General features: G+C 41.2%; 5 protein-coding genes and 2 long non-coding RNA genes across 26 annotated transcripts; 4 read left to right on the top strand and 3 right to left on the bottom strand.

Moving 5' to 3' along the window:
* The first annotated feature begins 9376 nt into the window (after positions 1–9376).
* Positions 9377–9771, top strand: LOC145420505 (uncharacterized). The gene is made up of 2 exons (XR_013901828.1): positions 9377–9516; positions 9600–9771. It is a non-coding gene; the product is annotated as an uncharacterized LOC145420505 (long non-coding RNA).
* A 1465-nt stretch (positions 9772–11236) lies between these two features.
* adrb2a (adrenoceptor beta 2, surface a) lies at positions 11237–16584 on the top strand. The gene is made up of 2 exons (XM_026189097.2): positions 11237–11475; positions 11794–16584. Exon 2 carries the CDS (start codon positions 11794–11796, stop codon positions 13045–13047), a length of 1254 nt encoding a protein of 417 aa, XP_026044882.1. The 5' UTR covers positions 11237–11475; the 3' UTR covers positions 13048–16584.
* A 14069-nt stretch (positions 16585–30653) lies between these two features.
* Positions 30654–46465, bottom strand: sh3tc2 (SH3 domain and tetratricopeptide repeats 2). Of its 3 annotated transcripts, none has more exons than XM_026189063.2 (22): positions 46207–46465; positions 41346–41444; positions 40340–40474; positions 39412–39539; positions 39111–39216; positions 38817–38960; positions 37647–37845; positions 37489–37562; positions 37146–37341; positions 36751–36887; positions 36486–36536; positions 36086–36390; positions 35738–35932; positions 34555–35415; positions 34227–34447; positions 33942–34108; positions 33506–33683; positions 33258–33408; positions 32894–33016; positions 32624–32774; positions 32306–32502; positions 30654–31753 (listed from the first exon to the last, which is right to left on the bottom strand). In XM_026189063.2, exons 2-22 carry the CDS (start codon positions 41353–41355, stop codon positions 30911–30913), a joined length of 4572 nt encoding a protein of 1523 aa, XP_026044848.2. In that variant the 5' UTR covers positions 41356–41444; positions 46207–46465; the 3' UTR covers positions 30654–30910. The 3 variants fall into 3 exon arrangements, with proteins under 3 accessions (XP_026044848.2, XP_026044859.2, XP_026044818.2); XM_026189074.2 differs by lacking the exon at positions 46207–46465 and adding an exon at positions 45492–45509; XM_026189033.2 differs by lacking the exon at positions 46207–46465 and adding an exon at positions 42669–43032.
* Positions 46466–51798: 5333 nt separating this feature from the next.
* Positions 51799–97641, top strand: ablim3 (actin binding LIM protein family, member 3). 11 transcript variants are annotated; one of them, XM_080306512.1, is made up of 25 exons: positions 51799–52329; positions 55728–55752; positions 61828–61962; positions 66840–66894; positions 75527–75710; positions 79793–79908; positions 83094–83220; positions 83368–83461; positions 85801–85888; positions 86004–86062; positions 86221–86292; positions 88398–88559; positions 89512–89541; positions 89666–89792; positions 90369–90464; positions 90793–90843; positions 93605–93739; positions 93914–93984; positions 94242–94410; positions 95524–95553; positions 95824–95879; positions 96080–96146; positions 96252–96262; positions 96351–96431; positions 96510–97641. In XM_080306512.1, exons 3-25 carry the CDS (start codon positions 61939–61941, stop codon positions 96621–96623), a joined length of 2019 nt encoding a protein of 672 aa, XP_080162638.1. In that variant the 5' UTR covers positions 51799–52329; positions 55728–55752; positions 61828–61938; the 3' UTR covers positions 96624–97641. The 11 variants fall into 11 exon arrangements, with proteins under 11 accessions (XP_080162638.1, XP_080162644.1, XP_080162635.1 ...); XM_080306518.1 differs by lacking the exon at positions 55728–55752 and having other exon boundaries at positions 51799–52035; XM_080306509.1 differs by lacking the exon at positions 55728–55752.
* Positions 71714–75536, bottom strand: LOC145431127 (uncharacterized). Its single transcript, XR_013911474.1, has 2 exons — positions 75015–75536; positions 71714–72846 (listed from the first exon to the last, which is right to left on the bottom strand). It is a non-coding gene; the product is annotated as an uncharacterized LOC145431127 (long non-coding RNA).
* Positions 97642–99335: 1694 nt separating the features above from the next.
* On the top strand, positions 99336–127432 carry afap1l1a (actin filament associated protein 1-like 1a). 6 transcript variants are annotated; one of them, XM_080306486.1, is made up of 19 exons: positions 99336–99677; positions 115290–115415; positions 115546–115629; positions 115725–115804; positions 116221–116347; positions 116506–116601; positions 116707–116921; positions 117024–117203; positions 117341–117424; positions 118011–118086; positions 118321–118437; positions 118519–118730; positions 119220–119365; positions 119498–119570; positions 120054–120168; positions 121631–121798; positions 123044–123219; positions 123305–123430; positions 124649–127432. In XM_080306486.1, exons 1-19 carry the CDS (start codon positions 99599–99601, stop codon positions 124673–124675), a joined length of 2307 nt encoding a protein of 768 aa, XP_080162612.1. In that variant the 5' UTR covers positions 99336–99598; the 3' UTR covers positions 124676–127432. The 6 variants fall into 6 exon arrangements, with proteins under 6 accessions (XP_080162612.1, XP_026044750.2, XP_080162603.1 ...); XM_026188965.2 differs by having other exon boundaries at positions 116218–116347; XM_080306477.1 differs by having other exon boundaries at positions 99398–99683; positions 116218–116347.
* gabrp (gamma-aminobutyric acid type A receptor subunit pi) lies at positions 125843–133468 on the bottom strand. Of its 3 annotated transcripts, none has more exons than XM_080306541.1 (10): positions 133155–133468; positions 132018–132124; positions 131815–131927; positions 131617–131684; positions 131322–131539; positions 130537–130619; positions 130221–130358; positions 129923–130075; positions 126670–126863; positions 125843–126579 (listed from the first exon to the last, which is right to left on the bottom strand). In XM_080306541.1, exons 2-10 carry the CDS (start codon positions 132062–132064, stop codon positions 126247–126249), a joined length of 1347 nt encoding a protein of 448 aa, XP_080162667.1. In that variant the 5' UTR covers positions 132065–132124; positions 133155–133468; the 3' UTR covers positions 125843–126246. The 3 variants fall into 3 exon arrangements, with proteins under 3 accessions (XP_080162667.1, XP_080162678.1, XP_026044766.1); XM_080306552.1 differs by having other exon boundaries at positions 132018–132074; XM_026188981.2 differs by having other exon boundaries at positions 132018–132104; positions 133155–133467.
* Between the last annotated feature and the right edge of the window lie 10711 nt (positions 133469–144179).

Genomic DNA, 144179 nt, shown 5'->3' with positions numbered 1-144179 from the left:
GCAACACTGGTTATGAATAAATGTTCTTTTTTTCGGTACCGGTACTAGTTTTATTTTGTTGTATTTATCCGCGACACCTTAAAGGCCGGTCCATGAAAATATTGTCGGGCATAAACTGGTCCGTGGCGCAAAAAAGGTTGGGGACCGCTGGTTTAGGGTCTGTCCCTACCAGCTTTGCACATCTACAGACTGAAATCCTTGCCCATTCTTCTTTGCAAAACAGCTCCAGCTCAGTCAGATTAGATGGACATCGTTTGTGAACAGCAGTTTTCAGATCTTGCCACAGATTCTCGATTGGATTTAGATCTGGACTTTGACTGGGCCATTCTAACACATGAGTGATGTGCAGTGTTAGTTTTCCTCCACACATAGCGTTTTGCATTTTGGCCAAAAAGTTCCATTTTGGTCTCATCTGACCAGAGCAGCTTCTTCCACATGTTTGCTGTGTCCCCCACATGGCTTGTGGCAAACTGCAAAGAGGACTTCTTATGGTTTTCTGTTAACAATGGCTTTCTTCTTGCCACTCTTCCATAAAGGCCAACTTTGTGCAGTGCACGACTAATAGTTGTCCTATGGACAGATTCCCCCACCTGAGCTGTAGATCTCTGCAGCTCGTCCACAGTCACCATGGGCCTCTTGGCTGCATTTCTGATCTCCTTGTTCGGCCTGTGAGTTTAGGTGGACGGCCTTGTCTTGGTAGGTTCACAGTTGTGCCATACTCCTTCCATTTCTGAATGATCGCTTGAACAGTGCTCCGTGGGATGTTCAAGGCTTGGGAAATCTTTCTGTAGCCTAAGCCTGCTTTAAATTTCTCAATAACTTTATCCCTGACCTGTCTGGAGTTTTCTTTGGACTTCATAAGATAAGATAAGATAAGATAAGATAACCTTTATTAGTCCCACACGTGGGAAATTTGTTCATGGTGTTGTTGCTCCCAATATTCTCTTAGACAACCTCTGAGGCCGTCACAGAGCAGCTGTATTTGTACTGACATTAGATTACTCACAGGTGCCCTCTATTTAGTCATTAGCACTCATCAGGCAATGTCTATCGGCAACTGACTGCACTCAGACCAAAGGGGGCTGAATAATTACGCACATTCCACTTTGCAGTTATTTATTTGTAAAAAATGTTTGGAATCATGTATGATTTTCATTCCACTTCTCACGTGTACACCACTTTGTGTTGGTCTTTCACGTGGAATTCCAATAAAATTGATTCATGCTTGTGGCTGTAATGTGACAAAATGTGGGAAAGTTCAAGGGGGCCGAATACTTTTGCAAGCCACTGTAGTATATTGTGAATTCAAACATAGTGGCAAAACAAAGCACCATGAACTAAATGTTCCTTTCACAAACTGAGGCACGCAAGGCAGACTTCAGATAGGTTTTAGGTTAGTAGGTTTTAGTATCTTGGTGGCATTGTCCCACATGCAGCTTCAAGATTAACTCTGCATGGCTGATCCATAGCTGGACTGGCCATCGGGCATACCGGGCATTTGCCCGGTGGGCCGCTGGCGATTTTTTGTTTTTATGGGCCGATGGATTTTTTTTTTCTTTTTTAGGAAGGGTATATATAATGAAAGGTGTTGGATTGGCCAATTGGTCATGATCGACTCTGGGCTGGACCAATTACAGCCGAGGAGGCCGGATGCACCCTCCCCCTTGTTTAGCAATCACGTGATTTTCGCGCATTGCATGCCGGGAACTCGTGGCAAAACAATCCAAGTACCGTGTCACTACCCGATCCGTACCGGAAATCCGATCCGTACCCCGCATGCGTGAAAGGTTTCGACTTCCGGTCGTAGCATTTTACGATAGTTGCAGGTCAGAGTATCTGTTAAGATGTTAAGAATAACAAGTATATCTTAAAATGTTTGCAACAATGAAGCATTTCAGTACAATGTAGACAAAAACGAAAAATAAAAAGATAGTTACGGATCAGGACTCCCCGATCCTTACTGCGCATGTGTAAAGTCTGACCGTACAAATCGGGTCTACCCGATCCGTACCGCGCATGTGCAGATGTTTTCTTCTTCTTCTGTTCGTTTAATGGCAGTGTACTCCCCAGTGTACGAGGATACCGCCACCTGCTGACCGAGCGAATAAACCCTATTATAAACTGAATTAGCGTCATTACAAACGTGTGTTAAATCTGATTTAGCGATAGTCGAGTGTGTTTATGCTTGTCTGTGAGGAGAGGATTGTTGGAATAGTGATGATGATGTGCGCTATCACTGTCAATTGTCAGTAAACACTTAATCTGGCTGATGAATCTACACATGAGATATCACAAAGTCTGCATTATTAACTCTGTAATTAGGCGCCATTCTCCTTATTTTACGGAGCTGTTGCTCAATCGGGGGACGCTCTCTGTTGAGGAGAAAAGCATGAATTTCTTTGTATACGGATTATCCATTGTTTAAATGTCGAAAAGGAGGCAGAGCTGTTGAGAAATGCTAGGAGCTAACCGGCCGCTAACCGTATCATTCAAATATATTGAATGTCGCAATGTTGGCAAAGAGAGGAAGTGACGTAAGATTTGCGCATGCGGGGTACCGATCGGGTTTCCGGTACGGATCGGGTAGTGACATACCGCATCAAATGCAAGCATTTGCAGCACCGCAAAACGTTCATTCTCCGGTTCCAATACCTTCTTGTTTTTTCTTTGACGCACAAAAAAGGAATGTACAAAACAAAAGGAGAACAATGCCGGTCCGTACAAAGACAGACTCGCCGAAAAGACAAAGAAAAGATACGAGGAAAAAATCAAAGGAGTGAAAGGGTCAGACCCTTACGAGCACACAGAGGGACAAAAGACGTTAGCGTGCTGCCCAACTTTCACCACGCTCATATTTATAATTATACGGTTCTTGGAGTGAGTGCATACACTCATGAAGTTTAGTAACTTCAGGTCACTGCAACAAGCCCAGGTACAGTTAACCGACGGATGGGTACAGGACCTTGAAACATACCGTGTAGAACGAAAGACCATCATACGAACAAAGGTAAGTTTACCAGTCTCACAAATCGTCTTCATAAATACACACTCGTTAACCGTTTATTAATATAACCTTTGAGCTCAACGGTAATCAATTAGTAGTGGAAATAATTTCTGGTACGCATCACAGAAATGTTGCAGTGACAATAATATTGTATGTTGTAATCGCACTGGGCAATTAGTGATACAAAACAACAGTTTTATCCTGTGAATAAAAGTATATGTTTTTGTCAATGTACCATGGTTATAACAGAAGCGAAACGCAATATTGTGTCAGGACAATTCACTATTTATGCACAATAAATAAAGGAGCATAGCGCGACAATTTCTGTTCAGCGCCAGACTTGCTTATAACCTATATCACCAATTATGTTATGAAAAATGACGTATTAACTACTACAAAACTCTGACCTTTGTGGGAATGCTTGGAGCAGACCAACATGTGAGCTGGAGTGTTCTGAGACGTTATATTTGGTATATCCAGACCATCCGTCGGCTCTTACTTCGGAAACATGGCTTAAAAAATTTCTCTTCAACGACGTAATCCAATAAAAAAAAAAACGATCTCTTTACCTGTCGGCTTCCCGTGGCTGTCATGCGACCGGCTATTGCAGTTCATAATACAACAGCTTCTTGCCATTTTTTGTGTTTCTTTTTATCGCTGTATAACTGAGTTCAATTGAAAGCCTGCGTGCGCTAGTACCGCTTGCCACAAGTTCCCAGAATCCTTTGCGGTTTTACCCCTGAATGACGTCACATTTCCAATCTTTATCCTGGTGGGCCGGTCTCTAGTCAAAATGCCCGGGCCGATTTTTTGTCCCAGTCCAGCCTTGGTGATCCTGATAGCGAGCCCTGGTGACACGCAGGCCTCAGATTCAGTATATCTTGCTGACAAAGAAGCAGCCCCCATCATTGTGACAAAGAGCTAACCTGATTTCTGCAGATCTCCTCTAGGCTCACAGAGGTTTTCATATTACCAGCCAAAAGCACAAATGCAGTCTAATGTTCCTACTGCATGACACAGAAAGACAGGCACACACGCAGACAGAAGTGGCATCAGAAGATGATGGCGGGTCATGTGCAGAGGTGTTATGAAATTGCTCGGCTTCAATTTAAATGTGGCTTTCTCAGTTGTCACTTTGCCTGGCATTGTTGTGGCCTGCTGGCATCCAGTTTTAATAATCCGAGGCTGTAAACAGTAGAGTGTCAGGGGGAGGGGCTGCTTGATGGTGGCATCTTAACTCATACCATACCTCATACACTACCAAAAATATCAATACAGGCCTTTGCATGTCTGTGTGTTTGTATGTGTGTGTGCCAGAGTCGGACAGATGGGTGGTACATTCTAACAGAGTGATAAATGAGTTATACATTATTGAGTTTGTGTTATGTGATTCCATTCAACAGTTTATCGTTTACAGACTGCAAAGGAATGGAAAGCCTTTCTGTTTATTAGTTTTTTCCCCAGGATATAAAGATAATATCACTGTTGGTATGCTTTGTCCCCATCCGTCTCTCCCTTAGTCTTTCTTAGTAGACACATCTTGTCAATATTCTCACAAATCGTGGCATACCAGGCTACAGCTATTTATATAAGTGGGAGATCTGCCAGATTTACAGTGAGAAACAAAACCAGAGGTATTTCAGTAGCCCACATCTCTTTCTCACTTGGTATGGAAAGAGTTAAAAGTTGACTGTTTTCTACAATTAATCACTGTGAGAGACGTTTGAAGGTGGTACAGAAAAGTTGCTTCCTTAAGTGGCAAAGAAAAAGAAATCTGCCTCCAGCCTGTTTATTCACACATTAATCATTGTGGACATTGGAAGAACAAAAGGACTGTGATTCCATGGGTCAGCCCTATTCCCACTAGTCTCAGTTAGCAAATTTGTACACTGTTGGAAATATAAAAGTTCTTAAATTAGTAAAGCAAATGAACACAAAGTGTTCTGAAACATTCCAAAAGGACAAGAAATGATTAGTCCATTATTTCATACAACAAGATATTAGAAGAGCAAAGAATACAGTGCACACAAGAAAAAATACATGAAAGAAAACAACAAGCTAGGGATTAAAAACTTAGGTGTGAATACTTGGGATTAAAAAAAATTCACACAGGTAGATAATATTGCAGTGGAACTGCATTTAGGAAAACTAGCAAATAGAGTAGAAAAACTCTGCAAAACAACACAAAACACGGGCTGAAGTTTAACACGACACAATCAAAGTAGAAAAGAAATCTCAGAAAACACAACAGAAGTGTTTCTGGGGACACAGTAATGTGACGGAAATGCTGCAGAAGTGACAGAAACCAAAACATGCAGAGATTTTTCTGTTTGCAGGTTTTTTTCTTAAAGTGGAGTGCATTCGACCTCTCTGGGCCACCATAATAATAATGTTACTGGAAACCGCATGATTGGGCCTCAAATGCCTCCAAACCATATCTGTCAAAATAATTGGGAAAAAATGACACTGTTCAATTATTTATGTTTCTATTAGGTTTCATGACTCAATATATATATATATATATATATATATATACACACACACACACACACACACACACACATATATATGTATTAAACTAGCTGAAAACCGATTATCTTTATAAATAAATAAATATTGATTTAAAATATATATATATATATTAATATTACGTATTTACTAGTTAAAGGTAGAATCACTTGTGCTTTCTAAGGAAAGGATTAAAGTTCCCAATCCTATTCTTCCCAAAGTTTTACGTAAAGGTAATAATTTGGCTTAACCTTAACTACCTAATTTATACTATTAATCCTATTGTAAGTCTTGCTGCAGACTGCCTTTTTTCTAACAGCATGTTTCAGTAAACCGATAGGTCACTAGGTCATCACAGTATTTATCCTTTAACCTCCTCAAACAAGAGTCTAATTCGCCCTTCTCTTTGTATGTTTGCAATCAATGAGGCAGAGAAAAAAGTGACTCCCGTGAGACTGGCAATTTCTCTGCCAGGTGAAGAAAGACTTCCCGTCTCTAGTTTACCTTACCCTTAGATATTAGTATTAGAATTCAAGTGGGACGCCGGAAAGTGTCAAATTGTGACGGTAAAATGCAGGTGCAGGTGAAACAAACTGAATTCTCACACATTTTGAGGGTTTTAAAATTCTGTACACACAGTAAAACGTGACACTATAACAGGTGTTGCATTGATTAGACCCACCAGAACATTTTGTCTTTTGTGCATGGTGAACTCCATCTATCTTTATTATACCAAAACTAAGTAAGCAATTATTAAACAATTGTGCACCAAGACTGTTTCTCTGAACCACATGCAAAACAGCTTGGTTGTTCTCCATTACCAAGAAGAACTGGCACTATATTTGCATGGTGGTGCACACTGCATGGAGGTTTAGGTCTTTGATGCTCATACACACATTTGTTGTTGGGTGGAACTCACCCGCGGATCCCTAGGGTCCTTTAGCAGAGAAACAATTAGTGTTCCATGCTTAAAATTAATCCCAAGTGGAAATTCTTTGTTTCAGTGATTAAGGATACGATTGACTGGCCAATGATTCCTTGACTGAGAGAAACATTGAATAGATTAGACACGACTGATGAGTGAAGGGTGTATTTACTCAAGTACAATACTAATTGTACTTGAGTAAATACAAATTTGGATGCCTTTACTTACTAGATGTGGGTTTTTTTGTAACACCCATTTTTTGTTACAGTGTGCTATTATTACTTACTAACACTGTAAAAACACATTATTTTCACATTTTCACTTCATTTTCAGTTAAAATAAATTAAAAGCAATTGTGGTCTGTTTAGTATTTAGTCTGTTTTAACGTTGCCATGTATAGAACGTATGATGTACAATGTATAATGAGAATATAGGTCCTCTCATTTCCTAGTTTTTTCCAGAAACCTTTCCCTAAATTAATTATAGCTCCATGTATGGTTGCGCCATCAGGTCAGGACCACAACTTCTATAAAGAGAAGTAAGAATTGTTGAGGAGATGGTAAAGAGATAAGACACTTTTAATGTGACAGTGTTTGACTAAATAGAGCAGTGCACAACATCTAAGTGCAGACAGGACCCAATATAGTTGAAGGGTTGTCCAAATGTGAACCGGTTTTGCCTGGGAGTGACAGGATACAGGAAAACAGATGTCACAGATGAGGAAACCAGTTGTGATTATTCCAACACTGGAACAAGCTTTCCAAAACAGAACACAGAACAGAAATTTCATTTACAATTAGTGTAGGTTATTGTACTGCATACTTAAACTAAATCAATGTGAAGTTCAATATGCACTGTGTTTCACTTAGTTGTCCACATAGGCCAAGAAACAATTACAAACAAGCTCAAGGTCTAAATCCAGCATTCACAGACAACGCTAAAGCTGATCATCCAATAAAAAGCTTTCTTGATATTATTTAAAAATCTGTTTTCTGCATGCATTAAAAGCAAAATAGAAAAACTCTTCAAAGTAATACATGTAGGAGAAAAAAGCATTTGATGTCTATGCTGTACATTATAACTTACAATCTAACTGTTGGAAGGTGCTGATAATATACTGACTTATCTTTGGAGGCTAAGCATGGTGAGTTTGTCATGCATGTTGTGCAAGAGATAAGATTATGGGGGTTACTAAAATCAAATAAGTAAAATGAGCTGGGGGGTTTCATGGCACTATTTTTACCTGCTGATGCAGTAGGAAAACCCAAGGAGTGGACTTTTGATTTCAGAGCAATGCATGTTTACATTTTTCCTCTTTTTGGGGCACATGTGGAAGTTTCATCCTCACAAGTAGTAAAGGGAAATAGATCAAAAGGTCATTAAAACATCTAAATGGATTTTGGGAATATGACTACTGGTTTTCATGGAAATCTGCCAAGTGAAGATGTCATATAAACAACATATGTAACAAGACACAAGGTCACCAAATCAATTTAAGTCTTCCTATGAGTGCCTATGGAACATTTTAGGGTCAGCTTTGTGGTCCTTAGGGACTGAGTAAAGCACTATACAAATGCAGGCCATTTACCATTTTAGGGTAATTCACCGGGTAGCTAGTTACTGACATTTTGCCTGGAACTGGAGCAACAAAGCTTCAAATTAGTTAGAAGGCACCATGGTTACAAGCAGTATGCAGCATGTCTCTGAACTGTTTTTGTTTAAAAAGTGGGACATAGAAAATCATATTTGTATAAATAAGTACTGAGATGTCTGTGTAAATGCTGAAAATTGGATTTGCGCATATGGATTGAGCGGTTGGATTTGCTCTTGCGTCATCAGTCATATAGGCATTTGTCAAAGCTCCCTTGGAAGTGCACAGAGGAAGTACAGTGCTTTTGGCGTCTGCATTCTTTGAAGATCAGAGCTCTGGAAACTATCATCACTTCCCTTTGTAAGCTTAGCGTGGACCTGTACACACTTGAAAGCACCCACAGAGAACTGAGACACACTTACCTCGACCTGGGATTTGAAATGTTGGACCAGTAGCTCAGAAATGACAAAAGCACAAGCTATCGCTCATTTCCACTGCTGTGATGCTGATAATGGAGCAGCCTAATTTTCATCAAAATGTACAGTCATCTGAGCCTGGCTAACAGTGTGTTCCACACATAACTCCATTCCACAGTACTGTCACCAAAATCACTTCACTCATCACTGATCTCCCGGTGGTTAGACTTGAGAATGCCATTGGCAAAGCTCATATGTGATGTGGTATTTAAGCCGTTTTACCATCTCTACCATTACTACTTCCTCTCGGTCTCATGAGTACGAACGGGCTGTCAATTGTCACACTTCATTTACTCTAATGCTTTCTGTGTCGATCACCATCACCAGGATTCGCAGCATCAGCAAGCTGAAGCAGAAGCAGCAGAAGCCATTTGGAAAGCGCTCAGACTGGACGTTGACCAAATTCAGCCACTATCTAAAACATTAGTGCTATCACGTGCTATTGCAGTCTACACTCGAGTTTGCAATTTGTCACTATTGGTGAACTGATTCTCTTTGTTAGCTATTTTAATTATCTGCCACAAAATGTAAACAAGAAGTCCACTGTTGAGCCTGGGTCATTGCGTGGGGCTCTCAGAGAAGGTTCTTAAGCTGCACGTGTTCCTAAGCAGTTTTTGCAGTGTGGCGTGGATGCTGTCATGCTAGTGGTCACTGATTTTGACAAGTGGTGTTGTAATGTTGTCATGGACCCGGCTCGGGAGGTCTCGGGGGTCCGTGAGCAGTAGGGATTATTATTATTATTATGATTGTTGTTATTATTATTATTTGGGGATGTGTGTTTTTCTGCACTATGCTTCTGTGTTCCACTTGTATGTGTGGGCAGGGTGTGGGTGTGTACATGTGTGGCTGGAGGACAGCCACATGCAGGCCTGATGGGTGTGGCCCTGCAGGAGAACTGGCCACACCTGAAGTTCCTGCCACACACCTGTTGGTGATCAGGGTTCGTCGGGGGAGCTACTTAGGAGAGTGTTGGAGCTCCCACCGGCGTGGGATCATTAAGCTAAGACTCCAAGTCAGTGTGTAGTATTAGGAAGTGTGGATCGTGTGCGCACGCGGGTTCAGTGTTTAACGGCTGCTTCTGTTATTGTCCTGCAGGTGGAACGAGGGACCAGAAGGGCAGCACGCACAGGGTGTGCAGAAACACAACTGCCGGGAGCACGAGCGCGGACGTCGGAGGGGAACACACGCATGGGCGTTTAGGGAGCAAAGGGGATTTATTGTGCATCTGTTACCTTCACTGTAAATAAAGTGCACTGTTTGCATCGCAGAACAATGTGTTTTGGGTCCTCATTCTCCCATATCCCCACGGTCTGCCAGCCAGACCGTGACAAATGTAGTGGTAACCTTTGGTAACACGCGTCAAATTAACATAAATGCCAGGCCCTAGCACAATTGCATTTTAATGATGAGTGTCATTCACTTCGACTGTCAGCTGCCTCAGTGTGGAGACTAACCAGTGTAGGTTGAAGACAATTCCATTCGTATGGCTCAACCACTTGAAAACTGCCACTTTCTTTTTTGTTATGCTTTGTTTTTTTGTTCATTTTTACATCTGTTACACCTGCTAGCACACTCAGAGTCTTCCTATGTTAGCTGAAACAAGCAAGTGAAGTCTGTGTTTACAGTCTAATCCCTGTTATCGTGTTTGCTGCTTTCCCTGCCTCAGGCTTTCTATGTATATACATGAAAGGGCAGGAAGGTGTGTTTCCCTCTATGTTAGGCTTTTTCTACAAGTATGCATGTAGAACGAAGGGGACGTCCAACAAAAGAACCAAATGCAAATTGTTGTAGATGAAAAACAGACTAACCTATATTAGTATATTCGAGTGTCTTTTACATAGACACTGCTATCTAGCTCAGAAGATTACACTGTTTGCCTTTTAACTTGTGTAATATAATGTAAATGTACAAAAACATGCAAACAAATTCTTGTGGCCGCTAATTAACTCAAATGTGTGATCAACTTGATCAGAACATGGGAATGTTTTGGAAATTATTAAAATAAGAAGTAAAGTTGCTGTTCATAGAAAACAAACACATAAACAAATATAAAACCAAACAAACCTGCCTGTTTTTTATGATTTGCACAGAGCTGCTCAGTATATAAATGCAAATTTGTCCTGAATCCTGAAAACATTTTTGTATCTTGATAAGACATAGCGTGCCAGCTTGTCCCTGTCAAACTGGCCACACTAGTGGTTCAGTCCTAGACTAAAATTATGAGGGACTCTTCCGTAGTTTGACTTTTAGACATCTGTACTTGTACCATTATGTAAATCGAAGTGTGTTTATTCTGTGGTTACGAAAGCTAAACGGGCTGTAATATACATTTAAGTATGCAGGCAGTATTTAAGTAAAATATGTCAGAAAAAAATATACAGTTTTAAAACATTATTTTGACATTAAAACAAAAAAAGGTAAAGCAGAAAGCTGAGCCTGTTTTCAATATGAAATATGAGCAATGAGTAAGATCTGTAAAGCAGCTATTACCTATTACCCCCTTCCCCCACTTCCAAATAGTTTTGCACTGCCTAACTTTAAGTAGAGTCTAATTTTAAACACAATGTAAACCTTCTAAAACTAATTATACACCATAAAAAAAAAGATCAATCTTAGGAGTCCTTTACTTTGTTTTCAATTTTTGTCTCATGCAGCCCTGCAAACACCGCTGTAGGGACAGCGTGTTCAAACTCTTGAGAGCTCTCAGCACCCTCCACAGGCTGGCTGTCTGATTGGCTCAGCACTGACCATGATGTCATCACTGCATGCTATAAGGGCTCTGACAAATAGCCTGGGAGACACATTAGAAGAAACACTGCTCAGCTGAGGGACTGAGTGAGTGAGACACACGCAGATCAAGTAAAGCAGAAAGTAGCTGGGACATGTGATACTCGCTGCTTTGTGGGAACTATCTGAACAGTGACATTTTACTTTGTATGGGAGCCAGGAAACACGACTGCAACCTGTGGAGGTTTGTACTTCTGCTTTTGTCTGGCTTGTTTAGCATGTTTTAAAGCTTGCCTGAAGCCAACTTGATATACTGTTTATGTATGTGGTTTTTGCGCAGTAAGCTTTGGTCTCCTTTTTCTTTTTTGTTAGTGCTAGATTTATGTGCATGCATTTTTTTTCATTTTCTTTTGTTGTAATTAGGCAGAATTAAAAAAACAAACTAACGGAATTTGTAAAATTCACTCCTTTTGTTTGTGTGTGTGTGTGTGTGTGTGTGTGTGTGTGTGTGTGTGTGTGTGTGTGTGTGTGTATGTGTTTTGTTCATGTGTGTTCTCTTCAGATGGGAAATACAACCACCTCAGAGTACACCAATATGACTGCGATGAACTCGTCATCAAATTCAACTGGGACTGATGAAGGTTTCAGTGCCCCTGTAATGATCCTGCTGGGCATGGTCATGTCCTTATTAGTTTTGATTATTGTCTTTGGCAACATCCTGGTCATAACGGCAATTGCCCGCTTTCAGCGTCTCCAGAATGTCACCAACTATTTCATCACATCGCTTGCCTGTGCCGACCTGGTCATGGGTCTGATTGTGATTCCTTTCGGTGCCTGTAAAATTATCTCCAGTACGTGGTACTTTGGTAATTTCTGGTGTGACTTCTGGACTGCCACTGATGTGCTCTGTGTGACTGCAAGCATTGAGACCCTGTGTGTCATCGCCATAGACCGTTATTTGGCCATTACTTCTCCCTTCCACTACCAGTCGATGTTGACCAAATGCAAAGCTCGCATTGTGGTGGTGCTGGTCTGGGTGATTGCTGCTCTGATATCTTACCTGCCCATCCACATGAAGTGGTGGACCGCTGATACTATGGAAGCTAGAAACTGTACGAACCAAACCAACTGCTGCGAATTCCACACCAACCAGGCTTATGCCATCACTTCCTCTATCATCTCCTTCTACATCCCTTTGGTCATCATGATTTTTGTCTACAGTCGAGTTTTCCAGGAGGCAAGGCGCCAACTGAAAAAGATAGACAAAAGCGTTGGACGTTTTCATAATAGCGACATCAGCAACAGTAATTCTCTGGAGGCCAATAATGGCCGTGGCCTTAAAAAGGCAAAGTTTTGCCTTCGGGAACACAAAGCTCTGAAGACTCTGGGCATCATCATGGGGACCTTTACTCTGTGCTGGCTGCCCTTCTTTGTGCTAAACGTGGTGGAGGCTATATGGGCTGTGAACAGCCCGATCACCTTTATGGTACTTAACTGGATAGGTTACGCAAACTCTGCCTTCAACCCACTTATTTACTGTCGGAGCCCTGAATTCTGGTATGCATTCAAGGAAATCCTGTGTATGAATAGGAACCGCCTCACCAACCCTGGACCTGTGAATGGATACATCTATAGCAGGCACAGCTGGCAGAGTGAGCAGCAGGGGAGGAGTAAAGGTAACTCAGAAGAGAGTGACCCCACTGAAGGGTTTCTGGGGAAAGGAGCAGGGACCCCAGTTGTGGACAGAGCAGTGGACCCCAACGGGAATTGCAGCAAAGACATAATGACTGTAACGAGTATAACAACTGTCCTTTAAACTTGAAGCACTGAGACTTCTGTCAACAAGGAAATCCAGATATGTTTATACTGCTATTGTAAACAGTTTTTTCAAATGACTGATGAAGGTAAGGCCAGTCAAAAATGACTGACAGAGTCTCTGGAGACTTTAAAGAAACAATAACTCAGCTGTTCAGCTGAGTAAAGTGTCACTTTTCCTCTTCAAACACAGTGACACAAAACTGTAGGTCTCTCACATTTCCCTTTTGTGTGCGTTCATTGCATTTTTTATTTTGTTTGAATTTTCACATCTACCTCATCATACCTTTTCAATATTTGCATCTTAGCTGACCATCTGTCACATTAAGTCACTGTCCGCAGGAGTTAAAGTAGGGCAGCATCTCAGCAGTTTATTTACTCTACTAAATGGCCTGTGGATTGTATGACTGCTAATTGTCTGGCTTCAACTGAATTTGTAGCCATGTTGTTTATCTTTGATCTGGAGAGAGATCCCACAGTTTTTATTAGCATAAAATGTTTCAGAGAAGCAATCGGAGGTTGTAAATTTCATCCGAACATGCCAATTTGGCACAAAGAGCAAAGTAATCAGAAAACGATTGAGGGTGAAGGGTTAAACGTAATACCTCTTCGATGCTTTGCTTTAAGAAACACATTCCAAATTGACCGAGATTATAATCTGGCATGCTTTACTTTGCTCTTTTTTCCCCTTTAACGATTGGAAAATCGGAAAAATGATCAAAAGCAGGTGTGGCGAAACCTGTCTCAGTCATTCTGTCTCACTCCTCAGCAATGTTACGAGGTCCTGTTCCCTCCTATAGTGTTTTACAGTCTCTTGCATTTGAGTTTCCATTGCAGGGAGATAGCACTAGAGATATGATGGTTAATCTACAGTAATCTACGAGTTACTGATGAAACCTACGTCAAAGTGAGGCTGGTCAAAACTTGCATGCCTGTATATGTTGTCTAAGCCAGATTCCGCTGTCAGGTCGAAGATATATGTACGTAATCTTTCAGTGCAAAGTGGATGCTATTACAGATAATGCGGTTAATCCTGAGTGTTGACCTTTGAAGCTTGCAGCTGTTATTAACATAAATTCAAAAGTGCACGTTTTAAAGTTTGCTATTGCACAGTCAGAACCCATCACTTCTTGCATTCTGTTAAGTGGTCGACTTATGTGCTACATGTCACTCGGTGCAATATGGCCATTATGTAAGTGTAAGAAAAACTATTCATCTTTCCTTTTCCTTCTATGCAACAGTTACAGTAGCCCCCTTTGTTGCACAAGCCCTATTTATTTATTAAAATCTGTGGTTGCTCTGTTTCAGCATGTACACTGTTTACTGAAACCAGAGAAGCCATTTCCTTAGTCATGGCACAAGGGTACAAACCACACGTAATAATAAACACTTTGTCAAAATAGCCAAGCGATAACAAAGTTCCACACCCAAGATGTGGCGGTGGTGAATATTCAGGCTAATAAAGATAGATGAGAGGAAGAAAAAGAACACAGCCCTTAGTAGTGCACTGTTGTCACAGCTCTCTCACAGGTGCCTCCGTTGTAAAATCAGTTGAAAATCAGAAAACCTTTGGAGAAGACACTCAGGAGTCCATAGAACAGTGCCTTAGCTGTTCCAGTTTCCGACATTAATTCTCTAATAAACAATGCAGGTTAGAATAAAATCCGAAGGGGCAATTTAACATGAGATCAGATAGTCATGGGAGCAAATTTGTTTTTTGCGACTTACAGTAAACGGTGTGCAAGATCATTAGTTTTAAGAGAAGTAATGAAGGTGCACCTACAGACAGAACCCCTTTCCCCAGTCAGTTTGGCAGTCTCTAGTATGTCTTGATCAGCATGCTAAATGTGGCAGAAGGGGGACCAGAGATTCTCTGCAAATCTAAATCGGTGTTAGTGACCTGTGTTAAAGTGCATGTAGCATTGCCGGTGCAGGTCTGCTGATGCCGTAAAAACTGTGAACTTTGTTCTCTCAGAGGAATCTCCATGTACTGTATTGCTATGTCCGATCAGCACTGCTGCTGCTGCAGACCTTAGGAATAGACGTAAATATGGTATCCTCATACGTCACTGTTTGCCATGTGAAAAAACAAGCTTTCCAGGATGTCGAGCTCATTATCTGTTTTTCTTTTTAACAGATTTACAGCAAAGTAAATGCAGGGGTTGGGTGTCATAAGACATGTTGGTCTGCATTTTCCCAACATTTTCACTGTACAGTCTATGCGAAGCACAAAACGGTCAAAGACTCTAGACCATTTTCTGTGTTGCTTTTATTAAGATGCAAATAGCTGAGTTTAAAAGGTCTGCAGCTTAAATAAGTGTAATTTTAGGAGTAATGCACAAATGATCTCTTGCATGCCAGCTTCACATTTGTAGTGAGGTGTTTGTGGACTTCTGTGCCATTTCCTTTAAAAGTGATCAGTTTGAGCCCAAGTGCTGTAGATTGTGAACTATATATCCACACTGCTCTCTCCTGGCAGTGGCCTCTCCTTGCACCTCAGCTGTCTCAGAGTTACTCATGGTTACTGTTTCATCAATAAGGCTGTATAATAAGGGATGCATGACTTCACCTCCCGTTGTTGCTGGAGGACGCCACACACTGTTATGTGCAATGAGTCCTGAATGAATAGCTGACAGTATAACATTCCAAGCAAAGCACAGCTGATGGTTTCTAACCACATACCTTGCCTACGGATGCTTGCAGTCCACATTTAGTTCTCCCACCACGGTCTTGCAGCAGATAAGCGAATTTAGTGTGGGTACACACAGAAATTTTTTTTTTTTTTTTAAACAGATTCAGGGTTACAGAGAAGTCTTAGAGGTTATGTTACAAAGTGACATGCACATTTCACACATATATTTTTTTGTACGGCAATCAATATCTTGGAGTTAAATATGATACAAGTCTTGGTGGGGTAAAACCAGTGCTTTTCTAACAGAACCACAGTTGTTCAGATTGAATAAAAGTTTGCTCATGAGAACAACTTAGTCATGATTTTAATTAAACTATTCACCATCCTAAAAGCAGCACTGTATAGGACTTTCATTTACTTTCAAGAAGAATTTTTAGAGATTTCGAATAACCAAATAGACATTGGAGTTCATGAACTTTAAACAGTTTTGCCTATTCAATTGTACCATAATATTTTCATGGAAGTTCTTCTTCCTGTTCGCAGCTCAAAATAAAGACTGTAGCATCTCAGCACAGATGCTGTTCAGTGTGAAGCATTCAGAGAAACTGACATGTGTAAATGTGAATTTTTACAAATGTTAAATATTGCTTAAGCCGTCATATAAAAAAGTATGTGAAATACTTTTTTTCTTTTTTTTTTTCCTCTCGTGGCCGGGGTGAATAAGCTGTCACTCAGCTAACTAAATGTTTACTAAATGTTTGCAAGCTAACTTCGCACAAGTTCTTGTCACTGTTTGTTAAGGTATCGGAGGCTGTTACAATATGTGGTGTCTTGTGATATTTATTACAAAAAAATGTATATATGTGATGTAACATTTGTATGGAAATAAATGATTTACATGTTGCACGTAATGTCCTCATGTGCATTTCCTTTATACACATTAAAGTGCACACGTAAAGGATACGTCAGGCTCGAAGGCGTAACTGCAGTTAAGTCTATTTTAGTATGGGAAAACTATCAAAACGTGATCTGGAATGATGGACAGGACGGACATCGGGATACAATTAAAATCTTTCCACTTTCCTTTTTAAACAGTGTGTCTGCCTAGTGCTCCAAGTAATCATACATTATACAGACCACCTAATTCTATTCCAGAAATCCAAGGGAGGAGGATAGAAGAAATATATAGAGCCATAAAAACGTCTCGATATTTGGCACTAAGCTGGAGTGGAGAGCATTTTTCATGTTTCTTTCAAGAATAAAATATGTTCGTTTGCAGAATGAAGATTGAAAACCTTAAGAGTAGTCATCATAGTTAGGAATGCAGTTTCATAGAAAAGGATTTTGCACTGGAGATATGATTACGCCTTTCATGCTGAGTAGAGAACACTGGGCACTGATTTACTATTTTAAGTATTTACTATTTTATGAACAGTTTTTTACATCATGCAAAACAGTAAAATGAGCCACTTTCAATAATGTCACATACTACAGTTTCTATAGGTATACTAAGAACGATAAAAAAAAAATGGTGACTAGCTTTGAAGCTTGATAAAATTTCTCCACACCCTAAGGAATATTCATTTTCAGGGTTAGAGGTTAAACTCCCCACGCAGACAGAACATCTACACTGTGGCCTTTTCTGCTCTGTAGAGGGTCCTGGACGAATGCCATATCAGAATCCGGGCTAACCCGGCAGATGCGTCTTATTTCAGGGTTTTAGACATCTACTGAAATTGAGGCACTGGGATGCACGCATACACGGGTCTGCAAGATTAATATTGTGCCAACTTATGTGCCAAGCCACTCAAATAAGTTCTTCCATGGTAATATCCACAATCAAGCTTTACAGACTTTGATCCTTAAGAGCTAGATAAGAACGCCATTTTCCCATAGAGACCCACCATGTTGAGTCAGAGGGAAAAGAAAGTAGCATGGAGGGAAAACTCTGGAAAGAAAGAGTCTGTTTTGGGACAGGAAGAATATTTTCTCAGATATGTTAATCGTGTCAGGGATATACTGCATACAGGGTGTGACTATGTGAAAACATTGTCTTAGATCGATATGTCCCCTGGCACCCTGGTGACTACAGTGACCGAGGCACCGCTATGTCTGCAGTTCCCCTTCTCCCAAGAGACCTGCTACCATGTGTGTCTGTGTGAGTGCGTTCGTCTGTGTGTATTTGAGAACGTGTGGATGTTTGTGGACTCATAGGAACATCGCAAATTAAAGTTTGTCCCCCTCTGAAAAACTAGATCCACCTGACCTAAGGTTAAAAAAGCAAACGTGACCTTGAAAGATGTGTTTCACTCTGTTTAAAGGCCAAAGTAAATATAATAAAACACATCTTTTCAAAAATATTTTCTGTTTGGTAATTCTGTCATAACCAAAAATGATCTATGTTTATCCCATAAATGTTTTTAGTCATAACTGTGTCAAATTATTTATTTATTTATTTATTTTTTATCTCCAGTGAGCAACAAAAAGATCAGTGTATCATTTCTCTTCTCTAAAAAGGATTTACATCTCTACATTACAAGATATAAATACCTCAGTTCTTGTGAAATTAACATAGCACCAGCAATGGACATATCATTTTTACAGCTTGTGGCTGCGCTCATGAGTTCAGACCAATCACTGCAAACCAAACTACTGAGCAATAAGATCACAGCTGATTGCATGCTTTAGGTGTGACAATTTAAAGAAAGAAAGGAGAACAAGGCCGGTCCAAGAAAAAGTTGGCAGTTCGTGAGAGCTCAGTGAAATGTTATCCCTCTGGATTTTTATCAGCGGGGTTGCTAACCGTCGACCTTCTGGTGTGTGACATGCACGTTAACCTTTATTCTCACGTTCTCACTATGTCCAGAGAAGTCTCACAACAAATAGAGAGAAGGATCACAAGCAGAAAAAAAATCAAAACTGTTTTCTTTTCTTTTCTTTTTTTCTTTTTTTAAACATTGGGCCTTTTACCTCTTTCAGCACCAACACTTTGTCATAACCAGTGGAGAATGTAAAAAATACAGCTTATGGATTGTTTTGCTGGATGGACACAAATCTGCCTGTAAGAGGTTATTAGTTAGACTCACAAGTGTATATAACCTAACCCTAGTTTGACAAAATGTAAACAGGAGATCAAACTGTGTGAAACATAGAGTTTCACACATTTAAGCACAGTAGCAGTGACATCACCAATTATTCACTTATTACTACTATTATTTGTAACTATTAATATCACATAGTTGTCCAACATGGTAATTCTTGTGCTTTGAAAAAAGTGAAATGTGGTGTCTTGTTAAGTTTATTGCATTAAGTGTGTAACTGTGTTTATTTTAGACCTTCTAGTCCAGCTCAATATTTTAAAAAGAAATACAATTTAAAAAAAAAACACATGAGAACACTCAAATGCAGTAATCATTGAACAGAACACTAACGTGCAATTGATTCAAACTTTTTAGAAGCAGGAGGATTTTTTTGTCACTTAAAGTTGGTACAGTTAAGGCCACTATGGCCACAGAATCAATTAATTGATACATACATTTATACATAAATTTCTTCAGGTCAGTGTGGAAGCCAGGAATTTTATTGGTTACAGAGTTTTGGCTTGTATTTGTCGATCTTGGAAGCGAGATCCCGAATGTATCATTACAGGCTGCCTGAAGCATTTTCATGTTTGTTTTACTGTAAGCAAATTTGTAGTGGAGTACCATCGGCTCTAAAAATGGCTATTTCAATATAATCTGCATGCAAACAGAATTTCCAGTCTAGCATATTTACTTTACTGCACATCATGAACATCATTCCTGTTGATTGCACATTTGCATAGTTTGATCAAACCCTAAGCAGCTGCTGCAAGTATAAGGAGAGGAAACGGCATTGTCGGCATACATCCAGTATTGTGCTTCTAGTTTTCCACCTATCGTGAGATCCATCATCAATGGTTTTTAAATTCATCTATCTTTATGGGCATACAATTTTTAATTGAAATAAAATGCCAGAAATTATTCATACAAATGGAAGCTTTCCATATTAAGTATACACAATATTTGCAATACCTTGTATTTGTGTTTATTTAGTTACATACAAAAAGAAGTTTCAGCATTCAGAAATTAATAATTAAGCTAATGAAATGATGTTTTCAGCAGCACGGTGGCACGGTGGTTAGGGTTAGCACTCTTGCCGCACAGCAAGAAGGTCCTGAGTTCAATTCCACCATCAGGCCGGGGTCTTTCTGTGTGGAGTTTGCATGTTCTCCCCGTGTTTGCGTGGGTTCTCTCCGGGTACTCCGGCTTCCTCCCACCATCCAAAGACATGCAGCTTGTGGGGATAGGTTAATTGGATAATTCTAATTGCCACTAGGTGTGAATGTGCGAGTGAATGTGAGTGTGAATGGTTGTCTGTCCCCATGTGTTAGCCCTGCGACAGACTGGTGTCCTGTCCAGGTTGTACCCCGCCTTTCGCCCTATGACAGCTGGGATAGGCTCCAGCGCCCCCCGTGACCCTGAAAAGGATAAGCGGAAGCGAATGGATGGATGGAAGAAAGCTAAATTTGGGCTAATACATAGTAATGAATTATTTAGAATATCATAGTGCTGACGGGACTTTAAGTTTCATTCATACAAATTTTACTGTGAGTAATTTTTAAGATATTATTAGGACAGAGCTGATATCATTGATGCAAAGATTAGTCTGATATCATTTATGGTTTATGAGCACTCCGAAACACATAAAGCATAGAAGTACAACCCGTAGGTTGGGATAAACAATGCAAATTAATATGTGCTAATACACTCCCTCAGCGCATGCTATAAGCTTTCAGAGAGCTTGGTGCTCTTCTGTGAGTAGATATTAAACTATCCTCCTTCTGCCCCACTCCCCATCTTTTTTTTCCTACTTCACGTACCTTAAATGATCATTTAAGATTTGTCTTTGACTGCGTTCAATCAATAAGCAACCACTTTTTTGTGCTGACTGCTTTATTTCTGTTTTCTTATTTACTTTTTTTCATGTAAACTGCAAATGACAATAAGTAAGCTCCCGATATCATGTGTCTTACAGTCCAACAGAGGACTAAATCAACACTGCACTCGTGAATAATGTGCACGAGCAGCTCTTTTGAACAGACTTGGCTACAAACTGCGTACATCTGCTTGTGGTTTTCGTTGATGAAAAATACATTCTGTCTATGGTTTACAGAGGGTCAGGATTGTTTTTTTAACTGAGGGAATGGGTGGCCACATATAAAATATGTTAACTGCTTAAAGCAAGCAGGGAGTGTTGTGCTACTTAATTTCAAGTGTCAGGCTCTTGTTTCAAGTTTGATTAATGTTTTTCCTGTTGCTGATAGTAGCTGGCCAAAAGGGATGCGGTAAAAGATTACCTTTTAAAATGTGCCTGACTTCCTGTCTTTTTCTTTCTCTGTTTCTTTCTTGCTTCCCTAATGGCTCAATTATCTGTTACTTGTTTCCAAGCAATCAATTTGACTGTGCTGTATTCTGTAAGCAACTGCCTCTTTGTTGCTAACTTTAAAGTGTCTCTTTTACTGGCTATGCTGCAGTTCTTAAGGTAACCCATATGGAAAAGATATATATAAATCTTATAACGTTTTTATCTGTCTTGTATGAAACTTGTATGAAAAGCATACAAGAGTGAAAACACATATAAGATCCCTTGAAAAATTATATAATGAAACTTGTATGTTTTGTATACTTACTAAAAACATATATGATTTACTCATGAAAGTGGCCACTTTCATGAGTAAATCATGTAAGCTTTATATGATTTATATATGATTTACTCATGAAAGTGGCCACTTTCATGAGTAAATCATATATGTTTTTACTATTTCTTTTCCATATGGTAAGTGGCAGAGTGGTTGTGGTGTACGCTGAACTGACAGTCGTCAGCAACGTGAAAGCTTACATTTACCATGCATTTACCTTTGTGACTCTGTTGTACGAAGGGCAGGCTGAACAACCTGTTTGAAAGCATGTCTGGAGAATTCACAGCTTTTAAATGGTACAAAAGAAACGAAAACAAAGACAGGAAAGCAAATGTTGTACTACGTAGTGTTCTAAAGTGTAAAGTCACAGTCAGTCTTGCCAGGCTCGTCACAACTAGACTGTATGATTGTCCCTCTGACACAACAGTATTCCCATAAGCATTCCCCAACTCATGAAACAAAGATGCTTGTCCGTTTGAACCCTAATATGGTGCTGCAGCCATGGATATGGTGTGATGCTGGTGAGCAGCTCTGGCTAACAAATGTTTCTAATGTCTGTGTGTTTACATGTTTGGCCCTATGGGCTCATGGTTAGTGTCCAGTGGTGAAGAAGTATGCAGTAGTACGCCATAACTGAGGGAGCACAGGATGTGAAATGGAAGCTATGAATTGTATTTAAAACACTTCTTGGGTCAGTAGTAAATAGTACGACATAGGCAGTACATTCCGTCAGGCACGTGTCAGCAGCTGTTACTTTATCAAGTAAATGGACACACACCATGTTCTGTGCTGCGTACATTTCCCTGAAGTTTGTCACAGTGTAATGATATATCATTCAAGAAATATTCTACGAATGCTAAAAAGCCCTTTTTTTCCAGTGTTTTTTTAATCAAAGCAAACACAAATTAAGATTGAATGTGGATAAAATGGAAAATACAATAATTACCCTATTAATGTATTAGAGAAAGTGGACTAAAAATGGGTGGAAGAACTTCATTATATATGTACTTTATAACACCAGTTCAAATGCAATGATCTTGAAAAACCTGCTTACCCAGGCATTTTCCACTTCATATCTGGATCACGTCCAATAAGGAGAGACAGTTCCTGTCAACATGAACCTCTCCTAATAAAAATCTGTAGGGGCAGGGAGTGAAACCAGAGTAAATCCTGCCGGCCAAACTTTCATCACAAGCCTCTATAGTTATTCACCTCGACCTTATTGAGGGCACTGATAGCAGGGGAAATTCATCCTGCTCCAAACTCGTCTAAGGATGAGCAGTCAACCTTAGACAGTAACTTTGCTTAATATTATAGAGAGCACACGCTGTATATAATGGGACAAACTGAAAAATGATAGCCTTGTGTGTGCGTGTGTGTGTGTGTGTGTGTGTGTGTGTGTGTGTGTGTGTGTGTGTGTGTGTGTGTGTGTGCGTGCACGCGCGCATGACGTTAGAGGTGGGTGAAACAAACTCACTCATCTGTTACAACAGCGAAGGAGAAGGTAGCCAGACAAGAAGAGTTATCATCCTAAAGCAGAGGTGAGAGGTGGTCCAGAGAATGACATGGCGTGGTAGAAAAGTTTGCAAGAGCGTGTGGATGTCCTAAACTGTACAGCAAAGTCACCTGCTTCAGATGTTACCAACTGTAGTCATTTTTCTCTCTTCTCTTTCCTGTCACCACCCAGCTGCTGCAGTTGGGGGGTGACAATCGCTGAGCCTGGATCTGTGGTCTTTTCCTCTTAAAAGGGAGTTTTCCTCCGCACTATTACCAAGTGATTACCTATACCAGTCCCATCCCACTAATACTGCAGGATTTTTTACCTTAAAATGTCAAACATTATTGGATAATATTATCTGATAGTATTTGAAAGAAAATGATAATTTTCCATACTGGTCAGGCTGTAATGTAAAGTCCTTTCAGGCAGCTATTGTGAATTGGTGCTATTTAAAACCTAAATGAGATTACTAGTAGGTTCAGAAGGCAATTATCACGTGATTTAATGATACGTGAATTCTTTATCACGTGACATATAACAAGAACAAAGTGAATTAAAGATATGGGTAAACAACATACAATCAATGATTTAAAAAAAATATGAGCAGGCTTTGGAGAAAACTAGACAGCTTATTTTTCAGGCAGACCCTCCCTTCTTTTCACCAGGACAACAACAAACCACATTCTGTACATGTTCCAACAGCATGTCTATGCAGTCAAAGAGTCTGGGTCCTAAACTGGCCTACTTTCAGTCCCATCTGTCATTCACCTAAAATATTTGTGCATTATTCAAAATACAACAAATATATGTAAAGCACTACATGGGAGAAATATTTTCTTTATTTGACATGTTGTCTTATCAGTTATGTGTGTTGCATATTTAATACAGCGTTTAAAATATTTGCAAATTTTTTACATGCTGTATTTATTTACAAAGCATCTCAGTGTTTTTGGGAACAGGTTGTACTTCTTTATTATAAAAACTACTCGGATAAGTTTAGAGGGAGATAATGTGCTGCATCAAAGTTCTTACAGGACCTGAACAGGACAATGAGCCTATTATCTGTAGTGGGGCAGTAACTATATTACAAGGCTACAACAACAGGTCTGTAAAATCAAATGGTAGCTTATTTGAATATGCTTTGAAGGTCATTTTCATTTTCAGGAAAAGGAGTTGTTGGGAGCCAAGATTGGTCAGTGGTCTAGGATGCTTAGGTGTGTGTGTGTGTGTGTGTGTGTGTGTGTGTGTGTGTGTGTGTGTTCTTCCTGAGAATCCTCAGGGCTGTACAGTAAAACGCTTCATTTCTGTAGCGCGCTGCTGAGGTTTAGAAAATTGACGCGCATTCTCTTTGCTGTTGCTCCTCACCTTTAGCGCTGCCTCGGGGCTTGGAATGTGTTGAAAACTGGGGCTTTCAGAAAGCAGCTGAAAAGAAAAAAAAAAGGGGGGGGGGGGGGGAGCAGCTGTGTGGGAACCTGTCTGAATACTGTGAAAAATACCTAAACATGAGCTGGATAAATTCAAAACATAAGGTTTCTGATTTTTTTAGACCTGTTCTCCAAGTGTTTTGATCACACCTCATTTGTGCTTTGCTAGACTCACAAAGTGAATGACGCTGGCTAGCTTTTGTTTGTTTTCGTAGTAGTTTATTGAACAAGAATCACGGCATCAAGCCATGTTCATTATATTTGTATTTATTATAGTATGTTTTGTACACAGGACTTCTAGACACTGCTCATTTGTCTGCAGTTGGGTTTTTAATGATATTACAATATATAAGAATAATGACAAAAATAATGGCTAAAACTAATTATACATACTTAAACAATTATCACATGACAACGATCTTTATGGAGTGTGATGAGAGGACATATTGCAGGGCACACGGCACACAAAGGGAACAAATAGTAGCCTTTAATATGGCAAAAACTTTTTAAAAAGAGCAGTACCAAGTAATAGGAAGAGCTTGAGATTGATGTGTAGACACCAAGGCCTATACACAGGGACTGATTGGGGATAGGAAGCATGAGGGAAATGAGACACAAAGTAAAAACTGAAACAAGGTGCGAGGAAGGGGAACAACCAAAAACACACATATTGACTCCAGTCTCATGACCACTAAAACTAATATGATGTGTGTGTGTGTGTGTGTGTGTGTGTGTGTGTGTGTGTGTGTGTGTGTGTGTGTGTGTGTGTGTGTGTGTGTGTGTGTGTGTGTGAGTCGTAGAGAGTTGTGTGTCACAGGTGAGCAACATAAATATGCTGCGTAGCTGAAATAACTGTTGATTTCCTTGTTTATGCTATTGTGAGCGGTTACAGGACACTGACAGCGGACAGCAACATGGATTTCAACATTTTTATTTTAACTGTTATTTCTCAATCTGGGAATGTTATCTAGGGGCAGAAGGCTAGTGGGAATCACTTTAAGCAGGAGGCCGTAAGTAATTCATTAAATCTGATTTATGAAAGAGGCTATTCATGAAGTCACTTGTCATTATAAGCTGGTTAACATTAATTATCTGTTGCTAAAAGAAAATGCTTATAAGCCTTACATATATTGTGATATATAGAGAGATCATTTTTGCATACTGCTTTTATTTACAAAGCATCTTAGCGTTTTTGGGAACAGGGTTGTACTTCTTTACTATAAAAACGACTCGGTTTAGAGGGAACATGCGCTGCATCAAAGTTCTTAGATAAAGCCTCTTGTGGTTTTCTTTTTTTGATCCTAATGAGCTCTTATAATTTCACATGAGTATTAGGTGGAGCGTAGAGTGTAAACTTGTTAATTATAAGTCCCTAAAGATTGCTTGAATGTAACCCTGGGAATACTTAAAAAGGAAGAACAATTCAGTGCTTGTTTTGGCACAGCTGTTCTTGTTTTGAACTTGTGCTAAACTCATGCTTGTGGGGGGAAGGAAACCTTGCAATATTATTTACCATGCAGATTATGTATGCAAACATTTCTTCCTTTTCCTCGTTGTCCTGCAACAATCCAGTCGTTAGCCGTTTCTTTGTTTGCCCTTGTTTGAACTCTCTGATATTTGCCAGTGAAATGCAGGGTAGTTAATATGTTAGTGATCTAATCAGAGAAATCCAGAGCACAAAAGTCTCCACAAAAGTATGGCTACAGTCAAGCAGCACTATATGTACCTATAAAAAAAATCACCCATTATTATTGTCTGTGTTAGTTCAAATCTTCCTTCTCACTGTTCATTTCAGGGCTCTGGGACATAAAGGTCATTACAGGACATTCACTGTATTGAACTGAAGCCATAAATGTGACATAGAGGACACTTTACATTATGCTCCCCGTGGTTTGCTGTCATTACCAAGCAGATTGATGGAGATATTCTTTCTCCTCTTCTCTCCTATTCTACCTGTTGTAAGGCTGCTGATGAAAAAAAAAAACTATCATGAAGCTAAGCGTTGTCTTTCACTGCCCACCTCTGGCTGAAGATGGGAACACCATGCTGATGGTTTTTACTGTACAGCCAAATAGTAAATCAGTAAGAGAGTGCCCTCTTGTGGAGCTGTTTAAGAAGTGCCAAATTTACAAAAACCCTCCATCATTAAAAAAAAAAAAAGCTTTTATAAGTTATGATGTATATTTAAAAAAGAACTTTTGAAAGCAGAAATAGAAAAACAGAGATATCTGCTTGCTTAGACTCCCGCCTTTTTATAGTTCTCCAAATAATGCATTTTAGCCCAGAGAGCACTGTGGTCAGTGGAGAGGAGGTCAACCATAGTCACACTGCAAACTGAAGTCTACCTGGTCCCCTAATAATACTGTATAATTACAGCATGATTTTTTTTGCTTCCCTCTAAATGAGCTTAAGGTACAACAGAACTCTGTTACATAAAATATTAGTGCTTAGTTTTTGCTCAGTACTCATTGTCATATGATAAATATTTAGAGAGAGGAAAAAATGACACCAAAATCTGAAAATGATCAATCTGATTTGTCTTTGAAAATACGACCACACTTTCTTTTCATTTTTTTTCACATTTGCAATGAAAAGTTGTCAAATATTAAAAATAAACAAATAGTGGAAACACTTCTTCTCACATCTCATGGCTAATGTGATAACTTAGTAAAGTCTTAGCAGTCTCAAGTCAGCTAACGGTTCAGGCTTGTGTGAAAGATTGGCAGTGAAACATTAAACAAATGAAGAATATTGTTCAAAACTGCTACAGATTTCTGGATTTCATCATCTCAGGAGCACAATGTGATTAAAGGATTCAGAGAATATCAAAAAATCTTTGTATACTACCAGTAATCACGGCTAACCAATTGTGAATGGCTGAAATAGTGTCTTAGAACTCTAGAGCTTGGAGGAGGAAAACTCTTGTGACCTTATTATTGGATCACACTGTGGACCAGCACCATCCAGCCGGTCATCAGCTCATTTGAAGGAAGATTTACTGAAATACAGATACAGATCTGGTAAGTAGACTCCAGTGAAGCTCCATATCAGAGTGGAGAGAAACAATGTTAGGAAGTAGGAAGGTTCTCCTTGAGTCTAGATGCTGGTGGTGGTCAGGAGGAGATGGATTGGACAAATGAGAGTGTAGCAGGCAGAATGACAGAAAAGCAGTGAGATTTAAAGGATGTGCAACAGAGGTGGGCAAGAAAATGAATATGATAACAACAGAACTGAGTTGTGCAGTAGTAGCTCAAACACAGATGGCAGATGAATGAACACAACTCGTCCTTATTGATCTTAGGCATGAGTTTCATGAGTGAAAGTGTGTTCGTGCACATAGCATGGGTGACTTGCACATCTCTCAAAGTCTTTATATTGCTGAAGGGCATATTCAGGTTTCTGAACAACATAGCATGCTGCCATTGACGGCCTCTTTTTAAGAGCACGCTTTCCTTATATCAGAAAGTCAATGCCAAACCACAAAAACAGTTGATGTACTAAAGTGGCCTGTCATCCACTAAAAAGACAAAATGGAAAACACCTGGCTTTCAAAACTGAACAAGTGGTGATGCAAGTGGGAAACATGCCTCTGCCTCTTTCTTGCTGCCATCAAATTAAGAATAAGCATATTAAAAATAATCAAATGAAATAAGATCAAATGTTCTCTGTTTTGACATTTGGTGATAAATGCAGTATTTAGAAATGCACATGGTTTGAATTGACTTAATATGACAGATTTACGGTAATGACATCACAGTTGCACAATAAGCGCCATGTGCTCCTAACATTAGAGTCAATTTTCTTGCAAAGACACACTTGGGGAAATGAAAGAAATATGAGTGCCGCTAAGAGACTGTGTGTAGTGTGCATGTTCACTCTGTGTGGCACCAACATTGTTCACTTAGATCTTCATCACCGTTTATATTAACACACTCTGGGAAGTACCAAACTACTTGAAATGAAGTCTCTTTTGTGGGTGTATTTTAGACTTCTGTTTCCTGTGATGTCCCTTGTGAAACATTTATTTGACTAGGCTTGATGTAATTAGTAAACATAGTATTTCCCAATCAGTGGATTCCAATAAGCTTGTAAAAGGACTGAAAAGACACTTTTCATTATGCTCACCCTGGAGTTGTGGTTTCCAGGCATTTGGTGGAAAGTTTATTTCTATTGTGCTCTTTTCTGCCGTCCCTGTATTTGTAATTCAGCTGGTACAGAACAGGTCACTTCCCAGCATTGGCAAAAATAAGCAATAATAAAAAAAAATATCAGTATCAGGAAGGCTTTCACTGTAAATCGGATAGCTCAGGATTGATGTAAAGACAACTTTATTAGTGACTTTTAATATTTACTTTGAATTATTTTTTTTATTTGTGCTTCACCAAATGGAAACTTGTGCATTATATAAATAAATACTTGATTATGATCAGGTGCTTTATTTTTTAATTTGCTGACTAAAGTTTCAGCTGATTAATACAAAACCTATTCTTATATCATTTATATTATAACAAATATATGGACCTTTACAATTTAATGCACTCTGTTTTCTGGTCTTACTGACCATTCAGAGCACTTTGATTACAAATCACATTTAAGGGAAATTATACTGTACACAGCCTTCATTCACACCACATTCATTCTAATTCAGAATGATAATCACTGGTTAGCCTAACATCCATGTCTCTGGACTAAGAATGTCAATGAAATATGGATGGGTTTTATGCATCCATTCCTTTTATCCATCCAGAAAGACACACAGGCACAGGGAGAACATACAAACCACGCAGAAAGGCAAAATAGGAGCTTTCTTGTGAGATGACAAGGCACTGTTGACGAGTATCAATGGCTTTTGCACAGCTGAACTCTCAAATGTGCATTCATCTTTGTTATGATGGCTTTATGCAGCCCAACCAGATGACGTTATCCATCTGCTTCTTCTGCTTATGGATGTTCTTGCTTACAGTCTGAATCCATTCTTCACCTTCTTAGTCACCCGAGGAAGATATTCTCTTTTCCTTTTATGTCGCATTAATGCGATATACAGTTCGTGCCTCCGGCTCAGGAGGCAGAGCAGCTCACCCGCTAATTGGAAGGTTGGTGGTTCGATCCCTGGCTGCTCCAGTCTACATGCCAAAGTATCATTGGCAAGATACTGAACCTCAAGTTGCTCTAGATGCGTTCATAGGAATGTCATTGTTAGATAGACATGTTGCATAAAGTGCTTTGAGTGCTCCAGCAGAAAACCGCTATATTAAAACCAGTTCTTTAACCATCTACTACTCCTACAGGTTTAAATTAAAACGTTTTTTAAGACCACAGTTTTCAAAGACACACTACTCTGTCGAAAAGCATTTGTGGCCAAGATCCCTCCTGAAACGCTGAGGTCACTTGGATCCATTCCTCCTGCCATTGCTAAATCTCAATCAAACTGGCCTGCTCGAGACTTAACTGATCAAGTGAGCTGCTGTGAGCATGCTCTTTGCCATCTAAGAGCACTTCACGGTTGTCAAAAAACAGAAACTTACTTGAGCACTGTGACATAAACCCAATGAAGACAACATTATGGTAAACAAATGCACCATTTTCTCTTTCATTCCTTCTTTTGCATTTCCATTATAACAATAAACACAACAGGAATAAGGTCAATTTCAACACAGGGAGCATCAGAACCTTCATATTTTCACAATTTCCTCACCAAATTGTGCCTAGTCTGCATCAGTTTATGGTGGTCTTTCTATCAACCAAAACACAAATAAGAAACAAAGCCACAGGGACAAAATATACTGGAATACACTGCAGGGAAGCTGCAGAGCATTCGGGATCACTTTCTCACACCATTTACTCTTCTGTCCTCTTTTTGCCTGGTTTCAGGCATAAAATCTCACCTGGAACATTGTGATTTCTTTCTGACATCAGGTTGGTTTTGTACCTTCCATTAAGGAAAGTAAGCTGCTGAATAACGCACGTGTCACCTGTATGCAAATGATTTTTATCTAACCTTGTATTTAAATAACTCAGACATACTTCTGCTTATGTTTAAAACTTCCTCTACATTTACAGCATATCACACTTAACTTTGTTTTGAAATGGTTTCTAGGAAACCTAACTATATATATGTATGCATATACTGGAATGTGTGGCACTGCCCATGAAATGCTACCACAAAGAATCATTAATACTACCAACCATTATAGCAGTAACGGCTGGTAGTATAAATGAGCAGTAATTATTATTCATGTTTTATATCTGTTCTTCCTTATGGAAACATGCACATACTCTGCATATTCCTCTCTTATTTGATTGGGCAACCACATAAAAATCAACACTCAGCAAAGAAAATAACACTTTTTTTTATGTTTGTGTCATATCTTCCAGAGATACAAAAATGTACAAAACATATATTGCAAGCACAGTGCCCTGTGATTGCATAAGACAGAACGAACATGCTCAAAATCAGCGAATTGTCTCATAGATTTACAGTATTGGGTTTGTGCCCTGTGGCTTTTTCCCTGCCAAGACACATGTGACCTGATGAAGCAAAAGCCGGCAAGATCCGTAAAGGGAGAAAGACTATGTGCCTCCGTCAGCGTGTTAACCGTGAGCGCCACCAGTCTCACAACCATTTCTCTCTTTGCCCTCTCTTAGAGCTTCATCATTGTTTATAACAACACGCTGGTCAGTACCAGGCTCTGTTTGAGCTGGAGTCTCATTAGTGAGGGTGTTTTCGTCATCCTGAGTATCAGAATCAGCGTCTTTGGACTGTGCGTCTCCTGTGACATCACTTGTGCGATTAACAGGTATTTGAGTGGGAATGTTATGTTCAGGTGGCTTCAGGTGAGTTTGTAGAGTGTCAGTAGAGCTGCTGGAGTCTGACATGTCCTCCTTGGCTGTATCGAAGGACTCCGTGAAAATGCTCTCAGTGTACGACTGACTGGCGATGGTATCTGTCTCAGAGCCAGACACATCCACTGAGTCAGGAAGATAGTTATGGTAGGTTTTCCCATTAGCACCTAATCTAAGATTAGCGTCTGTGCATCTGTTGTCTGATTTCACGTGCATCCTACGAGTTCTTGGAGCCAAGTCATCTTCACTCGTCACACTTTCAGGTATAGAATAAAAAGAGGAGCTCGACTTAACCAAATTTTCTGTATATCCCACGTCAGCATCCAAGTTCCTTTCCATATTTTGGACGGCCTCTCTATCTGCATCATCTTTGTTTTCCTGTCCAACAGCAGTGCCTTCCAATCCAGCCAAAACTCTCTTCAGACTCTGGGCTCTGTCTCTGTAAACTTGGCACAGCTCAGCATCGGGCATGTGGTTGCCATGGATCTCGGCCAGCTTCATGTACACCACATACAGAGCCTCAGGGTTAGCTTGGTCCTCAAGTGCTGCTGCCAGAGCCAGCTGGAAGTAGCCCACTGCATCAAAAGCATCCTGTAGAGCGAGCACGCAGAACAGAGGTCAGAGCTGGTCTTGTCAAAATCAAACACATAATTTCCACATTTGAAGGTTACATCGCCACGAGATGAACCTGAAAGCGATACTGTTTCTCAGCCAATGATTAAAACATGAGCAGGTCATTTTGACATATAGAAAGATAAAGCTTACATTTGCCATCAGCTTTGGACAGTGAAATCGATCATCGCCAACAGAAGAAGTAATTTCTCGAAAGTTCATTTTAATACAGAAAAACAAGAAGATTTTTAATACTGCCACTAAATCATTGGTTAAAGTGTAAAACAAATTACAGTGTGAGCATGTGTGTTTCTCTTAACAGAGTAATATTAAATATGCCTGAGTCAGAACACACTCTTATTATATTTTCCTTTCTGGGATGATTTTTTCCATTTCTTTCTGAGAACGCTGACTTCAGCGAGATGAGGGAGAAAATAAGGGGCGGTGCGGTCGCTTCCCCACACAGGATCATTTTAGGAATGTGCTCTCTCTATCTTTCCCAATGCAACACTGTAACTGTGTCCCTTGTACCTTGAGTTTGTGTAGAGTGAAGTTTCCCAGCCTGCAGTAGACCTTGGTGTAGTAGCGAGCCTCCATGGGGTGCTGTAGGACAGGCGGACTCAGTGACAGCGACTTCAGGTAGTAGTTTTCTGCCATCTCATACTGCTCCAGACTGTAGTAAATTGTAGCTAATCGATGGTAAGCACTCCTCTCATTCACACTCACTCCTAAAGCAAAAAAAAGTCAATGTTTTTTTATAAAGTATCTTGCCAAGTACAAATACCACACTGTACCTGGATTGAGAGGATTATTACAGACATGAGGCTCAGGCACGGCTCAACTTTGTACCTGTTTTGCTGGCGACCTGGACAGCCAGTGTTGCGTACTGCAGAGCCTCCTCGTGCTCCTTTTCATTCATCAGCAGGTCTGTGAGTTTACTTAACAATCGAAACTCTGAGTGGATGTCATCGATGCTCCTCGCAAACGGCAGACTCCCATCCTGAAAGCAAATATAAGTAATTTTACTGAGAATCCAAACTTTCTACAGTTTGTTATTGAAAAAAACAAAACAAAACAAAAAAAAAAAAACAAAACAGTACACTTGAAGTATCCTTTTACCCTGTAGAACGGCAGAGAAGCCATCCGGTTCCTGTGACCTTTGAAGTAAACATCTCCTGCCTCCTCATAGATGCTCATGGCAAAGTGAGGGTCATTCATCCTTAAGGCTGTCTTTACTGCTGCCTGAAAAACAAACAAGCAAACAAAACAAATACGACAAGACACAAGTAATCAAATGTTGTCATTTGATCTTATTTTATTTTATACTTCATAAGTAAAAACATTAACTGCTTAGTAAGGGAACTGTTTGCTGCTCAGGAATGTGGAATATCGACATTCCAGGAATACCAGATTTATGAAACAACAAAAGGCACTGAAAGGAAAAAGTTCCCTCTACTACTGTACACACACCAACACTCCTCACCTGTAAATACATGTCAGCCAACTCATCCTCATAAACGAGATAATAAATGCGTCCGACCTGTAGCCAGGTCTCAGACTCTTCCTCCTTCTTTCCCAGATCGATAGAAATTCTCAAGCTTTGTTTGGTGTAGTCGAGAGATTTACGAGATGACCTGCACAGAATGCACGATTAAAAACCATAAAATCTAAGACACAAATGTTAGGTTACAGATAGAGACAGAATCATAGAAATGAGACGCAAATCTTCACCTCTCATCGTTGAGTGTGAGGTAGAGGCTACTGAGCTTTTCCAGATACTCCCCCTCCAGTCTCTTATCCTTCAGTTCTCTGGACACTGACACACAGTGCTCATAGTAGACAATGCTCTGACCATAAAGCAGCATGTCAGCATACAGTCGGCTCAGCACCTTGGCCACCACCATCTGACCTATGAAAAATTCAGATCAACATAACCAGCTAATCATACTGGTCATATTTTGATTCCTTTTTTATATTCTATTTATAGTTACGTAATACCTGTGGGCTTAATGGACAGACTACCTGCTTGAATTTTAATACAAAGTCCTCTGTTTACATGCAGTTAGTAGTTAGTGTGCACGAATACATGAACCTAAATGCATGCTTGAAGGTGCCATTTTCAGTGGAGGTACATTACAGCAAGTTTCATGGATGAACTTGTACTTACTGTGCAGGTTTTTGGCATGTAGTGCAATTAGTAACCCAATTTCATAGCATGCCCTGATGTCCTGACTCCGCCCCCTGTCTTTGTAGCTACGCCCCAGCCACAGGTAGGTTTGAACGTGCTCCTCATCTGTCGGGCTTTCCCAGAGATCCCAAAAAAGGCACATGGATCTAAAATAAAGAGAAAATAAGATTATATCAAAACTAAATAATCCTATAGACGCTAGATTTGTTTGATCTGTCAAAACTTAACTGTGGCAGATTTTTCAAAAAATGTCAAAGATCTGACCTGACCAGGAAGCGTTCTGCAATCAAAGACGCCCCCGCGTCCAGTGCCAGACACCCCAGGTTGGCAAGTGCCAGGGCCTGATTCCTTTGGTTTCCATTTTCTCTGGAGATTACCAAGGCAGAGTGGAGGTGCCATCCTGCCTCTGGGATGCGACCCTGACGCCTCAGACACAAAGCCAGCAGGTTATGGATCACACCTCGCTGAGTGGGACTGTCTGTTCCCTGCAGAAAGATGCGAAGGCACGTATTACCCATGACATTCATGTTTGTTTAGACATTATTCACTGCGAGTGTGTCATTCTTCACCAGTTCATCACTGGTCACTGTACCTGTAGTGATGTGAGCAGTGGTTGTAGAACACTCTGGGCCTTCTCAGCCTGGCCTGTCAACACCAGCAACCACCCAAGCAACACAGATGCCTCAAATCCCTCCTCCTCATTGATGTGGCCTCCTTTCTCCACAGCTCGTTGAGCACAGTGCAGTGCTTTATCAAGAGCGCCGTACTGCTGGTAAACTGAGGCCAAGCCCAAACACAGGTCCCTTTGGATCTTCATGTCATCCTCGCGCTCGGCTATTGCCAGAGTCTGCTGCAGGTAAACTACGATCTGAGCAGGGAGCAGTGAGGTTCCTTCCTTCCAGCAGGGGTTCAAACGAACAGAGTTCCTGATAAATAATTCAATCCTCTGAAAGACATTGTAGAGAGTGTGGTCCTGTCTCGAATCCAGGCTCAGCGAGGCAAGTGCTAAGTAAGGCATGTATTTGCAGTGATAGAGCCAGCTGAGGAGCCAGTTGAGATCCAAAGGAGCTATCGGTTGCCCGTCGGCGGCAGACAGAGTCAGCGAAAGAAACTGGAGCCGCTCGACAAAAGGAAGAGCGTCATCGCTCTTCTTGAGTAGCAGGAAGAGGGTGGACATGAGGTAGCAGATACGAGCCTCCAGGTGCTTGTCCACCATCACCACCGATCTCCTCAGGAGCACCTTGAGCAGTTCGACTTCATCGGTCGATGTGAAGGAACGACAGGGGAGGCATAGGAGCAGGGCGCTGGCCTTCTCCAGAGTCTGGGGCAGCTTGTCAGTCATGCGTTGCTTCAGGTAAATAGCAGTGAGGTTTGTGAAGAGGGCAACCAGGAGCTGAACATCAGAGAAGCTGTCGACACTGACGCTCAGAGCTTCCTCGTAGTATACACGTGCCTGGGGAGAAAAGATTGTACACTGGTGTAGATCGAAAACAAATATGTTCCACCAAGTAAAACTGCAGCAAAATTCGGTGTTTCAAACCTATTTTCATTTAAAAGGTGCGACAAATAATTTGTGCACTTCATTTTATCTCTCTCCACACTGCAAAAAGCATCATTATTATTATTACAATATTATGTAAATGGTCATGTGTGGTGTCTTGTTACAGGCTAACTTGCCTTGAAATCTCTGTTTAGAAAACACTAAAGTATGTAATCATACAGCCTACAAAGCACACTTATGGTAAATGCAAATGAAAAAAAAAACAAAAACATGCCTGTGAGAACTTTAGCTTCCTGGCACATAGTCTCCCCAGGAGAAAGCATGCCCGCCGATGCGCCCAGTGCATTCCCATTCTCTTGGCACACTCTCTGACACTCTCAAGGTGACCTGACAGCTCGTCCTCAGTCTTGCCGCTGAAAGTCACCCACAGGAAGGAATACTGCAGGTCATACAGGGGCAAGAAAGCATCCTGGGGGTAAAAAACAACAAACAAAGGGTTTTAGAGTTATTTTAGGCATTAACCGAGTTAACAGGAGGGCAAATGTCCTAATGAAAGTCAGACACAGGAAGCTCAACATGGCTAAGAAAGAAAGACTTGAGTAATGTAATAAATGAGGCAGACCTGGAAGTGTTCCTGGTTGAGTAGAGTCAGTGTAGGGTCACTGCTCTCTGACTCCTCCCCATCCCAGCTGTTCTCTTCCAAGAAAAGAGGAGGATCTTCCTGGAACTCGTCCAGTTCTCTGAATGTGTCATCCAGGGTGAAGGATAGGCGCTCTCCCTCTCGTGGCAGAGGGTTGAGAGAGTGACAGAGGGACAGATGAGGAGAGGAGCGAGAGAGCGATTGGCGAGGGGACGACTGGTGGGTGGGTGTGACTCCACTTCTCTCTGACATGATGCTTTGACGAGCGCTCGTAAGGCCTTTAAGATCTGTAAAGACGACAGGTATAATCATAAATCCTTTCTCAAGCTGCTCAAAGGCATCAGCATCGTAAACGTCTGGTTTCTTCTTAAAAAGTCATTACCATGTTTTGGCCGACTCCTAATGTACATGAAGTCGGTTTCATCCAGCCTATCTGGAAACACACAAGGTAAATCAATTCAGCATTGATTTTCCAGCTGGAAGCACAGATGGAAACTATCTTTCCCAGAATAAATTACAAATACCGCCGCTATTTAGGAAACAAACATGACTTGTATTTCAGTTATGCCTCGATGACACGATCCCTCCCTTTTCCCCTAGCTAATTAAAAGTGCAACATTTCTCAGCGAGCCCAGTCATTCCTTTACCTAGCCTGTAAACGGAGCTGATGTCAGTCGAGAAAAGCCTTTCCAGCAGGCCGCTGTCGCTCAGCTCAGAACTGCAAGGGTTAACCTGAGCAAGGCTGGCTTTCTCCTCCTCGGTTAGAAAGACCAATTGTCCATCTCTGTGTAACGGAAACAAAGGCAGCATTATGATTATCCAGGCCTCATCACCTGATCCGCCCTGTCCAGACTGTGAATCCTCGAAATAGGATTTCATAAAAGATTAGCAGAAGACTGTAAACAAGACATAAGGAATGTAGATGGTATTGCGATAAAGTGATTTTCAGGTGAAGCGTGAAACATGTTACAATGAGACCAGCTAGTTTAAGCCACTGCCTGGATTTACAAAAAAAAAAAGAAAAAAAAAAAGACTTTCTTACAAGGGTGCAGTATTGAGAGGCTTGACGTGAGCTATTTGAACAAAGCCGCGGCATCCAGTTGAAGTGTGTCGTCCTATGAAAACACCCAGGCTTCGGAGCAACAGACCCTGGATCTCCACAACGTCACCTTGGCTGAGCGGGAGCTCATCTGGTCCCACTGGGCTGTAGTCAGCTACTGCCACACAGGAGCCAGTCACTGAGGCATTTAATGAGGTGAAGGGCAAAAGAAACAACACTTTTAAGCACACTGATTAGGAATTTGAGGGTATATCAGTTAGTTACGCAGTTACATTTCAACAGGCACTGTGGTTACAGTATGCTGTATGTGATAGCAAAGCTTTACCGATAGGATGCTCAAATGGTTCCCTTTCTGTTTGTGAGCATCCAGCATAGACTGGGTACTTCTTCAGGAACCACCTGACCAAACAGGAAGTATAATTTAACAAATACTGTACTCCACATAGGTGAAGTGGTCAATTTGAGGAACAGATAGCAACTTACTGATAGAACGGGTAGGGCAGGGGCTGCATGGCAGTGACGGGCACCATGCCATGGTTTCCTGTGGTGAGCAAGGTGCCCTCCCACATGTCGTCCTGCCCCGTGTCCCTCACCACCAAGAGGTCATTCTTTTGGAACGACAGCTGCTCCTCATCCTCGTCATTGTCGGCTCTGGTGAACAGCGCCTTAGCAAAGCAGGATCCTGGAAGGAGACTGATTTTTAGTAGAGAGAATCAGCTTCGCTATTCCCCCGCCCGAAACACAAAGAAACACAAAACCCGTCTTTAGTCATTGCTTATGATGCTGGTAAACGTTACTGCACTTAAGTTCAAAATCAGCAAAATTGCCAGAGTTGCCGCGCCCTCATTCAGTCACTGGGAAAAGATGGATGTTTTATAACCTGGCCCATTAAGTTAATGTAATTTTCACCACTATTTGCCAGCATTGCAGTCCTATTATGCATTCCCATGATGCATTTTGCCTGAAGGATATGTTCAAGAGAAAGAAGGGATGTCTGTGCCGCCCCGGCAGGAGGGAATCGATACACATTCATGGAGGAGAACAGCACAGTAAGTTGTACTTCATGTCGTTGTCTAATGCATTCAAACAGCAGATCAAATTTGGGATTTTGGTTTAACAGTAACTCTATAAACCTGATATGAATAAAAGTGTGATTATAATGTTGACTTGATTAAAAGTGTATCGTAGTTTCTAAATTAGTTTCCGCACAGCACAAAAGTGCTTCCACTACATATGAGGTGGGTCTGTTCTACAATTTTACTTAAGCTATGTGAGGCAACCTGTTCATTCAAGTCTTAATTGGGGTCACAAAGAAATGGATTAAAAATAATGGGATCAAATCACAGTGAACTCAGTTAACATCCTATAATTAACTACTTAAGTTCAAGCTTACTCTGACAATGACTCATTTGACTTTATCTTTCTTTTTTAAATCTCATTATGAATCAATAGATTAACATTTTGAAATACAGGCAGCAGCTTTAGAGTCTAAAGTATAGACTTCGGATCACTGATTTACTGACAGGATCTCATTTCTATTTACAGATGCTTAACCTTTTCCCTCCACATGTTATCCCTGTGCAATGCCAGGCCTGATAAAACAAACCCTTACATTTCAGTGACATGAATTACTGCGCTTACAACACTACTGACCTTCCTGGAGTAAAAGTCCAAGGTACAGTGTGGCCAGATGTTCCTCATCCACCGTCACACTGATCTGCAAGTCATTGAGCAGCTCTGGGTCCAACCAGAATGACGGATCGCAGAGGAAGTTTTCCAAGCAACGAGCCACATAGCCTGGGCAAGAGCACATGCAACACCAGATGAAATACTACTGCTTATACTCATGCCAACCAGTACTATTACTGTGATGATGGCACAACAAAGACGAAAAAGAGAGAATACAGACATTGAAATGTCATCCAGAAGGTTGCTTATTAGTCCTACCTAGTGCAAGGTATGTTGAAAACTTCCAGATTTCCTCTACAGTTTTGAATGTGAGTACAAAGCTATCCTTCTCAGCGTGGACAGAGACCAGACGTGCAGACAAGTCCTGCAGAAACAAAGTCTCACGTTACAGTAAAAAGTCATTAAGCCATCTCTATAAAGTGCACATTACATGTACAGTATATAATACTGCGTAATATGAAATCATTATATGGTAAAAACATACTACTTTTTCATTATTATATCAGACAGTTTAGAAGTGTAGGGAAGCTTGTGTGTCGTCTTCATCATAGGGACTCACTTTGAAGAGCTGTATGACGTCCTGGCTGTTGCTCTCCACCACTCGGAGTCGTGTGCGTAGCGCCTCCTGGAGGGTCCGGTCAGAATCTGCACTGGAACGCCGTCGTCCGGTGAACAGTAGCACGATTTCTAGCAAGAGGACAAAATGCGCTCTGGGGTTATCAACACTGAGTTCAAATTGGTTATAGCAGTGAAATATGAGGAATATAAAGAATTAGCCTTTTCTACTTCACTTATATTGTACTCAAAGTGCTTTATATAACATGTTTCCTTCACCCATTCACGCACATTCGCATTGTGATGAATGCACTGGAACACTTAAGGTTCAGTATCTTGCCCCAAAATACTTTACAGCACAGATTGGAGCAGCCAGGAATCAAACCACCAACCTTCCAGTTAGTACATCACCCACTCTACCTGAGCTACAGCTAACCAGGAATAAATATGGAGGGCATTTTAAATCCTTTTGTTCCACTATTCAGAGTATCTCCAAAAAAGTAAAACATAAAACCGAAACCGGAATAAAAACACATCATTTTCATCAAAAAAAAAAAAAAAAAAAAAAGCAAGATTTTGTCAAATATTTTCTCTGAGAGCTTATATTTCAGGAAGATGCTTTGTGAGCACAATGTGATTCCTCAGAGGAATAACAAAGCTATTAGGCCTTTTACTGGACACTCAGTGTGGCCATTTAAATCCATTTGAGAGGAAGAACCTGAGGGAAAATGATGGATGAAGTTAAAATGCTGAGTGAGTAAAACATTAGCAGACGGGGAATGTTGTTCATCAGTATGCATAAATATAATATGCATGGGAAACGATCCTGTGTATGAAATTAGTTTAGCAAAGCTTATACGAAAGCAGGTTTTCCAGTAATAAGGCAAAACAATCCAGGCAAATAATTCGAGTAAAAGCGCCACAAAGTGTACCTGAAGAGAATTTGTCTCCCAGTGACACGGTACTTCCTCTAAGGAAGGCCTCCTTCCTCTTCTTCCAGTAACTGTCAGGCTCCACCGTACCTTCACCTGATATTACTATTGCAACATCCTCCTCTTCACCAGCACCTGAAAGAGGAAATAAAGTCATGAAACAGTTCCTGAATATAGTTTAGATCTTAAAATTTAAACAAGAAGAAAATGAGGAGAGGAAACTCAGCGTACTTTTGGTTAAGGCAGTGTTTCCTAAACAGCATTTTCACATTTGAGGTGTAATCGAGACGTGGATGTTGTATGTGGAAACTATTTTATCAAAACAGACAACACAAGGGCTTTAAGAGTAGATTGCTACTGCAATGCATGTTCCAGACTGGCATGGAGATTAAACTGGGAATGTTACCAGATGACACAAGATAGCAATCGCTCTTTGCTATTTACAAAAACAACACGCTGCAGTCTGTATTTGAACAGGATGAACTCATGAATTTAAAAGTAGTTTCTAGACTTTCTTTCTAATATATCCACAAAAATCCACAGTAGTCCGTCAACTGACACCACCCATCCTATCTTCCAGAGCCGGATGTTGTAAGAAATGTTTGTTTGTCAAGTTTTTCATTTTATGCTCAGTTTAAACTCATTTGCTACATACTTTAGTAGATTACAGCTTTAGACATATCACCAATTACTCTAGCACTTTTTCTGTGCCAGCCATTTAAGTAAACAGGATCTTAATCATTTCTAAACCTGCAGCAAGCTGAATGCACACGCTTTTTTTTTTTTTTTCAGGAAAGTTGATACGGGCTGTCCCTGGTTTGTTCCATTGTGCAGGGAGGATATCCCAAACACTTCCTCTGCTTGAACACGGCGCAAGCAGCACCGCTCCTTCTCACATGAATGCTGATGACTTATTTGTACTCTAAACTAATCGGGCACTTAATAATGTTATGATTTCAAACTGATTCCAAACATCCGGCTGTTTGGTGCAACATAGCTAACACACCTTGAGTCATGATGTCATTTCCTGGGAAGTGTTCATTAGCTCCACCGAGAGTATATGGCGGTTCCCTCCATAGAGCATCCAGTTCGGCAGGAGAGATATCTGGAAAAAGAAAAGCAATGACAATACTGAAAAAATTGAATTGTGTCTATGATCCTAAGCAATACAGCGTTAAATATCACAACAGTAATAGTCTAAAAATTTGGGGATACATGCATAATGTATTTTCTTTGATCCACCACTCCTGCATCTACTGGTTAATACAAAGCTACAGCCAGCAGTCACTTAGCAATTAGCTAACCTATCTTTAAAATAAATAAATAAATCAAACAAATGTTGCTTATCAGTACCCCAAATCTCATTACGATCCTCATTAATCACCTTTTTGAATACTTATAAGGTAGACCATTTCCTGGCAGGAAGTGTTAAAAAGTAACCAGCAAAGAATCCAGGAAGTTATTTTATTCATATCAAGGTTCACTAAGGAGGGTTTGCAAACTCAACAAAACAAAAATATATGAGTTGAGTTTAATATTTGCTTTTAGTCCTTTAATATATTTTTAGTCTTTAAGTCAAGATCCTCCTGGGTGTAGCTTTACCTTACAGATGGAAGAGAAGAATCTTCTGGTTTTTTTAAACAAATATGTTTCTGGGTGGGGAGAGTGCTGACATCACTTAGGGAGACGGAGGCATACTTGAGCTTTTTCGTTAGTTTGAGGAGTTGTTAAGGGTATACACGGACGTTAAACACACACAGGCCGAGCACGGACACACAACTGCACTGACATCATTAAGACCTCCAGGCTTACTCATACACACACACTCAGCTCCTCTGCCCCTGACTCCTCAGAGCACACATTTATGTCACCGTGGTCACAACATCAGACGCGATTTAAATTTTAAAAAGGAAAAAAAAAACTGTAATAATTCAGATTAGAATTCCACTTTTTACATGTGTTGTCAGTGCAGAACCACAAAAGAACATCATTATCTTGATGCAAAGCATTCACAAAACAATGGGAGCACACAATTTAGTAACACAGTATGCAACATGACATTATGCCTAAGAGGACAAAAGCCTATTCTTTCCATTCTACAACATGGAGGACAGTTAGCACCACTGGGACTGCTTGAGTCAACACAAGCAAAGTCATGCAGTCACAGTGCAGAAACACACCATGCCTCCCCCCTTTTTATTTGTTTTTGTTTTTTTTTACCTTCTTGGCTAAGTGTATTACCCATGTTGTATACTGATTACTGCTCCTGCCTATATGACTGTAGCAGTTGCTCATGGCAGCAGAGCACAGAGAACGGAGTGGGACCGACCTGTGAATGAGGAGAGGCACAGTTTGATGAGCGGTCCGCAACAGGAGGAGCTGAGGAGAGGTCTGCAGCAACAAGACGCCATCTGGCCCAGGAGTCGGCAGCTCCCAGAGATCAATGCCATCCCATCAGTTCCTCTCAGTCTCTTTAACAACAACAACTCCCTCTCTTCCTCTCTACTGGACAATTCCCGGCTCCCTTCCTATTTCTGTACTCTCCTTCCTGCCCTGCTCAGTCTGTCTTCCCACCAGTTAGGATCTGTCTCTAATGTCCCCCCCCCAGTATTAATTTCTCCTTCTTCTCTATCTGTCTGCTTCTCTTTCTAATATTTCTGTGTCTTGCTGTCTCCATCTTCCCCCTCCCACCAGTCTTGCTCTCTCTCTCCAGTAACTGCCCAGCCAGTCAGTGAATGCACAAAGCACTCTCTGCGATTGGTATGAGTGTGTAGGGGTTGGGGGGGCAGGCCTCAGTGATAGCGTTCTTATGTGTTGTGTGTGTCAGTGAAAATATGCACAGAATGTGTGTCACATAGACAATGTGTGTGTGTGTGTGTGCGCGTTTGTTGCTGGGATAACGTATTGCTGATACACAGTAAGGTGATTCCATAGAGGGACAGGCTGCAAGGTCAGTGCTAAGTGGGGGTAAGAGTTTCCTGGTGACACAGGTTGAAGATCAGTTCATCTCCAACACAGAGTTTAACCCAACTCAGCTTTCTACCATCAGATGGCAAAGTGATATGACAAGAGCACCACAGAAAAGCCTCTTTCTACAGTGTGAGGTCACTGAGAAAAAAAAAGGCTGAATGCTGAAAATAGAGATGGCGTGGTGAGAAGATCGTGATAGACGCCATTGTTCTCACTTATGAGACACCCCTGATAATTAAGCGCATCAAAGGGAGGGGAAAATTAGAATAATTGACCTTAGGCGACCCATTACCATCAGAGAGGGACACGGTAAATAATACAACAATGGCTCCATTGAGAATGTGAAATTCTCTCCATTCTTAAAACATATATAAAAAACACAGTTACCCATACTATGATTTTCTCTTCAACATGCAGAGTATAGACAGAAGTAGTTATAATTGACAGTGTTTATGTCAATTATAACTGCTAAACATAAAAGCTTAATGGTAACTAATCACTTTCCTATTTTTAATCTCTCTCATCCATTTTCTTAACCACTTATCCAATTCAGGGGCAGACACGGCTGGGGCCTATGTTGGCAGTCCATCACAGGGCTAATACAAAGAAACAGACAACTATTGACAGTCCCATTCACAACCAATTTAGAATCACCAGATCACCTAAATATGCACGTCTCTGGACTGTGGTATGAGGCCAGTGTGCTCAGAGTCAAACCCGACTGATATAATATGTTTAAGATCAATAATGATAAGATTGAATCCTGATATATCAGGGTTTGTTTGTTTTTTTGCTCGTTCAGACACTGAAGCATACATTTCCCTAACATTTGTTACCTGTAGTTACCCACTAACGTTCTGCACGACTCTACTCAGATCAGCTGTTATTGGTTTTTTGTGGCGTTCCAAATGTGTGTTCCCAAAAGGAAACTTGCAGAGTGCCTTCTGGTGGAAAAACTATGCAACGTGAACACTCTTAAAATTGTTGATTATTATAAAATATTATTTATAAGCTGTTATAAATGCCGGTATTGTTAGAAAGCCAATACCAGCTGATAATATTTACCCGTCAATAAATGGGTCAGGCTCTACCAGAACAAATCACACAGGGACATGGAGAAGATGCAGATTCCACACAGATCAACCACAGCTGACCAGTCGATCTGGTCAGCTGTGGTTGATCACTGTGTATTATCAGATAGGAGGTAGAGAAGTCTTTACAGGGACTTTACATTAATTTAAAAATTACTGAAACTGAAATACTACAGTAGGTTTTACAGCAAAGGGTGTTTCCCACAAAATCAATGTGCACATATCTATACTTATCTATTCCAACACTTTAAATGGAAAGTGAATAAAACTACCAAAAAGTGTTGAATTGATGACACAAACATCACATGCCGTAAAAATAAGCTTATATGGAGAGTAAACCTGAGTAGAATTATGCATTTTGTTTTTGTACCCGAACAGTATCCAAGTTAAACTTTGAAAACGTATCTGATGACTGCCGGCAGACACAGCAAATTGCAGATTACGCCGTTAACCGAGATGGAGGGGCCAATTGATGTAATGAGGTGATAGAAACAGCTGATGCCTTACACGCCTCGTGTCAGCTACCATCAGATGCAATCACTGATGTTGGAAAACAAGTGCTTCCGCAAAATTAGGCGATGCAGAGGCCTGATATTCTTGTCTGTAACTGGTCTCCTCTTCTTCATGACTGAATCTGCGTGCCTGGTGAGACAGAAAGCTGTAAACAAGCAGGAGCCATAGCAGGGAATATCCTGACGCTCTCTGTACAGCCCTGCTTGTTTGCCATTGTTCAACAAATATCCAATCTAATAAACGCAGACTGGTCTCCAAGCTCATATGTGCAGTCACATGCACAGGCCGTTGTTAGCATCAAAAGCTAACAGCAGCTGTCTCCATAAAACCATAGATACTATCAATAAAAAAGGTAATTTGATTATACAAGTCACGTAAATCCTCTTTACCAAACACCTTTAGATAAAACTATTGTTTCCTCTAAGCGGCAGTGTTCCAAACCCTTCTTCTGAGTGAGGCTGTCACAACACTTCACTAAAGTCTCTTATAAACAATGCTTGATTGCTGACTTGTTAAGCCTCAGACACATCATGCATTGCTTGTAATAACAGGGGCTGTTGTAACTAATGACCACATACCTTAAACAACCTCCCAGTCTCCACACAGTCTGAAGCCACAGCCACAGCCTGGTACACTATTGTGACACTCTGTGGGCCATGACAATAACATCTAGCATAATGAGAGACATATGGTGTGATCAGCTGTGTGTGTGGCTGCGTCCAACTGCATGACTATGCAGGAGATGTTTGAGGTGAGGTGTCTCTGGGTGTACAACGTAGGCTGGTAGACGGCAAACATGTGGGAGAGGAGTTAGCAGAGAGAAATGTGAGACAGGGGTTATGAGCTCTAAGTTTAGACTATAACCCCCTGTTAACTCACTCACATGTCTGTGTGTCTGGGACGGAGAGAGCTCCCTGCAGGGAGATTCCCACAGTTACACAGAGACATTTGGATCCCTTAAACACACACTGTGGTGGATCACTGCAAAATGTGGTGGATAATTTCCACAGTTCATTACAGTCTGATTCTAAGAAGCCTTTGGATTGCCGCTTAATTGAGTTTTCTGACCTTTTGGAAGAATCTGTAACTATTTACTGTCAAACGATTAGTGAAACCGAGGAACTGAAATCACTACTTGGCAGCCACTGCTCATTCAAACGTTCAGAAAACTGTTTACCGTTTTCACTAGAGACTGACAACAGCCTCATGGTACAAAGTACAGCAGCGACTGCCCAACGGAATAAAGTTTATAACACCACGAAACTTAAAGATCAGCTAAAAGCACATTCTTACCTCTCTGTTGGTGCCAGCTCTGTCTTTTCAGTTCATTCCTGGTGTGCGTGGCAGAACATATCTAATGAATGTACCGTGAGCGGTAACCGGTGAGCTGCGCGTCATGACAGCGGCTCAGTGTGCTGTCAATCTCCGCGGGTGAAAGCAAAGGAAACAGCGGAAAAAGTGTGGAAGTGAGTGAGAATGTGGGTGTATGCGTGGGTTTGTGTGCGTGCCTGTCGCTTCAAAGGCGATCCGAAACAGCGTGCCACTGACCGAGGAAGTTTTTTCCCCTGTAACTCCTCCTACATTTACTTTGGGGCAGTCGTAGGGCCTCCTTTTCTCTCTCTCTCTCTGTTTCTTCCCCTCTCTCACCCTCATGCATAAAAAAACTTCCTCTTTCTGTCAGAATCTGGAAACAGGATCCCACAGAGGACTAAACCGAAAAGAGGTCAGGTTATAAATATATCCTCAATCTATCTTCTCAAAACTATTCAAACCTGTTGCACGATTACAACATTCTTCGTAGTTAGAGTACCAGATGCACAATAATAAATACTTTCTCTCTTCCCATTCTACAACACCAGTCTCACCAGCTTGTCTTGCTGCACCACTAATGATGTCAGACGTTTAGATGACTGAGTAATCACCTGCTTTGTTTTGGGGTTTTTTTTTTCTCTCTTTGTATTGTTCAGCACATACCTGACAAATCACTCATCTTCATTACAAAGCTCCTGTTTTTTTCACAGGCCTGCTCAACAAGTCCACTGAATGTGGGAAATGTCCAGAGTGATGCCTGGAAGTGTGAAATATTTATCCTGGCGTGCTGCATGACACTACAAAAACAAAACAAAACAAAAAGGCACAGCAGTGACCTCTTGTCATTCTCTTTCTGGGCTATGTATCTCTGTTATGCATATCTGTGTGTGCAGTGATAATAAACGCCAAGCCGGCAGTGCTTTGGTCTGCCATTTTTTTTTCCTGTTTCTTTTGCGTGCTTAGTTAAATATAAACTCTGGAACTGATTGTGTAGCCCCAAGTACACCACCACTAAGTCACCCTGAACACACAACATCGTCCCTGTGGTGCTCATGTGATCGTGCAACTGGCTATGCAAGGCTGGAGGACACAGACCATTTATTTTGCTCTGCTTCCAATAGTCTGAGAGTGTTGGAGGGGAGGGGGTGAAAGGATTAAATATCAGCAAATTACAAATAGCCAGGAATAAGTAGAAACAAGCAAGCACAGCGTTGCAGGATGAATAGTAAAACACGGAGTGGGTATGTGCACTTTCCCCTTGCCATGTGAGTGGACAAAGGGCAAGGATTGTGAGATTTAGTGAAGAATGCAGCACACTGCTGATCAGTGCTACTGATAGTGGACACATGGCCACGGTGCGAATGACAAACAAAAGACACATTATATCCAACTGATAAACAAATGAATGATAAGGCCAAAAACAACACACACACACACACACACACACACACACACACACACACAAACAGTTTTGCAACACATTAGTAGTGCAACTAAATGATGTGTCTGTCATGAGTTATTTGTGCTGACTGTGGTTGTTTTCCACTGCTTGGCATACTTAAAGAAACAGTTTCCATTTGAAAGAACAGAGTGATGTCAGCAGTGGATGTTTGGCTTTACTGGCAGTTATGGAGGGCACTGGCGCCTTTACATATACCGACCGCACTGTGTTGACCCAGCGGCCTCCTGCCCCGCTGCCTTCAGTGCACAGGAAAGTCAGTTTCCTGTTTTTCTGCCCCATCAGTTTGGAGAACAAAAGTACAATACTGGATTGACACAGGAGCATGATCAGCAGCCAGCACAAGTCCGTCCTGCACACCATCCAGTTATATATTGTCACATTTACACAGTAATGAAGATAAGGATGCTTCACGTCAGTACATCCTATTAACAGACGTCACAGTCAGTACTAACCCAAGTTAGTCCAGCACAGACGGCTGTAAACATACTGTGTGATACTATTAATAAACTAAGACATGCAGAATAAGGTAATGGTTTGAACTGAATGGACAGTGAAATGGTTTCCAAATAAATATGTCAGTGAGATTTATGCTACGTTTTTACAAAGCTCCCAGATGAAACTAAGAGGCAACGATAAAACTGTGAGGCGAAAATAAGATCATCTTGTAAAGAAAGAACATCTTGTAAAATCGGTGAGCTCCAGAACCAGAAGAGGTGAGACTGTGCAGCACAGAGAGAGCAAGAAAGCCAGGCGCCTTTTACATCCCGCCATTGTCCAGCTTCCTAAGGGCTCCAGAACCAGGGCTTCCTCAGGACACAGGGACAAGGTTAATAAAAACAGCACACACACACACACACACACACACACACACACACACACACACACACACACACACACACACACACATTTCACAGCACATAAGCTGACAGAGCAATGAGTTCACCACCTTACAATCTGTACCAAATACTAAAAGTATTAGGAGTTCATCAAGATTAAATGCACTGTGATTAATCAGTTGCAACTTAACTTTGCAAGTGTTTTAAATGAGGGGTGTAGAACTCATTTTACATCCTGGGCCACCCGCGTGTACAGCCAGATCAGTGAAAGTGCCCTTTCTGTCATTGAGAAGAAATAAAATATTGAATCCATGAGATGTTTCTCCACTTTTTCTACATGATAAGGAAACGCTGTTGTAGTAACGTCTTGATGTTTCCCCAAATCTTATAAACAGTACATTTGCATAATGACTGAAACCAGCCCAGTGAAGGAACAATGGGCTGGGAGGTCAGTTCCTTAATCATAATTATGCAAATTCTCATGACCATTGATCAACAACCACTGACCAAAGACCACTGATCAATGGCCATGAGTACCATTCACAGAGAGTTGGGGAATGGCTGCAATCACAGCATTGTAAGATGGCGAAAGATGTACCCTTAGGCCCCCTCCTCGATTCAGAGACGGTCTTTCCCTTTTCACGTAAATGGCCTCCTTGCCTCCACGCTCAAACCAGCGTTCCTCCCTGTCAGGATGTGTACATCCTCATCATTGAAAGAGTGTCCACTGGCCTGTAGGTGTAAATAGACTGCAGAGTCCTGGCCTGACGAGGTAGCTCTTCTGTGTTGTGCCATCCACTTCGCCAGAGGTTGTTTGGTTTCCCCGATGTATAAATCCTGGCAATCCTCCTGGCACTTAACAGCGTACACTATGTTACTCTGTTTGTGTCGGGGGATCCGATCCTTGGGGTGGACCAATTTTTGGCGCAGCGTGTTTTGGGGTTTAAAAGCCACAGAGACCTGATGTTTAGAAAAAATGCGTCTCAACTTCTCCGATACTCCTGACACATATGGGATCACTACAGGTTTTATCTTGGGCAGTGGTTGTCCTTCTCTCCTTCAGTGTATTGTCTTCCACAACTGGTCTTGCAAAGATTGTACTGCTGGAAGTCCAGGGGTATACAGAGTCATGACTCTGAGGCACAGGGGTGCTAGATGAATCCTAGCAAAATGACATGAAGATCCCAAAAAATATCGACTTTTAATTTTTTCTGAAAACAAAGTTTTTAAATTATATAAGTTATAGTGATAACTACAGGGACAAACAACCCTACACCATGTGAGAAATTATCCCACTATCGGGATGGTTGTCACAAAGTATCAGTATCATTAATGTTTCGTTTTTGTTAAAATTAATTGCAAAATAGAAAACTGTAAAAACAAAATGAACACACACACGCACACAAAAGACATTTCTATAACTCACAGTGAAAAAACAGGAATTGTTTTTTAATTATTTCATTGTTTATCTGGCGTAGTATGAATGGGGATTTCTTTATCTGCAGGAAAAGCTGTAAAACTTATTAAAATACATTTAAAAGTGCAAAATTTATGCTCTCCTCGCCTGTTTTCGAAGATATCCATTGGGCAGGATTGACTCTGCAAGGCCGATTCTTGCTCCCAGGCCTTGTGTTTAACATCCCATTCCATACCTTTAGAAATCTGACAGCAGATATTTTATCTTCTGTCTCCCTAACCGAAATAAATATCGAGTTTTCTTTATCACAGCGTTTTATCTTCAAGTTTAATAAACCACTTGTTATTTATGTAATAGTTAATCCCTTAAATTGGCCTTTTAGCGAACTTCAATTGTTTCCTTATGGCTACTGGCTCATACCATGGGAAACAGCGGATGGGTGTTTCACGCGAGCTCTAAGATTGAAATCTTTCCACGTTGATGCCAGCGGACCTGGTGAAGAAATATCACTGAGCCATAAAGGCAGGGCAGCTTTTAATCTCGTGGCAGAACTAGCTAATGCCTTTCAAGGCAATTGCTGTGAGGTTGAAAACAGGTGAATTCATGAGATGTTTCAATACATATTAACAGGTGAAAACCGTGGAAACAAATCGCTCCACAGTTTCTAAATTAACATGGCCTCAGCAGCAGGTTCACCGTAAATAATCCAATTAATTTATTTGCTTACGTCGATTTTCCAGAAGAGGGCGGTGTCATATCAGTTTTAGCAACAAGCCCAGCCCAGCACTGCTAAAACAACAAAGTGGTTTTATGAACGCTCTCGACCTTCTCTAAATAATTTTGTTTTAAATATTACATGCATCTCTTGAAAAGTGACAAATGTGTTCCGGCCCAGTTTCAATTCAAGATGGCTTTGCAAATGAATCTAAAATTCTCATCTTTCTGTCAGTCTTCCTTTGCTTTGGAAATCGACTTAAAAGGAAGGACTCGTGAACACGTATCACTTATTGCAGAGTGATGTAGGGTATAGTATCCCCAAAGCGCTCACAGCAGCCCAGAGTGACGTCGTTAACCTAGGATAGAAAAAAGAGCGCAGTCAAGTTGGGCTCAGAAACCCGGAGCAGTACCGGAAATGACTTTACTTTCATAAAAAATCAGTTTTGAGTAACCATAAAGCTTGAGCTTTCAGAAATCGTCAGTGACACTTTCATATATATATGTAAATGTTATATATATATATATATATATATATATATATATATATATATATATATATATATATATATATATATATATATATATATATATATATATATATATGAATGTAGTTATGATATTCAGCCTAAAGTCTAATATTATTCGAGAAAGGACTGAGCTTGTGGGAAAAAGTTACGTTACAATTACAAAAGTATTACTTCTTTTTTATGTGGGCTTAACATTTTAGTTCAAGTCACGTACTTAATACATTGAAGACACAGTAATAACGTACAGTTGGGAATGGGAATGTTTTGTAGCCAGGTTCTGGTTTAATGCAGGTTTTGCTTTAATGGTGCATTGAATTAGCTACCACTTAAATAGATATTTCAAATCAAAATCTAAATTAAATAATAACTTAGTGTTAGCTTATTATAAAAATATATATGATCAAAGACTGTTATCGCTGAAACATCGATTTAGGTTGAAGTTGTCAGCGTTTATCAATGATATTCGAGGTGCATGCATGTCTTTTGTAGGCTAATATTTTAATTTCAGATATACCAAAATCCTTGTTTTTCCTTTCTTTTCACGCAACGTTCACATGCTAACACGCAAACGTGTTTGCTTTATTTTGAAAACCTCAAACGGAAAAATATATAGGGAGGCTGTGTTTACAGCGCGTGAAAGGCGCACGATGACACGCCAGGGGAGCGCGGCGGAGCTGGGATCAGCCGGCAGCGAAAATGTGAAGGTGGAATCCGTGTGAGCAGCATTGTGTGTTGTCACTGGCGTCTTTGGGGAAAAAAGAAAAAAGAAGAAGAAGAAAGAAAATAATAATAATAAAGGCAGCCGACGTTCACACAGCAAGAGAGGGAGTTTTATTTGGATGTTGTAGCTGAGTACGGGTATTATCCTACCTTCTGTTTCTTTTTTCTTATATTTTTATACCCCTCTATGCCCACCTTCTTCTTCTGAGAAATTGACTGGAAGCAGTGCTGCTGGGAGTGAGAAGCATCATTTGCGTTTAGAGGATTATTATTATTAATTTTATTATTATCAATAATATTATTTCAAAATTGCGAAGGAGTAAAACTGCCGAAACTGAGGAATTCCTCGTGCTTTATGGGATTATTTTCTGACGAAGCCGCTTTGTTTTGGATAACAACCGATTTTGGGCATCATGAGTTCCAGTGGTAAGTGAATGTGCGCTCCACCTCTCCACTTGAAGCGCAGGGACGATTTATGTAGGTGAGAGCCGAGAGAAGTGCCATAGAACAATAGTAGTCTAGACTATGTCACGTTTGCTCAATTATTTATTATAAATAATAAACATTTTAAAATAAGGATGACTTGCAATTTAATGTAATAAAAATAGGAAATTGGCATTTTTGCATTAAGGAAAAACAAAACAAAACACAAAAACATACAAACACACACACACACACACACACACACACACCAGTGTGACTGTGGGTGCCAAGTCCTTATAATAGACTTGGAGCAGGTTTAGAGATTAGAGCTAAGTATATCTCGAGGTCAGAGTGGCATTTGCCCTGAGTTCATCCAATGAGGAGCATTTTTGAAATTCTTCATCCACATAACAGTTGTTTTCTGGGGCCTTCACTCGCTTCTTTCACTTCCTGTCTTTCATCTTCTTCTCTCCCTCCTCATCCTCCTTCCCATCACTCTTGAGGGAACACCCAAGCCTCCAGCTGTTGCTTCTTCTTCTTTTTAAAAATCCACCTGCTCCTTACTGACACATTCCTCACAGGATCAGTAAGGCCTTTGGTTGAAAGTTCCTAAGCTGAGCGTTTGGGACTTTAGTTGTGCATCTGTCAGCCTCGGGGGCTCCTGTCATATTTACCTCAGAATGGCTCTGGGACAGCCATGATGCTAAGCTGACCTTGTATCACCTGACTCTGACCCTGATCCTCTGTCAGCTGAATCAGGGCTTTCCCCGTAGGGCTTGTAGGGTAATGTGTATTTGTTTTGTTTACAAGTCAGACCGCATGTGGATCTCAAGGTTAACTTTAAAAGAAAATTCCACCACCACCCCACCCCACCCCACTCCACTCCACCCCCGCCCCTTAGCTGTCAGTAAGGCCTCTTGAAGTTGATGTGCACCAGGTGCTCCGTGAACTGATGGTGTCAGGCGCTTCCTGTCCACCCTCTGGTATTACTGCCTGTCATTGTGTGGCACTACATTATTCATCCAGTGCTCTTAACTCTGTGGCACAGAGTCTTGCCTGACAGCCCGGTGTCTTTGCCATTCGTGCCAGGAGTGATGTGGCAGCTTCTTGTGGTCTGAGTAAATGACTATAATTCCTTTGTTAAGCTTCAGAATGCTTTTCTCAGCTGACACAGAAGGAGGGGGAGGAGCACACGCGGCCAACATGTGAAGAGCTGTCCAAAAGCTCCCGTGAGTTAATAGCGTGAGCTCCTACAGGTTTACACACAAACACGCGCAGAAACAACATGTCAACATGTGGTGTTTGATGTGTCAGAATTTAAAAGTGTTTGTTTGTGTGTGTGTTTGTGTGTGTTAGCGATGACACAGCAGGCAGATGGTGGTGTGACATGTGTCTCTACTCTGGCTTTAGGCATCGAAACAAAGCAAACACGAACATGTCCTCTTCTCTCCTCTCCTTCAGTCAGTCAAACGTGTTTCCTTCTGCTTTCAACACTTTTAAGGTTTAGACATGAACGGGCCTGTTAGGCTGTGCTGTGTGCAGTTGTTCCGCTGCACTGGGTGTTATCAACGCACATAGAGTAATTACACACAGCTCTGATAGTCTGTCTTCATCTTCTGGTCCTTCTGTCTGTCATGGTCACCAGTTTTTTGTACGTGCGTGAGTGTGTCTGGTCTGGTCTGGTCTTATTTTCCATGTGGCTGACAGACGGTGCAGTACCCTGGGCACGGGAGGTACATTTCTTGCAGAAGGAGCCTTATTTTTCAATAATTAGATATAGAGAAAGTATGTGGGTAGCTATGATGACAGATTCTGAGTTGTTTTTGCAGAATTGGCTCCAGACAGTTAGTGTGTTTCAGGGAGTGATAAAACACATGTTGATCAATATACTGATCATCGAGCTCAAGGACCTGAGGGGATCTGCAGAGCAATACATCACAGGCAGCTCTGACACGTCTCCTCCTTGCTCTCTGTCTTTATATAGAGAAAAATTCTAAGGCTATTCAACAAAGTGCATTCAGAAGACTGTAGCTGCATAGTGCAGCATATGGGGACTGTAAAAATGTTTCCTCTTTGGCTGTCTTAACTTAAAAAAAAGTTGTATTGTGTCTCATGAAAAATAACACATATGGTTTAAATGTTACAGCAGCAGTTTCCAATATGTTGACCATTTGGATTTATTATTTAGTCTTGTGCAAATGCTTTGAAAATACAGCAAAGTCACAAACAAAAACCAAAGAGACTTGTTGGAATGAAACCTGAACCTCTCTAAACTGCCGAAACATTATTGCTAGCTCCTACGTGCTCTGCTGGCTTTCCTCCTACGGTCATGTACTGGTTTGTCAGTGCAGTGCTGCCACATGATTTAGGTAACTCAGAATAACAAAGAATGGAAATGACTGCAGAAGCCAGCCCGTACTTACAGATGCTCCTTCCAGCTATTTCAGCTAGTGTCAGGCCAATATCTGATAATGATGTTGCTGCTCTTCTGGTCACGTGGAAATGAAATTTGATGCAAATATTCATGTTCCCATACATTATATTCTAATGACTAGCTTGTGCCACCATGAGGTCAAAGGTGGACCTGTAGTGCTAAAACACCAAATACCTGCCTAATGAGCATCAGCTGTACTGTCTAACGAATGCTTGTTGGAAAATGCTAGCATAATAAATTAAGAGGAGAGTGATATAGATGTCTGCTGGAACTTCATCTTTCAGGGATTTGCTTGAGATGTGCATCCTAAAGTGCAGAATCAAGCAAACAGATCTGATTAGATCAAGAAAATCTGAGAAAAAAAATCTGCTTTAAACACAATTTGATTTGCGTTAGCTTTAGCTAAATTTTACCTTTAGTTATATAACAAGTTGCTTATTTACAGCTTCAATATGAAATAAAATAGAATACGAAACAGGCAATCAGTGAAAGATGACTTTACAGATGAGCAGCTCATTTGACACTTGAGGGCCATCCATAAATGACCTGCTGCCAGATGCTATCCTTATTGGGCCCAGGAACACTAAGGTAATTAATAATTATGTTAATTAGGATAATTAATTGATTTATTACTACATTAATTAATATTTTTTGTTTATTTTGCTGTTTTATTTACTGTTCATTGTTTTCCTGGTTTTATGGGTAGCATCTACTGGAGCAGGGCTAGTGAAGGAGGAGAAGAGCCGTGTCATGTGGTGAACAGTCCAAACCAGAGCCAAATGCTATTTTCCCTCTCGATACAAAATGCCTTATTATAATAACACAGAGAACAAAGATGCACAGATGCAAACACAGATGCTGGTATAGACTGATGAATATTCATATGCAGTAATCACATACAACTGGTGTGTTTTTCTTACAGGCCGACATTAAAATCGAGCACATGTTTTTTGTTGTTAATTTGCAGCGGAGGCCATTGTTGCTGCTTATAGGTGAGGTTTTTTTCTTTTTCATTTCTTTCTTTACAGTATTAAAAGCCACTTTCAAATCATAATAATAACATTTAGCATTTGTTTTATCTTAAACTGTAAGTGCTCTGTTCATTTCATTGGACAGTTTAATCAGTAGACTCTTTTGAGCCAGACCGCTGTTCTGTCCTCAAGGATGCCGTCTCCACGACCTTGGCTTCTGGTAGGACTGAGTGATTATTCAGATTGTCAGTAGCGACCTGACCCTTCTCACTCTGTGGAGCAGCAGGATGTTTGTGATACAATTGGACACTACCATTGCTCTGATAAATGCTTCTACCCAAAGGGGATATAAAGACAGGGGAAGGGGGAAGGCATGGAAAAACATGACCACTGGCCTCTTTAGATCACAGACACGGAAGATATGATGTTGCTTTGTTGTGAAATTATATATCAGAATTACAAAAGCATTGCTTATGATTTATGTGGTGTTGCACTCACAAGTTGATTAACTGTTAAGATTATTATCAGATAACAAACTTTTTTGATCATCTGACAGATGTTTCCTTGCTGTGCAATCTTTGAACATTAGAGAAACCAAGACATTCTTCAAATCTTTGTTTATGGGCCTTTTTGTCCAAAGTTTGGTCTTCAACAAGTGAAATGCATGGCTGACTTGGCAATTCAGGAAAATTCCACTTCTTTGCTTTAATAAACAGCTTTGGCTCTATGGTTTGGATCATTGTTCATCTGTATTATGAGACGTCGCCCAATCAATTTGACTGCATTTAGCTGGATTTAAGAAGATGTCTCTGAATACCTCAGAATTCTTTTGACTGCTTCTGTCCTGTGTCACATCATCAATAAACACTAGTGTCCCAGTGCCATTGGCAGCCATGTACACCCAAGCCATGGCACTGCCATCACCATGTTTTAGAGATAATATGATATGCTTTGGATCAGGAGCTGTTCCACGTCTTTTCCATGCTTTTTTCTTGTCATCATTCTGGTAGAGGTTGGTCTTGGTCTGGTCCAAAGAATGTTATTTCTAGAATTGTGCTGGCTTTTTTATATGCTTTTTTAGCAACGTCCATCTAGCTTTTCTATCCTTGAGGCTTATGAGTGGCTTGCATCTTGCAGTGAACCCCTCCTGTATTTACTTTCTTGCAGTCTTGAATTTATGGCGGACTTGGATATCGATACACCTCTCTTAATTTGTAAAATATGTGTACACACACACACACACACACACACACACACACACACACACACACACACACACACACACACACACACACGTAGAAAAACATTTAGTATACACATCCAGAAATGCATATACTATTATATATTGTACATATATTTATTAGTTTCAGATGTAGCCATTCTTGTATTTTGCTTGTTTACATTATTGTATTTTGCACAACTCTGTTGCTTGTGAAGCTCGCACACAAGAATTTCACTCACATGTGCTGTACCAATGTACCTGCACATGTGATGTGACAATAAAAGTGATTTGATTTGATTTTGATTTGACCTCTCCTCCTGGAGAGTGTTGTTGGTCACTTGGTTGGCTGTTATGAAGGGGTTTCTCATCACCATGGAAATGATTCTGCGATCATCCACTGTTGTCTTCTGTGGACGTCCAGGTCTTTTTGCATTGTTGAGTTCAGCAGTGCTGTCTTTCTTTCTCAGGATGTACCAAACTTTAGATTTCACAACTCCTAATATTGCAGCAATTTCTCATATGGGTTTTTTCTGTTTTCGCAGCTTTAGGACGGCTTGTTTCACTTGCATGACTGCATGTTGTCTGTTTACAGCAAAATCTTCCAAATCAAGCACTGCACCTTAAGTCAACTCCAGACCTTTTATCTGCCTAATTGATAATGACATAATGAAGGAATTACCCAAATCTGGCCCATGTTAAAGAGCTGAAACTTGTAAACTCTTCATCCAATTTAATTGTGGATACACTAAAATGAAAGCTACGAGTCTACACATTATGTCCATGTCCATTATATAACTATAACTGGAAAATATTTCAGTAAACAGTTTAAAAAAAACAACCCTTCAGTACGTCAGTATCCTAACTACATCAGTTCTGGGATCTTTTTTTCCGATTGTTTCGCATTGCAAAAGAATAACATGGAGCTCATGGCAGTCAAATGTTTGTACACTTGAGTCATCTGCAGTCCTTATTTGTACTCTGTTTTTACACTGTTTTCATACTTGGACAATGAAAACCTCTGTAGGCCTACTCTTTTCCTGGTTGTGTCGTTAAGGGAATCGATAAAGAATGAGACCCATGAGCAGAACTGATAATAACACTGGTATCAATAACATTTTTTCAATATCTATGCTTGTGGTTTTACTCTCCAGCCTGTATAGACAGTAACAATAGCTGGACCTAGGCTGAGTATTTTGTTCTTGATCAAATACTGTAATGCTTTTTAAAATTTGCCACCAAGACACACATGTGACTTCAGGCTTGTAGAAAACAAAAGCTAATATAATTCACAGAGAAGTTGGGGTTTTTCCCAGTCATTTTAACAAAGTGTGTCTTTTAGAGCCAGCATCTAGCTGCCGTACTTCTCAAGTGGCTCCAACTTTTGGCATTGCTGGTTGCCGCTTGGATTTCATGGCACTTTAGAGTTTTATAAGAGGATTTAGTGTCTGGATCAGAAAACGGCAAAAAACAGAATTTGAAAAATTCATCAGCAGCTTTCTCTAAAGGGCTTGAGTTGTCGCCCAGATACATGAACGACATTAGGCATTGATGTTTTGCTACCAGCTGTCTAATTGTCCAGGAAGATGCCTGCTGAAAAATTATGGATGAGATTCTCACAGCTTGTGATAGATTATCTGCTACCTTACCAGACACTACAGCTCTGTTGCTAAACTACAAGTTGATGGTTTTGCATCAAAATGACTGTCAGTCAAGTCTTTTTGCAAACTTCTCAAACTGCAGTTCCTATGCTATGGATTTTAAACAATAAAAATTACAATTTTAAGATGACTACCAAATAAGTTTCCCTCTGTAATGAATTCACCTTGATTTAAGTCTTGTGCCTGTGGTCTTTGTTCAATAGAGATCAATTTCAATTTGTTAGAATTCAACAATGAAATTTAAGTTTTTGAAAACCAAAGAAAAAGCTTTGGAAACTAATCGCAGATTGCAAAGCAGTTCTTTTCCTTTTAATAATTCATCTTAATTCCTAAAGGTCTTTGTATTGGCTCGCTTAGAATGTCCTATTCTTTTTCTCATTGCTACCCAGCATCCCTCATGACTGAACCCACAGCATGTCTTTCCCTGGGGCTGTCAGGTCAGGGGTAGAAATAGCAGCAACCTCTCAGTCCCTGGGGATGTTGTCTGCCTCTCTGACCAAAGCCCTGTTGTTATCACCTGTTACCAAAGGCTGTATTCTTCCAGGCTACTCTCAAATGATTTGGAGTCAGTGGATTAAATTGGTAGTCTGGTGGCCATAATTTAGAAGAACGACTCAACACCTCACTAGGGGAGAGGAAGGAGAATTGTTAGAGAGGTGCCTATAAGGGGCTTGGACTTGGAGAGCTTTGCTGCAGTTAATGAGAGTGAGTGTGTTGACACAATTAGATAGAGTTACATAATGCTTCGGCTCCTGAGCTTCTTTTGGACCTGGATCCTCGGCTGTCTTTCTCTTTCTGTCACAGACATTCAAGAGGTTAAACAAGCACCTAGATCATTAAAACAGACTTGTTGAGTGTTTGAAAAAAATTCTTGCCATTTACCTCACCCCTGCCTATAATTTAAGTACCTGTTGATAACTGCCATTCCTTACCACGGTCAGATTTGAGCTACATTGTTAATTTTTGTACAATGTTACCTACCTGTCTTGTGTGCCAGAGGTTTGTTCTGGCACAGATAAAGAAGGTCAGACCTGTAAGTAAATACTCTGTCTTTTACAGGTGTTGGCACGGGCTTACATGTTCTGCCGTTAGCTCCCATCATCTCTCATGTCCACCTGCTGGGAACAGCGTTAATGAATAGTTGTTTTTTACATTAATAAAAAAAACTAAAAAGACAAAAAAGAGATAGTTTTACGGAAGTGCTATTGTTTGAACCATCGCCTTTGCACTTATCAGTCAGGTTAGTGCTGCCAACATTGTGAGGAAAGTTATGGATTTACAGAGGCTCCAGTGTGGGAGGTGGGGAGTGGGAAAAATATGCTTGCATATTTCCAGTGCCCACAACCCTGTCCAGAGTGAGAAAATACACAGCTACAGTTATGCCTACATGCACGTCCTTGTGTTCACGTGCACAGTGAATATCCTGTTGTTCACTTCGAGTCACGCAAGGAGCGCTCAGACTCTGAGATGTGCAAGGCCCTTAGACTGTTTAAGTGATGCCAGCCCTTTGGGATTCACTCGGTGAAATGGAATCGGTAGCACTGTCATGGCAGCCCATATGCTGCTGCTGCTTTGACTTTAGCAGCGCAATCCTTCACTTAGCTATTCAGGTAGTCAAGGCCAGCTGGTTACCCAGCCATTACACCCCTTCCACAGAGAGTATGACCTCTCATCCCAGCTCTTTTGCCATTATATATATATATATATATATATATATATATATATATGTATATATATATATATATATATATATATATATATATATATATATATATATATATATATATATATATATATATTATATATATTGCTCTTTAAAGAGCCCTTAATAGCCTAAGAGATTTAGATTCAGTTAATAGAATATAGAATATAGAATATTAATAGAATATTTCTACCTTTTTTCCTTGTGTTTGCATTTATTCCGATACTCTTAAGGCTTTCTGTGTGAACGTGCTTTCCTGACTGTGTGAAATAGCTATTGGGCTTGCAGGAGTCTGACATGTAAGGTATAATGAGGTAAGGGGATCCATCTCGCTTTCTCTACTGACACAGCAGTGTGTGTGTGCGTGTCTATATGTGTGTGTGTATATGTTTGTGTGTGTCATCCTGTATAACTGTGTGAAAAATAGAGACAGTGAGAGAGAAAGCCTGGAGCTTACCAAGCTTACATAGGTGTCAGACCTCACAGCTTCAGAGCAAGTGTTGACAGAGCTACACACTGATCTTATTGTTTGAACTGCACACAGTGGAGTCTGTAATGTACTCTCTCCTCAGATAACACTTGAAAATGAAAAGCCGCGTTATGTCTTTCACCCATTAACAGAAGTATTATCATGCTGTTTAAAGAAATGGTCTGTATAGTGCTTTACTTGGTCCTAAGGACCCCAAAGCGCTTTACACTATACACAATCATCCACCCATTCACACACACACTGGTGATGGCAAGCCACAGTGTGGCCACAGCCGCCCTGGGGCGCACTGACAGAGGTGAGGCTGCTGGACACTGGCGCCACCGGGCCCTCTGACCACCACGACCAAGACTGTCCAAGCCGGGGCTCGAACCGGCAACCTTCTGATTACAAGACGAATGCCCAACTCTTGAGCCACGATCGCCCCAAGAAGATAGCGTGTATACTGTATAGTTTCTCTGAATCACATTTGTGTGACTGACAATGGCAATATCAAACTACATTAGTATGTAACTTTGAGAAAAGATCATCTGCTGCGATTGCAGCTGAGCTTGATTCCCTGGCCTGCTTGAACTCATACCAGACTCCGTTTATACTGCATATTAAAATCAGAATACTTTATTAATCCCAGGGGGAAGTTGATTAAATTTAGTTTAAGAGGGCAAGAATTAAAAAAATCAAGAAATAGTATTAAAAAAATGGCAGGAACGACGGCAACATGTCCATGCAGGTTAATGCACACACACACACACCCATGTATATAGATAGATATAGATATATATATAGATACAAGTAACTATAACTTGGTGTCTTTAAAAGCTAGCATCAGTTACATATAAAAGGCCTGTGAAGCTTAGAACTTTGTCAGAGGTTGAGAACTGCAAATGTGCTTTGAGAGAGAGGAAAACTAAATCTTAAGGAAACTGGGAATGGGAACAGTCAACACAACTTTCAAAATTATGTTTTAATGTGTGTGTTAGCGGACCATAGCTGAGTTCAGTAAATGTTCTTTTTATGCCTTCATCAGCTTATCGCCAAGACTCAACAGGCGGTCAGCGGAGCTCTGGGCCAATCCGGTGCCAGCGATGTCGGGAAGTTTGCAAAGGCGAAGTGGTACGAGTACAAGAGACCCACTTTCATGTCAAGTGTTTCACCTGCACCGGTAAGAAATGAATCAGTTATATAAAAATCACACAAACTGGAGCTGCCTTGCACAGTTCCCAAGCCTGGGTGGCCATGGTTAGAAAGAACTGGGAATTCCAGTGGTAGGCCAGAAACAAGACATCTATCTTGGTCACGTCTTCGTCTGCTGAGCACACACCCACATGCACGCTTGCAGATACTGCCCATGCACTTTTTCATCCGTCTTCTAGCGTACATGCTGAGTGCTACTATTAGTAAACGGTGGGGATTGGAATGGATCAGAGGTGCTTTGCAGGCGACTCAGGCTCCTGCTAAGGTAGCCTGTTAATTTGCTGGCAACTTAAAAGAGATTGTATGCTGTGGATTAATGAGACTGATTTAGCTTTGCAGTGGAAGAGCACCGGTGACCTCCAATAGAAACAATGGTGACATAGTCACACACCCTCTTAGTGTAGGAGTTGTGTGGAATGCCTTTCACTTTTGTAATTTGTGTTTGTCTATTGTGTAAAGCACATTTACATGGCAGCATGCTCTATAACATGTTTTACTGCAGGGTTAATTGACATTTTGAGAGCTACACACCCAGGTAAAATGTACACTGGTTATGCTGTAGACTTTGGAGGCAAAATGTATTCACACTGTGACCAACTGACATTCAAGTTGAGGGAAATTTAGGAGGTTGACAGTCTGATGAATGGGATTTGTATTTTTATGTGGCTCAGCAAAAATCAGACTGACTCATAGTTCATTTCAAATGCAAAACTGACATGTACAATTGGCAACATTTGCAGAGTGAAGGGCAAGTCTGAAAGGGGCTCGTGATAAGCACATGTCTGTGCATGTGTAAAATGAAAACTGGAAATGAAAGAAACGAGGAATGCTGTTTGTCACACTGCTGTACAGCCTTGAGCAAGCGCTCTCAGAATTATGTTAATAGTTCCACACTAAAGCAAAGACAGTCAGTAAGTTGTGGGTTACTTATCGGTTCTTTGTAACATTTGAGACCAAAACTGTTACAGGATAAATGAAAAAGGAATCGCTTTGCCACATCTTTTCTGTAATATGTTTGCATTGGTAGCACGAGTTGCTTAGAGGAATGGTTTATTATCGTTTAATGCTCTACAAGGGATTTGGAGCAAACATTTATTATATTATATTATATTATATTATATTATATTATATTATATTATATTATATTATATTATATTATATTATATTATATTATATTATATTATATACACCCAAATCAATCGACAGTGTGCTAAAAGAGTCTTGAGCCACGCCTCATTTCTTTATATTTTCCTTCCAAGCAGCCAAGCTTTCTTGTACATTTTTAAAGTGGTTTTAATCACTAGTTTGTAAAGGATTTGTAAGGGTCTTTAAAAAAAAATTCTGTGGACATTGGCTACTTTTTCAATCATTCTCTGTTCAGTTATTATACCTGACCATTTTAAAAGGAATATTTTTTTTATAAAGCCCTTTAATTATGAAGTACAAATTATTCAAGCGCAAAAATAGCGAGGGATGAACCAGTGTTGCATTACGCATAACAGCTTAACGAAGAAGCATTTTTTTGTATCTTTAGGCACTTTGCTAGCATCAGTCTGTTGCAAAAACACATAATTTTTCCCATTTCTTTATATGAATATTTGAAAAGTGCCAAAAATAAAGCAGTTTGACAAGCACAAAACTTTATGTGTGCACCAACAAAACGAGAACAAAAAGAGCTATTAGCTGAAAGCTTGGCAAATCTCAGCATCCTGTGCAGCATGTCCGTAAAAAAAATTGAAGAAACTGCACAATTGAAGGACAAAAAAAGAAGAAGTGACAGAGCTTAAAAAGAATCAAATGAACTGTTTCTGAAAGTCATGTCCTTAAGAAACAGCAAACAAATGAGCTAATAGATGCATCTGGTCAGATTTTCATCCACCACGCAACAACATCGTGAAAGTGTACGACTGTTAAAGCGTGATTTAGGGTCCTGCAAATTTGTCTGTCGAGGGGGGTTTTTACCCATCGCAGACATGCTCCTTTGTAGTCCTCCAAAATCCTAACTGCATCCAGTCACTGCATCCAGTGACATGGAGTTAGCCAAATGCTGATTGGTTGACAGGTATGGTGGAGGAGCTCACCAGGAATGGAAGAACTTCAGAAAAAAGATAAAAAAAATACACAAAAAAAAGCACAGACAGTAGTGGACACCTTTTATTGTTTTTAACACTAGTTTCCCATCAGCTCTTTGAATGTTATAGCTTTGCTCTTCTCCACGGCTGGCTGACGCACCAACAATAGCACAAGTAAGAGTTGTCCACAGACTGGTTGTACCACATACTTTGTACACTGCATACATCTGATAACAGAGCTCTCTGCAGGTGCACGGGTTGTCCCAGGACTACCAGCGGAATATGAATACACTACCCCTGCTGAACCATAAATTCGCCTTCATGCCTTCATTTTCAGCATGACAATGATCCCAAACTCACTGCCAATGCAGTAAAAGCATACCTGGATAAAAAAACCACACAATGGAGTACTGTGAGTCAGTGATTGGTCACCCCAGAGCTCAGACCCCAACATTTTTGAAGCAGTGTGGGATAATTTTGACACAGAATGGAACTAAAGGCAGCCGACATCCAAAAAAGAGCTTTGGAATGTCCTTCAAGAAGCCTGGAGAACTATTCCTGTAGACTACAAATGACAAGAAAGCTTTGCTCAGAGAGTTCAGGCTGTGCCAAAGAATAAATGCTGTCGTACCAAAAATTGAGTTTCAAGCTCATTAGAATTGTGCAAACTCTTCCACTGTAAACATTATTCAGTGCAAATTTTTAAAAAATGTAAAAACAAAAAAAATATTATTTCTTTTTTTTTTCATTCCCTGTTTTTTTTTTTTGTGAGACAGGACAACTGTCTTTTTCTTTTTTTTAACACCCCGACAACTTTTTTACATAAGGAAACGTCCTGAGTAGTAGGGCTGGGCCATATCATACCGTTCACAGTAATACCGGTATAATGTTGGGCAACGATAAGAAAATGAAATAGCGCGATAGAATATGGGTAAAACGCGCATGCGCAGTGCATTTGTTTTCATATGCACATGACGGAAAAAGCATGACGGCGACGGAGAATGTGAAAGGCGAAAGCAGATCGTTGAATGAAGCAAATGAACCAGAATTGGTTTTTAAAAATGCTGCAACTTCAGTGGTGTGGAACTGGTTTAGCTTTCTTCGTCCGTCAGATACACAACAAAGCACTATTTTTGGTAGAGCATGCTAGCGGGCCGTCTTTATTACCGTGGTTTTTTGGAAAATACGGCACACTTAAAATCAATCCTTTGATTTTTCTGAAAATCGACAGTGCCCCTTATAATCCCGTGTGCCTTATGTTTGAATTCTGGTTGTGTTTACTGACCTCGAAACGATTTTATGTACACGGCGCTCGAAAATCTGTCAAATATTTTAGAACGACTTTGCTAAGCTACGAAGCCGCACAGCTTGATGGATTGTCGGAGCATTACGGCTGTCGTAGGCAGGAGCCTCGCGGAGTGATATGTACTGTGATACTTCAACATAACATTACGGTATTGTGTGTGTAGAACCTCTTTTTAAGTTTTGTGGATATTATACATGGTTATGCTGAGGATATGTCGGCCAATTTCCACTGGAAATGCCTTTTGGTTAATGTTAGCAAGGAATTTGCATTTGCACTGTTACATTTTTATATAACTTTAATGCACATAAAAAACAGCTGCTTGTTTAAGTGAAAATACATTGATGGGTTTTTTTTGCACTAATAAAGTTGTGGAGTTGTAAAGCATTTTGTCTAGTGTCAATTATATCGTCAGTTATATCGTTGTCGCAAATTTTCAAATGTATATCGTGATAAATATTTTTGGTCATATCGCCCTGCTCTACTGAGTAGTCTTTAGATAATCGTGAAGCAATGGTGGGTAAGTTGGGTTTGTTATTCTCTGCACTACAGTGCTGTGCAGCTCCCAGACGTTCTACAGTTGATAAACTCACAGAAGGCTATTCTTCTGAGGATTGTTGTTACATCTAGCTGTCACACATGTAAAAAAAACCAAAAAAAGCTTATTGTGCACACATGCAGTCGTGTTTATAAGCACGCACGTCTACTGTATACATGTGTGCACGCTCACTGTGGTTGTGTGGGGTTGCTGTGGTAACGATGTGAAGGGGCACCCGGGCCCTGGTTGGTGGATATTCTCAGCATCTCTATGGTCCTATTAACCAATCGAAAGGCTCTGTTCTGTGCCCCAGAGAAAAAGGGGGGCAGAGCACCGAAACCGAGCAGAAAAGAGAAAAAGAGGGGGGATGGGGGGTCGTTTGTGTCGCCTAAACATTACATCATCACTAGTATAATGCCAGTCTGATTCTCACTTTCTTTTCTTCCTTTTCTTCACACTCGTAGCAGCGCGATGCTAATGGAAAGCTGTCACTGATCGCATCATCTTAGCCTACACCTATCTGACAAATCTCTCCCTTCGTGTTCCAGACAGTTCTCCTGCTCCCATGAGGCAATGGGGGACTATTGTGTGGCCAGGCTCTGACACAAACCTGCCCATAATATGCTCTCCCGTATGGACTGCTGCACACCCAGCAGTTTTCTAAAGCTTTTATTGTTCAGTGTGTAAATCCCCCTCACACACAAACATGTTCCATGTTCCGTTGAACTTCGCAAACTCCATCTTTCCCCTTTTGTCTGCATTGACTTTGGCTTTTAGTTTGTTCTCTGTATATTTTTCGAGAGTGTAAAAATGTCCTGAATGCATTGGTAGGATTTTTCCCGTGTCTGTCCATCTCTGTCATGTGTTTTTTCTGATTCTTCTTCTCTCTCTCTCTTTTGCTTTCTCCATCTTCTTCTTTTTCCTCATGACAGTCACTCAAGCATGAAATCAATTTCTCATCTCGGGGCAGGATGACATTGGCAAGCGGTATGTGCAATTTGGAGGCTAATGGCTAAACTGTATTATGCCAACACACCGTAGTGAAAATTCACTGCCCGGCAGCCAATATCTGTATCTATCACTCCTGGTTATGAACTTTGAGACCGGGATGTGTTTCATCATTTGATTTTGCGCTTTCCTGGCCTTTTTTTTTCTCTTTTTAGAAATCAGAATGAGTGCGCAGGTTATTGACCTTGACCATTTCCTTCATCTTCACTGTGAAACTATGACAAAAAATCTCCCTCCTGTTTTTCCTACTTCTCCTTTTCTGTCTGTATTGCATCCAGCCCCCTTTTCTCCTCAAAAGGGCTGACTATGCCCCACTGAATAGCTCCTGATCATTCAGTCTTAAAAAGTCTGACACTCTCAGTTACTGTCTCCCACATTCTCTTAGCATGTAAAAACACATATGGACATACAGCCACATCATTTATCATTTCATTCTCCCTCTATCTTTGCCCACACTTATGAACCTTCTGCATGCTACATTACCATAATTCATCTCTCATGCATTAGTTAGAGGAGGAACAGATCACTAATCATCTCATTTGAACCCATTATACCGCAGCTGATTATGGCATGAAAAAGCAGCCACGCAATCAGCTGGAAAATATCAAGACAAAAAAAGAAGAAGAAGTATGGAAAACGCTGAAGACAGAAGCCAGCTCACAGAATGATTAAACAGCCCCTGAATACATGCATCCTGTAGCGCTTGTCAGCAGCTATAGTGTGTAACGATGGAGTGTTCTATTACTGCTATATGGGCTGACTAGTGCATACTGGTTCAGTGACATAGTGACCACATTTACCCAAAGCATAATTGGCACTCTTAGATTCCAGCAAAAACAGAGGGAGCCTGTCAGTGTCACAAGCATAAGGCTAACTCAAACATAAATCAAGGTGCTTGCTTCCTATGCAGCCAGCTCACAGACTAACAAAGAACACAGACACAGAGAAGCAAATATCTAAACAGAGCAGGAGACAGATGCAAACACAGACACCTTTGCACATAAACTGCAAACCTGCTCCCGGTAGTTATTTATTTTCTGAGACAAAGCAGATTTCTCTCATAAAACAGCGCTGAGGGGAATACAAGATTTATTCAGACAGGTCAGATAAATACTTGACTGCTCTGCTAATGCACCCTTTCTGGCTGATATTCTCACCGGGGCTTTTATAAAGTAGCAGCATCTTTGGCTCTTTCTCTGCAGATCTGTCTCAGTCAATCCAGCCTCCCTTTGGAAGCCATCAGCCACCATCATATTAACATCAGCCTACTGTACTGTACTGCCACTGCTCTCTGAAGGCAAGGGGAGAGACTGTAATGGAGAGAAGTACAGTGGGGAGTAGAATATAAAAAAAACAAAGAGAGAAATAAAGACAGCAAGGTTATGAGGAGAAACAGAGAGACAGACACAGAAAAAGCACAAAAAACCACACAAAAAAACGAGGGGGTTACAGGAAAGGGGAGCTTCCTGTAGCTATAGCAACCGCTGGTACGCCGGTCCAATCACCACGCCAATGCATGGTTGCTAGGGAGAGATTCTGGCGGAGGGAGAAAGGAGTGTGGCAGGAAGTGGCGCTTTTCCCTTACGACTCTGGATTCGGTTTAGATGGCAGGCATTATACCTCTGTTCGTTTCTCATACGAACATGGCTTTCACATACTGAGAACCTTTTTGTTTCCTCTAGGTGTGTCTGTGTGTGCTTGCTTGGAACAGTGAGGTGCAGCTTCCTAGGTGTGCAAGTGTCTTCTTCAGAGAAGGAGTCTTTTCTTGATTGTAAAGAAGAAGCCGTGTTAGACAAGCGCATTCGGACATACCGACAACTGGAGCATGTTTAGGGCTTATTTCAAAGCGTCATCTGTAGCCGTCTGGCTGTCTCTGTGTGTCTGTGATCTCGTTCATGTCTTGTTTTCCCTTCCCCTCAGAATCTCTCATCAGCTCTCTTAGGGTTAAAAGCTGAAGGCCTCAGTCTGCTGGTATGAAGAGACTCCACTGGGCTACCATCTGTCTCCATCAACTACAGCAGCCAAATATGAGGGAAGCCCTGCCACTCATGCATGCTTTCTCTCTGCTTTAGCCTTTAGCTGTCCACCCGCCTCCTCCTTCTCTTGCCCTTTCCTATAAAAACATCTCCGTCTATCTTCTATTGCCGTTTTCCTTTAGACGTGCTTGAATCAGAGTTCAAGGGGTGGCAGCACTGTCCAGTTGGTCCAGACAAAAATGTCCCAAAAACTACTGGATGGTTGAACCTTACTACATCTCTTGATATGGATCAGAAGTTTAGTTATTTACTGAATTCACCTGATTAATTGTCACAAATTTGGTATGGATCTACAAATTCTTCATAGACAATGAATTCATCCTGTCATCAGTTCACTTGTATGCATATTGCTAAGTAGTGAGCTTTAGCATGCTAATACATTAAATTAAACTGCATGCACTGTAAAGTATGTGCAAAAGCTCAACCTGCATTACCTGCATATCAACTGTACGCCTCTTAAGAGTATTGAGATTGAAGCGCAGTGCCTCACAGAGCTGCTAGTGTGCCTTTTGTCTGTCTCCTCTTCCTGTTTGTCTGACCCCTTCTTCCAGCGCCCCACGATTTGGCACAACTTGAGAAAACGCATTATTTACTCTTGAAGTGTTCCCTCCTGTCAGAGAGCCTCAGATCCGGGGGGACAGGGAGAGGGCAGCGAGGGCCCCATGTTGGTACCACAGATGTGCGTCTGAAGTTCTTTCTCTAATGAAATTTGTCACTGCCCCACTACTAAATGTCCGTTTGCTAAACTATCTGTGACTGCCTGTATTTTCCTGCAAAAGGTTGGGAAATTAGCACAATGCTGACAGCAATTAAAATGTGCCGCGAGGCTACTTTACGGTACTGCAAAAGCATGTCGATTCACTTAATAGCACATTATGAAAATCTAAGTGTGGCGTAATAAGCAGTGGGAAAAAGTTACAGTGACAGACAGAGCAAGGGAAGGAACACTGTAAAAAAAAGGCGAGGTTGTGTTGAGGTACAGCTCTGTAGTGGTGAGAAGAGAGGGTGCAAATTGAGATAAAGCGGAGACTTTGTGCTCAGAGCCACAAAAATTTGGAAGCAGTCTTGAAACGGAAAGTCACAGACAGAGAAGGGGAGAAATGGGGGGGGTTTAAGGAGGTGACGGACTATTTTAGAGTTCCGTTTTGGGCTGACTTTCAGAAGGGAATTTTAATTGCGTCTGTTGGCTGGAGATAAATACCCAATCAGGCAGACCCCCCGTGGATGCCTAATCAGTGCTGTTATAATGACCACAGCTGCAGACACCAGCCTACATGTTAACCTCTAATAAGGAGACTTATAATCTCTAGATGCTTCCTGCACGGCCCCAGAATGAAATACATCAAGAAGACAAGCGTCATCCTTTGGTTTCCCTCATTAGCATGTCATTCAGGGAGAGAGCATAAAACAAGCAAATAAATGAAATTAAGTGTTTGATCTAATTTGGTTCTGCAAAGCTCGTCTTTATTTAGGCATTTAAATGACAATAAATCTCCACGTCTCCACGGAATAATACACATTTCTTACACAAACAAACAAAACAGTCTTTTTATTGCCTTTTGAGTTGTGCACATCGATGTGGGACGTGCACAGTAAAAATCCTCACGGTCTATTCAGAGGATATTAAAGCAGACCAGAAAAGTTTTCAGTCAGTTGTGCTGGGCTCTTGTTTTTATGGGTGTGTGCCCGCACCCATGTGGTGCTGGTTGTGTGGCTCTAACCAAAATCTTTCTTCTTAAAGCCAAGCTGGGCCACAACTGTGCAGCAGCAGCAGAGACACCGGATTCACTCCCAACTCCACCCACTGTGCTGGCACCTAAAATTCTGAGGGATGAGCTTAGAAAATATGCTTGATGGTCACAGTTGAATTGGGAGTACTTGGAAAGTAGAAGGACTCCTTCTGAGTAGGCTTGTAAAAGTGGAAAGCTTTTTAGGAAAGTGTTATGAATGGCACTTTTTTTTTTCAAATATCTAAAAAGTGTAATTTTCTTTTGGTTACTCACTCAGGTGCACATTACAAAGTGATTACCCTGTTAAAGCAAACAAGCAATACTTGTAGTTTGATCTGATGTAATGATTGATTCGTAGTAATAGGCATGTTTGTAGTTACAGAAATATTGTGGAAAGTCTTTAAATCCAATAAAAAGAGTAGCTGCAAAAATTCTCATTTCATCATTAATGTCTGCTAAAGGTTGTTTGTTTAGGTTAGAACTATATAAATCAGAACATGGTATAATCCTTTATGTCACAATTACAGTAACAGAGAACCTGGCTACAGATCATCAGATTATGAAAGACGAGGTTTGGTATTTACAGCTTCCCGTTCAACTAAAGCTTCTCCGAATGAGTTACCACCAGTACCACCACCACCTCATCACTCAAACTGGGACCTAGCTGTCTCTAGGGCAACCGTGGAAGGTTTATATCCTCCTGGCAACTGGGTAAGGGGGGAAGTCCTTTGCAATGCAACCGGCTTATCGCCTGAAGAAAACAGCGCGATAAGCCAACAGGTGAACCACACATCTCTCCCGTCCAATCCAGGCTGAGCTGATCAGTTCAGCTGGCTGTGGTTCGATCCAGCATCCATATGCTTATATATACAGTGCATTAGGCTAATTGAGCAGATTTCACTTATTTAGAAATCAATCTGGGCCAAGACTGAAAAGCAAATCATTTTGAGAACGAGGGTGGAGAGACTGAGGAAAAGGAAAAGAGAGAGGCAAGCGAGAACCAGACGAAATGAATCCAGTCATTGACTTCAATTTAGTTTGAGAAGATGAAAACATTGTTTTTATTAAGTGATTGGCATTTCAAGACACAATGATTTTTTTTTCCATGGTGAAAACATTAATAGAGTGGAAATATTTACCCTCTCATTCCCTTTTTTCCGTAAAGGAACTGGATAGCCTGTGATTTGGGTTTCTGGTAAGAGCCTTAGTAAGTCTGGCTCAAAATGCAGTCGAGGCACTTTTTGAAGCTATGTGCCATTGTTCAGTGGTTCTGGAAATGTGGTTGGCGCAGGCACACACACACATTTATATAAACAAGCTATTTTATATCTGAGAGCTGTGGATCTCCTTATGGATCTTCTTATGCTCCTCTACTGCAAATCTGCACCCACTGTGCCTCAATGCCAATGACCTGTCAAAATGATAAAGATCTGCTGCGATCGCATCTCAGTGTGCACGCTGTCCAGTTCTGTCATGCTATCTCTGCATACGCAGTGTGCCACCTCATCGGGGATGGATTTATGTGTCTCCATCCTCCTGAGGGAGATTGTTTTGTTTTTAAGTGAGGGCCCATTGATCTTTTATTACACCATTAAGTCAATGTGCTCCACTCATAAACAGCTTGAGATTAAATGAGCCCCTTTGAAGGGTTTATGTGTATGTCTGCATGTCTGTGAACTCTCAGCCTGCCAACAAAAATTGAAAACTGGGCGGCTGTAGGGAGCCAAGTACTGCCTAGAGCAGTCTGTAGTATGTGGCCAGTATAAATCCATTTTACATCAGTAAGTTATTGGTATTGAAGGTGATTCATTCCATCGTAAGAAGAGTGATGCCTTGGTAAATGAAGATATTTATTTACTGTGGCAGTCATTTAGCAGCAGTTAACCTGATACTGTTAACCTACTGATTTTCCCTAAAGCTTATATTTCCTTTACATATGATGATGATAGTCAGTGGTTTGGCTTCAGTGTAGAAACACAGGAGTTTCTCATGCATCCAGAGTTTCACAAAATAACATCATGGCATTCATATTTCAATGCATTATTTTTTTTTCACAGTTATTGAGGTCAGGGTCGTGGTGGGAGGCTGTAGCTTGTTCCAGCTGTCATAGGACAAAGGGTACATCTTGGGTAGGCCACCGCTCCATCATCGGCTGATTAAAGCATCTGAGTGAAAATTAAACACACACAGAAACACACACACTGGAGTTCAAATTTAGAAACATGGGAGGCAAATGCTGGATGTGTTTCTAACTCACTGACCATTGCTTGCAAGACCTCCTGCTTCACCAGGGACATGTGATGTATTTCTGCACAGAGTCTGCTCTGGTCCAACAACACCACAAGTTCACCTGTCTTTTGGAGGTCATTTATGCAAGAGTCTCTGTGTTCAGCAGGTGATGTTTCCACATGGAACAAGCACCATAACAATATCATGTCAAAAAGAGTTTATTAATACTTACCAGCTCAGACCTACTGCTTATGGTGTTGATATAGTTTTTAATACATAATTTCCTGACATCATAAACACTGAATATTCTGTCTAGGTGTAGTGATAATTTAACAGTCACTTAACGTCCTGGAGGATGGGTTTTGTTTATTCTAACTGCTGCTACATGTTATTAGCTACTTTCACGGGACTCTATGCACTCCTGTGAAAATTAACTACACGTCATGATTTAGTATCTTGTAGAACCACTTTTAGCATTTGGAATAATTGTTGTTTTGGAGGAATTTTGGCCCCCTCTTCTTCACAACAATGCTTCAGTTCATTGAGGTTTGCAGTTGTTTGTTTATGCACCACAGCATTGAGGTCTAGACTTTGACTGTGCCACTGTAGCACCTTGTTTCTTTCATTTTCAGGTGGTCTGTTGTAGATTTTCTGCTGTGCTTGGGAATCACTGTCCTGTTGCATGATCCAGTTTCAGTAAAGCTTCAGCTATAGGACAGATGGCCTCACATTTGAGTCTAGAATACTTTGGCATAAAGAGGAGTTCATGATTAGCTCAGTAACGGCTGTGTGCCCAGGTCCTAATTGTACTGTCATGAAACTTAAGATCTAAAATGCTAACTGAGGTCTGTAAAGTCTGAGATGTAGCGCTTTTGTTTTTTCCAGTTCCACTGAGCATTGCAAAGTCTGACCTCTCGATGGGAAGATTTAGGGATTGTGTTAAGACACATCTGAATGCTCCTAAACAGCAAACTGTCACAACTTCTGGTTTCATAGAGGAGGTCACACTTGATATATGATCACCTATTCAAGTGCATATAGAAGAAATCTGGTGATACTTAACCTCTTGAGGCCTGTAGAAGCAGTAATGGTTTACTTAGTTTTTCCGTTATGCACAGAACTGCATAAAGTCACTTTCTTTTTCACATGACTGTAAAGGTCTAAGATATAGAAAAACACAGATTGTACACTGAGTCTCTGAGTCAGAAATAATCAATTGTTATGAATAATGAATTAAGTTACCACTCCTTTGCTATGTGCATATAAGCACACAACTCACTTGCTTTGGGGATACACATATGGATTCTGTAAGGGAGCCTATAAAGCAGCAAGGAAAGACTTCTACAAACAGCCTGAAGCATGAAATTCAACTAGAATTAAATTATGGTTTGTGACATTACCAACCTTAAACATGCAAACTGACATTTTGAGTTCAGTCTGATGTGTATGGACATGTGTTCACACTGAAATCTGGGGAAAAAAACATCAGGTTTCGATTCAGGTTTTGTTATGAATGTAGAAAAAAGACCCCTATTTGATATTAGACCAATGTTTAGTGAGAAGTGTTTAGATAAGAATGATGGCTGGCTCCATCTGAAGCTTTGCCATCTGAACTGTTATAGTGGTTGCTGCTATGTTACATGATAATTGTATACTATACAGAAGTCTAATTACAGTGCCCGTGTCAGCAAATGAGTAATTACTGGGTCAAAGCTATAATGCCGAAAGAGAGGGTGAAGTTCAGCATTGGCAAAACTGCCACTCTTTATGTTGGTTTCAAGAATTTCTCATTTGGCTAAAACAATAAAAGAAACCCAAAATGTTTATACAAGTACCTCTCTAATGACCTTTATTAGTGCAATATGTATCAGGTAATAATAGTTTTTTCAGTCAGATGTTCCAGTAATTGTCAGCCTTTTCTGTTGGTTAACTGCATAGGAAGAAACTAGAGACCACGCCGGCCGCTGATCTGTGAAAATGCCTCTTGGCTATATTGTTACACCCACTGGAATTCCCTCTCAGTTACACAGCAAAGGGCTGTAGCACGTACTGTCTGCTTAGGATCCACAATATATAGAAACACATACACAAACTGAGCACTTACCTTGTGCATACACAGCAAGAAATGTTGATGTCTTCTCCAGTGAAATGTAATGAGACCGTAGTGGATGTCCTGATGATGTTGGGAGCTTGTGGTTTGTTGTTTTGTCTCCTTCTTCACATTGTTTAGCACAAAATGACTTTTCCACTGATTATATAATTATATTCCCATCACTGCAAATTGGCTCACCACTGTCTGGAACTGAATAACTTCCCTAGCAGCCGTGTGTGAAGACAAACAGACACACACAGCACAACCAAGCACACGTATACACACACAAACAGGTAAAAAAGGAGGGCGCTCAGACTGAATGAAAAACGTGCTGACTGAAAAAAAACATGTGTTGGTAGAGGAACAAAACAGAGAAAAAGAGCAGATGACAGATAAAGAAAAATGTGTTCTCTTAAAGCGGAAAACCAAAAATAGAAATAAAAACAGACATATAGAATTCTGTTTTGTATGCCTTACTGTTTCCAATGGCCCACTTTTCCTGTCTCTCACCATTCTGTCCACAGTGTGTAACTGTGATTTAGCACAATCTGGCTTCTTCCAGAAGAAGGGCGAATACATCTGTACAGCAGACTATCAGCGTTTGTATGGTACACGCTGTGACCGCTGTGACACCTTCATCACGGGAGAAGTGGTCTCTGCTCTGGGACGCACGTACCACCCCAAGTGCTTTGTCTGCAGTGTTTGCAGGTATGTATATTCCTTCTCAAAACACACACACAATACTATATACAAGTATGTATTCTGATGATGTTTATGTGCACCCAAAAGACTAAAGAAGAGCGCAAGAACTTTATTCTGAAATATGAATTTTAGGTCAAGTGATTGATGACTTCCGTCCATCTGTCCACAAAAAGTCATAACAATTGCTCGTCGTCCTACAGTAGTGGTCAGAATTTTATCTGACCGATCGTGGCTCAAGAGTTGGCAATTTGTCTTGTAATCGGAAGGTGTCTGGTTCGAGCCCCGGCTCCGACAGTCTCGGTCGTTGTGTCCTTGGGCAAGACATTTCACCCGTTGCCTACTGGTGGTGGTCGGAGGGCCCGGCAGCCTCGCCTCTGTCAGTGCGCCCCAGGGCAGCTGTGGCTACAATGTAGCTTGCCATCACCTGTGTGTGAATGTGTGTGTGAATGACTGAATGTAGTGTAAAGCGCTTTGGGGTCCTTAGGGACTAAGTAAAGCACTATACAAATACAGGCCATTTACCATTTAAGGGGCCTTCACCCACAGTTTGCCCAAGGTCAAGGTCACTTTCATCATTTGCACACAATTTGTCACTCCTCCTAGAGTATTAGTGTATTTTTGGCAAAACATCACCTAATGGCCCTTCACCCAAATTGTGCTCTAGGTTGCGCTGTAGTTATCTTGAGAAATGTATATTATATTATATTATATTATATTATATTGTATTATATTATATTATATTATATTATATTATATTATATTATATTATATTATATTATATTATATTATATTATATTATATTTGGCCACTTTGGAAGATGTAAAGATGATACAGAGTCTCTTTTTGCTCTGCTTTGGTTTCCACCGATTCAAAATGACATAACAATGTCTGGCTCATTACCGGCAAAATGCTGTCCTCATCTGCTAGGCAATGTTAACCAGTTATTGCAAAACAGAAAATGTATTATCACTTATGTGGATATTTTCCATCGACTTTATTGCGTAACATTTTATTTGATTGTATTTGATGGCTTGGGCCCCAGGAAGACTACCAACCACTGTTGTGGAAGCTAATGGGGTTCCTTATAAATAAACAAATTTCATGTGATTAAAAGTTGCCTATGCAACAGTTACCTTAGTTATTTTGGATTAGCTTGGAATTGGATATGTATGATTATAACAAATAAACAGTATAATATTGTTATTGGTAGCTACTATTTGCAGCATGCACTCAGCATGCTGCTTTATGTATTGCACAAAAGATATGTGAGACCTGCCGGTTGACTTCTTTAGAGTATCTGTGCTTTTCTCAGTCTATTCTGTGAGACTTCATTAGTAATTTGTTAGAGAACAGCATGATAGAGACGACGGGAAATAGCAAACAGATTGTGGAGGCACTGAATAAGAAACGCATGACTGTTTTTTACTTTTCGGCTATGAGTCACTATTTTCAGCCTCAAGACCTGAAGTGACGCAGCAAAAGTTGCATCTTTAAAAACAAGAATTGGCTAATTGACTGACTTTTTTCATGGAGGATTTAATAATTAACTCATGATTCATCTTCTGAATGTCAGCAAATGTGTGATTGGAAAGCTCAAGTGTAGGAAAGATAGAAAGCTGACCTGGTGTATCGCACATTTAGGTTTAGTAAAAGTAGGTCATCTCTCCTATGAACTCCATCAGTGTTCATGTGAAGCTCCTTCAGAATGAAATCTCAGCATCAATGTTGGCTCCTTTCTTTATTTTATTTAACCGTGTCCCTCGCTTTCGCTTCAGAGCATGCTGCATATATGGGATAACCTGTCTCTCATTTGCACCCTCTCACTTGCTGACTGGTTTTTAATGTGTTGTTTACATTATAAGGATCTTTACTAACAGTATCCAGAGTAAATCATATTGTAGTGGTTTACACATTCCCCTAACAAGCGAAAGATCCCTGCTTTGATCCTGGGAGAAGACACAAATCCCTTGCGGGGTTGCGTTCGGAAGGGCATCAGGGCGTAAAAAATCTGACAAATCAAACATGCAGAGTTTCCTGCTGTGGCGCCTCCTTGTGAATAAGCGAGCAGCCTTTTAGCTTACTTATAGTATCGTCTTCCAGTAGAGTAGAGATTGTTGTCGGGTATCTGCTTGACATTGCCTGATAAACACACATTCTGACCCAGCAGCTGTGGGCAAAAGACAAAAAACAACCCCCCCCCCCTTCCAAAAAACTGAAATGATACCAGCAGGACAGAGACAGGCAGTGGAGCAGCGCTGGCAGTGACAGTGATGTGTGTGTATGTGTTGTCAGTGTATGTGGAGTAAACTAGAAGAGACAGCAAGAAGCCAAAGGGTGAATCTCTTCTTTCGTGCTCCGTCTGCCCCCTGTCACATTGCTGACTGTTCCATCTTGTACGTCCTTTCTTCCCCTCATCTTTCACTCCTGTCTTCCTTCTGGACGCACCTCCTTTGCTCTTGCTTCTTCTTCGTCATTCGCATTATTCACAAATAATAATCTTTGCGCTCTTTAATCATCAGCCACATCGCCCTCTCTTCCTTTGTCTCCTCATCATTATTCCACTTTGACTTCTTTGTCATCACTGCTTCAGCTTTAATGGAGTCCGAATGCAAGTTTCACTTTTACACGTGAACGTATTTTTAACGCAGTGGTGATCAAAGCAAGAGGACATACCCCTAAAGCCAGAAATAGCTTTACTTTTTTGGCCAGTTAAGAAAAAGAAAGCATTAAATATGTAAACAGAGTAAATTTTTAAAGCGCTGCAAAGGGCTGACAAGGCAAGAGTGTCTTGAGGGAGTGAGAGCAACACACAGGTAAAGACAAGGTCACAAATGCGCGGAGATGCTTTTCTGCACCATCACAGCATTTCTGGTGCTTCGTTCTGCTGAACTATACAATGTGAATGCTATGTTCAGACATGTAGAAGAGATTTAGTCTGTCGTGCTTGGAGCTGGACACAAATATTCGCATGGACACATGTCTGAATTTTAAAATGTGCAGTTAACCTCTGGAACAGCCGAAGAGTGACATTCAAAATAAAGCCTTAGTGAAATCACTTTCCAGCAGCTTGTGTTTACCATAGCTTTTGTTGCATAATTTGTGTATCTGCAGCTCAGCTCTCATGTTTGGATGGTGTCCTTTTGTGAATAAAATAAATGCACAGAGGAGCAAGTCTCGAATATGTTGTTAGCAAAGACACACAGAGAGAGAAGACTTTATACATGGTCTGAGCACCTTTAAGTGACTACATGGATGTGCTGCACTCATGTGTGCTGACTGGGGCCTCTACTGGAGACTCAAGCCTCCCTCTGGGTCTTGGCTCCGGCTCCAGGGCTCGGTGGGGGAGTAAAAGGATTACTGCCATCTATGTTTTTTACACAGCCTTCTCTAAGCCTTTTAGCTCCCCATTCATTCTCATATCGTCCCTGGTCATAAGGAAATCAATCTGTCTCCTTTGAAAAGAGAGGAAAGCGAGTCAAAACAGTGCATCGTGATGTGGCAAATTTGATTTCATTGGTGTTGCCTGGTTGTCATATTCTCCGCCTGTCAGCAGGCACATGTTTTTGCTCTTCTTTCTTTCTTTGAAGCCTTGAAAATGGTGACCTGGTGGCGTCAGTGTAGGGAGGGCAAGCTGGATGGCTAGACTGAGAGAGCAATAGGCAATTAAAATTAGTATGCGCTCCACAAAGTCTCCCTAATAAGTTTTTATTCTCACTGAGAGAGCCAGTTTTCCTTTCAGAAGCCTGTCGCATTATCGCCTCTTTAATCACAGAGCAGCCAGGTGCTCCTGTAACAATCAGCATCCTATTAACTCATCATCACAACAGTTTGCAAATGTATTTTCATTTGCAAACTGTTGTGCAATGAAAATGTATTTTCAGTTTCATAGAGGATGTCGGACCGCATTCAGCTTGTGTCAGCAGGATTATGGCCTGTCTGTCACCGAATCATGTCTCTGCCAGCACCCATTTGTTATTTCAATGAATACAGTAGACTTGGATGTAAACACAGAATTACTGCAGGCGTTTTAACGCCCATTGTGCTCCGCTTTCTAATTCTCTTGTCTGTCTTTTTTTTTGCCTCCTCAGTAAACCCTTTCCAATCGGAGACAGGGTGACGTTCAGTGGAAAGGACTGCGTGTGCCAGCAGTGCTCCCACACACTTGTCAAGTCAAATGAACCGATCAAGATCCACGGGCCCAGCCGTAAGTCCAGCGCCCACCCCGCTCTGTCCGTTCTGTTTAGGGCCACCAGGCGCTACGGTGCGCTAAAGCTAATGCGACATGTCCACGAAGCCTACTTTGCTCATTTAGCTAATCGTGTGTCTGTCAAATCAGCGGAGTGACCTGCCGCGTTGATCTGCCAGCTGAGAATTATGCAACACAAACAGACACATAATCCACCTGCCAATTTCCAACATACAGGGTTTAGTGGTTTTGTTCACTGCATGCTCACAGTTGTTTATTAACAGGAATCATGAGCCTGCTACCATGTGTGTTACTAGATCTTTGACTGCATATAAAAAATGAATCTAGCCTTAGTGATGTTGGGTTTGTGACTGTTTTAAAGACTCATTAAGTTAATGTCAAAGTGCTTTAATCTCACATTCTATCTGAAGGGCACCAGATGGCGATAGCTATAACTACAAAAAGACTTCCAGTCCTAACGAACTGTGTCTTGTGAACAAGCTCTTGCTGAGTCAGTCACTCATTTCGAGTCAGATTGAATAAAAAATGTGGTCTGTTTTTTAATCTCAGTCATACTGTGTTTTAAAATTTAGGATTATCTGTGGTAGGAAACCACTAATGGCTAATGGTTTGTCATGGTTTGAGCAAGCAGTTAGACCAAGCTGGCAAAGGTGTTAACGCTCATCTAGATGCTTCATAACAGAACTTTCGAAACCTACAGGTGATGTCACCTGCATCCATCTTATTTTACAGTCTATGATAAAATCTGAGGATGAATGACAGGAAGTAGAGACTAAAGTTTTTTTTTAAGATGGTTGGTTTATTCCTGGTACCAGAGCTGGATGATCTACATGCAGTAGCAGAGAGGAGTTGGTGTTTAAGCTCTGTCTTGGAAGTCTCCCACAGTCTGCACAGTCATCCTGCTGGCAAGAGTAGCCCACTCAGAAAAAGTCCTAATAATGACAGAATATTTCAGCGAAGGTCACAGAGAGCTCCTCCTTCCTCAGTTCATTCAGATATGCGTAATTCCTCCTTCTGCAAATCCTCCACAACTGTTATGCAGGAATTTCCCAGAGGGATTATTAGTAAAGTTATTTTTCTCCTTCTCGTTATTTAAAATGACAAATTACTATGATACAGCAGCAGGATAGTGACTGATAGTGAATCATTTGTTAAGCATAGCATACAGACAGCAGTCTGCTGCTCAGTGGCTGTGCAGTAACAACAGATGGCGTATAGGCAGTGAACAACAGTCCTCCCCAAATTGCTCCATTCAGCAGAATAAAAATCGAACAGCTCCCCAGGTACATGTTCATCACTCTGTCTTATGAGGATGCAGTGTGTGTGGACGGAATAGGGCACACGCACTAATGCACTGCCTCATTTTGCATAACGATCGGGATATTTAAGAAGGTAAATAAACGCTTAGTTTGCAGAATTCTTAGAGGGAAAAAAAGAAAAAAAAACAGAGCTAAGTAATTATTAAAGTTTTCTCATGCATACACCATCCATCCATCCATCCATCCATTCGCTTCCGCTTATCCTTTTCAGGGTCGCGGGGGGCACTGGAGCCTATCCCAGCTGTCATAGGGCGAGAGGCGGGGTACAACCTGGACATGCATACACCAGTGGAAGCAAAATATAAAGAAATGAGGGGCGACATAAGATTTTTTACACAGTGCTGTAATTAACCGTGGATTCGAATTCATTTCATTCAAGATTTTAACGTGATATATTACAGTGGGGTAAGAGCTTAGTGTGTATGACATGAATCCAACTTCCCCAGTTTTGTTGGGCACCTTTGTTGCGTATCAGCCCCCTCGCCTACTCCTTTCATTTTCTTTTCACACTACCCACACAATAACAAACACACCACCTTACATGATTGATGAGGCTATATGTTTTGGGTCATAAGCAGTTACTTTTTTAAAAGTTTTTTTGGGGCTATTTCTGCACTTTGAGAAGTGTGTATTCACACACGTTCACCAAAAAACAAATTATATATATAAAAAATGAAATTAAAACTGAATGTATTTTAAGGTCTGAGCCAGGTGCGCATGGCTAAATAAGGCAAGTTGTGTGAAGAAGAGCCATACCATTTACCATTTAAAAAACTGCTTTGACATCACAGATAAAGCCGTGGTGAGCAGCAACATTCCTGCATTCTTTATTGTACATTTTTATGCGTCCATAGCCGGCTGCTCTTTATCACAAACATTGGTACGTAATTTTAGATGATCTAATACCTATTTCATCCAGTGGCTGAAATCAGAAGTGTATAATGACTCAGTAGAAGAACGGTCTGGGACTAAAATCCCAGCCCTTTTACACTCAGCACAATCACCACTAAATCACTTTTTAAGATTGATTTGGACACCAGAAACCCAGCCTGCACTGCACACTGCAGTTTTTCACTACAAAACACAATTTGTCTTGGCTGACGAAGCAGACTGGAGTGGTCCCTAGAGTGACTTACTCTCTTGTGTAACAGAGCGGGTCAAAAAGGTTAAGCTAAAACCAAGCCTCCATCTAGTACAAACAAACAGAGGGCTGACCCTTTTTTAAGCCTCCCGACGCTCCTGTTGGTCAGTAACACCTGCTGAAGCATCTTTCTGAGGGCAAAAACGATGCTTGTATAATCAGCAATTAAGCTAATGTACTTCAGGCCAGAGAAAGGTGAACTTTGGTATCAGAGAACCTTGCTGGTTGTGCAGCTAGTGAGCTGTGTGTGGTGGTCTGTGGAGACGAGTGTGTGCTTTGCTGATTTACCCTTTTTTGATTTACATGAACTTTTCAGTTTAGTGATGAACTCCTGCTTTTTGTTGCATTCCTTACTTATCGGCTTGCCCGTATCTCTTAGTTTAACTAGTGATAGAAATTTTAATAAAAACTTTTAATTTAACAATTTTGCCTCCCTGTCTCCTTTTTTTTTTTTTAACCCGGACACTTTTTGTTACTTTCCCACATCCCCTGGACCTCTTAGGGGAGTGTAAAAAGCACAGTAGGTTTTATTTAAGGTGGTGGCAGTGATGAAAACTGCACTTAGTAGCTCAGAAAGTGCTTAAAGATGTACACTTAGTCCTTGGGCTCATTTTGCCTTTCTCTGTCTCTTACAATTTCTACCACTCCACAACATTTTAACATCTTATCTCTCTGCGTCCCTCTTTCTTTCCCTCCCTTTCCCTTTTCTTTTTTTTCTCCAGACTGCGCTGGATGTGGAGCCGAGATCAAGCAGGGTCAGTCTCTCCTGGCACTTGACAAACAGTGGCACGTCAGCTGCTTCAGATGTCGGACGTGCAATATGGTCCTCACTGGAGAGTACATCAGCAAGTGAGTGTGTAAAGGGAAGGAAAACAGAGAGAAACAAAATGCCCAACAACTGCTCTGTCCTTCTTTATCTGCCGTTTCCCCAAGACAAGGCAAATTGTGTCGTTGACACTCTACAAGCAAGTTTCTTTTATATGTTCTATGTTGCAGGGATGGAGTGCCATACTGTGAGGCAGATTACCACGCCCAGTATGGGGTGAAATGTGAGACCTGCAGCAGATACATCAGTGGAAGGGTTTTGGAGGTGAGAACGGAACCAGATGTCAACATTAGATGATCCCACCGCAGCAGCAGCACAGAAATCCAAATTGGAGTGAACCGCGGAGCGTAATCAGCGTTATCGTAATTGAACGGCCACGTTGCACGTCCTCTGCGGAGTTTAAGCCCGGCTGCGCTTCAGGGAGTGACCGACTTAAGATTGAGGGGGTGATAAAACATTTTGTGAAGCTTTACTAAACCGAAACCAATTGAGCTGCACCACGTCGAGCGCGCCCGACAGAACATCCGAGCAGATTGACTGTTTCTACTTGAGGTCAAAGAGAACACAAACCACCCTCCACTCTGAGGAGGTTAAAAAAAAAACTAGACTGAGGCACAACTTTGTGAAAAGAAGGGAGACAAAAAGGGAGTTAAAAAAAAAGATCAGAGGCTAAAAAGTGAAGGGTGATGTCAGAGGGAGACACAGAAAGCGGGATTAAAAATGCACAGAGTGAAGCAGTTTTTTAAGAGATTGCAGAAGGAGTCAGCAGCAAAGGATCTACAGCAAAGAGTTAGGAGTTGGGCTTAAGAAAGAAGTGAAGGGAGAGTAATGAGGAGAGCAGGGCTGGAAATAATGAAAGTGATAAAGTGCAGATGCTAATTAAATGTTTTGGAAGAGTCTCTGGTGGGCGTCTTGCGTCTGAGGGGACTTGAGGAAAGGGAGCAGATGTAGTAAAACTTTGTCAGACGCACACACAAACACACACATGCACATACAGGGTCTTGTTGTCCCTTTGCTCCTTCGCCTGTCTGAATAGCTGGTGTAAAGTGCTTTGTTCCTGACTGTCAGCCTCTCTAGGCTATTTATAGACATGGGGACATGTCAGCCTTCATGCTGCAAGTCTCTCTCTCACTTTCTTTTCCCACTGCATCTGTGTCGTTTGTTCTCTGAACATGTGTATCTGCGCTCGCTTGCATTCGGTCTTCTGTCAGTTTCTGATCACATAATGATGCACTTCTTTAAGATGCAGCGTGCATCGAGACTGACTCAGGGGAAGTCTCATGCAGAGGTTTGTAGCCCTACATATGCAAAATGCAGTTCATTAAGGATAAGAAAAACTTAGGAGCTGATTATTGGCACATTGGCAGATACCAATAAGTCGCACAGACGTCTGTTTAAAAGTATTGTTTTCATTTATGCTGTCCGACGTCAAACACTCGGATTAATCTCTCTGCATCTGTGTCGATAATTAGACTTTTTTTTTCCCCACAGCGCAGCGCTTCCTTTTAACTTAACACAGCCAAAGGTTGTTAGTTTAATGAGTAGTTATATAGAAGATGGAGGAGGGGAGACATAAAGGGGGAAAGTGGAGGGTGGAGGATCATAAAACCGTCTTTCTTATGTTTCACTTAATGTCTCAGTTTGGCAATAAATTTAGCAGCCTGTTAGTGCCACCACAGAGGTTCCTCATTTGAGATGGTAACAGCATTTGTTTAACTGATACCGTTTGGCCACCGATAGTAAACGCTCCACTGCTTGGAAAACAGACAGAAGTGCTGCATCCTCCCCCTTTCGTAGTAACCTGAGCAGATAGGGAGCGCGGTTAAGATGTGTCTCGGAAACAGCTGAGCGTCTTGCTGCACAGTGGGAGTTCTTGGAGGGAGCTCGCTCATCAGGTGCAACCGATTTCTTGGAAATCCAGTAAAAACGTGCGATTTATGAACACCAGGAAGATTCAGTGCAGCTTGAAATGATATAAAGTACCTCACCGTGCACACAAACACACCCACTTTAACTTGCATGCCGTGGGAGTTCAGCTGACACAGTTCAGGTCTCCTCGTCTGCAGTGCCTCTATAAATAGAAATTCTCGAATGGTGCGTTTAGGGAAGGCAGAGGTGATGGGATGGGGCCACGCCTCGGCCATCAGCCCCGCAGGGTTGCATGTGAGAAACATCAGGAGTGTGATCACTTTTCTGTGTCCATTTCAGCTGCGCCGTGTGCTTGGATTTATCCCCTCGAGGCACCTTGCATGTTCAAGGGCATATTTCACACTCACATGTCCTTCACTTACATGATTCTGTATTGTACATACACATGCATACACATGCTTCCTCATGTGACTGACCTACGGGGATCTTTGCTCTAATTATGTCATAGGGAGAGAATGGGTGGTTTCTAGCATGCTGATGAAACAGCTTCAGGCAATCCACTGGTCTCCTAATACTTTCTCAGGCTACCGGTGGCCAAATAAAGCGCATAAAAAACATATGGAAACAGTGACCTGCTCTGCTAGGCGGGGTGCGATTTTTAGATTAGCCCTCAATCTGTGAAAATCCTTGTGGCGATGATTTACGTTCAGCCACGTCCTCTCCTCATCACACAGGCAGGAGGGAAACACTACCATCCAACCTGCGCTCGGTGCGCCCGCTGCAACATGATGTTCAAAGAGGGCGAGGAAATGTACCTGACAGGTCGAGTAGTCACACATATGCATGTTTTAGATTGTGCTCACCAATTTTAGAAAACGCACGGCATGCGGGGAACACCCAGCAACTGTGTGACTGCCCTCTTTCTCTTGCTCCTCAGGATGCGAGGTGTGGCACCCGTTATGCAAGCAAGCGGCGAGAGCAGAGAGGAGACTCAGGGTGAGTTGGACTTTCAATTCAGTCTTTGTGTTTACGGAGCACTAGTTGAAACAGTCCTAAGAGCATTTGACAGTGGTACAGAGAGAAGCCCACAGATATAGAGTGAAACTTCCTCACTATGTGAATTAACTCCCTCTTTGTCTGATTCTAACCCACAGCACAGACGCCTGTCCGAGGCCTCCATCTCTCCCCCGGGCTCCTCAATAGGCTCTCCTAGTAGAGTTATATGTGTAAGTAACCTGTGACTCTGCAGCTTTTAGTCACTTTTGGCTGCCACACTGCCACCGAGCCTACCCTTGAAGCACCTTTGCTACACTAGAATCACGAGCACTATGCTTAGGCTTGAACAGTCAAGCACAAAATAAGAGAGGCTGCTCGCTCCCTTGGCCTGTTCACTTTGTCTGTGTCCTTAACCTCTGTTGTCACTGCTGATGTGCCAGACATCCCATTAGATTTGAAATAAAACAACTGCGGTGCGACTGAACTCCTGTCGTTTAGTCTCAAGGGGTTGAACTGCATTGCTTCATTTATTGTTATACACATTCCCATGTTTTCAGGGGGCGGTTCAAAAGTTCAAATTCATATAAGCATTTTATAAACTGATTATTTTAATGCTTTAATGACAAAAAACTGTTTTGGCTGCAAGGACCGCCTGAAGTCTGGAACTTAAGAACTGCCAAAACAATGGGTTTGCTCCTTTTGCAAAGCTTTGTCGGTCCTTTACTGAATCTCTCTCTTCAGTTTTATTTCAAATCAAATGGCAAAATTGTGGAAACAATGTGTCACTGTCTTCAACCTGACTGGATATTTCATGCTCATTTTCAATATTCAATGACCAAAAAACACTCTACTCATTATACACTAAGTAAAAAAATTAAAGGAACACTTGTTAATTGCAGTGTAGCATCAAGTCAGTTAAACCTCTGTGATATTGATCTGCTCAGTTAAATATCAGAGGGGGTTGGTAATCAGTTTTAGCTGCTTTAGTGTTAATGAAATTAACAACTAGAGTGGCAACCCTCAAAACAGGCATGGTTTTACAGCTGGAGGACAATGATATTTTTTTCTGTCATCTGCTTTCTCACTGTTTTGCATTTGGTTATGGTCAGTGCCACTAGGGGTAGCATGAGGCGATTTCTGGACCCTACAGTGGTTGCATCTCAATATGTACCAGAAAGTTTGCTGTGTCTCCCAGCACAGTCTCAAGAGCATGGACGAGTTCCAGGACAGAGTTACTGTAGGAAAGCTGGACAGGGCCACAGAAGGTCCTTAACCCATCAGGAGGGCTGATATCTGCTGGTTTGTGCAAGGAGGAACAGGATGAGCACTTTCAAAGCTGCAAAATGACCTGCAGCATGGCACTGGCGTGAATGTCTGATCTAAAGACTGTCCAGGAGCTCAGTGATGCCCTGATGGTGCCTTCCAGATCTGCAAGGAGATCCTCCAGGCACCATCTGTCATGTTATTAGCAGCCTGCCCCAACATACAAACCATACAAACTACTAAGTGCCCCTTTGACTTACTGGAATATAATTTAATCAAAATGGACTAGCCTGTTGCATCATTTTTTAACTTTGATTCTCAGGGCGTCTTTGAATTCGGACCTCTGTAGATTGATAATTGTCATTTCCATTAAACGATGTGGCATCCTTTCGTTTCTAACACATTACAGAGTCCATGTTGGTTTAGATATCCAGCATGATCTCCCCCTCCAATCTAATGTGTTGTCAAAGTGTTCCTTTAAGTTTTTTGAGCAGTGTTTATGCTGAAAACCACATCAGAGTGTCAGCCAGGCCTTATTTTTTGTTTAGTGCTTAGCAGTTGCACTTGTAAGTCCTGCCTTTTTGGCTGTCTGAATTGTTGCTGTATATCACTGCAGTATTAGCATGTCAGGGGTTATCTGCATGCAAGCAGGAGTCACTGCTCCTTGCTCAGCCCTGCCCTGCCCTGCTCTCTTCTCATAATCAATGACCTTTCTGTTTAAGGTGATGGATGAGGGGGAAATGCAGTGTAAGCACGCTTGTCATCCATACTGTCTCCACGCTTCCTCCCTCTCTTTCTCTCTCCTGCTGTCTGTGCTTCCTCTGCTTTCTCTCTGACATATGCTGATATCCTGAAGGTCAACAGCTTATAGTGCTGTCAGCTCCTGCAGCGTGTTCGTTTGTACCTGTGTGTTCCTCATCAAGTTTTCTCTGCCCCCCCTCTACGGCTCTCACTGTTTCACGATCTGCTTGCTATCACTGGTGAAGTTCTCATTCATTGTCCATGTGGTTGATGTCGGGTCTTGTTGCTGTAGCGCTGTCTTTTGGTGGGTGTATGTGTGTCCTCTCTCCAGGCCAGAGTGGAGAATGAGATCCTAGATTATAAGGACCTAGCTGCCCTGCCAAAGGTCAAAGCCATATATGAGGTCCAACAGCCAGACCTCATATCCTCCTCATACCAGCCGTACCACAGATACATCTCTGATGACAGACTAGACACTTACAGCTATGGGGAGGTACTGCAGCCACACACTCCAGGTCAAACACAGCGTTGCACTCGTCACTCGTCTGTTTTCAGGAAGATCAAAAGTCGGTGTCGTGCAGTTTGATTGGGCATATTTTGTTAGTTTTCGATTTTTTTTTCTGTTTTTGAAAAATAATCCCAGAAATTATTGATATTTGTTTGGTATTTGACTGATGTGATGTTTACAGAAGTACTTTTAAAGGTGAAAAACAATCAAACTTTCTTTTGTGGATGAGTGAACTGTTTAAAACATTTGACCTTTTTTTACATAGCAGCCAGTTATTTGTAGTGCAAATGTGCAATTAAATGTAAACATACTTACAGGAAATTATGTTTTCATGATTAAAATTTTGATTATATTTCATGCCACTCTCACATCTGTCTTCTCAAGAAGAAAGAGCTTGCAGGTGATCGGTTTGGGTTTTAAACAGCAAACCTTGCAAGCTTCAACCAAGAAATAATGCATGCTAACCCTCATTTGGATTTTGCAGTCTAAAAAGAAGATAAATAGCCACTTTCCCAGACAATGGATTAAACCTGGTCTTTGAAAAAACAGAAAAGAAAAATTAAACTGAAAGTAGTCTAGACTCCGTGTCTGGGAAACTGAGCAATAAAGTTTTAATCAGTCAGCTTTTGAAATCTATGAAAGAGGTATGGAAGAGGATTACAGCCACAGATTCAGTTCAGCATCTTGAGAAAAAAATCACAATTTACAATTTTTTTTCCATCCTGACATTTTTCTCAGAATTATTTACTTTAGTCCTACAATCTCATTTTTGTTTCCTACATTTGTATTCTGAAAACAAAGTCATGAAGCCCTATTTTCTTTTTTCTTACTTTCTTTTCTTTAGCCCCTCTTCTTCAGAGTGGTTATCTAAGAAACTGAATGAGTTGATTTCATTAAAATTTGAAACTTTAATTGTCTTTTCCTGTCTCCCCTGCAGTCACTTGGGACTCTCTCTCCCTATTCTCAGGTAAACACTCTGAACGTAGCAGTGAATGTAGTACAAGTTCACCCAAGTGAGCTGTTGTCATTTCGGTGAGCTGTGTGTCTGTTTGCTCGTCTTTCACCTGACTTGCATTGTTTGTCCCTTTTAGGACTATAACAGCCTAGATATAAAGCAAAGGCGGTGCTCCAGTCCCGGCTACATCGACTCACCAACTTATAGTCGCCAAGGCATGTCACCCATCATGCCTCGCTCTCCACAGCACTATGGCTACCCTGGTAAGATGTCTATTTTAGAAAGTTTGGAAACCAGCTGCTGGAAACTTCATTAAGTCACATAACAACTAAGTAATAATCTTTTAATTAGAAGCTCCTGTAGAAGTTGTAGCCACATAGTTAGCATAAAGACAATGAATAAACTCAAATGTGTCGTCCAACTAGTTGCACAAAAGCAAAATGTCAAACTATTCCTTTTACTAGAGATCAAAGTGTTTGTCATTTCCATCTGTCATTACCAGTTAAGACAAATAGCCCCTAATATATTTGTACTGGTGACAAATATCTGCCACAGTAGCTGCTTGACTGTCACCTTTGCTGCAGTTGCTCCTTGGCTATCATTTCATTTAACTCTTACACATGTGCATTGAGGCTGTAATTACTAATTACAGTTCTAAACAGCCCTCTATGCTGCTGATAAGTCAATAACCTTTGTTGTTACACAAGTAGAAAGGTTACTGAGTGTCACCTTGTAATTTTAAACACACTTTTGAGTTGTTTGGCTTTCATCTGCATGTGCTGATGCCTTCCTTCATGCTCGTGTTTCCTTCGCTGTGATTGGGCCATGGCTGGCTGCAGGCTCTGAGAGTGGCAGGAGTTCACCTTATTATAGCCAAGACGGGCGACCAAGCACACCCACCACAAACCAGCCCCCTAAACATTTTCATGTACCAGGTAGGACTCCTCATCTCCTCACATTCACACTACTCTCAGATTTATTTATTTCTTTTTTCACTTCACAGAGAAGATTTCATCAGCCATTATTCACTGAAGGAAGTCCTTTAAAAAAGGTCATATTAAGTTCCTCAGGAGTGAGCGTGTGTGAAAATGTGAAAGTTGTATATTTATACAACACATAATCAATCTGACATATTCTTCCCCTCATACTGCATATTTACTTTTCTTTACAATCATCCCTCCTACCTCGCCTGGCAGTAGTTCGCATCCTCTCCTCCTTTACTCCTCCATGTTTCACGTCTTCATCTCCTCTTTCTCTCCTCAGCCACAGGGGATCCCAACATCTACAGGAAGCCTCCCATCTATAAGAGAACGGGTACAGTGCAGTTAGTCCTGCCTTAGCCTGCCTGTCCTTCTGTCAGTTTTAGTCATGCTTTGTTTAACCCGATGTAGATGTGTTTACCGGCCTCTCGCCATTCAGCTTCGAGTAGTGTCGATGTTCCAGCTGTTCAGTGAAACCGAAGCCTGCACAAACAAAAACAGCAACGATTAGAAGTGCTAGAAAAAGCACAAAAGGGATAGAGTTTTGACTTGCGCGGCTCGTTCCAAAGTTGAGGAAGGGGATCAGTCAGACTTCTCGCATTAGCGGCGCTGAGTGAATATAAAAGAGCGATGTTTTAGTGTGCATGCCACAAGCATATGAATATGCCTGCTACCGCGCGCAGCTCCCGACAGGTTCTTGTTGGCAAATAGTGCTGGAACGGGCCATGAATGAAGTGAAGGTTGCTCAGGCGTGAGAAGCGTTGAGTACAGAGGGCTCTGAGGACAACACAGTTCACCAGAATAGAACAGAACAATGGAACAAAGCGCACTGGAAAAACTGTTTTGTAACAGAATTTTAGATTTGCTGTGGAGTCTTCTTTTATTTGTCGGCCTTGCCTTTTCTTTTTTTTCTTTTTAATGTGGGCTTAAACCATTTGTTACAAGTGTTCCAGCTCTAGAAAACAAATAGACTTGTTGTTTAAAGTCTTTATTACGTTCAGATAGCATGATGGTGTGGTTAACACGAGATGCTGTTTTTTGGGGGATTTTTTTTTCACAAGGCCCAGCAATTAAATGCGCTTGAACTTTCTGGGTAGTGTGCATCAGTAACAGAGTCTCTTTCATTAAACTGCATTTTAAAGGCCTTTTCAGCTGAGAGTCATAAGACCTCTTGATTGAGGACAGTCTTATCTCTGTTGTTGTCCCGCATGCTTTTCCGTGCTGTGCGTGTATGTGTGTGTGTGGGGGTTAGTTAGTGAGCAGCGTGTCGACTCCCATCACCCGTCAGTGTCTCTGTTCTAAAAATTAGTACATCACTGGTCACGATGCTGCCTCGCGCAGTCCTTTACACATGATTAAGAAAGTAGCATGTACTGTAATTGGCAGCCTTTGTTAGCTCGCCTTGTTTGAATAATGACATTTAACTCATACATCAGTGATATTGATCCCTGTGCTTCATGTCTTCCTGAATAGCCATTGATTAACATGTTCTCTTGTGTCAGCGCCAAACACACCCCATGTAAACCCAAGGCCACAGCAGATACATGTACTTTAGATTTGCTTTGTTCGCCAAATGCCAGTTATGTACTAATCAGTTAGCACCCAGTCATATACATGTATGCCTTCCGTGTGGGTAGCAAAGCACTCGCATTGGATGCTCCAATAATGTTGCCCTTTATCTTTGCACCTCTTTTTTTCTTTTATTGCATCCAATCACTTTTACTCACTTCCCTCCACCTTCTGCTCCACTTTACCCGGTGACCTTGCCTCTGTAAGTATCTCCCTCCTTTCACTGTTTCAGTTACCGTCAGTGAATAGATACAGAATTTCATTTGTCTTCATGCGTGTGTGTCACTGTATTTCGCATTCAGTGTTGTGCAGCCATACTTCCTCTGACAGAAGTATCAAGAGCGTTCAATATTGCTCTGAATATGTGTTGGTGTCGTGCATCGTGTACATGGGAATTCAATGGGCCATGGATTGGATCTGGCATGGCTAATGGCTAACAGAGTGAAGAGCGATCTATGCGACATTACATCGCATGTCACTCCCATTGACTTCCGTTGACTATGCTTTAGTGCAGAGTGGCATCAATATCGCCGCCTCACACCATTCGTGAAATGAATGTGAGCCTCAGGCTGAGCCGTAACAGAACTCCCTTTTTAATGCCGGCTATTTTCCCGCCGTTGGCCGGAATATTGATCTTCTCTGACAAGAGCGTTGGATATCATAAGTGTGAAGCTGTGGAGTGAATGCGCTTCATCGCTGTACGTCTTTGTGACGCTCATTAAGATGTTTTTGTTAGTGCGCTGCTGGTGCGTGCCGTCTTAAAGCAATAGTTTGACATGTTGGGAAATTTCCTTTCACACTGAGAGCAAGATGAGAAGATCAATACCAATCTTGTTAAGTATCTGTCTGTTCAATATGAAGCCAGGAAACATCTTCGCTTAGCTTGACAGAAAGAGTAGACGCAGGGTGAAGCAGCTAGCCTGGGTCTGTAAAACGCAAGGCCCTAAAGCTCATTAACAATCTAGTTTGGGTAATTCATTCAGAAACCAAGCACCATATCTTTCCTGTAGTTTATAGACACCAGGAGTACGCTGCTGCAAGCCAAGAAATAATCCACATTTATTTTAATTTCTCCACTCTGGTATTGCAAGATCCTGTTTATATCTGGTTTCTACTAAAACCAGAGGATTGTCATCATAGTGAAGTTTCCAGCCTTTGTGCTAAGCTGCGATGACCCTCTAATAACATAGGTGGGCAATTAATTTTCCCAATGGGCCACATGAGAAACCGGGACTGTTTTTTGAGGGTCGCACCAATAAGCTGAACTCAGTTCTCCTCATTATTAATTTTCTCTTTATAAGCTTGTTGATGTATTTCTTCACAGCAGTCCCGACTTCTCATGTGGCCCTTTAGGAAAATTAATTTCCCACCCCTGCTCTAGTGACTCCAGAATCATATTGAACTAACAGATATAAGAATGGTTTATAATTTCCCATCTAGCTCCCGACCATAAACTGAACAGGCAAACTATTCCTCTAACAGGCCAGTTCTTTTGGTTCTGCCTCTTTCTCTCTTAATTCAAACAGACAATCACGTGGATGCAGCCACCAAAAGCAGGACCAGTGAGGACATCCTCAGATCCTCCAGACTGTCTACCTACTCTCCAGAGCCATACAGCCAGTCAGAGTCTGACTACTACCCCTACAGCAGCTCCCCCAGGGGTACGAAACACTGCTGTTTCACTTATTCAGAGTGTACCGATGGCACACATGGGAGAGCGGTTCATTTTGTAGCCATATTGTCATGTTTATCCATTTACTCGCACTGTTGCTGTGCTCCCCGCGAAAGTGCAAAATTCATAAAGGGAATCTCTTTCATCTCTTTTCCTCTCCCAGCCTATCGGGCGCCGAGAAGACGCTTCTCCACGGGAGGAGATGAAGAGACTTGGAGTCACGGTCTTCAAAGAGTAAGAGCTTCATAATTTTCTCTCTTTTCTTCAACGTCACACTGAAGTAAGTCCCCACCTCAAAAAAAAAAGAAAAGAAAAGAAAGAAAATCACCCATAAATAAATAAATGCACTTTTTTTAATCGCACGGCGCCTGTGCCGTCCTCCTTATTTGCTTCTCTTGCTCTCTTTCTCTGTCTTTCGTTTAATTCTACAACGCGTCCTTCATTGTTTCCTCTCCACCTTCTGCTTCTCTCCTCGCCCTCTTTCCTCGCAGATTGGGAGTGGCATCGGGAGGATGATTCTAAAGGAGGAGATGAAAGCCAGATCTGGTTCCTATGACAACGACCCCTGGGGCAGCGCGAGGAATTCTCGTAGCGGGAGCAAGGAAACACTGAACACAACAAGCTATGGCACCACGGCGTACAACAACACCATCAATGGCTGTAAGGATCCACCTATCCCACCCACCCCCACACCCCCAGTACATCCACCTCTTTTGTCTGCTGGTTTCTTCTGTTTCAGCAGGTTTATGACTGTCTTTCTGTACAGCCCTATATGTTGCCACAAAGGTTTTTTTATGAGCCTCAGTATGTCGCCGGCGTTGTGAGGGCGAGGGCGATGAGGTTTGCGGATGCAGGTCACAGAGGGTCACGGCCGCTGCTGGAGGCTGGGTGGTGTATTGAGATGGAACGATGATGAGTGTGCTTAACAGCTGTGGTAGGCCAGCGGCAGGGGCAGATGTGGCCTGTCAGTGTTGGAGGGATATCTGATCACACTGATTAAGAAAATTTCAAGCTAACTGAAACAGAGTGCTCAACCAGGTGTGCTGAAATTCCAGATGTCACAAAGTCACATGCCGACTTGTTTCTCTTTGTAATAGTCGCACTTCGCTGCTCATACAGTGTATAAGCTACTGGTTATTTTATCCTCTGACATTCAGCCTCACCTCATCTCTATCAGACAGGTTTTTTCCTGCTCCCTTTGCTTTCTCTCTCCAAAATTGTTCCATATGGGTGGATCTACCCTTCCATCTACCCCTGCATCTATGTGATTCTCTCACTCTCACAGCTGGTGTCCCATATCCTGTTTTATTTATGAGCGGTAAGATCTCTCATTAAAGCCGCTTCTCAAATGGGAGTGAGCGGGGCTGAATGGGACTCGGCTCGCTGGTGGTGTTTGAAAGGCAACAAAGGCTTGTAACTGTGCAAGCTTGGGTGTTGCAGTTAGATGTTGAAGCATGTAGTGTGTTTTTTGCACACTTGTGCATCTTATTTTTCTCGTTTTTTAAAAGATGCTTGCATGTTCCCTGGCCTTATTGCCCCTTTGATGTTTTGTGTTCCTCGCAGGGCTTGATGAATGTGGAACTTGCCCCCCTTTTTTCTTTAATTCCTCTTTTTGTCAAGCCTATAAAAGACAGATTGATGTCAAAGCTCTACACTTATTTTCCCTGATGAGGTTTTTCATGAATTTAGATTAGGCTCATGTGCTGCAGCATTTATTGTTTTATTATTGTTGTTTTTTGTAACAGGTAATCGTATCATCTGTTTATTTTACAGCTCCTCGGTCACAGTACAGCACCGATAGCGGTAAGTTCATCTGCAGAGCGTTTCAATATGTGGCTCTGATTTATTTAAATAGCTGTTTTTTTTAAGGCATCAGTTTATTATTGATCTTTTCCTGCTAGTTTTAATACTTCTTCGACCAGCATCATTTGCACACATCTGGAGATATTTTTTGTTTTAGGTTAGGCATGAGCGCCATCTTATGGCGCCAGAATGCATGAAAACAACTGAACATTTAAGCAGCTCATGGCTAGACTGATATCATGCTGATGTGTTTTCTTTTTTCTGCTTCAGATTTTGTTTGTAAGTCAGCTTCACTACCGGGATATGGCCGCAACGGCATCCAGCGGGTGAGATCACACTGAACCTGGCAAAGCATGAATAGCTGTGACATATTCTATCATACATATTATTTGGCTTAATTCAAATAACTCTTTTGGCCCCTTACACTTTTCATTACTACCTTCGACCAGCTTTCAAGCTGTTTTATTAGTTAATTCCCCGAAGCTCGCTGCTCTTGTTAATCTCACTGTCCTACTCTGTTCCTCAGCCTCAGAGTGCAGATTGCTACCAGTACCAATATGACAGTGGCAGCGAGGTCAACTGGGGAAGCAGAGGTAATTTAATATGACCTAAAAACACCTTATTAGAGCCAAGCAATTAATCTAACATGCTTTTTTTCAATTGCACTGATTTCATTTTCTCTCTCTCTTTTCTCCCAGCAGAACACAAAGTAAGGCTTTTTTAAAATAATGAAATTCCACTCCTTTTGTACCCGGGTATCTGAAATGTGTGCGTGTGTCCTTTCCTTTATCCTGCAGATTTACCCCTATGAGTCGCTCATCGTCACCACCAGAGGGCGCAACAGGCTGCCCAAAGATGTAGACAGAGCCAGACTGGAAGTAAGTTAACGGCCAAAGAAATCCCAAAACCATGACTAGAATTTGAGACTTAATTTCTGCTATGATGTGTTTTTCCAGCGCCACCTGTCCCCAGAGGAGTTTGTCCAAGTGTTCGGTATGACCGTGGAAGAGTTTGACCGGCTGGCTCTGTGGAAGAGAAATGAACTGAAAAAACAGGCGCGACTGTTTTAATAACATTCAGACGTGTGTTGAATACTGCCATAGAGTCGGAGACGGACTAACTGTAGGAGGGGACGGATAGAAACGAAGACTCCTACACAGTTACACTGCCATGCCCGAGAAACCTGTTCTACATCCCCTCACGTGATAAACCAAATTCTGGTCCCACCAGATGGACTCCTGGGATACCGAGAGACATTATGCACGCTGGACTGATAAACTTGTGTGCAACTTGTGTGGGGTGCAAGCAATAGAGACTGTCATACAGTAGTGTTTTGCTTTTGTTAAGCCTAAAGGATGAAGGATGGCGTGACCGTTAGTGACCAGAGCTGCAGTAGTAAAACATAATGAGGAGAATTTTGGCTTTGCCTTATTTGTTACGCTCTCTTAGGTATGACTGTGCAGCACCAGCAATCTGAATGAGTAGAATGTAGGTATAGCATATCATTTATGACACTTTATCAGTGAGAATGACTAGATGAAAAAGAGTGTGAGCCTGCGAGCATCGCTTTGCTTTTTTTTCTCTTTTTTTTTTTGGCTTAGGGATGCATTTTGTTTACCTGTGCCCCTGTTTTCTTGCTCTCTCACAGAAACTAAGAGACCTGTAGTTTACAACAATTGATTTAGATATGAAAACCAAACTGAGAACGCAAATGTACAATTTATCAGATCACTCTGGTTAAACTTGTCAAAGATCACCAATAGATTCATCTCACTGTGCAGCTGTGCGATAACCTAAAAGAATGTGCAATCACGGCGGTTCTGTCCTTCTGCTTTTCTACCCGTTGCAATAGAACAATGACTAAATGTTTTAGGATGAGAGTTGTAGTCATCCATTTGCATTTGCTTTTTATTTATATACTTTTAGAATGGTAATCTAATAATTTTGTAGCTCCAGAGATTATATCACTCACAGATAAAACACTCTGCAAAGGATTTAACGTGCCGACAAAGATCCAGGGTTGTTGAAGACTTTGAATACTGTTATTTTTGATTTTTGTCACTAAAATTAAACTTCAAATCAAAACCAGCCTCCTCTTTTTTATTACTTTACTAGCTACACTTTTAATAGACTGTGGAATATTTGTTTTAGGCAACTGCCCTTATTTGCTTTCCAGGTGCTTGTGTAAGTATGAAGACTGATACCACCAGAGCCTGTTCACTTCCTGTTAATGCCAGCTGGGGTGCTCAATAGTACTCACTGCATAGAGTACCAACAGTGTCGAGCCATCCCTCATTTCTTCATGTTTTATTTCAAAAGACTCTCTGGTAATTTGGTCTTGAGCAATAGTTATCCAGCCTTTTGAAGGGTGTTTTAACTGTTTTTTGTTTCCTTTTTTTCACTCATTTTCAGTCATGCCACAACAGCAGTCACTTCAAGATGCTTTACATTGTAAGGTAAAGACACCAGAATAATACAGCCTCTACAGCTGTCTATATAATACGGTAGAGGCTCTGTCATGGTTTCGGGCTCCCTTTCAGCCAGTGGTGTTGGGGATTTTGTTAAAACTGATTGAATCATGAAAGAAAGAAAAAAAAGTACTGTCAGATTTGTATTCTTCAGCATGAAGATCCGAAACACTGCCAAAGCAGTAAAAGCACATCTTTAAAGAAAAACACACAATGGAACACTATGAGTCACCAGACCTCAACATTATTGAAGCAGTGTGGGATCATCTTGACAGAGAACAAAACAAATGCAACCAACATCCAAAGAAGAGCTTCGAAAGTCCTTCAAGAAGCCTGGAGAACAGTTCCTGAAGACTACCTAAATAAATCACAAGAAAGCTTGGCTATGGCTGTGTTGAAGAATCAAGGAGGTCATACCAAATATTGACTTTCAAGCTTGTTGGAATTACACAAACTCTGCTCTTGCCTTATATACTGTAGTTCTACATATGCTTGCATGTTTCAATAAATCACTGCACCTCTTTCCTAACAATCCCAACGGATCAAGATTGCACAGTAATGTTATTTATTAATTTCACGAATCTAGTATTCGTCATGTGTCTGAAATGATTCCTTTTTTCTCATAGCAAATCCTAGCATTCTGCTAATGCATGCTGATTGGTCAGCTATGGATTTAGGAGATTAAATGTTTTCCTTAATGGCACATTTTTTCCAAAAAGATCAATACAACAGATATCACTGTCATAGTGTGTTCAGAAAAAAATAAAATAAAAATAAAACAGTTTTCTAGAGGTTAGGATCAGTGGTCCTGTGAGACTGCTATCTGGAGGCCTGTGTTAGAAATTGTCTGCACTTTGCTTATCTGAATTGTGAAATCATGGCAACGTCAAAGAGTGACTCATGGTATGCCTACCTGTGCGATTGTGCCTTGCTCTCGCAGTTGTCCGTTTTGTCAAAACCCTTTATGAAAAACTCTACCTTTACTTTACTGCTATTTTTATTTGCTAACTATCAGGCAAGTCCCCTCTATGAAACAATAAACTGGGAGTTAGACTTCTCTCCCATTTAAAAAGGTTTTATTCCCATTATATAGCTGCCTGGAAGCCGCGCGGAAATCCTTGTACCTATCTGGCTGTCCTTTCTTAAAAAAAATCTACTGCTTTTGACAGTAAAACCTCTACTTGCGCAAGTAGAATAGCCAGCTGAAACTCTGCTCCCAGGCAAGTACAGACAGGGTCACATCATCATCTCTGCAACAGGTTCTTGTCTAAGATAAGCAAATAAGACATAATAGGCGCTTTAAGGGAGCAGCTAGGTGGGCTTGGCTTTGGACAGGGCCAGGCGAGTTCCTTCTCTTTGTTTAGCAGACTGCAGACGAAGAAGTGCTAACTTTACCCTTCAAGCACACTTGTAACCTTGTCAAACACGAGTCATTTGTGGCTCCGAGCTGTTCTGCTGCGACGGGAGCTTGGTGGCTTTAGGACCCAGCAGATCAGCGGGTGCCTGCTGCTGCTCTGTGTTGTATCCACTGTGGATCTATCAGCGGCGGCAGCAAGCAGCTCTCCACACGTCTTCACATGCTCGCTCACTCATGGACCTGCAGTAGACTTTCACAGGGACAGCATCACAGCGCAATGGACACAAGCGGCCCCAAGTGTAAGTGTAAGCTGCTTTCTAATTCGTCAGCTAATTAAGACAAGCATGTGTTTGTTTATGGGAACTAATCATTTCTGGGAGACTGTCAAAGAGTGACACACACACCCTTCCTCTCACACTTTTATCTGCGGAAATTCTTGTTGGGTTTTCTACTTCACTGAACCCAAATATTTACTGCCTCATTTACCTTCAACAAACACTCACAAACATGTCATTTTAGACAAAGTAAATGTAAATGAAGCAAATTGAGTAAATGTGAACTCATGTGGAGCATCTACAAAGATACAATTGTAGTCCACTTAAAAGGAAAAGAAAAGAAATAAAGCTGCTTTGGTCTCCCCCCAGCTGCTTGGACAACCAGGAAACCAAGTGCAGACCCACAGTTTGATTGTTGTTCTAGAAAGTGAATCTCACTCATCCTGAGTCAAGTCAAATATCTGGATGTGGAGATGAGATCTTTACAGATTGGGTGATCCTGCTAGTAATTGTCTGGTATTGGACGCCAATGGCACAGAATTCTTTTGCACAGATCTCCAGGGATATGCAGTGTTTTTGTGTGTGTGTTGAATAGCCAGAAATACAAAATGTGTTTCCATGCCATGTGTTTTCTCTGGGTGGGGTGCACTTGCACCCCCTGCACAGAAACATGTTTTCCCACTGTAACAAAAAGCATATACACTTGCCTCCGTCTGGGCTTTAGCTAAACATCAGAAGTGATGGCATTAATCAGGAAAGGTTTGACCAAGTGTAGCATTTCAACTAAGAACATATGGTCAAACCTGCAGTGATTTAAGCTGGTGTTGCTGTTTGCTTTTAGAGCTGTGAACTCTCAAATGGTTTTCATCGACTTGTTGCCCGCAGCCAGGCAGGTAAACATGTGATAGTGATTATAACGTTCAGCTTAATGGACATTTTTACTCAGCTGACTGGAAAGGAAAGAAAAGGGGGCAAACCTGCATGCCTACAAGAAAAACAACAATTCTTTTGGTCACTCCTGCCCTCCCGTCCTCAGTTTACCTCCTTTTCCATTCTTTGTGACTCTGTCAGCATATGAGGATTATGTTGATGTTAGCAGTGTTTTTGGTGTGGAGGCAAAGCATCTTAGGAAGGAAGTTTTTAGGGCTTGTCCAGATTTGCAGGCGAGCAGAAAATCTCATCTGTCATTGCTATCTTTCTCAACAGAGAAACTCGTACAAACACACAAGAATGCATCTTGACAGACTGGGCTTTTTGTTTGTGTAAACACCATGAGAATAAACACTCCCATGTCCCCTGCTTGCCTGCAGCTATTTATTTGATCTGTCAGATATGTTATAATGGGCTAATGAGCATTCATAAAGTTTGTAGCATGTCAGAAATGATAAAGATATTAGTAAAGAAGGTCCACTTCAAAACATCCTGCAAAGTGATGAACACTCTCCAGGAGGCTGACATTGATAATGTAGAGGAGTTCACAAGAGCTGAATCTTTTGTATTTGTGAGGAGCAAACTAGAAGTCAGCTTCAAGAACTGAAAGGTCAAATTAGCTCTGGGACTGCAATCTTTGGACAGACGACACTAAGATCAAAATTATAGAGAAAGGTTCAGGACCTGAAGTATATCTTTCAAAGCCCAGTAAATGCAGTGATGCATGGGTGTGTGTCTTCCAGTGGCATTGGATCACTAATGTTTACAGATGACGTGATAGGAGATAGAAGCAGCCAGATAAATTCTAATGTTTATAAAGATTTATACACATCTTCTGCTTAGATTCAGACAAATGCTACAGAGTTGATGTGAAAGAGCTTCATGGGACACACGGGGAATGAGGAAGAAAACATACTGCAAAAGGCAAAACAGGGGTTATGTCACGCAGGAGTCAATCGCCACATCTTTAACTGATCAAGTTGCACTAAAAGCTAAAAAAGAAAAACCCAAGGCAGCAAAAATGTGCGGAACTGCTTTTGCAGTTAGAATTCATATGTTCAGATATCAAACTTGTAAAAGTTGACAAGTGGCAGGTAGGAACTTGAATGGTGTGAGCCAGCGACTGTCTGAGCCAGCTGCAGCAGCAGCAGTGTAACAAAGGTTTTGTTTCCACAGTCGACCTCAGTGAACAGTGTGAGAAGCAGAGCATTCAGGTGGGTGTGAGAAGGGTGAGGTCGTCCCTGCAGAGATGCATCGCAGCAACGGGGTTTGCCTGTGATTTAGCCCATCAGATATGATGAATTGAGGCTATTGTCAGAGCATGTGGAAGAACTTGTAGAGAAAAACAATAGACTATGGAGTAGAAAATGATGCAGAGAGAAATGCACAAGTTCACCACATGCAAATCCCTACTCCGTATATTCATTTCTGCTAATGTGACAGCGTGCTCCACATTCCACTGAGTACTATATGAAAAAGACAGCTAGTGTGTTGCAGGGCATCCATGCGCCCGTGCTTGTGTGCCTGTTGGAATGTCATTCCAACCCCCACCATCCTCTTAATATATTATTCACAAAGGAAACGGCTCAGAGTAAGAAAATGTTTTTCTTTTCATAGAACTGAGTTCTGAGCACTGTTAGGAGACAACAGAGGTTTTAATTGGTAGCGGTCGTATTAAATCACAATTTCAGTGGTTTCAGGTTAGCAGTGCAAAAGAGCACAATTAAAATGCTGCCCGCTTTCATCATCTATGCAGCGGTCAGGGGACTTCACTGTGTGCACATTTATGCAACACTTCCTGATTATCTGCTGGGTGATCTGCATTTTTATGTAACAAACAAAGAGTCCTTATACATTTAGCTTTTGTCCAGTATTTTACAACTTGGCTTTTTACCATTAGTTTTAGCAGCCAAAATGAGCAAAATCATAGCTTCCTATGATGTTGTCCTCCTTGCTCAGCTTTCCAGTTGAGTTCGATGAGGTCAAGGAGGATTAACAACAATAAAACCATCCTGTGGTTCAGTTTAAATGTTGTTCGTTTAGTCTGTTTCGCATCCTGTTGTAAATGAAATAGCCAGACGTAACAAAGGACAGTTACAATGAATTCTACAGGCCATAAAATAGCATTCACCTTCATTTACAGTTCAAAAAACTCAAAGAAAGCTGCCTGTTCTCTGGTGCAAAGCTGTTTCCAGTAGAACTCTAGATCTTTTCTATGATGTGATGTACACAGTATAGTATTATTGTAACTAACTTGAACCACATGAATGTCAATGAGACCCAGAACATATAGAAAAGGGAATCTCCCTTCCATATAACCTTTGTTCAAAAGAGTCTTTGTTTTGTTTCCCTTTTGAGACTTTAGTAGGAGTTTTTAATTATGAAGAAGCTTTGCAGACATGGGTCGATCACACATGTAGCATACATTAAGGCATTTAGTATGATATACGTGTATGTATGATATATGTGCTTCATCATTCATGAGCTCTAAATTATGGATGATTGTAGACCAGCACTATAAGAAGTGGAATTCCCCCCTCTTTAACCCTATGAGAACAGGAGATCACCATGATTCATATGGCTGTATATGTGTGCGGGTTATGTGAGTGTATGTGCACATGTAGGCAGTGGTCATTCTCCACACATTGCTGTTTATATAGGGTTTCCATGGAGACCTGCATCACACCACTGTAGCAGGGGACTATAGAGTGTACGTGACACTGAGGAAAAAAAGGTGTTTTCTTATGCTGCTGACAGTGAAAAGGGACTCTGCCTGAGGTGTGCTGGCACACAGACACAAGCAGTACTTATAAAAGATTACGATTTATTGGGAAAACTTGGCATAATAGGACTTGTCTAACCTGTTATCAGTTAGGACGTCTATATGTGACTTTCGAACAGATGTGAATTAGGGTGATTTATGAAACAGGTACAGAAGTTTAATTTAATTTTTTTCCATTTTGCTTTAGGGGGTAAAGAGACATGTTACCGACAACACATGGTGTGGAATTCACAAGAGTTTTGGTGTATGATGTGTGATGACGTATACCACAAAACATTGTAACATAATGTTTGATATTATCTACATTAAAAAAGTAGATTTCATGCTTGGCTCTTTTGAAGAAGTTCGGTCTGTAAAATGATATTTTTAAAGTCTTTGTGTCAGTTTATTGTGGTTCTTTGCTCCAGTCACTGTCAGTGAAGGAATTATTGTTATTGTGTATAAATGCAAAAATGACTGTAAAAGTAAAATATTGAAACACTGCAAAACAGCTTCTCACCTGTAGGTTTTTCCCTGTTGCTGTGCTTTGGCATTCTTTTCATTGGACCATGAAAAAAGCAGGACAAATTCTGGTATTTCATATAAGAAGGTCTTAGTGGCTGGAGCCGATCCCAGGTCACACTAGGGGAGTCACAAGCTACCCTCCCACCTATGGTCAGTATAGAACAGCCATTTAACTATGAGCGTCTTTGGAATGTGGGAAGAACCTGAAAACAAAACCCAAGCAGATAGACTATGAAAAAAGACTCCAGCCTGCCAATAGCTTATTATATTGTAATGATATTTAATACTTTGCAGACTTTCCACCTCCTTTGTTTTCTGCCTCTGTGGTTTCATGCTTCTTTGAAGACTGAACACATATTGCACTTAGTGAAAAAAGAACAAAAAAGAAGTGAAACTACATGAGGCACGACATGCTAATCCATTACCTAAAACACTGCATGGAAGTGTGTTGAAAGGTAACTTAGTAATGATTTAGTAAATGTTATTTTAACTTTTTAGACATAACTGTTGTTTATAATCAAGACTCATTTTATTGTTTACACTGCAAAATCCATGCCCAAAGTCATCCTCATTATGCATTTAAATGCTCTTAACTATACAATACAAAGGCAGTTATCAAGGCCTTCTTATGGCTAACATGACAGATTCAGACAACAGAAATCTCAGCTTTCTGGTGAAAACTGAATACAGCGTTTTAGTTCAGATCTTATTAACACAGAAAATCCCAAGTGGAGACAAAGCAGCCTCTCTCCTCCTTCTGTGCATGTGTGACTGGGATTCTGAGCGTGTGCGTGCACGCACGCGCACGTAAATGGTGTGTGTGAGTGTCTGCCGGCATCTGTTCTGTCTATATTACCCTTGTCTGTGCAACATCAGTGCTTCCACTTGCAAAATAGCATCTTTCTAAGTGTGTGAATACTTTTCTGTGAGGGAGACATAGCATTGTGGTGATCTCATAGGACTGAGGGCAGATACGGGATCTGAATAATACTGACTGCACTGTAGGGGCTTTGTCTAGCAGCAGGCTGAGTCAAGCCCTCTGTGCCATCCTGGACCTGAATAAATCAGAGCAAAAAATGAAAAATGAGAGCAAGGGGAAGGAAGTCTAGCAGGCAGACATCCCTTTGACCTTAGTCCATATTGAGAAATGCCCAGATGCATATGTTTACACCTGGTGAGTATTACTGTTGATCAGACTCTTTCTACCCATCTGTCCATTTTTGTCTCCTCCCTTTTTTTTATTGCATTTTATTTTTCAGGGACACTGGGAAGATCGGCCCTGCCTCACAATGCACTGATAAAATACAGGGAAATCCCCTGGGCACTTTGCCATTCTGTTACTGTGGTAATGCATAAACAGGCATCATCAGCTGTTGAGATGCTTCTTCATCACACACAAGAGATTTGCCACAGTAGACTGAGGGGTAAAGGATTGTAGGAGTCAAAAGTGGAACTCTGCTACACCAGAAGAAATCTTATTTCAGGGCGTCAGTAGTACAACTTCAGTGTTGCCTCTTTCAACAGTGTAATTATTTCAGTAACATAAACCTTTCTCCCATACCTGTCAGATACAATTATTCTTAGGGCCTGATAGCATGAGATTCTTGCTACAGAGATGCAAAAGCTGCTGAACAAACATCACCAATGTCAGGTAGGAAGAAAGAGCAGAGTTGCTTTACTAACCTGACCTCTAACTTAGGACCTTGACTGTCTCTTTGAGATAGCAGCTCTAGCTATCACCGTCTGAACATCAAAAGCTTCTGTGCTTAATGGCTGACCTTCAAAGAGCCAGTTAATGCTTAAGCAGGTGAGCGGGAGTGCACAAGCCCATACTTCTCCCACACTCTGACCATAAGTGCCCCGGCCACCATAGATACCTAATGAGTTTGACTATTTTCTCTGTCTGGGGTGAGCTCGTTAGAGTGGTGTAATTAGTAGGAGCAAGAATGCAGGATGGAGCCAGAAATCTCTTAGAGACAGACTGCACGACACAAACAAACCGAATGTAAGTGATGTGTAGAAATATTTGCTTTGATTCGGGGAGAGGCTCAGGGAGATTTAAACAAAGATGTTAGATTGGAAAGTAATTGTGCCGTGAAACGCATGCTCTGCTGAATGCAACGCTGTTTATCGCTCTGTCAGTTTCGGGTCAGTGTGCTGGCCAGTTATTGCAAAGAAAAATAAAAATCTCAGACAGAATAATACTCTACTCGCGTAGAAACTCAGCATATCTATGTCCTTAGAGAGTCCCCATCACTGTTATATTTATTGTCTTTGCTCATACACTTGTATCATGGAGTGTGGGATCGTTGCTGTATTTTATAATAACCTGAAGCAGCTTCCTGAGTCCAGTAAAAACAGTGGGGGTGGAGCATGTTTTTCTCTCTCTCCTTAGCCATATACCTTTGCAGTTCCTCCAAAACAAATAAACTTTTCCACATGTTCTTCTCACCTGCTGCTCAGCTCCAGTTTTGTAATCTACATTTAGTATATATGTTCATTATCACTGCTTTGTCAGACATTACTACCTACACAATGAATGCATTAACAAAAAGGCCATGAGAACATAATTATCTCTCAGGGGTTCAGCCTGTAGCTGCTAAATGAGTTTTTGCAGTAATCACATATTCAAGGCTCTGTTTTATTGTTTCTTTGAAATGCAGCTGCAGATGCATTCTCTATTCTATCTGGTGAATGATCTAGATAGTGAAATGAGAATGGGGTCACCAGAGACGCTGCAGTCAAAGTGGGAATGGGTCAGCTGACAGGAAGAGGAAACAGAAGGCTGGAGGTGATAGGTGATGTCATCGGCAGAGAGAGGGAGTTCATCTCTATTGGGGGCCATATGAGAGAACTCCATAGAGATGCTCAGCCCATTATACTAATGATGATGAGGAAAAATGCTTTGTTTTGCTACTTTTTTAAATCTCCCTTTCAGGGTCTTCAGTAGGTAGTTTAGTAGTCCTGGCATAACCTTTAAATACCCACACTTTCTACTCTATATGCCAGACATGCTTCCAATGAATGGGCTCTTATTCCCTAAGCCCTCAAAAACATGTAATGACATCTCTGTTTTCAGGCCCGGCAATATTGACCAATAATAAGATTTACTTAAACATTCATTAATTTTAAACTAATATATTTCTTTGGAGTGTATGTTGATAAAAACTATAAGCACAGCAATATAAAATATTGTCATTTTTTGTGTTTAAATGTTAAGTAAATATATCCAGCAAATCATTAGTATTCAGTTGATGAAGTGTCTGAAAGTCCAGTATTTATTTTCCCTGTGGCTTTTTGCCATCCATCAACTCCTCCAGCCTTAAAGTTTAAATGCTAACCAAAAAATAACCAGGACACCTAGGGAAAGCATAAGATAATGTGCCAAGAGACGAGCTGATGAAAATCAGGTGGGGCAGAGACGTATGTGAGGCTGGTGTAGGACATGAATGAGGACAGCGAGATAGTGGTGAGGTGTGCGGTCGGAGTGACAGATGTGTTCAAGGAGGAGGTGGGATTGCCTCAAGAGTCAGCTATGACTTCCTCTTGTTTGTAGAGGTGATGGACAGATTGAGAGATGAGGTTAGACAGGAGTCTGCACACGACACTGTGACTGTGTAGAAGATAGCCTGGAGAGGTGGAAGCATGCTTTGGAGAGAAGAGGAATAAAAGTCAGCAGAAGCAAGACAGAATACATGTTTGTCAATGAGAGCAAAACAGGTGTAGCTGTGAAGGAGCAACGGAGCAGAGTTAGTGAAGGTGGAGGAGTTTAAATATCAGGGATCAACCGTGCAGACAAATGGACAGTGCACGAGCGAGGTGAAGAAGAGTGGAGATAAGTGTCAGGAGTGATGTGAAGGATAACAGCGAGAGTGAAATGGACAGGGTCACCAGGATTGATTGCACTGACAAAATGACAGTAGGTGGAGCTGGAGAAGGAAGAATTGATTTTCATTGGGAGTCACCAGGATTTGACAAGAAGTTAATACACAAGTGGAACAGCTCAGGTTAAGCAGTTTGGAGACAAAGTTAGAGCAGCAAGGCCGAGAAGGTTTGAGCATGTGCAGAAGAGGGATAGTGGATATATTGGACAGAGGATGCTGAAGAAGGAGCTGCCCAGGCAAGATGAAAAGTGGAAGACAAGAGAAAAAAACCCATGAAGGTAATCAAAGGGGACATTCAGAGGCTTGGTGTGAGAAAAGTGGATGCCAAGGATTAGGTTAGGATAGAAACCAATGATCTGCTGTAGCAGGAAGAAGCCAAAAGAAGAACCAAAGCTCCTCAATGATATGCTGTTTGCTCATTTAAAACCAACACAACAGACTAAATTATGCTAAAATGCTCCACAAAACTTAAGGACACTGCACAGTTGGACGATTACTATGTTCTCCCATAATATAACATTGAATGTTGTTTGTGCAAGAGGCCCCAAGAAGATGTGTGAAAAAGTGCTTGTAAACTGTGCACAGGTGTGCCTGTGTGGTAAACCACACTAAATCATTTTGTTGCCTAAACTTAGCCAACCAGAGCGAGAAAATAAAAGTAACACTGTGGTAGCTCCTAGCAGCTACTGCTAAAGAGCATGAATGGGACACCCTCATTGGGGACAGTCGTTTCACCGAGTTTCATGTCTCCATCTCGTGCACTATAGCACCATCGCTTAGTTGAAGCTAGAGTAACCTTTATAACACCACCTAATGAGGTACTGTTATATTCCTTGTAGCAAGTTAACTTCAAAGCTCATGACATCAGATATGGGTCACGTTCAGTCTGGAAATAGCATACAACATTATGGCATGTTTAGCAGATTGTACGCAACAATGCTCAACAGGCCTAAAGCTATGCTCTCTCTTGTTTGATGGATATATCTGTTTCACAATCAGCAGTGATATGGACATGAATCCTATTGTATTAAAACTGTACCGTAGGTTGAACACCTGGAAATGCACCAGCTTTTCCAATCAAACATAAATGAATAAGTACATTTCCATATCTGAATAAAGCCTTGGTGTATGAACTTTGTACTTCTTCTTGAGGTTCTCAAGTTCCATAATGTCCCCACTCAGGGCATTAAGCAACAACTCATTTTTCCTGCCAGTGCTTTTAACATGGTCAGCTCAAGTTGCCATGGTGACTGTGCCAGCTTGGCCCCCTCATCGCTGCCTGCAGCTATATTTCCCAGTCTATTTGTGACTGCAAGCAAGCCATTTCATACACAGTCCTTCTGTGTGATGTCAAATATAGCAACTTTATATACCGTGAAAGTAAAATGAACGTACAGCAACAGCATTTTTTTGAATATCTCTTCCTCCATCACAAATGACGCAGTAAAAAGTAGCAGAAAGACTGGCAGCAGCCATCAAGATGATTTGCGCTATGAACCGGATCTGTCCCTGTGTACCTGTGGTGTTCTCCAGAGATATCACTTTGCGAATGCCCAGACACGTTTCTACTGGCGAGAGGAAAGAAGAGCTGTCACTCTTGGGAAATGCCAGGAATTCGAAGGGTAGGGTGGGAGGGAATTTCATCATGATAGGGCACAGCCTGGTGAGAGAAGGCATTGTTGGCACACCTCCTAATTCAATTAAAAACTGGGCGAACATCTGGCTGTCTGGTTTACCTCATTCTTTGTTACACGGAGTGGTGTGATAAATCCTGTGGTGAACGGTGATCTCCTTTCTCATCTGTGCTTCTTAACATTATGAATCAGCTCTTTTTTTTTCAAACATGCCTGACTCAGCTTTGATGACTGAGTTGGATGGAGGTATTTAGGTAACACTCACACGGCATGATGATAACACTCAAACGCCACTGTCTCTGTACTGAAAACCCTATCCTTTGACTCACTTAACATGAGATAAGATTATGCTTTTGCACACAAAAAATATGCTTTTCGTCTCCTTCAAAAACTTGCTGGGTCGTATTGTTCGGCCGAGGAAGAAAGACACCTACACAGTGCAGTGTGCTTTCATGTCAGATCGGGTTGAGAAATGGTTGTGTATCCAGCATCTCCAAAGACAATAAGGAAAGGGGCTCTTCCAAGAATAATCCATCAGTTTTCAGTAGATACAGATCTCTTGTGGAGTCACAGATGGTACCGTCTTTTTTTTTCTCGAACTGCTTTATCTGGCATGACTTACATCTTTATGGTTCTCCTTTGTTTTGCACTGTGGACTTGACCAGTAGTTTTCATTGTAATAAACACTAGGTTTTGTTTTATCATTAACTGTGACTATTTCTGCCCCGAAGGCTTTAGCTTTTCAAAAACCTGAGATCCATCGCACCCAGCTGTAATATGGTTCAAGGTGGTGTGAATTTTACAACTTGGTGTGCTTTCACATCCCTCCTCTAACATCCACAGTTCTGTATGTGGTCAGATATTTACTATTGAGGTCAAAGTTCAGATTTAGTCACTATCAGAACTCGTTTTTTTTAAGGCCATATCAGGCAGTATGTGAGACTATTTTGGGAAAAGCTGGGAAGCACCATTTACGAGTGAGGAAGGGTCTGGCTTTTTTATCAATAGATTTTAGAAGGAGCTCATTAGTGCGGCGCTTTTCTTCACAAATACAATTCTGTGCAAAAGCATCGAGCCACTACTCATTTCTTTATATTTAACTTCCAAGGAGTCCAGTCCTTTTACCGGACCATTTTTAGAGGAGTAGTTTTTGTTTGTAACGCCACTTAACACTGACCTATGACTCATTTAAGCATAAAAAGACACCCAACTCAAGTGATGAACCAGGGTTGTGTTTACTTACAACAAGCAAATTAGCAATTTGTTACTAGCAGCTAATTACAAACAGATGTAATTTGTTCCCATTCCTTTGGTTTAGCTGAAAACCTCTTGTATGTCAGCATGGTGTGCAGTGTGTCCTTAAAAAATCTGAGGAAACTACACAGGTGTAGGACATAAAAGAAATGACAAGCCTCAAAACTATCTGCAACAGATTAACAGTATCTGATTAGCATTTTTGAGACATGCATCTGGCCCTTCAGAATGAGCTCCCCAAATAGAATCACAATGGGGTGATGAGGGGTCACACTAGGATTCCAAACAACAGGTGATCTTATTACTTGCACGCTTATGCTGTAACCCCAGTCTTGTGACATCATAATGATACTTGTCCAGTCTTGTGCAAGAGGCTTCTTATAGTAAAAGCCTACACTTAGAAGAAGCTAGTGTGTCATATTGTGGTTGTGGTTGTGTATTGAACTGTGTATGCTTCAGGGCTGTTTGTGCCACGTTACTGCCAGTGTGATTGAAGGCAGCATGTTGCATCGTGTTTGGCTGCCTGATTCTGCCTCAAGGCAGCAAATCCTCCACGTGTGACACTGAAAAGGTCTCAACTTGCCCTAATGACTACTCCACAGAATTTCCTAAATCCTGCAACTTTTACTTGACATGTTAAAATACCCCTATAAACTGGGGATTTCCACAGGCAGCTAAACTGGAACCTGTTTAGTTTGTAGCCACTAGTTAAAAGTTAATAATGTAAAGAGAGAGGGAAAGAATGCAAAAGAATAAAGAATGTGAGTTAGCTATTAGTGTGTGTGTTTACACAGCAAGCCTTTCCCAGGTGCTATACGATCCCTAGGATTACAGTGGAAGAAGGGGGATCAAACACATGCGCACACACGCAGAGCACCACCCCTGCCCCCCCCCCCCCCCCCCCCCAACTCAAAAAAAAGGAACGAGAGGAGGGTAGACGGAGAGGGAGGTGCAGAGAGATAACAGATCAGATGGAGGAAGGGAGAGGTAAAGGGAGTGTGAATTCAGCAGATGGTAGCTCACCTCCGCTACAGACTTCACAGGACAGAGCACAAAGGGTGTCTTTGAGTCTGGAGTATCTCCTGCAGTATCTCTTTTGTGTATGAATGAGCCAATTAGAGAATGGTGGGACTGTCATCCACTGCCCGTGAAGGTAAGTGTTTTGAAAAGAAAACAACAAGAAAACAGATATTTTATAAATGTTGGTATATTAAAGCATCTGATGCTACAGGATTTGGGCATGCCGAGGGAAAGAGAGGTGTGTTAGCTGCGGGGATGTAAAGACACTAAAGGTGTCGTGCCTTCAATCCAAACACAGTAGGAATCAGATGATGTTTACTTCATGCCTTGAGGGCCATGCCAGCTCACTGAGACACAGAGAAAGGCAGAAATGTTGAATTGTTGAGAAAGCTGTGTTTGCCAGGGTCGTTAGTGAAACATTGTAATTTCTGAAGCCTCTGAAGACTCGTTGTGGGCTGCAAATTCTTGTTGGATAAGTTGGAATGTCTGCTTACAGTGATGTTGTGAAACAAAGCTGCTGCTGACTGAATCCTGTCACTTTCGACATACTGTTATGTTAAGTTTGTTTGTGTGTGTGTGTGTGTGTGTGTGTGTGTGTGTGTGTGTGTGTGTGTGTGTGTGTGGGTGGGTGGGTTGCATGGCAAGAAAAGAAGTCAGCTCAGCATGAGGGAGGTCTTTGGTACTTGGAGGGAGCGGGGGTTGAGAAAAATGGTGCAATCGTGTGAGGTCAGATTATTCTTTAATTTAGACGTTGTTGGGCATGTTAGCACAGGTGCTAGACTCACTGAAATTATTCACCCATCATTCAACCGTACAGAGTTGGCACAGAAAGTCTACAAATGTAAGCTCCTTTTAAAGGCCTGAGTCTGCAGTGTTAAACAAACTACCCTCTCCACTTAACAAAGGTCTACACACACACACACACACACACACACACACACACACACACACACACACACACACACACACACACACACAATGCAGAGTCTTGCACTATGAACAAGGCGAGGAATGTGTCTGGTGTTTAACAGCAATTGTTAAGCAAGTGTGAGGAAACCAAGTGTGTTCTAAACTTTGACTGACTTTGCAGACCTGCACAATCTTTTTTCTCTGGTGTCTTAAGTCTTCTACTTTATGATGTCTTTTTTTTTTAAAAGCTGAAAGTACACAAAGCTTAGAATAAAGTTATCCTTTGACCTTCTATGGAGACACATACATTGCTTTCACTACACTGAACCACATTTTCATCTATCACTGTAACATTACGGGGAGCTTTTGCCTAATTAGTTAGAAGACATCGGTTACGTATCGCATTCAAACACACGCACGAGCAGTTGCAGCATAAAAGCAAAAGATGACTCGCCGCTTAAGACGTGTGACGACACTCGTGCATGGTGTGTTGTTAATTATAAAGGAACGATGGACGACTTGAGGGTGGTCTTACGTGCCCCTAGTGCCAAAAATGAGGAAGTAATTCCTTCTCGCTCGCCCTTGCACTGTAAACGTGAAATTGGGTAATCTGATTTTTAAGGAGTAAAATTGTGAAACCGTTTTTAAGGAGTGAGGCGACCTACTTCACGCCAAATCCTTTGAAAGCGTCGCCTCAATTTCTCTATTATATTATATGTAATATACTTGATTTAGTGCTGACTGGTGTAAATTTCAACTTCTCTCTGCAGAGAATGAGTCATGCTGTGGATACGGTTTTGTCTTACACTTAGGTTAGGGGAAGCCCAGTGCTACGCTAGAGCCAGAATCTAAACAGCTGGAACCTCTGGCAGAGTAACAGCGTTCACCAGGTCCACACATCCCACTCTCATGAGTTTCCTGTCCTTCCACTTCCTCATTTCCCTGCATGAATTAGATGTTAATGAGGACACATTCCAGCTCACAGCATGGATTAAATCCTCATGCCCGTTCCTCAGAGTGGGAGCGGGCTGTTATTACAATGGAAGGAAACCAGGCTGGTACAGGAGTCAAAGTGGTTAAACAGACACAGGCAAACATACACCTACTGTAGCTGTTGTTGCTTTTGACCGTAGCCTTGGCTGGGCATTGTTAAAACCCATAGGAAGACCCACCTAAGAAAAGTATGTCTGTCTTTAAGGAGTGGGAGCACCCTGAAATGTAGGACATACATCACTGACAAACAATAGATATTTTCTCCAGCTAATTTATTTTCTGCTTGTCAGAGGTGATTACATGCAAGTTCACTGCGTTGGGGTCATACGTTGAGACAGCCAACATTCTGCCTCAACTTATTAATGTGCTTTTTAGGCCTGTGTACAAAATCCTGCACACGATGGTGGTTCGAGTGCATTTTCTAGATAAGCAGACAAAAGTTAAGATTTGACACACCTCGCTAAATGCACAACACATGAGCCTGCCTGTGCGTTTTGGGCTTGTGTGCACGAGTGTATGTGTCTGTTTCTGCCTGTGTTTGTGTGTGTGCTTAGCGCAACAGGTCTTGCTGCCATATGAGCGCACTCTGTACAAAGAGTTTTCTGGCTCAGCGGCTGTCCCGCGGCTGACCCTAGTAAGACGCACGGTTCGCTAGGTCCAAGGGGCCTGGACTGTGAAAATTGGGTAGGAGGGAGGGGAGAGAGTAAGAGATGGAGGGGAATGGGAAGTAGGGGGAGGCAGACAAGAATGCCAGCAGTGACTCAGCCATTTGTTAGGTTTTGTTTTGTTTTTACATACATAAGCATACATACATAAACTGGGTGCTAGAATACAGACGGTGGTTACAAACGAGCTAATGGAAACACCTCGGGAAGCTGGAAGAAACAAAAAGCGCTGCTTGGTGGCACTGGCTTGCAGCAGGTTGCAAATCTTTTCTCGGGCTTGCAGCAGCTGGGGGGAGTGAGCTAGTTTATTTGGGTTTTGCTCTGAGAAACAGGGAGTGGACCTGTCCTACATCTCAGATCAACATATGATGTATGCGATATATCTGTTCCTACAATCTTGGGTCCAGAGGACCCAGAGAGCCCTGTGAAAGCCTGTTTAAGGCAGCTTGTGTTTTTCTAAGTTCGGCATTTCAGTTTCGCAACTGCTGGATAAAGATCGGGTCCTTGTGAATGAAGTTCTAGCTTTCTCATTTGGCTTGTTCTGAGCTCTCTAAAGTGCTCCTTAAGTTATTCCTGTTAGAGTCCGATGCTCCATATTGTATCTGTTTGTTCTTTTAGAGGGCCAGGGGGACAAAAATCTAGTTTTTCTGTCACTTAAATGTTGATTCAAATTTGAGTTTGTGAATCCGCAGAATTTTAGAGCTTTTTTCAGGAAGTTCCTTTGCTGTTATCCAAATTCACATATTTACAGGGTTAATGAGCAATTAGCAGACATGTTTCCTGTGACTGAAGCCTCTTGGCATTGTTTAGTCTGGATAGACAGAGGGAGATAGAAAGGAGACTCAGTGATGAGATGGCTGATGGATATTGACAAACTGTGAAGCAGAGTGACACAAATTGAAAGAAGGACGAGGGGAAAGCAAAGCAGAAAGAGCCTGTTGGACATACACCAGGGATTTGTTTAGACTTGCTAGTCTGACCTTTGCCCTCTCTAATTATACACAAATGCTTGCACATATACTCACACACCCCTTTGACCATTTGCCCTCCTCTCTGCGCAGCAATGGAGGTGTTGGTGAGTGAGCTGGGCGTGCTGCTGAAGATGCTGGACCAGGAGAACCTCAGCTCCACCACCCAGGAGAAGAAGACCTCAGTGCGGAACCTCCTGCAGCAGATAGAGCCATCAGGTAACAGAGAGGAAGGAAATTCATTTTTACACTAAGTTCTGAATGATTGCACACATAAGGTTTGTTTTTTTTTAATGCTGTTTTTTTTTTAACTTACTGCTGCCTGTGTTTTCTTCTTCCTCCCCTCTAGTGTCAGGAACAGACTACATCTACATGAACTCATCAGTGTACAGAAATGGCACGAGCTTTGTAGAGTCTCTCTTTGAGACATTTGGTGAGCTCCACCATAGTGAGATCAAATGAAAGCCACTTATGCAAATTCCCTGCCCTTAACATAACGAGAATAAATGAATGTCTCTTTTTTTTAAGATTGTGAGCTTGGAGACCTAAAGGATGTTTCTGATGATGTGAAAGAAAACAAGAATGCACAAACTGAAACTTCGAAAAAGGCAAGTGAAAAATATGAGAAAATATGAGAACTCATATTTTGGAAATTAACTAAATATTGGCTTAAAGTCCTGAAGGTGAAAGGATTCCGTGTGTGGGCTGTAAGCTGTTTAATATCAGTCTTTTCAGCACTCGCTGCCCCAGTTGCACTTTGCAAATTGCAAATCCAAAAGAGGCGATGAAAACCAGAGACTGTGTTCCATATTGTGGGGTTTTCCCTTTGCTCGACATGCTCATTGCTCTGTAAACTGCTGGACGAGTGAAGACTTGGGGATCCGCCCAGAGCCCATGCGTCTAATTTATGGAATTTTTTACAGGGTTATTCTGTGCGTCTCTTTGATTATGTAGCTCTTTTGGCCTTTTTGGCTATAGAGGAAATTTGAGAGCTTTGTTTATATTTATGTGTCTCCCTTAGCAGAGCTGTGTCGCCCCACACTCAGCTGACTCGCCACCCCCGCTGCCCACAACCCCTCCTCCAGAGGAGTACTACGAAGAAGCAGTGCCCCTGGGCCCTGGCAAGATGCCTGAGTATATAATAACAAGAGGTCAGCATGTTCCCACCTCAGTTGAACTCAGTGACCTTAGTGTTCTAGAATTTTCCATGCACAGGATATAATTGATATGAACACAATCATATAGCAGGATGTACCACAGATAATTAGCGCAACAAAAGCTAAATTGCATTTTTTCCTTCCCTTTCCAGTAAGGTCCAGCCCTCCTAACTCTATAGAAGATGGCTATGAAGATACAGAAAACCAATACCCCACTACCTGCTCAAACCTACGTCGCAAAAACTCCTGTGAGAACACCCACACGTTTCCAGGATCGCCGGATAAATCCTGCGTTTTTCCAACAAATAAAGCTGACATTTTCCCTCTCTCTGTCTTTCTCATTGCTTCAACAGACAATGATTCTGATGCTCTGAGCAGTTCTTACGAGTCCTACGAGGAAGACGAGGAAGAGAGGAGCCCGAGCGTCCGGCTTACTCATCAGTGGCCCTCCGATGAGAGCTCCATGCCTCCTGCCAGGGACTGTCGCATTTGTGCCTTCCTGCTGCGTAAAAAACGCTTTGGGCAGTGGGCCAAGCAGCTCACTGTCATACGGGACAACAGGCTACAAGTGAGATGCTGCACTTTCTCATCTTCCTTAAAGGATGTTCTTTACTTATGTATCTTTCCTTTTTTCCCCCCTCACACGTACCACATTTTGTTCTTTGTGCAGTGTTATAAGAGTTCCAAAGACATGTCCCCCTACGTGGACCTGCTGCTGCCCCAATGCACTGTAGTCTACGTCCCCAAAGACACCAAGAGGAAGCATCATGAGCTTCGCTTTACCTTACCCAATGGGGACGCGCTGGTGCTGGCGGTACAGAGCAAAGAGCAGGCCCACACGTGGCTTACGGTAATTTTAGCATGCTGCAATTTTATGCAGGAGTCATGTATTTTCCTCTGGTATAGCTGCCAATCATCAATGGTCTATCGAGGGGGGGGGGGGGGTTAGCATCCAGTCCAGAGTGATAAGTGCAAACTTTCCCGCAGGTTGTCAGAGAGGTGAGCAGTCAGAGCGCAGCACCCGAGGAATCGGCATCTCCTGTCATTCTCAGAAAATGTGAACTTGATAAGGTAAGCGTGAGAGAGAGGATGTTTATGTGAGTGTATCCTTGTGGGGTTTTTTTTTGTTATATCCCCGAAGTCCGTAATTCTTCCTTACAGCAGCTGAGGCGAGGAATGCTCAGCAGCAAGCAGCAATTGTGCTGTCAGCATCAATTTTCCTAAACAATTGTTTGGCTCAACACAGATACCTGTGTTTGGCTCGCAGAACAAAGAGGAGATAAGCAGGGTAATTAGGAGTTAAGACTTCGTTGACGGAGGTGGTGGTGAGCCAATGTCGGAAGAGGCACATCCTCTTTAGGAGTTTATTAGATCACAATCTGCAACAGGCTCTCATACAAAAACAAATACTAAAACAAGGGGAGCCCATATAGAGCTGGAAGGAGACTATTTGTTTAATTATGCCATGTGTTTGTATTTAGGAAACAGCATGACAGAAAGACGTCTAAGAAGGTGGATATGTATGAGAAGAAATGCCTTTAAAGTATAGTTATTTAGCTCTTTATTAGTCAAAGGCAAGTGTAGACCAGCTTAGCTTAGAATGAAACCTTGGGCCCTGATAAAATCTAACCTTGTGTTGGCGTGTTTGCTTCTGCAGAGGTTGTCTGCGGAGAGGAACACATCAGATTCAGACAGTGTGGGCGTGTCAGCTGGAGAGAACTGCAGAGAGAATGGTAAGGCAGAGATGCACGCAGTCTTAAAGCATTGCAGCTGTTCCAATTAGAGGTTGCTGGGATGTAATTTGTGTGACTCTTCCATATTGCTGCATTTATGCCATATGAGATGGGAAGGATTCTGTTGAAACATGTTGATAAAATAAAACAGATTGGGAATACAGTTCCCAAACGACACAGATAAATCCAAACAAAAGCATCTGATTTTGAACTCTTTTTAATTTTTTTTTTTAGGTAAGGTGAAACGGGGTCCTTTTGCTGCGGGGCGTAAGATCACACGCATCATCAGCTTCTCAAAGAAGAAGTCAACTCGGACAAGTGACCCACGGACATACAGCGATCCTCGGCAAGGTCAGAGCCCGCTTCAATGTCGTGCTTCAGGAGTCCAAGTTTGCGGAATGCGTAACTCTTCCTTTTCTCCTCACTATGCAGGCCATTTGTCAGTGCTGGTGAACCAGGTGTGGCGGGAGCAGTGGTGCTGCGTGTGCAGAGGTGCCCTGCACTTCTACAACGACAAAGGAGATCCTCGGATGTCTCTCCCTTCCCTTCCTCTCCACGGCTGTGAGGTGGTTCCGGGACTCGGACCCAAGCACCCCTTTGCCTTCCGTGTCTTACGGGACAGCACAGAAGTGGCTGCCCTGGAGGTGTGCTTCTTGTTTGATTATTTCAAAGCTGCACGATATTACCAGAATGGTCGAATCTGTGAGAATTGAAAAGAGTCATCTTTCATAAGAACATAAGCAGGGAGATATTTTTAACCAGCTCAACAGTCTCCATCTGCCCAACAGAGGTGGTAGGCTTATTATCGGGTTAATGTTTTGATTCAATCTCATCACTCTCGTCAGCTCGACTCGGTCAGCACTGGGCAGCTGTTTCAGTGAAAAGAGCTCAGATAAACAGACTGTGAAGCAATTATCAGCTAATGAGCCAGATGTTTCTCTCATCCACTCGAATACCTGCAAAGCAAAAACAATCACGATCTGTACAAAAGCTTCAGAAATAATCCGAATGCATACTAACGTGCATATCACACGACCATTCACATCCCATACATCACCACAGTCTTTAAGTAGATTGAATATTAAACTTGATTATTTATTTATTTATCCAATGCCTTTCTTTTAAATTGTCAGGCAAGCAGCTCAGAGGAGCTTGGACGGTGGCTCGGTCTCCTCCTGGCAGAAATGGGCTCTGCGACAGACCCAGAATCACTGCATTACGACTATGTAGATGTGGAAACCATTGCTAACATCCGTGATGCTGCGCGGCATTCCTTCCTGTGAGTGAGATGAAGCGGAAGGGGGTCAGGATCCATGGACAAGTTCAAAGCTAGGCCATCAACCAAAGCAGCGATGTTTTTGCTTACATCATTTTTATGTAAATTTACTTTGTCTGTTGTCTCTCAAACTAGGTGGGCTACCTCCTCCAGCAGCACCTCCACAGATTCTAGAACATACGATGAGGTACCTAACGAGGATCTGCAGGTAAGCAGGACGCTCACGCTCAGAAATCACGCGTTAACTTTGATGTGACCAGATCAGAAGATGTATGGGCATGCAGCTGTTTGGGTTTTCGCTGTCTGACATCCCATCAGTCACCCAAATAAATAGACAGTGCTCTGCTGCACTCCTATCAATGATGCCTTTTTTTTTTACCACAGAAAGATCAGGGTGTCCGCATTAGGAAAAAAAAAGATAAAGTGCTCTGACTGGTGACAGGAAGGCAAGAGGTCATAGCAGTTTCACAGCCTGTAAACTCCTTTCTTAACCCCATTAACATGCACTTTAAACACATGCCTCTCACCACCTACAACCAAAAACACACACACGCACACCACAGCAGTCTCAAATCACTAAATCCCGAGACACGTTCACTGCATATCCTGATAAACAAATTTAACTTTTCTTGATCTGCCCTCACTCTTCCCACATCTGTCACTCCCCCCGCCCTCTCTCTGCTCCACCCAGTCAGGAGAGAACCGCAGGCAGCAGTCTGGGAATACAGGGAAACGGCGCTCAAGTTTCTCAAGCAGCGACTCTGACAGAACCAAACCATTAGTCTCCCTGAAGCGAATAGGCTCACGTAAGTGTGCTCAGTTTGTTTTCCAGTGTGACTTGCAGTTCATCAAGTGGTGCTGAGTCTAACCTTGTGAAATAAATTCTAGGATTTTCCAAAGAGCAACAAAAAATCCTCTATTTTATTTACATACTTAGCTTTTAATTCAATGCTTCCTAAATAAAAAGGAAGACATCTTTAAACGCCCCTCTTCGGAGTGTGACTAAACTGTCTCCTGACTTGTTACATTTGTGGTAAACTGATTGTTTTAAACAATTTTTAAGGCAATTGTCTTTTTTTATTGTTCTGTCAGTATGAAACTTAAAATATTGCTTTACAACTTTGAAACATTGCCATTTATTGTTTAATGTGCAGCCTTATGAGCAGTGCTGGTGTCTTTTTTCAACTACTTTGAAAGGAGCTGACTTCACATTTATTAACTTACAGGCTGAGTTTATTAATATACTTTGTTGTTATATTAAGTATTTTTTCTATTTTATACTGATCCTTGATTTACATCTGTGTGATTAAAAAAAACCCCATAAAAACAGCTCAAAATACTGTGGTGGGGGGGAGAAATAATTCTTCTTAATACATCAATATTTCACTAAGTCATAGATTCCAGTGCTCTTGAGCTCATATAGCTTACACTCCTTCGAGTTGTGGGCTTAAGCACTGGCAGTCATAAAATTTGAGCAGTCATCTGGCTCAGTATTTCTTCTTTTCTTCTCTTCACTCAATCATCTTCTCACTTTCCGCCCATATTCCATTCCCTCTGCTCTGGCCTCTCCCATTTGCTCCCTTTTGTCATTCGCTCTCTGCTGCACAAGTGAAGGAGATGAGCGTCTGAGTTACAGAAAAGTGATATCAGTGCGGATTTCTAGCGAGGGTTCCTCTTCTTGCCGCGTCTCCGCTGTGGTCTTCGCTGTCACCTTCTGGCACATCAAAGAAGCCGCGCTTTCCATGGGCTGAGAGCTGCAGGATGTAACCTGAGATTTATTGGACACTCGCATTAGATCTGCTGCCTCACCCTCTGACCTCTTACCCCGCAGGAGTGTGTGTGTTTATCTTTAATTCCTGCAACCATATCACCGGGTTTCCTTGAATTTACAACGCTGTATTATGGCCATTATAGGTTAGGGTTTGCTTTGGGGTGAGTGGAGCATGGTAAGATAGTAAGTTTAATGTCTGATGCTTAAAGAAAGAAAGAAAAATCAAACATCCTCTGAAACATAAATGGGACATGAACACAAAAATATTATGTTCTCTAATATTAAAGCCACACAATTTCTAGAAAAATGAACGCTGTCTCTCTCTGGCCTGTTGTAAAAAACGACCATGCTCTACATCCATGTGACACTTACAGGCAGCTTCATATTGCCCCCACGGAGAGCATAGCATTAATTATGCAGACAGGCTGCCGTGAGAGGGTTTTGTCTTATTCCCATAACCCCTGTACATCTGACCTTTAACCTTTGCTCTCATCCAGATACCAGCCAGTACGGGAGGTATGGGAAAACGCGAGCAGAAGAAGATGCCAAACGCTACCTGAGAGAAAAAGAGGAGCTGGAGAAAGAGCGAGATGGCATACGTAATGCACTAGTAACCCTCCGACAGCAGAAGAGAGAGCTGAAAGAAGAGCTGAAGACAGCTGCAGGTAAGAAGATATAAAGTCAGGCATGAATGGTTGCTCTTTATTGTTGAAGCAGTCCCAAAATGAAAAACACAACTAAAACATGCATGTACCCTCTCGATGATTAACTAATGTATGAAGACATAGTTACAAGGCACAAAAAAAAAAAAACATGGGAGGATTTTAGTCTTATTTTTGCAGGATTCATTGGTGTGTTTGTGCAAATTTGCCAGACGTCCTTTACATCATAACGCATCACGGCTCTTTATATGACCCCGCATTGTGACCTCCTTTATTATAAGGCCATGAAAGAGCAGAAGTTTCCCATGCAGCATTTGTATTAAAATTATTACATGAAACAACATGCTTATGAAAAAAATGTCTGCTATCTCTAATTACCTAATTTCCTCTAGTACTGTGTGGCGTGCTTCCAGCAGAGGCAGAGGAAACAATCATAACTGTGCCACAGAAACACAACTATATGAAACCTATTACATTTTAGATCATCAACACATTTTAATGAAGCAAAATGTTTTCTTTAAAAACATCTAAGTAGTATTTTTAGGTTTCATAATTAGATTCGATTTTTTTATACAGTGCTTAAAAAATTTATAACAGCATCCTGCATTGTGAGGTTTATGCTGCAGTTGTTGAAATATTTTTTTAATGTTAATAACTTGTTTCAGGCTAGTTGAGCAGTATGTGTAAGTCTTTTACTTGAAATTGTACTTTTAATGCTAAAATATAATTATTGTTGTTATCCAGTAATATTCGACTATACTGTTTTACAAAATAAAGTAAAAACAAAAAGTGATAGCACATTATTATTAAAAATAAGTTTATACTAAAAATGTGTTTTAGTGGTTGAATGTTATTCTTGGTTAATTTCCAAATACAGAAGTCCGGTGGCTTTAAAAATGTGAATTCAGTTTGCTATTTGCGTCTTAAATAATGATACAACTTTTTCTCCTTTTTTTAGTCTTAAACAAGTTTTGGGCAAATTTCTAGAATATTTTTGTTTTCTCGCTTTTTTTTAACAGGTGGTCTAATAAATTTCATCGCTAGATAAATTAAAAAAAACCCAAAATAAACAAAAAAAATTTCTCTTGAGATTGAGATTGATTTATTGTAAAATCAATAAATTTAGAACTTGAGTAAGTGCTTTATTTTGAAAACTGGAATTTTAAGACTTATTTATAATGCAAAGGATATGAACGTACAAATGCGTATCTTATTGTTTTGATCTATTTCTGTGAATCTGTGTGGCAGATAAGAGGAAGTCCTTCCTGAACAAGCGTGTGGCTCAGTTGGAGGAGGCCTGTCGAGCTAAAGAGGCAGAGAGGGTGGACCTGGAACTTCAACTGACTCAGGTCAAAGAAAACCTAAATAAGAGCCTGGCAGGAGGAACCCTGGGGGCATCAGCGGAGGCTAAACCTCCTGTTCAGGTACCGCTTATGCTTAATGTAGAAAGACAGGCCCTCTGCATACAAAGATTTTTAAATACTTCTATCCTTTTTCTATATTGTCCAGGCTTCTAGCAAGAAGATCCAGAATATCTACAGTGATTCTTTACCAGTAAATTGTGCCGCAGAGCTGCGTAGGAGGCCACCGTCTGTTTACGCTTCTTGTACTGGAACTGTCATGCAGAAAGCAAAGGTAATAGTGATGAAATTCATCCGTTCTGCTGCACGCAGTTCAGTTGCTCAGCTTGTCGTGTATTGTCATGTTTTCTTTTCAGTCTCCTCAGGGAGTTAATAGAGTCACCGCGGCATGTACCATCATCTAATGGGTTTTTCACAGTTCGCACATAAATAGATAGTCATCATATGATAGTGCACTCAATGTAGATATTAGTGGCTCTATGTGTTAATGAAATGTGAGGCGGTCTACGAGGAAGCAGCAATAAAAAAAAGTGTATTGCAAAATTGAAGCATTACAAATACACCATATTGTTCCATTGACTTTCATGGCCACAGGTGTATTAAGTCAAGCACCTATTTATGCTTCTAAAAACATTTGTGAAAGAATGGGTCGCTCTCAGGAGCTCAGGACCTATGAAAAAAGCCCAGTCGTGAAATTTCCTCACTACTAAATATTCCACAGTCCGCTGTTAGTGGTTTTATAACAAAGTGGAAGTGATTAGAAATAACAGCAACTCAGCCATGAAGTGGTAGGCCATGTAAGATCACAGAGTGGGGTCAGAGGCACGTAGTGCACAGAGCTTGTCAGCTTCCTGCTACAGACCTCTGATGTGGCCTTCAGATTAGCTCAAGAATAGTGTGGAGAGAGTGTCATGGAAAGGGCTCCATCCAAGCCTTACATCACCAAGCTCGATTCAAAGTGTCAGGCGCAGTGGTGTGAAGCATTCTGCCACTGGACTGTAGACTGCTTCCTGTTACAACATAACTGTGCACCAGTGCACAAAGTAAGGACCATAAAGACAGAGTCCTGACCTCAACCCAACACAACACCTTTGGGATGAATTGGGCGGAGACTCAATCCAACATCAGTGTCTGCCGCTGGAAGAATGGGCAAAAATTCCCATAAACACATTTCTAAACCTTTTGGAAAGTCTTCCTAGAAACGTTGAAGCTGTTATAGCATCAGTGGGTGGGCCAATGTCATATTAATGGCTTCAGAATGAGAAGTCACTCAAGTTCATATGTGTGTGAAGGCAGACGAGTGAATACAATTTAGTGCACCATGACCTTGTTTTTCATTTCATTTTTCCCCCAAAAAGCTTTAGGTTTTCATTCTGTTAGATTACTGTAAACAACTATTTAATGATATAAGTACACTTTTGTGTTTCCTGTGAAATTAATTGAAATCCGTTTTCACATCATTAAAAAAAAAAATCTGATTTTCTTTCTCTAGGAATGGGAGTCAAAGAAAGGAACCTAGGATGACGAGGGAAATAATGCATATCTGGAAGAGACTTTGGACCCTTTGTCTAAAATTTGCCATTTATAAATGAAAGTCAAGACTTGTTTCCTTTTTGGATTGCTGAGAAACTGCATAAACAGTAATGAAAGAAATCAGCCACTAGGTGGTGGTACAGCTTACTGAATATTTCCAACGACTGTTTACGGTCTGTAGCCAAGTCTTTTCACTTTCTGGAAAGGTGCAGTTTAAAATTTTGGAAAAGGAAAACAAAAAAATCAAGAAGGGTAAGTTCAGCAGAGAAAGGCAACATAAAAGTATGGAAAGCACTACAAATGAATAAAATGTAGTGTGGAAAAGAGCCAGAAATGTTTAAATGGTGTCGTGAGGGGAAAAAAGAAGGCCAAAGCAATGTGACGTATCGGAAGCTTTGAGAATGAAAGACAGTTTAAGCCATGATGTGCCTTTTAGGTGACATAATCTTTTTTGTTTTGCCTGTACATAATGAGCGCCAACTACTGTTCTATATGTGTTTGTACTTAAAATACTGTACAGCGCTTCATTCCTCATCACAAAGTGTGCAAAAGTTTTAGGCACAGTTTTCCAAGGTAATTGGCAGGTATGTTCCTCTGGGGGTTCAGGCTCTCTGAGTTGCATCAAGTAATCCCATAGTGACTCTCTAATCTTCAGATAATACCATCTACTGCAGCAGTCTCTCTATTTCTTGATGTTTCTTTAATGACTCCACAGTGGCTCATATCCCTAATGTTGCTACTCCTTTTAAGTGCCTAAAACTTTTTGTGCATTTTTCTGCCTGAAGTCAGTATTCGGGTACGTGCCATAGAGGATTCTGGGTAAAAAACAAAGTAAATCCATGCTTGTCCTGATCACCCTCTTTGGCACACATTTAAATACAGCTGAATACTTACATTACAGATCATTGAGTTACTAACAAAGTGGTGCTATCAGTGATAGAAATCTGTCTTTTCCTTTTAATGAAATCATCAAATGTCATTTTAACACCTTCCTTACCAAACCTGTGGTCGCCTGTTGCACTTTACTGTTCTCGTACCCGGATGAGGGAATAATAAATGTGTCTCTTATTTTCCCAAACAATTCCTGTTTAATTAACTTGTTACTAAGCACAGACTGAATTTCCTTCTCATAAAATGCACCGACACATTCCAGTCACTGATGTAGGCTTTTAATTTCACATTGTACGGCGAAACATAATCATACAGTATATGGTCTCATGCAAACAATGCATAGCAACCAACTGTGTGGTGCTGTTCAGCATCCTATTCATTCTAAACTCTTCCTCATTTGATCTATGGATTGGTCAGTAGACAATACAGGCTTTGCATTACCATGCTTACATGCTGATGTGCTGGGAGCCAACTCTTTGCACACAATCAATAACGGCCCTTGTTGCAGAGCGTAGTCCTGACCAATTGATTTTTCGCCATCCAATAAATAAGCTGTGTCAGGTCCGTTCGTATTCAGACCATGGCGACTGGTGTTGGATCTTAAATGAGGAGGTAGAGCAGCTTCAGGTTGGTGAAATTAAACTTTCCACGGCTTGGAATGAGCACTTACAGAAAGAGATAATAAAGCCAGTACAGGATATTGACAAAGAGGAATGCTGTGGGGAAAACTGTGCGGGCATAGCGATCAATGTTGTGTGGATTTTCCACAATGAAGACAGATGCCGCCTTACGTGATGCGTCTCTCACTGACGACAAGCCGCAGCCCTGATTTGGCGCCTTCTCTTTTGTTCCTGTGTGGTTCTTGGTGTCGCTGTTCGCTGACTGCTCCGTGGAGTCCTCTGCGGTGGAGCCGATCTCCACGGACTGATTTGGCTGGCTGGAGTTGACGATGGGGATAGAGCCATTTCCATTAGACTCGCTGAGCTCCCTCAGAAGGTCCTGTTACATGGGCAGATAAACCGATGGATTGATGTTTACAGTAACAGAGAATCTTTCCATTTTTATCTGTGTCATGGTTATGTGTCTCACCCGATATAAATCCTCAATGGTCTGGTGCTGCATGGTGTAAAAATGAGCGCAGGCATACTCCAACAGTGCGCCAAAAATGAAGGTGAAACAGATGCCCAAATAAACATCTATGGCCTTTATAAAACAGTTGGCATTGGGCAGGGAAGTGCGGGCACCCATCATCAGAGTTGTCATCGTCAGCACTGTTGTCACTCCTGCAGACAGATCAGAGGGTTGGGATTTTTTTCTTTATTTCCAGCATGTCCCAGCAATTAAATCAAGCAAACACATATTTAGTTTGTCCATTCCACACTACTCTTGCTCTTCTTTCAGGGGCTTTTTTTGTTTATGCATTCTCTTTATTATTTTCTTCAAGCAAACAACATCACTGCTGCTGTAGATGTGAGACTAAAGGATCCAGATCTTAGAAAATACTCAGTGTATGGGGAAATTGTATTGAAAACAAACATGTGGAAACAGAAAACTTGATGTTTTTTTCAGTGAAATCTTAATCAGTGATGTATTTCTGTATCTACCATCATCAAGGAGGTCATGTTTTTGGGTGTGTGTGTGATTTTATTCTGTCTGTCTGTCACATTTGCTTGAGTGGGGTCATGTTAACAAGCAATTAAATATTTGCCTTAAAGTTTCCAAGGTCAACACAATGATTTATTGGTCAAAAATGGACAAAAATCTTACAAGTGTGGTGTGTATCTATGAAGCGCCTTGAGGCGACTTTTGTTGTGATTTGGCGCTATATAAATAAAATTGAATTGAATTGAATTGAAGTGTATTGTTAACACATCAGTGTAATGCTATATAGAGTTATTTAAAACCATCTTTCTTATTTCTTGTATTGACAACATATAGTGAATCACATCAATACAGTGGCTTGCAAAAGTATTCGGCCCCCTTGAACTTTCCCACATTTTGTCACATTACAGCCACAAGCATGAATCAATTTTGTTGGAATTCCATGTGAAAGACCAATACAAAGTGGTGTACACGTGAGAAGTGGAACGAAAATCATACATGATTCCAAACATTTTTTACAAATAAATAACTGCAAAGTGGGGTGTGCGTAATTATTCAGCCCCCTTTGGTCTGAGTGCAGTCAGTTGCCCATAGACATTGCCTGATGAGTGCTAATGACTAAACAGAGTGCACCTGTGTGTAATCTAATGTCAGTACAAATACAGCTGCTCTGTGACGGCCTCAGAGGTTGTCTAACAGAATATTGGGAGCAACAATACCATGAAGTCCAAAGAACACGCCAGACAGGTCAGGGATAAAGTTATTGAGAAATTTAAAGCAGGCTTAGGCTACAAAAACATTTCCCAAGCCTTGAACATCCCACGGAGCACTGTTCAAGCGATCATTCAGAAATGGAAGGAGTATGGCACAACTGTGAACCTACCAAGACAAGGCCGTCCTCCTAAACTCACAGGCCGAACAAGGAGAGCACTGATCAGAAATGCAGCCACGAGGCCCATGGTGACTGTGGACGAGCTGCAGAGATCTACAGCTCAGGTGGGGGAATCTGTCCATAGGACAACTATTAGTCGTGCACTGCACAAAGTTGGCCTTTATGGAAGAGTGGCAAGAAGAAAGCCATTGTTAACAGAAAACCATAAGAAGTCCCGTTTGCAGTTTGCCACAAGCCATGTGGGGGACACAGCAAACATGTGGAAGAAGCTGCTCTGGTCAGATGAGACCAAAATGGAACTTTTTGGCCAAAATGCAAAACGCTATGTGTGGAGGAAAACTAACACTGCACATCACTCTGAACACACCATCCCCACTGTCAAATATGGCAGCATCATGCTCTGGGGGTGCTTCTCTTCAGCAGGGACAGGGAAGCTGGTCAGAGTTGATGGGAGGATGGATGGAGCCAAATACAGGGCAATCTTGGAAGAAACCCTCTTGGAGTCTGCAAAAGACTTGAGACTGGGGCAGAGGTTCACCTTCCAGCAGGACAACGACCCTAAACATAAAGCCAGGGCAACAATGGAAGGATTTAAAACAAAACATATCCATGTGTTAGAATGGCCCAGTCAAAGTCCAGATCTAAATCCAATCGAGAATCTGTGGCAAGATCTGAAAACTGCTGTTCACAAACACTGTCCATCTAATCTGACTGAGCTGGAGCTGTTTTGCAAAGAAAAATGGGCAAGGATTTCAGTCTCGAGATGTGCAAAGCTGGTAGAGAGACAGACCCTAAAAGACTGGCAGCTGGAATTGCAGCAAAAGGTGGTTCTACAAAGTACTGACTCAGGGGGCTGAATAATTACGCACACCCCACTTTGCAATTATTTATTTGTAAAAAATGTTTGGAATCATGTATGATTTTCGTTCCACTTCTCACGTGTACACCACTTTGTATTGGTCTTTCACATGGAATTCCAACAAAATTGATTCATGCTTGTGGCTGTAATGTGACAAAATGTGGAAAAGTTCAAGGGGGCCGAATACTTTTGCAAGCCACTGTATGACCTTACTTTGGACCTCTGACTTCTTCAAGGTCAAATAAAGTCAAGCTTTCATAAAATGCCTTTTATCTTCAAAGTGATGCTTAAAATTCTACTGCCTTTGTTTGTATTGGCAACATTAAGAAAATGATACTCTTTTTGGGGATTCTAATTATCACATTATTTTTCATCTAAACATCATGTCGCACTTGACCTCTGACCTCACTTTACATGACGTCTGCCTTTCTTTCAAGTTGATCCCAATAAGAGTTACATCTTTAAAGTATTGTCAAGAGTTAGAATGAGCTGCCTAGTTAGAAATATACTGTAGTATATTATTATATAACAAGCTCAAGTTAGTCATGTCCAGTTATTTATGTGAAGGCCCATCATCCATTAGCTACTCCTACAAAACATTAGTGTAAGCAAAGTAAATGCCGTGCTACCCTTATCTTATTTATTCATGTATTTGTGCACTTTTTTACTATAATTGGTGTCTTCAGCTGCTGATCATTTGGTGAGTTATTTAGTGACTAAGGTCGAAGTTATCCTTTTTATTCATAGGTTAGAGTCAGAAAACCTCAGACATTAGACATCATAGTTGTTATATTGAGAACAATTATTTAATAATATAAGTATTGTTATTATAATTATGCTACAAGTAGGTGGGATGCTAAAACTCATCCCTACTTCATATGACCAAAGAAAAACCAATACATGAAATCCTGCAGCCTCTAATATGGAAATGGTCACTCTATGGACAGTTACCAAAATCCTGGACTAAAAGAGTGAGGTCTGCTACTGACCAATGCAGGTCCTAGCTGGCACAGAGGACTGGCTGATCCAGAAAGAGACCCAGGACAGAACCACCAACAGAATGGAGGGAACATACGTCTCCAAGATGAAGAAGAGCACATTTCTGCGCAGTGCAAAATGCAGCACCAGCTTGGGGTAATTTCCTGCAAAGGACATAAAGAGACATAAAAAGAACGAGGGAAAAAATACAGATTTAAACAATCCTGTGGTGCATTTGTGCTCCAATAGCAGCTGCCATTGGATGAATCCTAACATGCAAAGGAAATGCAGAGAGCTCAAATATGTTACCTGTTTCGTACACAGCCTCTGACACTGATGTGTAGTAGCTCTCCACACTATACTGTGCCAGCCTCAGTGTGTTCAAACCCTTCACTGAATCATTTCCTCTGGTCCAGTAGAACACCACATCCTGTAGGTTATACCCCCCTGAAAGGACAAAGAGTAGTTAACCTTTGGCTAGTGAAGTGCTTGGTGTAAAGCTGGCTTTCAGTTTCATACTCACTACACAGAGGCTGATGAAAATGGTAGTAGTGATGATGATGATGATTTATGTCCAGCTACACACATGACTGATGGTTAATGGAGCTCACAGTGAAATACTCACAGCTCTCCAGCTGAAGGGTGCACACCTGTCTATCCATAGGGTACTTAGTCAGATCCATGTTGCAGGCGATCGTAGCCGTGATGCTGTTGGGCATTCAAAGCAGGCATTCATTACCAAGCTTCAAAAACCCAACTGAAATGACTGCAGCTCTGCTGATTTATAACAGGGGATGTTAATTATTAGTGAACATAAAGAACTCTTCTCCCCTGATGAACATCCAAGAGATAAAAGACTTATATCTGGAGTATCATCATTGTGTCTCACATATGAATTATGTGCACAGTGTTGTCGGATTGCAAAAATGAGGCCAGGTTGCTCGAGTTCTACAACATTCAATCACCTCCACACAATCAGATGATGGCTCCAGCTATCAATCAGTTTCGGTACTCAAGAAGAAGGAAGATACTGAACATACTGTACACAGCTGACCTTTCTTTCATCTGTCAAACTGTCTAGTCAAAAAAAAGTTATATGGAAGTGTGAGCTGACAGATTAGCCTGGCCTGATTTTTAATACTCATATGGAACTCTGCAAATCTTCACTGCCAAAGGCTTAAGTGTTTGAAGGGCAGAACATACAGGAATGCAGAGCCATACCCCTGAGATGAATGAATGAGGGATGACATTTGCTTTTTAGTCATACTCCTAGTTATTTTTTCCCCTTTCTTTTTATATAGAACGTGAGAGCAGTGTGGGGTTGACTGGATTTGTTTTCTTCTTGTCTGTGACCAGCAGCGTGAAATGTCAGCTGTCAGCGAGCGTCAAAGCTTCGGTAAAGAAATGTACCGAAGAGCATAGAGAACAGTTCCGTTGCTGAAGATGCGTATGAGGCGATTTTCCACGGTGACATCGTGCAGGAAGGAGCGCTTGGAGTCTGGGATGAAAGTGTCAGGGATCCAGAGCAGTGACACCAGGCGACCGTCCACGCTCACGCTCTCATTACCTGGGAACATCAGCCTAGCATCACGCCAGCGCTGACGGAGGAAGATTGTCGCTGTGTAGTCCTGAAAAGATACAAAAAACATATAAAGACGCCTGCTCCCTCGTTTGATCGCGCAGATGACAAAAATAGAAGGTGTACCATATTGATTTCAGAGATGGCATCAATGCTGGCGATATCAAGGCTCATTCCAATTTCCACTGGGCCCTCTGTTCAGGAGACACACATGCGAAACAGTACAACTGGTCCACTCTTAAGTGAAAGACACAGAAGCTCTGACGACTTTTAGAAAGTTAAAAAAAAAAGCTTAAAAAATAAATGTCTCAAGCAACTTCATACCATTGAAATTAGGTCTGAGGTAGCGGTTATAGCCTTTCATGAGCTTTTGTATTGTTGGCAGAAGCTGGGAGTCGTTCCATTCACCCCAGTGGTTGCTATGGAATGCACAGCTCCTGATAAAAGCAGGGAAAAATGAAAAAGGAAATGAGAGAAACAATGAGACAAACAAGTGGGCGTGCTTTTTTGACCTCAGAGTCACTCACCCCTGCGTAAAGGTCAGGAGGATGATGAGTAACAGGTTGGCAGACATCCTGGATCAGCTGGCAGAGGTCAGAGAGATGTGATGAGGACTAAAACACAAACACAAGAGCTGTTTTCATTTAATTGGGATGACACAGTTTGACCATAAGGTGGCAGCAACTAACTAAATGTGACTACAAAGCACAGTGGAAGTCTGCAACGCAGCAGTCATCCTCACTCGTTTCTTGTTAGATAACTGCGCGTTCACCCTGACACGATAGTTTTAAAATGTTTTGTAAACTTGCATTGATCCCCACCTCTATTACTCGCTCCAATATTATATATTAGTAGCGTTTCCAATGCCTTCACACACTCGTGCAGACACACACAAATACACACACATAGACAAACATTTTGTTTAGATAGGCATGTATGTACATCTAACATTTATTTTATTTATTAATATTTTTTTAAATATTGCAGTTACTCTGATCTGCTGATGTATGTGGCCTCGATCACATTTTTTGTTTTTCAGAATTCTTCAACTAACCCTCTCATCAAGGAAGAAATCCTCACAGGAAACCCTTCCCCTCCTCCTCCTTTCCCTGATTGATTTCACTGTCAGTAACAGACTTCTGTCCTTTCACTTTATACTTTCATCCGAACCATGCAAATCTGTCCTGCATGTTATTGTGCTTCAGTTATCATCAAAGCAATCTGCAGCTAATATATCGCCATATTGCCAGCAGTCTAGAAAAGCAGCATTTAATTTTCAATGCGTTATTTACACTGAAGTGCCATTCTAAATGACTGTGCGAACCAACACTATTGATTCCCCTTCGCCAGGGACCAAAATGGCACAGAATGTTATCAGGTTGTAGTTGTCAGGTGAACATATTCGCCTGTTTGGATGCATTTTTTTCGCCGGCTGCTCTGAAGCTTAGGCTGAAGCCTGCTGTGTTAGTTTTGCATTGCATCATGCATGTTTCCCTTTGTCCTCACATCTGTCTTCCGGTTTATCCTCTTTTCCCATGTATTGAACTGCACAACAGCATATTGTCAGATACTACCTTGCCTATATGTGGATCTACATTCAAATAAACATTTCTGTTTACTTTTTTTTCTTTTACACTGCTTACGTACAAATTTCTAACTCTTACCTGCCTCAGCCGTGCTCTTATGTCCTCCTTTTTATTTCCACTTGGTCACTCTTCTGCTCTCTCTCAGCTCTCTTTTGTTTCCTCCTGTGCTCTTCTGCCTTCCTGTATCCCAAGTGTTGCCAGTGGCTGATATTGGTCCACTTTCTTGTTTACTTCTGATTATATACCCCTGTGTGTCTTCAGGCTACCGTTAAAGCATCTAATATTTGGTCCTTTGTGTCTTACTGCTGGTTGTTCCACTATCTGTGCAACTCCCTCTGTCTCTCTGCACAGCTGTGTTGATCTCCCCGCAGAGCCTCTGTGCAGCCCCCCCTCCCTCTCTCTTCGTACTACTCATTTGCGCTGCACTTTTTTTCTCTGCCCCCCCTTCACATACTCACACACACACAGAATAGCATCTAGTTTGAGCCCTTACATCACTCCCTTTTTCTCATTCTTCCTATTCTTTTTGGCCCCTTACTCTCTATCTACCTCCTCCCGCTCAATTTACACTGACACTGTACCTCCTTCTGGGCTTCAAAGCTTGACTGTGTCTCATCCCCTCATGCCCTCTCCATCTTCACCTCCAACTACTTCGTTCCTTTGCATCAGTGTCATCATCCGAATTAGCTTCCTCTCGGCTCTGTCTGCAACTTAACTTCAATGAAATACCCATGCAGCTCAGACAAAAGTAACAATTTTGACTACTTTCATCTTCATAAAGCTTGCCCTTTGCCACTGTTGTAGGAAGTGCACATGTAGTCCTGATGATGAAAAAGCTGCTTGATGCTGCTATAAGGAGCAGATCCTGGTGATGATTTGTCAACATCCAGAGATGTAAACTGCAGCTCAAATACCAATACTGCTTGTGTGCTGTGTGGTCAGTCATTCATCTCCAGCGCTGCCGACTTTATGGGATTCAGCCCCAACTATAATTATATAGCCTGACCTCTGAGAACCCACGGCTGGATCTCCAGCATATGTGCAAGAACCTTTGGGGTATACTTGTTTACAACACTTTATGAGATTTCAGAGATGCTTGTACCTACTGCAGCCAATTATTTTGCTAGTCTGTGTTTCCCAGCACTGACTAATGATTGTAAATGGTCAGTAACAAGCTGCTGCAGTATTTTTTGCTTTACTCAGTTATTTAGTGAATCAGTAACACACTGTGGGCGTAAGGCTCCCTTTTTCTCAATTTCATGCTCCAATGGCTGCATGTCTGAAATAAACAATCTGTTTATTAAACAGTGATGGTGAAGGGGAGCTGTGGAATGAACATAAGAAAATCGTGTAGAATTTGCTTCCATGTGGAGAATCGTGTGAAACGCAGTGCGCACATTCCTTGACAGTGAAAGAGACAAATGGAGACATTTGTGAAGCACCTGAAGGGGGAGGATGTAAATGTTTTATCTGTGTGCTAGAGGGCTATTGAATAATTATAGCCAGAGCAGTGATGTCACAGTGGGAGACAGCTTTGTATTAGTCAGCATCCAGCTGACATTCTTGTCCTACCTGCGTACATGTTCATTTCTACCTGTGATTGAGTGCTCCTTTTACTTCCCCTACCACTGATAAACATGCAAAATCATTGTTCCCCCTGCCTGTTAATGACCTGATTACCTCTGATCACTTATGTCTGGCTTCATGTCAGGGTAACAGAAGTGGCTAACAGTGCTAATGAGGGCCAGTGGTAACCAGTGAATACCAAAGGCCATATGAATGACCTTCTGGACCTCGAATATATGTAAATCATTACACATCTGAAGTGGGTGATGAACACAAAACAAAATTAATACATATTACTGTTAGTAATGTATTCATAACAAATAAGGGGAAAAGAAAACATGCCAATATGTTAGAAGTGTACCACAGAGTGAAGAGTACAGGAGTGTGTTCCTCTTTAGTTGGTGCAGCATGATTGAATAAACTGCTGGTCTGCAAATATCAGGTAGGAACTAATAATCCTGGGGTGGATGAGGGAGGGGCTTTAAACACTAAAATTTATTGCTTTATTAATAACTGTCACAACCCAGGACCAGTTATTGAAATGCCCATATGTCTTGCATGCCAGTTTATGTGTCTGTATATTTAGTGCTTCTGTAAAGCAAGAGTCTTCCACGTTAAATCCTCGTATCGGTGACCGGTGACCCTTTAGGCCACCCCTTTGGTTCATTTTTCATTTTAAATGCAGTAACCTACCTGACAGCTCTGTGCTGCCACAGCAGCCTTCTGCTACTTATGTGTCACTCACTTCTTTTATCTCTTCTTGCTCTGTTTATGTTTATTTAAGTTAACCTTTGACAACCTTGAGCATCTTCTTTCATTTTCTTTCCATCTGTCTGCACGCTGTTCCCTATCATCTCCTATCATACAGCCAGCCAAAACACTTGAGTCTGCGCTTTGGTTTCGTTCCCACCCCAGTTGCGTAACCTACATAACCATCTTTTTTTCTTTCTTCTAAATCTCTTTGCCTCGCTGTCTTTACTCATGCTCTCTCTCTATTTTTCACTGCTTATCAGAACGATAAGCATTTCGACACCATGTTTCAGGTAATGTTCAGCTCAGAATCTGCACTGAGGCAACAGAAAATGGAAACGTCACTGCCCCCACATTTGCCCAGTGATTTGCTGTCATGTGACAAATGGAAATGTCACAGGACTGCCCACGAGAGGGACACAGATAAATCTCTCCTAAATGACTGTGACGGCAGCCATGTCCAGGAGGAACACATATGAATTAATGTGGCGTAGACGCCGCTGCTTTGAGCATGCTGTCATGTCTCCCTGTGACTGGTGTATCTGCTTGAGAGGTGGATAAGTGTTTCTGTTGTTTCTCTCTTCAGATATGAACATTAAATTGTCATTCAACTTTTTGTTTTTGCTCTTTTAGGGCTACTTGCCAAGGCGCTTGACTTGTTCCCTGGATTTTACCTGAGGCGTAGTTTATTGACGTTCTTTTGTGACAATTTTTAAACATTTTCCTCTTTACATCGTCCTTCTGTCATCGCACTTGTTGATCTCCAGGTTTCTCCTGGCTCAAGTCCTGTCTCCAATCTTTGTCAGAACATTTGTTTTTATTCACTCCTCTCAAACTTATATACGTATACACAGACTGCCAGATTCATTATTCATCTTCGCTCCCTGTACTCCCACATCTTCCTGCCTTTCATGTCTTTGTTGTTAAAGTTAGGTTGAAATCTTTTCATCCCTTTTTTGCAAGCTATCACTTTTGTGATGTAAACTGCCTGGTCTCTGAAGAGCAGAATATTCACAAAAGTATCATTAAAATGCTCTTAAAACAATGCTCACAGAGCATGGGACACCCTTCTGTTTGGGACTGGGAAAGCAGCACAAAGCAACCTTAAGGACTGCTAACCACGACTAGATTTGATCATCAGTAAAGAATGATTAAGAATTTGACTCTCTGAGGATTAGAAACATCCTGAAAAAAAAATGGCTCGTGGGGAAACTCTCACACTGCTTAGACAGCCCGAGAGAACCACACTCTGTACTCACAGTTTTGAATAAGAACTGACAATAACATTGAATCAGTATCATACCAAAACAAGCTGTGTGGTTTTCTGGTCTTTTAAAGCCTTTACACAGATTTTCATGATTAATTTATTAAATATAAGAATCCATACTGAGATTTTTTATTTATTTATACATGTTATTTTGCCAGCGATAAGCAAAATATGCAAGCGAACCAGGAGTCATCTAAAATTCAGTCTGGGCTCTATGCCCAAAGCTCAGATGACCCACAATAGTTTATGTTTTGGTTTTCTGAACACAAAAGTTTTTGCTTTAAAAAGATTCAAAATTGAAAAGATGAAAACGTAATATATGAAACTTCACCTACATGTTTTCTGCGCTCATAATTTCATCATTTTTGAAAAGATGCCCAACACCAAACCACAGGCAGTATTTTACACTGTTCCTCTCTCCTGACATCCTCAATAGATACTGAGGAACACTGGACCCAAAATTTCAAATTTGGGTTCATCACTCACCTGTTGCCACTGAATTTAAGTGCGGTTCTTGTGTAATTTTTGCATACATCAGCCTTGCAAGAATGGCTGCTTGATCATCACCCTTCCACTGGGACCATTTTAGCCCTGCCACGTCATCTTTTGTTCCTCCTCTTGTCCAGTTTCCTCAAATGTTTGAAGGACACACTGCACACCACAGTGAGATCTGCGTGTTTTCAATCATCAGTTTGCAAGAAAGTGCTATTTTTTGCCTGTCAAACTATGTTCTCTCTGGCATTTTTGTAGACATTTTCTTTTAGTGATACGAAATCAAAATTTGTTCTTTGCTAGGTTGTCTGCTATGACTGTGGTGTTTCTTTTATGTGATACAGTGATATGTACGGCAGTGTTTTAAAACACCATCAAAAAGCCTGAAGACTATTCACGACACCTTTAAAAGAATATAAGAAAGCCTCTTCTCTCAAAAAGAAGCCAACAGATAACCAACAGGGCAGCATGCCTTAGATTTGCAAAATTGCACCTGAACAAATCACAATACTTCTAGGAAAATGTCCTTAAGCAGATGAGACCTACGTAGCTATGTTTGACTTTAATTCACAACACCAAGTTTAGTGAAAACCAAACACAACATACCAGCACAAACACCTCATACCAACTGTCAGCACAGTGAAGGGGTGATGATGTGGTTGTTTTGCTGCTGCAGGATGTGGGCACCTTGCATTAATTGAGTTGACCATGCACTCCTCTGTATACCAAAGTATTCCGAAGTAAAATGTGAGACCATCTGTCTGACAGCAAAATCTTGGATGAATCTGGGTTATGCCACAGAACAAGTACAGCAGCAAATTTACAACAGAATGGATGGAAAAGAAAACAAGTAAGGTATTGCAATAAATCATCAATACATAATTTTTTCTGGCGTCCTAATATGTAAAACCTTAGCTCTGAAAGACACTGTACTTTTGGTTTTACTGTGAATGCATATTTTTCTCTTTATATCTTGAACCACATTGTCTGTACTGTACAGTTGCAATGAGAGCTGCACTTCATACATAGCGGATCTATTAGGAGAGCAGTTGTGTCACTGCTTTCCTTGGGATTTGGAATTCAGCCCAGAAGGGGGGTAAAAAAGAATAATCCAGTGTGAAATAAGCTGCTTACTCCCTCGATGTTAACATCTTATTTTCTGTCTTTAGTTGACTTCCACTTGAAATGACTGCAGGGTGTTTTTTAAGCGTCTGTATTGGAAGGCATCTGGACTCTGCACTATAATCCCAAATCGTGTTTTGTTTTTCATTATTCCAGCCAATGGTGTGAAATAATTAGCTTTAGGAAAAGACTAATTGCAGCTTGATATAACATCAGACACCCACCTGAAATATATATATATTTAAATATTATGTCATAGTAACTGCGGCACAGAAGATTTGGATCATTTTATTCTCATGATTTAAAGATATATATACCTATCTGCCCCCAACCATATCCTTATCAAATTAGCATTGATATTCTCTGTGATACAATAATAATATTACAGCATCATCGTTTATTACACTGTAATGGATTTATTGTAACCAGGAGCCACACTCTCGTGCCAGAGCTCCAGTTTGCTCTATTCCATGGGTGAGATGGGGTTCTTATTAAAGCTTTAAAAGTTTTAAAAACAGAAAAAATAAACATTATCTCTATATTAATGGGAACAACCAAAAAGTGTTCCCTTTCTACCAGAACTTTAATTTTATACTTTAGTAGTTCCCTAAGTCATCACACTAACCAACTGTCTGGAAATGTGAAACACTCAAAATCTGAGTTTGCAAGCTTTCACTGACTCAGTCATTTAGTCCCTTCTGTCCTCAATGTTAAACTTCAATCATATGTAGGAATCAGATGGATAATTGTGGAAAAATGTAGAAACTAAAATATTGCTAGGGTGAACTCCAGGACGTGGAAAGGTAGGAGGGACTCTTAAATGGAGAATTTAGCTCCAGGCAAAACTATGCACACACGTTTTAGCCTTGTTATTATAAGGGCTGGGGGATTACCTTTTCTTTTTTCTTCCGTTTTCTTTTAAAAAAAAAATTGAAACGACCTTGTGCTTTGTGCTTGCTGGGTAAGAATCTGTTGTTGCTGCACACTGGTTTTTGAAACAAAGTATGATATATGACAAATTCTGTGGTTTGCTTTTTTTTTTTTTTTTTTTTAATCTCTGAACATGGCCAGGCTTGCTGTTAACCCCTATCGACCTCTACTGTCTGTTAACGGTAGCTTCATATGAACCCATTCAGAAATTTTCATAGCTCAACAGCAATTGAACAAACAAACTAAATTCCAGCTGCTCTTCAGCTCTGTTCTTGATCCAAACCACATTTTAACCTTCCTGTTGGCACACGAAAGTTCACTTTTGTGTTTATTAACCCCAACAAAAAGTCGGCCAAAGAGGCAACGTGTCCATGTTTACGTTAAGACAGAACATTGCAACATCCAGTTTTTTACAAATCATCTGAGACCCCCCAGGTGGAGTAGTGTTGAGGCGGTAAAGTGTGCTCCAACCATCTCCACTTCTCTAACTCAATCGCTCTCTGTGTCTTTTACCTCCTCTTGGATATCAGGCATTATTTGGCCAATCGAGTTAAATGTTTTGTGTCCCGTTATTCTGCTCAAAGTGCTCAAAAGTGAATCACGTGTGATGTGTGAACCCATTAACCATTCTGGCAGATCTCATAGGATTTAATGCTGATTCGTGTCATCTCTCAGCTGGGTCAAAGGACCCACCGAAGGTGTTCGATACTTCAAACTGCTGTAGATGGCGGTTATGTCAGCTTATTGTAGCAGGTGGTTGTTTTTCTTACCTTAGACAGCATGCCAGTTCATTGCTGGCTTTAATATTGATCTGTTTAAACCGCTCTGATGTATTTTTCTCTCGCCACCTACCTTTATAAAATCAGCGTACTGACAGTGATAGTGTCTTCTTCCAGGAACACCCCTTCTCCCCGGAGCATGTCCTGTCCCTTTTGCCTTTCTGCTTGAAATTCAGATGAGTCGAGGTGTCAGCAGTGGTTATCGTCTGGACCTGGGTGACATCTCATTCAGTTCTGCAGGGGGGGATGAGGGTGGACAGGGAATTCACCTGCGCTGATGGGGCGATGGTATAAAAAGAAAGAATGAAGGTGTCAATATACTTTTCTTGTGTTCTGTGGTGTATCTAAAATAATTTCATTGTTATTGTTGTTGTTGTGTCTTAAATTAAATAAATAACTGCCCATTCCCATTCCTCTTCAATAATAGATTTAATGTCATCAAAAAGGTTCAACAAGGCTCATTCTGTGACAACGTATTTTCAGGTTCCATAGTGACCCATGCAACACAGCTTTACCTCGAGAAGCATTTGATCAAGGACTAAAAACAAGAGCGCAAACACCAACATAGATTTATTAACAATTGGACTCCTGCAAAAAGCGACCAGTGAACGTAGCAGAAAACGACTTTCACAACATCTGTCGTATTTGCTCCGAGCACAATATAAGCGATGAAAGCGAGTTATTGACAAATGTTGGCAAACACAAAAGCATTCACAATGTTGGTGAAAGACGAACTGCAAAAGTATTCCTCTTTTCCCCTTCCCACTGATACTGTAGTGCCAAAATGTAAATTTCCATTGACTTCTGATTCAGCACAGAAATCTCTCTGCACGCTGCAACTTTCAAAAATACAGTTAAACAGACAAAAACCAAAAAAACCAAAAGAAAAACGGGCAAAGCATCTATACCACGTTTGGACAATTTGTTAAAATAAAATAGAGGTTTACACTGTTTGATTAAACATTTTAGGTGTGTAGCAGGCTCTCGCGGAAATCAGTTTAGTGTAAACTGCTGAAGAATGTGGTATCCACCTTATTATTAGTAAGGTAGCCACCTTGTTTGTTGGAGTGGCTGGTGTCTAAAAAGATCAAAGCTGGCTGCACTGATGTGTAAGGAAGGATTTCCTGCAGCTGTAGGATCAGACTCATCTGCATGGTGCGGTAGACTCATCCACCCACACACACATATATTCACTCATGGATGCACACACACGCACGCGCGCGCACATACTGTTCCTCCTTTTGCCACGGGGATAAGGGCACACCAATTAGTATGCACCAGCTTATTTACCAGAAAAAAAAGCCCAATGGGAACACAAAGGTTCAGAAGGCTATGGCCGTGCATCCTGCCTGGACAAACATGAAAGTTTCACTGCAGCGAGAATAATTATGCAAGCATGAGTTTTTATCAGATTTTCTTGGTAATGGACATTATAAAAACACAAAAACGCTGACATGGCATTCTTTCTTTGAAGAGGTTAAAAAAAAACAAGTAAATTCTTCCTCGCTGGTCCTGCCACGTCATATGAGTGATGCATCACTCTAACTGAAATATAAGATTTCCAGGAATCTGGAAAAGGGGAAAGCCTTGTTGTCTCATTGGCTGCACGTTATGTACCTGGTTTTCTTGGAATTCAAGAAATGAAACTCTTTCTGCATTTAGATATGAGCCATAAAGTAGTTTAGTATTAATGATTTGATAAGGTTAATCAGACTGTGTTGGTACAAATTTGAGAGAAAATGCTTCAAGACACCTAAAATATTAATATTTTTTTGTTTGTTTTGTCACATTTTTTGTGAACTTCCACACCAGTGTGATGGAAGATGTATGCATCATATGCACCATACGTGGACGGACATGGATTTGCATTGTGTGTTTATGCTTGCTGATTACTCTTTTGGATGTCAGTGTACTTGTTGTTTAAACAAGGCACTGGCTACCAGTGTGCTGTGCTCCGGAGTCCTTGGTGGACTAGACTGGAAAATATATTCTGTTTTAACAACTGTTGTGCAGATATGAAATGCATTTGTTCCAGCGCTGGGAGCTGCTTGTGCTCCCCAGTGTTTACCTGTGTGGTCACACTTCAGTGGTGTTTGTCTATATATTATTATTATATAGAATTTCTATCCTTTTTTGCTTTTCAGCTGTCTCACCACTTTCCTCTTTCCCGGTGGCACCTTATCAGACACATCCTCTACCCACGCTTGTTAATCCTCCAGGCTCTCTGCTCTCTCTTACCTAATTTTTTTTTAAATCTTTAACCTCAAAACCACTAGAGCCCAGAACAGCCCACCAATTGTCTACTGTTATTTTAATGTTCTAGTGTTACTTATTACTATGGAAATTCATCATTAAGAAGCTTATGTTTATGTTTTACTGATGTTCAAATCATAAATGTTTTTGTGATCCTTATTGAGAATAGCCATCCAGCCACAGGCTACTGCTACATCAGACAGTCAAAGTCAAATTCTGCATCTGACAAGCACAAACATAATCAATAACACAATAAAAATGGGATATGGGTGACTCTTCTTCACATATAATAAATTATAGCTTTATAGTACTGAGCTAAAGTCTTGAGTCACCCTTCACTTCTTTATATCTTATTGGAAAATGAGATAGGTGCAGGGATTTATTGAAATGAGTAAAAAAACAGTTCTCCAGTCTTCTTGAATGACATTCAAAGCTCTTGTTTGGATGTCGGCTGCTTTTTGTTCTGTTCTCTGTAAAGTTTACATTTGAGCTCTTGGGAGGCCAATCTATGACTGATAGTGTTCCATTGTTTGTTTTTCTATCTCTTCTTACTGAATTTGAAGTGTTCGTTATCATTTTCATGCTAAAGAATGAAACTGTAGCCAATCGCATTCCTTCATCGACCTCCACAAAATGTACCAAGTACCAAAAAAGCAGAGTTGCTGTGAAAAAAAGTGGCCTCTCTATCTTTGCTGCAGACAACACAGTATTAAAATGTGGCAGCTCTACATTAAGAAATAAATATTAAAGAAAACAAAACAAGTTCATCACAGCACATGGAAACACACACTGAACAGTAAGCTTCAAAGGTTCCTACAATGACCACTAGATGGTCTCTTGGTATTTGGGTAAGTCTTACTACACCTGGTCAGGTTGCTACAGAGTCATTCAAACTCACCTATAACTACGATATGAAGCAACGGTACATAATTAAACATGCATACATACCTGAGTGAAAGTGGACCACAGATAGTTTGTATAACAGTGAATGTCCACAGGCTTTGTCGTAAAAGGGTTTTGAAAAAACTGACATTCATTTTTGATTCATAATTAATAGCAATTAATTAAAATATCTAATCAAAGGGGTGCGGTGAAGATCCTTGTTCTTGTCACTGAGGAAGCCACACTCTTATTTTAGTATTTGGTAACTGAAAAAATGTTATACTTAGCATGCTTAAAACTCATCACCATGATTTTAAAGCTTGCTGTAACGTAAAGGAAGTTTACTCCTTGTCAGCTAAAACACCGATAATATATGGAACAGTAGTGAAGTGACACATCTTGAGAACCTAACAGTTTCACTTCAAGAGGGATGAAAAATATCACCCTGTTAGATCTCAAATGAGCTTATAACAAACTGTCAGCCTGCAGGTACAGTCAGTTAATGATTAAAACAAAGCTTTTGTTTTGACAACTTGGGAAAACTGGGGCCAGAGTTTTTTTTAAAAAGAGAGAGACTTGATCTTTGTTTCTGACATAAACCTCAAACTCAAGATTTTGACTTGTTGCTTAGTTTTAAAATGTGAAAAATATTTGCTTGGACTTAAATATTATCAGGAAAACCCCTATCTAACCAGATTGGCGTGGTGAAGAACCTTGTTTTTGTCACTGAATTCAGAGGAGTGTGTCATAACACACGGGCTATGAGGGATGCATCAGTCAGATGTTACTAGGCATGCAACGCCAACAGAACATTTCCTGTTATGCAAACAGTAGAACTGACATGTAATCTGCTATAGGTAACCTTCAGCTGCTGTTAGTAACAGGGTTGCTTCATGCTGAAGGCTTTAGGATTAGACCTGATGCTCTTTACAGTAGAACCACAGAAAAATAAGTGACATTATGTGACCTTATAAAGTTAGATGGGAGTATATCAGAAGGAGAAGAAGCTCAGGTGAAACTGTTATACCTGTCTCTCTCTCATTCACACACCTGTTTCTCCTG

Source organism: Astatotilapia calliptera, chromosome 2 (assembly GCF_964374335.1).
Source record: "Astatotilapia calliptera chromosome 2, fAstCal68.1, whole genome shotgun sequence".
NCBI lineage: Eukaryota > Metazoa > Chordata > Actinopteri > Cichliformes > Cichlidae > Astatotilapia > Astatotilapia calliptera.
The sequence above is the reverse complement of the archived record's forward strand: the minus strand, read 5'-3'. Positions and strand labels throughout refer to the sequence as shown.

Bases quoted from the DNA above. Each gene is read 5' to 3' on its own strand.
- adrb2a (XM_026189097.2), top strand. From the start codon at position 11,794: ATGGGAAATACAACCACCTCAGAGTACACCAATATGACTGCGATGAAC.
- sh3tc2 (XM_026189033.2), bottom strand. From the start codon at position 42,789: ATGGCATTGATCTCTGGGAGCTGCCGACTCCTGGGCCAGATGGCGTCT. The intron at 32,503-32,623 runs GTACAAAGTTGA...TTTTTGCTTTAG, and splicing joins CCAGGTCGCCAGCAAAACAG to GAGTGAGTGTGAATGAGAGG. The intron at 31,754-32,305 runs GTACAAGGGACA...CTCGCTCTACAG, and splicing joins TCACTCTACACAAACTCAAG to GATGCTTTTGATGCAGTGGG.
- ablim3 (XM_080306499.1), top strand. From the start codon at position 55,704: ATGTTTTTTGTTGTTAATTTGCAGCGGAGGCCATTGTTGCTGCTTATA. The intron at 83,221-83,367 runs GTGAGTGTGTAA...TCTATGTTGCAG, and splicing joins ACTGGAGAGTACATCAGCAA to GGATGGAGTGCCATACTGTG. The intron at 89,793-90,368 runs GTAAGATGTCTA...GGCTGGCTGCAG, and splicing joins ACAGCACTATGGCTACCCTG to GCTCTGAGAGTGGCAGGAGT.
- afap1l1a (XM_080306477.1), top strand. From the start codon at position 99,599: ATGCTCGCTCACTCATGGACCTGCAGTAGACTTTCACAGGGACAGCAT. The intron at 115,805-116,217 runs GCAAGTGAAAAA...TGTCTCCCTTAG, and splicing joins AAACTGAAACTTCGAAAAAG to CAGAGCTGTGTCGCCCCACA. The intron at 117,425-118,010 runs GTAAGCGTGAGA...TTGCTTCTGCAG, and splicing joins GAAAATGTGAACTTGATAAG to AGGTTGTCTGCGGAGAGGAA.
- gabrp (XM_080306541.1), bottom strand. From the start codon at position 132,064: ATGTCTGCCAACCTGTTACTCATCATCCTCCTGACCTTTACGCAGGG. The intron at 131,540-131,616 runs GTACACCTTCTA...GTATCTTTTCAG, and splicing joins CCATCTCTGAAATCAATATG to GACTACACAGCGACAATCTT. The intron at 130,076-130,220 runs GTAACATATTTG...TGTCCTTTGCAG, and splicing joins AGAGGCTGTGTACGAAACAG to GAAATTACCCCAAGCTGGTG.